Here is a 144,179-nt window from a genome sequence, read left to right as displayed (position 1 = left end):
ATTATACTGATCACTGATGATACTACGGAGAACTGACACTGAGCAGCGAGAACAGCACTGGACTTTTGTACTGTAGTATACTGGTCCCCACAATGCAGCAAAGATATTGAGCACTGATCCGGAGAATAGAACTGAGTCTGACACGGAGCTGCAAGATAATGCTATGGCCTACTGTACTGTACTACTATATACTGGTGGTCACCACAATGCCGCACTGTACTACTATATACTGGTCCCCACAATGCAGCACACTGAGCACAGATATTGAGCTTTTCAGGCAGAGAACGTAGCCACGTCCTCTCTGCTCAATCGACAATGCACGAGTGAAAATGGCGGCGACGCACGGCTCTTTATATGGAATCCGAATCTCACGAGAATCCAACAGCGGGATGATGACGTTTTCCCCCGTTCAGGTTTTGCGTCTTAGGCGGGAAGAACCGAGGCTGCCCCGGACCCGTATAAACCAAGTGAAGTTCGGGGGGTTCGGATCTCGACGAACCGACCCTGCTCATCTCTAGACAAAACCAGTGCTGGTGGCTGCCAATCATAAAATATGTGGACAAACAGAAGGAAATCCTGTCCCTCCCCACAAAACTGACACAAAGGAAGACATATAAACACAATTTACTTAATTTAATATTTTATTTTTGAATTTCTCAATAAGAAACTTTTGGCCTAGGGGTGCCGTGGAAAAAAAAAATCTGATACTCTAGGGCGCCATTATTCAAAAAAGTTTGGAAACCACTGAACGAGGGAACAGAGACATCACTGAAAAACGTTATGACCAGAAATTATATGGCACTGTTTGCTAGTGAATTGATAAGCTTCTTTCTTATCAATATTAAGGCTTGTATTTATCAAAGCTTGGAGAGAGATAAATTGTGAGAAATAAAGTATCAACCAATCAGCTCCAAACTGCCATTTTTCAATCACAGGCTATAAAATGTAAGGCAGAAGCTGACTGGCTGGTATATTATCTCTTTCCAAGCTTTGATAAATACCCACCTAAGATACATACTAGCCTTCTCTACTATAGGGACAGAGGGGGTAATTCCAAGTTGATCGCAGCAGGATTTTTGATAGCAATTGGGCAAAACCATGTGCACTGCAGGGGAGGCAGATATAACATGTGCAGAAAGAGTTAGATATGGGTGGGTTATTTTAATTCTGTGCAGGGTAAATACTGGCTGCTTTATTTTTACACTGCAAATTAGATTGCAGATTGAACTCACCACACCCAAATCTAACTCTCTCTGCACATGTTATATCTGCCTCCCCTGCAGTGCACATGGTTTTGCCCAACTGCTAAAAAAATTCCTGCCGCGATCAACTTGGAATTACCCCCAGAGGCTCCTGATTTATGGGATCCATGAAAAAATCTGTCCTATAAATTATCAACCAATCAGCTCGTAAATGTCATTTTTCAAAAAAGCCTGTAACATGGCAGTTAGGAGCTGATTGTCTGGTAGTTTATCTCTTTCCACTTTATCACTCTCCAAGGCTTAGTACATCTGCCCCAAAGTTTGTGAGAAGAGTTTGAAAAATGTGATATCTCAAAGTCTGATATTTAAGTTTACAATAATAGTTTAATTATGGTGTGAAGCAGGGCCATAACTCTGGGTGTGCAAGTGGTGCCACGTCAATGGTGCAAGGTTGAAGGGGCAGCACCATTGATGCCTCAGTGGCATCTGTATTTGGTTTGCAAGCAGAAGCATTTCTACAGTGGGTGCATTCCTATTGAGCCATGATTGCCTCCCTCCCCCCTGTAATCAGGTTACCTCACTGCCATACATGGACTTTGCAGGGCCGCCCTTAGGGGCATATGCATCAACACTTTGAGAGAGATAAAGTGGAGAGAAATAAACTACCCGACCAATCAGCTCCTAACTGTCATTTTACAGGCTGTGTTTATAAAATGACAGGAGCTGATTGGTTGGTACCTTTTATCTCTCTCTCCAAGCATTGATGCATATGCCCCTTAAGAGAAGGACACATGTCCAGCAGCCCACCCAGTATGCTGGCCGAGTAGTACTTGCCCAAAAATGATGCAGAGGAATACAGCTGCATTCATAGTGCCCTCTGTTAGGAACCACAGGTAGTGGTTCATTACTGTTTTCCGTTTATGTATTTTATGTTATAGTTCTCTTGCAGGCCAGGATTTCCCTTTGCTCTGGTTTAGAAGACTCTTGTTTGCTGCCGGTGGCGAGTCTGTATAATTGCAGCCTGTTTCCATGTGTTTGGCCTCACCTGTCTGTTAATTGCATCTTGTCAGTTGGAGTCGTGCAACAGGGCAGCTGCACGACATAATTAATTAGGGCTCCCTGTTATATTCTGGCATTTCACAGATGCTGGTGATAGTTTCTGAGCTTCTGTCTAGCAGCTTCTGTCTAGCTGCTTCCAGCCTTGATCCAGTGTCTGATCCAGTGTCTGGTCCAGCTTCTTGCCTTGAAACGTTCCTGTCCTGAAATCCAGTGGCTTTGTCTGTTCCTGATCCTGATTCCATATCCTGTTCCTTGGTGTCCACTGCTCAGTTGTTGGAATTCTGCCTGTCCTCCGGTCCTGAGAGCCTGTGTCAGCTACATTGGGGGTTCCTGTCCGTTTGCCAGTATTTGTACTGGTTCCGTGAGTAGCGGCTTTGCCGCGTCCGTCGGCCAAGGCCGCTGTATTCTTTAGTTTCTAGTTACTGGTGTTTGGCAGAGGGTTCTGCATATGCTGTCACCGCCGGTACACAACAGTATTGTGTCGGCGTGTGGACAGCATTTCCTTTGTTGTTGTTTATCCTGGCGACTGTGCCGCACATACTTTATTTAAGTTCTGTAGCGCCCCTAACTCTGTATTTCTGTCTTTAGTTAGAGGTTCTCCTTGTCATCACCCCGTCTCAGTTTACGCCTTGTCTCCAATTAAGACCGGGGGGCATCGGAGTTGGGCAGACATAATCCGCCCTTCAAACGTGGCTGCCGTGGGCCTAAGAAACCATAGTCACGCAGGCGTAGGCTGACAATGAGGGTGAGACAACGGAGTCAGGTTTCCGTAGGGGTTACTGCTGAGCTCCGTATCTATTGCAGCTTTACGATCCTGTACATGGGGCTCATCCGCCCAGTTCCTGGAGTACCAAGTACAGTGAACGTAACACCCTCTGCCAATCCAAGAAAGGCACAAGTGGGACTGCCATCACACGTTGGAGCTGAGGAAGCACAAGGAGTCAAGAGACAGCAGCTGTATAAGGAGAAAAGGAGAGTGACTAATAAAATATTTGTTAGAAAGCATAACTAAGGCGTTCCTATTGAATTGCTATGTACAGTATGAAAATATTTATTTCATGAAGTCTTATAGTATATAAATAAAATATGCATCTTAAAAATAGTACATGTAAAACAGGAATTCAGTACAGCATATTAAAGCATACACAATCCAATTATAAAATCTGTGGCCACAGAAACAAATATAACATCCAAATTCATACTAACCAGTGGTGTCGGAATAGGGGGGGGGCAAGGGGGCAGCATGCTCCCCCAAATATGACAGGCGCAGACGCTGGTGAGGGGGAGCACTTACCTCCGATACCCACGGTGACTTGTCCTTTAAAAAAAAGTCTGCTGCAGCGTGCTATGCTGTGCGCTGTCCAAACCAGTTCTTCACTGATGCATTACTGGGAGGAGGCGGGGATGTTCCATGTACCAGCATGGCCACGCCTCCTCCCAGTAATGCATCAGCGAAGAGCCAGCTTGGACAGCGCACAGCATAGCACGCTGCAGTGTGCGGCAGCAGACTTTTTTTTAAAACAAGTCACCGCAGGTATCGGAGGTAAGCGTTACCCCGCACTGGGGGTGGGGGTTGGGGGGAGCGCCAATATGTATGTTTTTCTGCGCCCCCAACCCCCCCCCCCCAAACCTCAAAACATTCTGGCACCCCTGATACTGACTGTGTTAGTATGAACTTTGGGATCTTTGTACTTAGCATACCAGAGTCTACTGCAGAAACAAGGGGATGCGATTGGAGCCTGCACAAGGGGCCTCTCCTCTTTAAAAGTGCCTTTGGTTAGGAGCTGGTTGGCTGGAACTTTATCTCCGTCCACTTTATCTGTCACCAAGGCTTAGCACATATACCTGTGTATATTTTAATTATAGTGGTCTATTTACTAAAGTGGGTTTAAAGAAATGGAGATGTTGCCCATATCAACCAATCAGATTCCAGCTACTATATTCTATAAGCTGCTAGATAAATGATACGTAGAATCTGATTGGTTGCTATGGGCAACATCTCAATTTCAACGTCTTCTATGTGTAAACCCACACTTCAGTAAATATACCCCCCAGTCTCCTTTAAAGATCTCATTGTAAGATTCAGGTCTTGAAGATACAATAAACACTTGCTGGTTAATAGATGTACTGTATTAGTTAGTATACAATTATATCCCCACTGTACAGTCCACACGTATCCTCACATATTTTCTATTTTTTCATTTTCCCATCCTCCTGACCCTTGGACAACTTTGCTGTGTGGCCATATTATGCAGCCCACCAAGAACCATTGCAATCTGGTAGACCATTATGCAATAGATAACACCTATCCTTGTGTATCCATGTCTGTCTTCCTATAGATTGTAAGCTTGTGAGGAGGGCCTTCCTACCTCTATGTCTGTCTGTTATTAGTACACAGTTTTGAAATATCATTGTTGTTTCCAATTGTAAGGCGCAACGGAATTTGCTGCTCTATACAAAAAAAACTGTGTAATAAATAAAATCAATAATTGTAATACAGGTTGAGTATCCCTTATCCAAAATGCTTGGTACCAGAGTTATTTTGGATATTGGATTTTTCCGTATTTTGGAATAATTGCATACCATAATGAGATATCATGGCAATGGGACCTAAATCTAAGCACAGAATGCATTTATGTTTTATATGCACCTTATACACACAGCCTGAAGGTAATTTTAGCCAATATTTTTTATAACTTTGTGCATAAACAAAGTGTGTCTACATTCACACAATTCATTTATGTTTCATATACCCCTTATATACACAGTCTGAAGGTCATTTAATACAATATTTTTAATAACTGTGTATTAAACAAAGTTTGTGTACATTGAGCCATCAGAAAACAAAAGTTTCACTATCTCACTCTCGCTCAAAAAAGTCCGTATTTCGGAATATTCCGTATTTCGGATATTTGGATATGGGATACTCAACCTGTACTTGTTACAGGGAAAATCAAGGTAAGTGACACTTGAAGAGAAGTACAAGGTGGAAGAGGAAGTTAGTGTTCTGTGTATGCTCTAGTAATGGGCACACAGCTAATAATTGCTATGTGCCACATACAGTATCTAGACTGCTACAGTAATACCGTGGACTATTATGATTATTGATATTTTAATATATTTCTTCTTTTATGCAATGTGCCGCAAACACACAAATTATATCACAAACAGGTATTATGCAATTATAAATGCATTGCCATTGCTTTATACAGTACACACATTGTTTCTCCATACAACTTATGTAAAATATCATAATACATCTATGAGTAACAATTTGGTGCAAAAGCCATGGTAGAATAATTAGTCAGTTTTTCTGGATTTCACCCTGATTATATAATTATTATTATCCTTTATTTCTATGTTGCCACAAGGGTTCCGCAGCGCCCAATTACAGAGTACATAAACAAATAATCAAAACAGGAAAACAGCAACTTACAGTTGACGACAATATAGGACAATTGCAGGGTAAATAAACATAGCTACATCAGCAGATGACACTGGAATAAGTATCAGGTGGCAGAAAACTGCGGGATTTGGTGCAGTTGAAGATTATTAAAGTAAGAAAAAGGATAAGCACATGAGGGAAGAAGACCCTACTCATGGGAGCTTACATTCTAAAGGGAAGGGGTAGACAGACAGGGGTGACACAGACGGGGTACATAGAGAGCGTGGAACAGAGGTTTAGGATGAGATTTGGCTGGGTCTGATGAAGAAGTGGGTCTTGAGAGCCTGCTTGAAGTTTTGTAGAGAGGTGGAGAGTCTGAGGGGGAGAGATAGGGAATTCAAGAGAAATGGAGCAGCATGTGAAAAATCTTGGAGGTAGGAGTGGGAGGAAGTAATCAGTAGGCAGGAGAGTCGGCGTGCATTAGCAGAGTGGAGAGGACAGGTGGGAGTGTAAAGGGAGATAAGGTCAAAGATGTAGATGGGAGAGGGCTTTGTAAGTGAGTGTCAGAAGTTTGAAATGGATTCTGAAAGGGAAGGGGAACCAGTGAAGGTCTTGTAAGAGAGGAGAGGTGGACGTAGTGCGTTTGGTGAGGAAAATGAGCCGGGCAGCAGCATTGAGGATAAATTGGAGTGGAGAGAGGTATTTGTCAGGAATGCCAGTGAGGAGGAGATTACAGTAGTCCAGTCTGGAGATGACCAGTGACTGGATAAGAGTCTTAGTAGTATCCTGAGTCAGAAAGGGTCTGGAAATATTTTTTAGATGAAAACGGCAGGTTTGTGATAGGTGCTGAATGTGTGGTTTGAAGGAGAGGGAGGAGTCAATGATGACTCCAAGACAGAGCATTTGGGGGCTAGAGGAGATAGTAGTGCCATCAATAAAGATTGTAGGAGGTGAGGTTTTGCGGGAGAGAAGATGATCAGCTCAGTCTTAGACATCTTAAGTTTAAGAAAGCGCTGGGACATCCAAACAGAGATAGCAGAGAGACAGTTGGAGATACAAGTGAGGAAAGCAGGGGAGAGGTCTGGAGAGGAAAAATAGATTTGAGTGGCATCAGCATAGAGATGATATTGGAAATCCAAAAAATGAATGAGCATACCTAGTGAGGACGTATAGAGAGAGAAAAGAAGAGGACCGAGGACAGAACCTTGGGGTACACCCAGGGGTTAAAGTGGGCCGGAACGGGGCGGAACTGCGTTCCGTCACCTCTAATTGCAGGCGGAACCAGTTCCGCCTCCGTCCGGCCACAGCATCAGGTCACGGCTGCATTGTAAAGTTTGCAGCGTCCGCCAGCCAATCCCGGCTCGCGGACCAGCTGCAGATCCAATTAAAAGAAGGGGCGGCTATTTCAAAAGCTGGCGTGAGCCAATCACGGCTCGCGGACCGCCAGCCAATGAGAAGCTGCCTAGTGGCAGTTTCTCATTGGCTAACAGTCCGCGATACGTGATTGGTGCGCAATCGGCGCTAGATTCAAAAGCGCAGCCCCTTCCCCTATACGGATACTGGGACCGGCAAATCTGTCTCCCCGCAGCACAGCGTAATGGGACCGCCGGAGCCCGTGACAGTGGGTCCCCCCGCACACATGCATAGGATCATAGGTGTGCGCACCCCCCACACGTGCCCTACATTTATTGCTGCACATTCCTGTGCCCTTCTCCTGCTGCGCCCGCCGTCAGGTCATGTGAGTGAGTGTGCTTTCTTTATCATTATTTAGGCATACATGTTTCTCCAGCGGCACACAATAAGGACAAGAGTTGGCTTTAGTCACTAAAGCCGACTCTTGTCCTTATTGAGTTCTGCTGGAGAAACATGAGATATATATATATGTTTACTTATTTAATGGTGAGCACTACTGGGGGCATTCTGTAAGCATGTGGGGCGGGCAATGTGAATAAGATTGTGCTACAGTGAGGCATTACTTTGAATTTGGGGTACTTTTGTGTGGCCACGCCCCTTCCTTATGAAACCACACCCTTTTTTGCGGCACGCGCGCCTACGGCGCGCGCTAAGGGGGAGGGGTTGTGGGGAAGATGAGTTCCCCCACCTCTCCAGGACCACTTTAAGCCCTGGGTACACCTACAGTTAGTGAAAGTGAGGGGGAGGTGGAGTCATGAGAGGAGACAGAGAATGAATGGTCAGAGAGGTAGGAAGACAGCCAAGAGAGGGCAGTATCACGCAGACCAATGGAGTGAAGGATTTGCAGTAGGAGAGGGTGGTCCACAGTGTCAAAAGCAGCAGAGAGATCAAGAAGAATAAGTAGAGAATAGTGGCCCTTAGATTTAGCATCATGGAGGTCATTGCAGACTTTTGTAAGGGAAGTTTCAGTGGAGTGGAGAGGACGGAAGCCAGACTGGAACGGGTCAAGCTGTGAGTGTGAGGAAAGAAAGGAAGTAAGGCGGTTGTAGACCATACGCTCAAGGAGTTTGGAGGCAAAAGGGAGAAAAGAGATGGGTCGGTAGTTGGAGAAAGTGTTTGGATCAAGGGTAGGTTTTTTAAGAATAGGAGAGATGAGTGCATGCTTGAAGGCAGAGGGGACAGTGCCTAATGAGAGGGAGAGATTGAGAAGGTGGGAAAGATGGGAACAGGCAGAACGAGAGAGGTTGCGGAGGAGGCAGGAGGTGATAGGGTCAAGTGGGGAGGTGGGGAGGGGACAGGAACAAATGAGGGCCATGACTTCCTCACCAGATACATGGGAGAAAGATGTCAGAGTTGGTGAGAGGGATGGGGAGGGGTGGTACGGGGTCGGTGGAGGCTGGTTGCAGATAGTCTGGTGTGGTGTGATGTGATGTCCTGACGTATATGGAGTATGGAGATATAAACCACAATTTAGAAATTAGTTTGCTATTTATGGAGAACAATTTCCCCACAAAACATGGCTGTATGAAGATGTATTTTGCAAAACAAAATAATGCCATATTGATAGTGCAAAGGGACAGGTGGAGTAGACTGGTGGCATATAAGGGGATCTTATAAGGGGATCTGATAACACACCCACAGCTCTTCCATAAAATGTCCATGAGACAGACTTTTTTGCGTTCACTTCTTGTTACTGCCAAGGAATGCACTATGACTTTGCGCCCATTTCTCATACTGATCGCTACAGCACCTTTGTGTGTTCACTCTGTATAACACATGCGTCGTAGGGGTTTTCAGAATTTTTAGTACAAGTGCAGTTGCAAATAATCGCTGCATTATGTGGTCAACCACAAACTTAACTGAGGTAAACTACAAGCTAGACCTCAATTAAGCTTGTGGTTAACCACATATTGCTGTAGATCCCACCACAGACTTCTATGGGACCATTCTCACCATAGAAGAGTATGCGTGAAGCCATGATTGACAGCACAGGATCACATAGCCTATCAGCAGAGTGGTACTATGTGGCACTTCCTGATTGGCTGGCGGCTCTCCTAGTGACAGAAGTCATGTGGAGGCTGGCATTCGGGGAAGGGTCTCTATGTGTACACACATAGATCTCCTATGTCCATGCAGTCTGGGTAGATCAGTTTAATTTTACCCCTCTGATGCCTACTTTAGAATGAAGAGGACTGATCTACATTGGAATAGGTGAGTATTTATGTTTTTTACAGGTTACTGTGGATTCTACTGGACAAGGATGTGAATGGCAACAGGGGATGTAGGTAAGTATATGTGAGTGTGAGTACAAATGTGAGCGTGCAGTTTTGCAGTAGGACTACAGGTATCAGTGGGCCCTTTAGTGCCTTGCATGCTGGTACTTGTGGTTCTCCAAGTACCAGCATATGGGGAGGCTTGCTGGGACCTGTAGTCCTATTGTAAAAGACATTATTTCTAACTTTTCAAATTAATAGCTATCAACTCGGCCCCACTGCCCAAGGGAGCCGAGGATAGCCTTGGGCATTAGCCTCAGGTGCTTTGAGGGGGGGAACTTTACTGGGGAGTTCCCACTCCCCCAGGGTTCCCTGCCCAGGGCTGACTAGTTGGGGGGGGTCAATGCTATGGCTGCTGGGAGCAACATAAGCGAGTACCAGGGCTATGGCATTACTTCCCTGGCTAGTGGCGCCTGGTACAGCTTAAAAAATATTGAGGACACCCACAAAAAAACTCGGACCCTATTACATTTGGCCCTAAATCTCTGATGGAGAATGTGGTAAAAAAAATAAAAAATCATGCTGCTGGAGGGTTTTTAGGAGATGGAAAGAAATTGCAGTATAGTTTAGAGGTCCAGAAGGATGGTCTAATGCCATATAATTCCAGTGGTTCTCAAACTCAGTCCTCAGAACCCCAAACAGACCATTTTTCCAGGTTACCCAGCAGATGCACAGATGTACTGTACAGTATTCATTACTCACTGACACATTTTAAAAGATCCATAGATGGAAATAATTATTTCACTTGTGATTCTGCGAGGAGACATGGAAAACATGAGTTGGAGTCCTGAGGTCCAAGTTGGAGAACCTATGGATTATTCTATAATTAATCAATTTGGCTAGTAATGGACAGCTATGGATGAAACTATCCATTTTGAGTTATTATGGTACCTGTAGAAATGAATGGGATAGTTAATTTTAATGCTTCAATATGCATACTGTATAAAGACTTTTATTTTATTCTCACTAGTTTTAAATTAAAGCATTTGTATCTGAAATCAGTAAAACCTTTTAACGATCCCTAACATTAATTTACTAAATCAGTCTTCAGTCTGTTTAATACATTTTTTTTTTTTTAAATCAGTGTTTTGCAATGTATGCGGATTGTTTGGTAGGTTTGGAAAATTGCTGTTCTGTAGATTGTTTTTCCATTAATACTTTAGTATACCGACAGCGGCATCCCCTCTGCTGGAATACCGGCAACGAGGTAGTGAGTCCCGTCGTGGGCTTGCAGCACTCACCATGCTTTGGGTTCTATTCCCACCCAGTTGGTGGCATGTGGGAATTAAGAGTGGGTGTCGATATTCCGGCCTCCAGTAAAATGGCGGCTGTCGGGATTCTGGCGTCGGTCTCCTGAACACTGGGATCCCAACAGCCGGCATTTTGACTGCATCCCCTTTGGGTGATTAGGAGATTGACCCTTAAATCTGGGGGAGAAAGACAGTATGGGTCTGATTATGAGTTGTATGCAGATGCACAGCACTGCTTATGTTGGATGCAGTTGAGCAATTTTTTTCTTCTGTGCATGCATCGAAGGCACACTGCACATGCATCCAGAGTCTGGGTTCACAGCGTTGCAGTTGAGACGCAAGGGAGTGAACAATCTCAGTAATGTCTTGAAATTCTATTGGGCATTCCTGTGCAGAGACATGAAGGTAGCTAAGCAGACGGACAGAGATGTAACATCTTATGGCCATGTTATGGGCGTGTCACTGATAGTGACTGTGTGCACAGATGCACATTCACTCACTTTGGAGACCATACTCGGACGGATAATTATAATCTGCACCTACCATAGACATGGTGCAAGTTTTGATGGTGCTACCAATGGTGCTGGCTAATGATGCACCAAGCGGTATTTGAACTTCTACAGATGCTCATAGTGGGTGTCTCAGCCCTTGCACACATACGACTGTGCACCATGGAAGGGCTTGTAGAGGTATTAGCATATAGGCAAAGACACATGTAAATACCAAATTGCTTTCTAACAAATATTTAAAATGCCCGCTCTAATATATATTGTAGATGCCTGCACATCTTATTACCATGTGCCATGAATGTGCGCTATACATCGCAAAACACTGCATCCCATAAGAGAAAACAATACACCCACACATTATCTGAGTTCCAAAGCTCATTGATGTATATATTTGTTATTAAAAAGGATATGTATTCAATATATCACAATGTACAGTATACATATAGTTACATGGTTACAATTTATACAGTAAGCAGTTAATACATACAGTTACAGGCCAGCGATACAATTACCATTCCCTCAATGCATCCTCCTCTTAATATCTCTCTCTCTCTCTCTCTCAGCAAATAAATACAGGAACTGGTCTGGCAACATCTCCACCATCGTCTGGGACAAAACAGCAACTAACTCCTGTGTGTCTGATCAGCAATGTGCTATCTAGTTTGGGGGAGTACACACATCTAGTCTAAGGGAGGGAACTTTCTCATTCATGATGAGTCACTGGTCTATTCGTATGCAAACCAGATTCAGCCTTGAAGACATCAAAAGGGCTGGCCTGAGTTACCTGTCCATTGTTCTAATAAAAGTGACTTTAGCTTTCATACATTTAATTATAACTACTCATAGCAATGTCCTACAACTTAATAACAAGTATCAAATGAATCTACACATTAATCTGGTTGCTTTAATACCAAATATGACATGTCTATCTTGCTCTGCTCCAATAATACGCATACATGACGTTACTCCATTATATAATTTTAAATCATTATGATGTCTGGCGCTTGATATGTTATAATTATGTGCTGTATGAAATATGTGTCGAATCTATCTCTGTGGCATGTCCGTGTAAATGCATATGTTACCATATATTGCTGTGCTCGCTGCGCGTATTTGCAAGCATAGCGACTTATATGTGTGGAGTCCGTATGTTCTTTCTATGTAATATTTTTTGACTTCGACAGTCCACCCTTTGGCAGTAAACAATAACTGCCATCAATTATTAACATAAGAAAAATATTTCAGACAATGGGCCTAATTCTGAGTTGATCGCAGCAGCAATTTTGTTAGTAGTTGGGCAAAACCATGTGTACTGCAGGAGGGACAGATATAACATGTGCAGAGAGAGTTAGAGTTGGGTGGGGTGTATTCAAACTGAAATCTAAATTGCAGTGTAAAAATAAAGCAGCCAGTATTTACCCTGCACAGAAACAATATAACCCACCCAAATCTAACTCTCTCTGCACATGTTAGATCTGCCCCCCCCCCTGCAGTGCACATGGTATTGCCCAATTGATAACAAACTTGCTGCTGCGATCAACTCAGAATTACCCCCTATAATCGGTGACCTAGACACAAGTATGTATTCATTTCGCAAGTCAGATGTTTGACCATATTTGGGGAAGATAGGGAGGAGGATGAGACATCCTCTATATGTACTCGGCGGTCACGGGACCACTGGTTGGGTGTGGGACAACATTCAACCTATAGAGTATGCTGGGACAGTGCTTTGGCCTATAATGTCTGATTTGCATGAACATTTCACACATACATGTACCTACGTCTTTGTACACTGATGTTTGGATTCGATTGAGGTTCTGCTGGGTAGATGAAGAAGACACAAACAAATCGTGAAAGTGACATATAAAATTTTCATGATCTACATATTCCTATCATTTTCTGAACATTGATTCCATTTCTGGAACGTATGCTAGGTCTGTTTAATCATTGAACAAGGGTTATAAGTAGTGTCCTTCCTAAATAACAAACCTTCGGAGTTCGGGGAGAGCCACTCATAAACCTTTCTTCCACATATATTAATGAGCTCTTTATCTGCAATATGTGAATAGCCATTGTCTGATTGATCCTGATTACCTCCGAACTCCATAACTACTAGACCTTTGATTTTTCTCTGGCTTTAACAAACTGATCGGCTAATCCTGGGATCCTATAAGGAAATCACTCCTTTCTCCAGAACCAGTTCCAGTCCCACACTCGACTTCTCATAAAAAAAACCCTGCAAAAATAGAATGTCCTGAAAAAAAATGTTTGTCAGCAGGAAAGAGAGAAAAGAGAAATATAACAAAACAACTCTTGTTCATAGCAAATCAATTACAACGACTGGTCTTTCTGTGATCCTTTAGCATGCTCAGGTAGTGTTCAACAGTGCCGCCTCTCAGTCTTTACGGAACAGACTCTCTGGTGATACTTTTGCGATCTCACTCCATTTACGAGTTCCTTCCGGACTACCGACTTTCCTGCAATGGGAATCGTGGATCCAAGTCTCTCTCTCGGCTACTTTCACTGGGATAGTGCTGTCAACAAAACTTGGTACGGTCCTTCCCACCTGTCTATTAGGCAACCTGAACGTAAGAACAATCACACAGTCTCTCAGTTCACAATCAAGATAGTTAGTTTTTGGCATGCCAGCAATCAACAGTTTCAAGTTCTTTTGTCAAGTGCTCAAATGCTGGCTCATCTCGATAAGGTACTGTACTGTCACCTCATTGGTGTATTTCTGATCATTGTGCGGATCAATCATGACATGAGGTTGTCTTCCAAAAACAACAAAAAAGACACAAATACCAAAACAAAAACAAATTTCGAAGAGGGTGATTCGTTAAGTGAAGATCTGGGAGTGGTTCCGATGCTACATAATACTAGTGGCAGTATCTATGATCACAATAGTCCAATTTCAAGCTTTGCTCCTACTTCTAGGGGCACCATTATCTACACACAAATTTCTGCACAATTTGTTTCTTTGCGGTAAACACAGCAGCATCTGTGGCGGCAGGAAATGCCTCTACCCAGTTTGAGAAAACATCAGTGCGCACCAATACATAACAATAATTCCTAAAGGGTGTTAACTGTATGAAGTTGTTGTGTGTTTGCAATGTAGAGTACCATGAGCATAACTCAAAACAAAAAACATCTCTAGAGGAGAGAAAGAAGGAGAAAATTAAAAAGAAAAATGTCAGGTTTGCCATTCACCAACAGGCATTTCAGTGTCTATATAAAATTTCCCTTCACCAGTATTCTCATCCTTCCTCCACCCTTTGTGCATGACAAGGCACACTGCAGTAATACTGGTGTTATCGTGCTGGTGAGATATACTGGGTTCGGGCAGAACTCTGAAGGACCAATTAGGAATATAGTGTTTGAACTGTAATCGGGTCCATGTATTGTACCACCAGAGCCGGCGCTTCCACTAGGCAGCTTTAGGCAGCTGCCTATGAGCGCAGGGAACTCAGAGGGTGGCACGCTGAGGCTGCCAGGAGCCCTGGTCCCCCTCCTTGTAGCCCCCATGCAATACAGCAGCAGTAGGACACCCGGCGGCATGCACACACTACTAGTAAACCGAGTGATAGGAAACTGATGCTTTTTGGCCATTCCAGGCCACTGTACCCTACCCAGTGTCCCGGGATCCACCACTGATTTTGTTTAATTCACCACCTCTCTGCAGAAGATATGCAGTGACAGCAGAGAGGTGGTTTCCCCCTCAGCCGGTCCCGTCACCGTGTCCCTTCTCTGCCGGCCGGAGCCGGCTCCATAGACTGCTGCTTTGTGTGTGTTTTTTTAAAAAGGGGCATGGCCACATGTCTGTGATTAGGCCACGCCCCCGACTTTGCCAGTTCTCCCCGCGGTATGTCTGTGGCTCTGCCTGGCCTGCCTGCTCTTTGGGAGACTGGCTCCTGTGATCAGAGCTGGAGCTGGAGGTAACTACTGTGGAGAGTGGGTGTGTGCCTCCAATATATGTGTGTGTGTGTGTGTGTGTGTGTGTGTGTGTGTGTGTGTGTGTGTGTGTCTCTGTCCCAGAGTGTGTGTGTGTGTGTGTGTGTGTGTGTGTGTGTCTCAGTATCAGTGTGTGTGTCTCAGTATGAGTGTCAGTGTGTGTTTGTGTGTATCTTAGTATGAGTGTCACTGTCAGAGTGTGTCTCAGTACCAGTGTGTGTGTGTGTGTGTGTGTGTGTGTGTGTGTGTGTGTGTGTGTGTGTGTGTGTGTGTGTCTCAGTATGTGTGTGTGTGTGCCTCAGTATCAGTGTGTGTCTCAGTATCAGTGTGTGTGCCTCTGCCTCAGTATGAGTGTCAGTGTGTGTGTCTCAGTATGAGTGTCAGTGTGTGTTTGTGTGTATCTTAGTATGAGTGTCAGAGTGTGTCTCAGTACCAGTGTGTGTGTGTGTGTGTTTGTGTGTGTGTTTGTGTGTGTGTGTGTGTGTCTCAGTGTGTGTGTGTCTCAGTATCAGTGTGTGTGTGTGTGTGTGTGTGTGTGCCTCTGCCTCAGTATGAGTATCAGTGTGTGTGTTTGTGTGTGTCTCAGTATCAGTGTGTGTGTCTCAGTATGAGTGTCAGTGTGTGTTTGTGTGTATCTTAGTATGAGTGTCAGAGTGTGTCTCAGTACCAGTGTGTGTGTGTGTGTGTGTGTGTGTGTGTGTGTGTGTGTGTGTGCCTCAGTATCAGTGTGTGTGTGCCTCTGCCTCAGTATGAGTGTCAGTGTGTGTTTGTGTGTGTCTCAGTATCAGTGTGTGTTTCTCAGTATGAGTGTGTGTGTCTCAGTATGAGTGTGTGTGCCTCTGTCTCAGTATGAGTGTCAGTGTGTGTGTCTCAGTATCAATGTGTGTCTCAGTATCAGTGTGTGTCTATCAGTGTGTGTCTCCGTATCAGTGTGTGTCTCTGTGTCTCAGTATGCGATTCAGTGTTTGTGTGTCTCAGTATGAGTGTCAGTGTGTGTGTGTCTTAGTATCAGTGTGTGTCTCAGTATCAGTGTGTGTGTCTGTGTCTCAGTATGCGATTCAGTGTTTGTGTGTCTCAGTATGAGTATCAGTGTGTGTGTGTCTCGGTATGAGTGTGTTGTGTGTGTGTGTCTGCCTCAGTATGAGTGTCAGTGTGTGTGTGTGTGTGTGTGTGTGTGTGTGTGTGTGTGTGTGTGTGTGTGTGTGCATCTGCCTCAGTATGAGTGTCAGTGTGTGTGTGCCTCAGTATGAGTGTCAGTGTGTGTGTGCCTCAGTATGAGTGTGTGTGCATCTGCCTCAGTATGAGTGTGTGCCTCAGTATGAGTGTGTATGTGCCGCTGCCTCAGTATGTGTGCCTCTGCCTCAGTATGAGTGTGTGTGTGGGCCTCTGCCTCAGTATGTGTGTGTGCCTCAGTATGAGTGTGTGCCTCTGCCTCAGTATGAGTGTCATTGTGAGTGTGTGTGTGTGTGTGTGTGTGTGTGTGTGTGTGTGTGTGTGTGTGTGTGTGTGTGTGTGTGTCTGCCTCAATGTGTGTTTTATTTACCCTATGGAGGCCAAAGTGTTTTTTTCTTTTTTTCCTGAAAGGGGCAAATATGTTTGTTGTTATTTATACCTGTGGTGGCCAATGTTTTTTTTTTTTTTGGGGGGGGTATAGGGGAATGGAGGCTGAAGTTTTGCCTAGGGTGCCAAGAACCCTTGCACTGGCCCTGTGTACCACCCTGTGTGAACGCAAAAGATGAAGAGGAAACTGTAGAGAAACAGAATAGAGGTTGGTGACAGGTGAGTTTGTAGAGGTGGAGAAGATTTTATAAAAATTTGACAACTGGATTGGGCACTACGAGGAAGTGATTCTCTACTTGGTCTACTCCCCTTAAAACAAAATTCTGTGTTTATCGTATCGCTATTGGGACTATCCCAGCCATCAATCCAGTGTCCTGTCCATCCTAAATTCATAGGGAACCCGGTATCTGTGAGATAATTTCCTCTATCGGTGATGGACATGCATCTAGAACAGTGAAAAGTAACATTAGTCTTCGTGGGTGTCTAACATACTTTGTACTTCCTGAGCGGGAGCACATTATATGTATATCATTATCTAACAAGGCTCCTGTTAAGTTAATCAGGGGCCATTTCTGCTAGGAAAAAGCAAAAGTTTAGAGGTCCCATCTTAACCCCAGCAAGTTTTGTCAAAGGGTAATGTTGCATTTATTTTGTTCTTCCCATTAGCCGAATCTGTGTTCTATATGGCTTATGATTCCTTACTATATGTCCCTTGGTCCCGTCTAATATGTGTTTAATAATGTGGCTTGTGTTTTCTGTCTAGGGGGTCTATATTGACTATGTGTCCTACTACTCCTACAATCTCTGGCAAAATGTCCTTCCTTCCTACAAGTGTAACATATTATTGACCATTAGGGATCTGGGGTTTGGACTGATGGGTCTTTCCTGTATGTGCCTGTATACTTACCGTCCTCAACCTCTCCACCTGTTGTTCTCTGCGCCTAGCACTATTCTTGTGATGTTCAATAGCACACTCTTTAAGATTAGCTACTGAGACCCCTTTCCAATTTTGCAAAGAAGTCTGCACCCTGACCCTCAATGCCTTATTGAGCCCGTCCATTAGCACAGAGACAGCTACCTCCCATTTGCCGAATTAGTGTTTACCAGTGATCTTATCAAGACGGAGAGTTTTCTATTACTGCAAAAGACAAAAAAATTTTTTAACAAGCTTCTAGGTCATGCGAAGTATTCATTCAATCCTTCTCATCCCGTATTAAGGGTCTGTACATGGTCCAACAAACATTTCCGAGCTCATCTTGACTAGGGGCATTACTAGAAATGAATACTTCTTATATGGTAACTAAAATAAATACCCGGGGGGTTACCCTGTCTCTGTCCGCTTTCCTACTGGCAAATACTAATGTGCGGACAGGTTTTTCTCCATTTCTGACGTTAATTTCTTGATTTTTGTTTACTATATATGTACATGAATGATACCATACTTACCAGTTCCACTGTTCTCAGCCACTTCCCCCGCAGGCTACTGCTCTTCTTTTACCGGTTGGATACTCCTCTGAGTGCATGAGAAATGGCTGAAACAGGTCGCCTTCTCCTCCTAAATAAAACTTCAACATTCATTAGTACATATATAGGTTACAGTCATATTTTTCATATTTTTATTATTTTCTATAGTTTGTATGCTGGCCGTAACTGCTTCCACATCTACATATGGCGGTGTACTTGCTTTCTCTTTTTTCTTCCTACTTGTTTATTGTTGCTACAAGTTCAAACAGTTCTTCCATTCTTGTCTTATATGACTTTGGTTAGACATACCACCTGCGATACCTTAGGATCAAACTCACCAACCCCTCTTGCTGCCACAGGTTTAAACAATTTGTATGTCTGACCCTTTGTTTTCTGGATTTAATCAGACATATTTTAATCTTTACGTTCTGCAGCACCTCTGGCTCAAAGCTGCCCACCCTAGGGAATGATACCCTATCTTTGTCAGTCATACATACCCATTCAGACAAAAAGTCTTCATCGTGTGGACCATATTTTCCACACATAATAAACCTCGCTGACCCCTTGAGCCGCGGCTCTTCAACCTGAACCCTGGCTACCATACGTCCACCGCTTGTGCAATTGGATCCCATCGCGGACTTTTTCCTTTTACACAATCCCCAATGCACGACACGAATAGACAGTGAAAGTTCTTAGAGCGCTTTCACCCACTCCTTCTCCGCTGATGTACCACGACTCACTCCAATAGTGACCACCGCGTTCCCAGTGAGGTCCCTAATTGGTTTCTATTTACTGGAAGTGTTAAGAGTGACTTACCTTTTCCAGCAAATATCCATCGCTGGAGATTTTCCTGAGGGAGACCAGCAAAAACTCCCTATGTACTTATACACAAATCACACTTGCGTATGCTCTACACGGCGCTAATGATACCGCGATTTTACGCAAAAGCTCGTAAAAGGGTTATCAAGTTGCGCAACGTATTGCACCCACAAACATGCGGTCCAATCGCACAGCGTATAGGTACTTGTTACCTAGCCGCCTTACGACCACGAGTCAATGTACAAACTGCGACCCTCAGGCGGAGCGTAACAAAAAAAACCTTTTTACTTCACAATGAACAATTCCCTATTACGCTCCTCTGCAAATCTCCTCACGATTTGCGTATTTCAATCTATACTAACTTGAGTCAGCCGCCTCACGCCGCCAAGCCTCCACTTACTTGGTGTACCAAACGACGGGATCCCGAATTCACGGGGTACAACTGTTGAATTCTCTTGGTTAACTAAATTAACCATCTTGTTGCTGTTTGGGTTGTTAGGTAAAATTAATGAATTGAAAATGGATTTATAAAAATCAATTATTATTTATTCAAAGGGCCACGCCCGTATACAGGGGAGAGGGACATCCTCTCGTCCTGTGTCAAATCATTTAACAACCACATACACGTATCAACAATGAGTTTTATATAATACAAAGTAACGCCCATTTTGTATATTCCTCCCCTATGATTTCATACCTCAGGAATACAATGTTAGGCAATAGAGTTATGCAATATTGGGACAATTATCAAGAATACTAAAATGATACTCGTGAGCTTCAACTGTGTCCATATTAGGAATTACATCTGTACTCTGTGAGCTTTTAGAAAGTGCGTATGTGGAATTAATACTCAGCCAACAAAGTTGTTTTTCTCTCAGGGTGTGTATAAAGTTCAATATGAATTTGCTATATCATCTAGCTAGAATCAAAATGGATTCTGTTATGCTTTCATATTATACTAGTGAATATGAGAACCCTTTGCTTATTAAATGTATACATAATATACGTACTATCCCGTAGTGCACACACATAACTGTTAGGCCTTCAGCAGGTTGCCTCAGTCCCAGTATTCGACAGCTCCACCCTTTGATCAGGGACATTATCCATGTACCCTGTCATCTCAGGAGAATTTCAGTGAACGTATAGTTCACTAATAATCTTTTCATGTAATATTGCTATTCTGCATTTGACAGTAGCCTTCTAACTACAACATATGCCGCACCTGTATGCGGTGAACATCAAATGAATGTCTATAATCACATCGGGGTCACCAAAGAATAAACCTCATCACAGAATACATCATCACATACAATCACATACAATATACTTAAAAAACATTTTCCTAATCCTGAAAATTGAATACTAGGATTTAAACATTTATCCTTTCCAGTCCATATCATAATGTCTTGGTTAAAGTTCTTTTATATCATGGACCTCCTTTATATACTTGGCATTACACGTATCAGGATCTGTAATGTCTTTGGTCAAATAAGCACAGCATTGAGCTTAAAGTGCTGTTTCCGGACAGCAACAATATCCTCCAATTTGTGGTATTAAAAAATGTAGAACAATATGGTATCGTAATAGTTCATGTCCAATGTCCTGGAATCATCACAAATGTCCACAGTTCTGGAATATCCTATCATAAAGATCAATCATGTTATCAATAATTTAATTGAAATAAAACGTCAACTTCCAGTTGATTAATTATACGACTTCATTAGCCATAGGAGAAATTATTAGCCACCTTTACCACTTCGAGGTTTTATTGATACTCTGGTGGCAGGAACATGTTTCCTGATTACTGAGTCAATTACTCTTTCTTAGGAATAGTTCATCCTGCAAGAAAACTTTTCTCAAGTTAATATATGTTTTTGTATAACATTGCTAAATCAATCTTCTTAAATAACAAACATTTTTTAGAATTAATAGGTAAACAATTATATATCATATCCTAAGGACATGGTGACAACTACCATTCCCCGTTATGTATGATATCTTCTTTTAACCTTTGAAATACAAATACCTGTAAAATACCTGTAAAATACATATTACATCATAAACCTTAATGAACATCATATGTAACCATTACTATATATATATACCTAACTCATTATATCTAGCACATCTAGAAACCTTAGGTTAGTATATTGTAACAATCCTTTCACATTCCCTTAAATCAACCTTTTCTATCTACATAAGATAATTTTTTTTTCTGTATTATTGACCTATTTTATTTCCACTAACTGAAATACACCCGATATGTGTAGCTAATATTATCACCAGTGGTTCTTTCTTGAGATACTATTGTATCTATACACATGTACCGTGTTTCACTATTATCACGACTCTATAAAGTTTTGGTAATCGCATCAAATGTAACTTGCATAGAGAACTTTGGCCTGCTAGTGTCTATGTATACATATCTAACAATTATAATAGTCTTAAATAATGATTAGCAATACAATTTATATAGCTGCAGTACTTAAATCTTTCCAACAATTAATGGTATTGCTGGACTGGATACTCCTCAGAATAATATCCTAAATTATTTAAATTATCCATGCATTAATCTATATATCTGTCTTCAAGTAGAGTATAATACTCACAACCACGTTTTTCAAAGTATGTGTTCGTTACACCAGTCATAAATCCCTCTGGATTTCCTGCTTAGAAAAGAAAAGAGGAAGGAAGGATCTTATTGAAATAATTCCCATCCACAATAATGGATGAGTACTCATACCTACACCACACGTTTGCTCGCTCTCTCTTCAAAGAAAAATAAATAAATTAAGTCTTAATGCTGTTATAAATAACGTTGCTCCCGTATACTTTCAGAAAAATTAAAAGTTCTGTAGGATATTAGCTTATAAGCACATAGTCTATTATCAATGATCATAATCATCTCTATCTTGATTGAAGGGTTCATTCAAATACAACTCTGTGGTAGTAACAGTAGTAACAGTCTCTGTATTGTATCTCCATACAATTGTTTTTTAGTGTTAGGTTCCTTTAAGCTCTGGTCTCTGACCTTTTCATTTCATTGCAAGCTCATGGATCTAGGTGTCCTTCTTCTGCAGCCTTTGCAACGGCTGTATCAGAGTCAGCGGTACTTGCCAAGGACCATCCTATGCGATCTGTAATGGAACCAAAACATAAACTACTTCTCACCATAACACCGTCTTCACTCTCTTTAGTGATTGTCCTGTGCCGGACTGTGTGTTTTCGTGTTGGTTAAATATCTTTCCAAGGTTCTTGCAGCTTTTGATATTCTTGTAACTGTTTAAATAATTTGTGTGACACATTTGAATCGTCAAATCATTTAGTAGTTTTGAATCAGTCTCTGGATAATATATCTTTGCTGGATTCCAAAAAGAATAACAAAAAAAAAAATGATATAGAAGAGAGACAAAGCAGAGGCTTAGGTGTAATTCTACCACTATTGAACCAACGATTGGACTATGCCATGATTCAAATTCTGCCTTTCCTGTCTCTTTTGTAGATTAATAATGCTTATTCTTTAAACCTTCCTTGTCACATTATGACTTTTTATTCTCAACATTACACATATTAAACACAAAATATTTTTCAAACTCCTATAAAAACTCTTTCTATCAGTAAAGAAACTTTACTGTCTTTTAAAACAATAGCTCACACCTCTGGCCTTATTATTCATCTCTCAAATAACCCCTTTAACACCTGTTACACATACTATAGTTCCTTATTTTTGCATTAAACTATGTTGTATTAAAACAATGTTGTTTTTAATCAACCCAATCATCTGCAGTAAACATGCTATAGCTTTCTTTATCACCATCACGATCCCTCTTATTATCACATAAATTATTTTGGTCCCATGCCAAAACACAATGTACACTTCTCCATTAAACTTTATTATAGAAAGCTTGTGAATCTATTTCATGTTAGGTACCCTTAGATTTGCATAACTCATGACATTTCCCCTTAATGAAACTTGGCAACAACACTTTATTATTAATAATACTAATTTACCAATTCACCATCCCATTATCCCCTATGGATGCTCGAGAAATTATTTTCCTGTTAATCAGTTTTTTTTTTCAATTCCTTTAAATGCAATGTAAAATGTGATGTAATCATAATTGTCTTACTTATCCACATTATATTCCTTATACTCCCCACTTTTGGGGGTGAGGAAGACAAGTATGCAGCTCTTAGCTGTATTTAAGTTGTGGTGGATCCTGTGAATCGGGAAACACTCTGAGCTGGGCATCACTGTGCCACCAGAGGAAACCCTACCAGGATAGGTTCTTGGACAGGGGAATCGGGTGACGAGGGTCAGTGAAGCAAGTAAAAGGACTGATACGCTGAATAAACCATCTGCGGTGGTGCCTAGGCTATTTTCAGCCTCAGACCCAAGTTGTTTCTTTAAGCTAGCCCAACGCAATCCCATTATATGGTGAGAGATTTACATTTATTGCACGGTCACTTTAACTGGTCCAGATTCACCCATGCACTTTATGTATGTAGTATGTCAGTGAGTTTATGTGTCCTAATAAACACATTTTTCATGTAACAAATCATTTGTTACAATTTCCCTGTTGGTTCATATATCCCCTATTGAGTGAAGGGATATATCTTTAAATCTGAAATCTCTCCGTAAGCTACACTATTGCTATATTATCTCTAAGTTGTATACTGTTAGAGGTAAAATGTACACATCATATAAAATCTACTGCTTACCCTCAGTATTAAACCTATATACTCAGTATTAACCATATATGTTCTTGCTTATGCATAAGTGGATGGTTTGGCTCTGACTGTGTATTCATAATGTTTTATTTATGATAAAGTGTAATATTGTATTACCTTCTATAATTTCTTTGGTTATGAACTTGAATGTATGCATATAGCATTTCCAAAAAAAAATTACTGTATCTAGAGATTTATCATCTGGTCATACATATCTATCTATCTATCAATAAATGTATACCAAGACTCCACCCTCTAAGGGTTTTAACTCTTTGGCCTAGTGCCAAAAATCATCTAGGTAGTTAACTATGTCAGCACACCGTTGACTTTTGTCTTTCGACACCTTGTGTCCTTTTTCTGTAATAAAACACAACTGTTTAGTACCTGACACCAATACTTCAAATAATTTGTAACACAAAGGTATATCATCCACATACTGGTTACATTTCTTTACTTATCTTCAACATATCATTCAGACTGGCCAGTCCACACAAACTGTACGTTTCTCATGCACACCCATCACTTCCTATGCTTCCAAGCAAACTTTTCTTGGACTGTGTCCATCCCATGGATGTTTTGGCACATATACATATTCACTGAAAAATCACTTACAAAACTGAACAACGCTCCTGCTCACATTTCTATCTGTATAACTATTCTATACAATCATATCCCCACACTTCCTGGCTACGGAACCTGGTTCATCACCGCATATTGTGCAGTCCACTAAGAACTTTTGCAACGTATTATATCGATGCCTATACAATGAGATGGATTTTAGCAAGCATATTTTTTTACCTCACGAACCCAGGGTAAGTGATATATAGATATGCTATGCATCCAACTTAATCTGTTCTTACTTTATTCTTCCTGGAATCTTTAGAAATACCCAGGGTAACTTTTACATTAGGATTCTTCCAAATAACTTTGAAGAATTGTCTAAAAGTATGTTAATACTGGAATCGTAGTGATTAATTGCTTGTCGCAATGTTTGATTTACAGCATATACATTAAAGAATGCATATTCCTTTATCTTTCCCTATGATTTTAGCTGCTGCTTCTGCTGTTTTGAAAACTCTTTTTTTTCTGTATAGTTCACCAGAGTTAGGGCGTTGTCTTCTTGACTGTCTGCCAGATGCAAATCTGTTAGCGTTAACGCTGTTAGCGCTGACATCTCTAGCCCATATCTGTTGCTGGGATTTTTTTTGTTCTTATATTTTCTGATTACAGTTATGCTGTAGAAAGAAATTGGCAGCATTTTCTACAGATTATCTGGTAAAGATATTAGTTCTTATATTAAACTGGAGTAGATAGTTTGTATAACAAACATTTCTAGAGTATTGCTTATGCAGAGGTTCCCAAACTGTGTGCCGTAGCTACCTGGGGTGCCTAGGACACTTGTAGGGGTGCCCTGGGTTGATGGTCTAGTACCAATTCAAATTATTCAGTGCTGGTGGCTGCCAGTCATAAAATATGTGGCCAAACAGAAGCAAATATCCCTCACCACACAACTGATTCTAAGGATGGCATATAAACGCCATCTACTCCTTTTTTTACATTTCTTCCTAGGGGTGTTGTGAAAAAAATTCTGATATTCTAGGGCTACATGATTAAAAAAAAAAAATTGGGAACCACTGACTTATGCTTATTATGATCCATCTTGTTAGATGAAAAAAATTAAAGCTCACTGAACACTTTTTTTTTTTTCTTTACTGCGTCATGGCTTACACTGCTGCTGGAAAGGAGGGGGCACCTTTCTGCGCTGTTACACAGCTCTCTGTGCTTTTAAACAGCATTGGAAACTGAAGAGGTTTTTCTTTTTTTTTTCTTTTTCTTTCTGCTGGCAGACCTCCTCACAATATATTGCATTAAAGAATATTTACGTATTAAACAATACCATATGGAACTTCACTTCATAGTTAGATAGTAACATTAGATAAACACATATTTTTAACTACAGATCTGCCAAAAGCCATTTGAACACGGACATCAACTTTTGTTTCCTCCGTTCACAAATATATATATATATATATATATATATAAACTTTATTATTTCAAAACTTGTAACCATGCCAATCACAGACAGAAGGTTTCTATTAGACACAGATCTGAGAATATACTCCATTAGACACAGATCTGAGAATATACTTAACTGAACATTATGTCCCACACACAAAATCATAACACAAAAATTTAAATATAGTTTGCAAACTTCAATTTCTTGCAGATTTCAACAGTTTTGCCGATTTCAAAATACGCTTAGTATTGGTTGATCAGGCCAATATTATACAGCATGATTGAAATGCAAAACATATACTGTACCCTTTGTCACAGTACTATACAAAAGTTTTGCATCTATGGAATATTTCTTCCATACATGATATGCACACTTAGGATTAATCCTCCCTGCCCTTCCCATACGCTGGAAAAATTCGCAATCCCTGCAATTTTTCACACACGCGACACGTCTGTCAACTGGGAAACTGCAGTAGATCCTCTTATCACAACTACAATCACAAAGCAACATGCTTAGGTTATGCTTAAAACAACCAGCAGCTCTTAGCAGCTCAGTATTGCAATATATACTTACACTCAATTACATATAATCCCTATAACCTCGGGTTGTTCACTCTATTTATTTAAAGTACTCTTCTTATACATGTGTAGCTGACTAACAAGGGGAGGTGATCTATGTGCTTTTTACTTTATTTGGCTCTTGGTCCAAAGCACTTATTCACGCAATCATTCATAGAGTGAAAAACACAGGTTCTTTGCTCAAATCTTTGAATTAATTTTGGTATTCTTATTTACATGCAACAGCATCTGTCAATCATAATTTCCGAGTTACTTGGTCCTTCAACCGATTTGGACATAATTTTGGTATTAATTTTACAAACAAACAACAACAACAAACAGGTCCCTGAGTTATTGTACTAGTTTGTCAATCTCTCCACTTATAATTCTCATATTATAAAAAATACAATCACACAGACAGCTGGCAGGTATAGAAACAGCATGTACTGGAATATAGCACATACCATGGTATTCTATACTTACCAGTGCTGTAGTGACTTTGGATGTTCCTTCCATCATCAGCTGCTGGCTGGCACACCCCTTTGAGAATTTGATGAAGAGATTGAGATCTATAGCTCCACCGATTACGAGCCCCCATCTTGTTGAATTCTCTTGGTTAACTAAATTAACCATCTTGTTGCTGTTTGGGTTGTTAGGTAAAATTAATGAATTGAAAATGGATTTATAAAAATCAATTATTATTTATTCAAAGGGCCACGCCCGTATACAGGGGAGAGGGACATCCTCTCGTCCTGTGTCAAATCATTTAACAACCACATACACGTATCAACAATGAGTTTTATATAATACAAAGTAACGCCCATTTTGTATATTCCTCCCCTATGATTTCATACCTCAGGAATACAATGTTAGGCAATAGAGTTATGCAATATTGGGACAATTATCAAGAATACTAAAATGATACTCGTGAGCTTCAACTGTGTCCATATTAGGAATTACATCTGTACTCTGTGAGCTTTTAGAAAGTGCGTATGTGGAATTAATACTCAGCCAACAAAGTTGTTTTTCTCTCAGGGTGTGTATAAAGTTCAATATGAATTTGCTATATCATCTAGCTAGAATCAAAATGGATTCTGTTATGCTTTCATATTATACTAGTGAATATGAGAACCCTTTGCTTATTAAATGTATACATAATATACGTACTATCCCGTAGTGCACACACATAACTGTTAGGCCTTCAGCAGGTTGCCTCAGTCCCAGTATTCGACACAACCCACTCACTCCTGCTTTCACTCACTCAAATACGCTTTGTTTTTCTGTACAGAAAATTTCCACTCGTTCTGATCGGCAGCTTTTCCCCCCAGAGGCAATACAGTTTAAACAAAAGTCTTATACTAATCTGCTATTGAAACCGGATAGTTATGTGCTATTGTAGCATGGCTACTATCTCACCTTTTAATTGAACGAAACTATCGTATAATTTGTACTTAGCATCCACACTCTTACGCACTTTGCATAAACATGCGACCGTGCGTGTCTTTTACGCTGCGTGCGCGGTCCTGTACTTTGTCCGAGCCATGTGTACAAAACCGTGCGTCCGCAATAAAACAAATCCCACAACCTCTATAAATGTGAGCAATGCTAACTATAATCACTCACAAACACAATCCCTGCTTCTTCTGTGTAACTCTTTATGACTGGGCCAGACCTGCGTGTTGTTGTGCTTTATACTTACTTCCTTAAATACTTTTATTTCAAATTTATCTGTATAGCAAACAAATGTATCAGATTTCACACAGATCTATAATGACTGCAATAATCTATAATTTAAATGATATGATTCAGATTGGATAGCTATCTTGCAGAATATACTCTGATACAAATATACACATAATTATAATAATATTATTTATATATGTATTATTCACTGGCCCCCTATGAGACACGTTACCTCTTCACTGCCTCTAATTTGCATCTCAAAGATATGTGCTTTTCACTACTAAAAAAAAGTAGTTACACAGGTTCATTTGCATTTCAGTGGCCATACCCCCTAGTAAGCAGACTCTACAAGTCTTGGAAGAAAAGAGAGGAAAAAAAACCTCTTTCCCTTTTCTATCTGTGTGCAACCCCCCCCCCCCCCCCCCCCCCCCCCGCACTTGATGTAAGGTAATTATGCTCTCACTAGGCCCAATTGAAACAATTTGTAATTGACTATGGCATGGGTTAAAAATATTCATTGGTAACTCATAAATGGTGCTATGATTGTGACAAAGGAAACTTATTGTTCTGAGCACACTGAAAATCAGCTATTTATAAAGTGGCTTTCCTAAAATGGCCACTGCTCCTCCCCCTTCCACATCCATAAGGTTTACACAAGATGGTGGACAGGCCATGTGGTTAGGCCAAAATGGAGGACAAACCATGCGGCTTCCTTTGTCACAAAGAAATCACAAATTATTCAATCACCAGAAGTTACTTTAGGCCTTAGTTTAAAAAAAAAACTATATCAAGGCTATGCAGCAACTTTTAAATGTACTTTTAAATCTACTTAACAGATAAACAATCCAATCTGAATCAAACACAATATGACTTATTTGAACTTTGTTTTGCAACAATAAAAATACGCTTTAGCATCTTAAATATTATGAGAAAAACATTGTCCCTTGAATTTCATATCATCGGCTTACTGATAACACAACAGAACACACGGATATGATTTCTCAGCGTCACGATGCGTCCACCATAAGCTGATCGACCACAGCGTCGCGTTTGTAATGTACAGTGCATCATTAAGACCGTGATATCGTGGACGCAGCCCTTATCTGTAAACACCAAATTTATTTCTAACAAATATTTAAAATGCCCGCTCTAATATATATTGTAGACGCCTGCACATCTTATTACCATGTGCCATGAATGTGCGCTATACATCGCAAAACACTGCATCCCATAAGAGAAAACAATACACCCACACATTATCTGAGTTCCAAAGCTCATTGATGTATATATTTGTTATTAAAAAGGATATGTATTCAATATATCACAATGTACAGTATACATATAGTTACATGGTTACAATTTATACAGTAAGCAGTTAATACATACAGTTACAGGCCAGCGATACAATTACCATTCCCTCAATGCATCCTCCTCTTAATATATCTCTCTCTCTCTCAGAAAATAAATACAGGAACTGGTCTGGTAACATCTCCACCATCGTCTGGGACAAAACAGCAACTAACTCCTGTGTGTCTGATCAGCAATGTGCTATCTAGTTTGGGGGAGTGCACACATCTAGTCTAAGGGAGGGAACTTTCTCATTCATGATGAGTCACTGGTCTATTCGTATGCAAACCAGGTTCAGCCTTGAAGACATCAAAAGGGCTGGCCTGAGTTTCCTGTCCATTGTTCTAATAAAAGTGACTTTAGCTTTCATAAATTTAATCATAATTACTCATAGCAATGTCCTACAACTTAATAACAAGTATCAAATGAATCTACACATTAATCTGGTTGCTTTAATACAAAATATGACATGTCTATCTTGCTCTGCTCCAATAATACGCATACATGACGTTACTCCATTATATAATTTTAAATCATTATGATGTCTGGCGCTTGATATGTTATAATTATGTGCTGCATGAAATATGTGTCAAATCTATCTCTGTGGCATGTCCGTGTAAATGCGTATGTTACCATATATTGCTGCGCGTATTTGCAAGCATAGCGACTTATATGTGTGGAGTCCGTATGTTCTTTCTATGTAATATTATTTTGACTTCGACACACAAGACCGGCAAAAGATGCATACACGGATGCTGCAGTGTCAGGCCCTATATATTCATATATCTAACATTCAAATGTAAAGCGCTGCAGAATATCTGTGCGCTATATAAATAACTGGTAATAAATAATAATAAGGCTCCTGAATGTTAGCTGTACATCTACAAACTCTTAGGTCAAAATATGAAATTCTACTATATCCATTCTATTGCTTTATCAAGAGCTTATTTTCACTGATGAGTATATGACTTATGACTGCGACAAGTAGCATGTGGTGGTGGTGTGTGTGGGGGGGAGAATGTGCCCGAAATGCTATACCACCACTGAACTACGGGAGCACTGCAAGTCCAAACCTGTGTTGCAACCACCTATGTGCAGCCATATCCCTGTTTAAAACCAAATTTGTGTGCCCCAGAATCATAGTTGACTACTTTGCTGTCCGCTCTTCCTGGAGGTGGCAGCGTGGTAGGTGCATGGGGTCATGGCCGGCGGCAAAGTTGTCCGGGCACGTTGCCGATGGCAAGGGGGCTGTCTGGGAGCGCGGCATCACAATTGTGTCATTGTGGCTCCGCCCCCTGCTATACAGTGCTGAGAAAACAGGCACTGTATAGCGGGGGCGGAGCAATGATGATGCAATTCAGTGCGAATTGCATCATCGGATTACCTCAGACTGCCCACTTGTTCCCTTCTGTGGGCAGCTAAGGGGGAGGTATGGGGGGCTGGCAGGGAAAGCAGGAGACTTGCTCACCTTTCCAGGGGGCCGGGAGGGCTGCACGATTTTTGGGAGCTTCCCGGCTATTCCAGGAGGATAGGCAAGTATGCCCAGAATGTCATTTACAGTATTTTGCAGTGCATGCACCATTGTTTAAATTTAAAATCATGTGTAAAGAGGAGAAATTCCCCTCTGAGCACCATTCACTGCACTCTGCATGGGGGAGAGGGAATTGACACTGAAGAGATCTATGGTCACTGTGGTTTGTATACATCTCTGATGATGGAGCACCTGTATAGTACCTGATCTACGCATGTGCAGATGGGGTCCTGCATTTTCACATGCAGTGCCCACTGAGCCGCAACCTGATTGACAGGCAGCAGCCATTTGGGAGCAGAGAGTTGGCGGAGCTGAGGAGCATTCCTGAAAATGGGGGCATGCTGCACCTGTTTTCTGGAAGTGCCAAGACCAGTGTCTAGGACACAGACTTCCTGGACTCAGCTACGAAGCTGCAAGTACCAATTTGAGTAAAGTCAGAGTTACTCAGATGGCCATTGATCTCATAGATGATCTGATGCTGTGCCTTAAAATACAGCACTTGGATCTGCGATGCCGGCAGGAGTGGCCGTTTCCCCTTGGCGGCGTCCTGCTGCATTAGCATATTTTCACATTGCTTCTGCGTCCACAGAGGCAGCAGTGATGTTAGCTGCATCCCTCTATCAATTAGGCTCTAAACTTATCAGTGTCCCAGTGATGAGTTTAAGCATATACAGCTTGTTCCTTCTAATTGCGTTTGTGACAATACAGCAGACAATAGGCAGGTGATGTCAGACTCTTCTAGGTTAATGAACTGATAGTTATAAATTCATAAAGTACTGAATGGTCACCATGACAGCTGTTTCAGAAAATAAAAATTAATAATTATGAAGACAAATTCTTTCAATGTGATGTGACAGATCTACAGTATGTGTATCCTAGCCATTTCCAGTAATGATAAATAGCTGCGGGTGTGATACTATGTACTGGCGGTCACATGACTGACACCAGCATTCTAACAATGAGAATGCCGACAAGGGATGGGGTAATTATTTTACCCCTCACCTGTCCCCTACCTTAACCCGCCTGGGGTGGTGGCTAGGGCTAAGACTACGGGGGTGGCAGCTATGGTTAACTTCCCCCTCTAGTACCTAACCCTAACACCCCTTCCCCCCCCCCCCCCCCACACACACACACACACACACACCGGACCCTAACTGTAACCCCGATACTTGCCTTTGGGATGTCAGCCTTCAGTGTTCTGGTGCCGGGATTTCACGTGCTGTTGGGATTCCAGCATCAGGCACATGACCACCAGCATCCCGACTGCCAGAATACTAACCGCATTCTGTAACTGCAGCTTTTTTGGCCCTTTCCCCATATAATGTGTTAACTAGAGATGAGCGCCTGAAATTTTTCGGGTTTTGTGTTTTGGTTTTGGGTTCGGTTCCGCGGCCGTGTTTTGGGTTCGAACGCGTTTTGGCAAAACCTCACCGAATTTTTTTTGTCGGATTCGGGTGTGTTTTGGATTCGGGTGTTTTTTTCAAAAAACACTAAAAAACAGCTTAAATCATAGAATTTGGGGGTCATTTTGATCCCAAAGTATTATTAACCTCAAAAACCATAATTTACACTCATTTTCAGTCTATTCTGAATACCTCACACCTCACAATATTATTTTTAGTCCTAAAATTTGCACCGAGGTCGCTGTGTGAGTAAGATAAGCGACCCTAGTGGCCGACACAAACACCGGGCCCATCTAGGAGTGGCACTGCAGTGTCACGCAGGATGTCCCTTCCAAAAAACCCTCCCCAAACAGCACATGACGCAAAGAAAAAAAGAGGCGCAATGAGGTAGCTGTGTGAGTAAGATTAGCGACCCTAGTGGCCGACACAAACAACGGGCCCATCTAGGAGTGGCACTGCAGTGTCACGCAGGATGGCCCTTCCAAAAAACCCTCCCCAAACAGCACATGACGCAAAGAAAAAAAGAGGCGCAATGAGGTAGCTGTGTGAGTAAGATTAGCGACCCTAGTGGCCGACACAAACACCGGGCCCATCTAGGAGTGGCACTGCAGTGTCACGCAGGATGTCCCTTCCAAAAAACCCTCCCCAAACAGCACATGACGCAAAGAAAAAAAGAGGCGCAATGAGGTAGCTGTGTGAGTAAGATTAGCGACCCTAGTGGCCGACACAAACACCGGGCCCATCTAGGAGTGGCACTGCAGTGTCACGCAGGATGTCCCTTCCAAAAAACCCTCCCCAAACAGCACATGACGCAAAGAAAAAAGAGGCGCAATGAGGTAGCTGACTGTGTGAGTAAGATTAGCGACCCTAGTGGCCGACACAAACACCGGGCCCATCTAGGAGTGGCACTGCAGTGTCACGCAGGATGTCCCTTCCAAAAAACCCTCCCCAATCAGCACATGATGCAAAGAAAAAGAAAAGAAAAAAGAGGTGCAAGATGGAATTGTCCTTGGGCCCTCCCACCCACCCTTATGTTGTATAAACAAAACAGGACATGCACACTTTAACCAACCCATCATTTCAGTGACAGGGTCTGCCACACGACTGTGACTGATATGACGGGTTGGTTTGGACCCCCCCCCAAAAAAGAAGCAATTAATCTCTCCTTGCACAAACTGGCTCTACAGAGGCAAGATGTCCACCTCATCTTCACCCTCCGATATATCACCGTGTACATCCCCCTCCTCACAGATTATCAATTCGTCCCCACTGGAATCCACCATCTCAGCTCCCTGTGTACTTTGTGGAGGCAATTGCTGCTGGTCAATGTCTCCGCGGAGGAATTGATTATAATTAATTTTAATGAACATCATCTTCTCCACATTTTCTGGATGTAACCTCGTATGCCGATTGCTGACAAGGTGAGCGGCGGCACTAAACACTCTTTCGGAGTACACACTTGTGGGAGGGCAACTTAGGTAGAATAAAGCCAGTTTGTGCAAGGGCCTCCAAATTGCCTCTTTTTCCTGCCAGTATAAGTACGGACTGTGTGACGTGCCTACTTGGATGCGGTCACTCATATAATCCTCCACCATTCTATCAATGTTGAGAGAATCATATGCAGTGACAGTAGACGACATGTCCGTAATCGTTGTCAGGTCCTTCAGTCCGGACCAGATGTCAGCATCAGCAGTCGCTCCAGACTGCCCTGCATCACCGCCAGCGGGTGGGCTCGGAATTCTGAGCCTTTTCCTCGCACCCCCAGTTGCGGGAGAATGTGAAGGAGGAGATGTTGACAGGTCGCGTTCCGCTTGACTTGACAATTTTGTCACCAGCAGGTCTTTCAACCCCAGCAGACTTGTGTCTGCCGGAAAGAGAGATCCAAGGTAGGCTTTAAATCTAGGATCGAGCACGGTGGCCAAAATGTAGTGCTCTGATTTCAACAGATTGACCACCCGTGAATCCTTGTTAAGCGAATTAAGGGCTCCATCCACAAGTCCCACATGCCTAGCGGAATCGCTCCGTGTTAGCTCCTCCTTCAATGTCTCCAGCTTCTTCTGCAAAAGCCTGATGAGGGGAATGACCTGACTCAGGCTGGCAGTGTCTGAACTGACTTCACGTGTGGCAAGTTCAAAGGGCATCAGAACCTTGCACAACGTTGAAATCATTCTCCACTGCGCTTGAGACAGGTGCATTCCACCTACTATATCGTGCTCAATTGTATAGGCTTGAATGGCCTTTTGCTGCTCCTCCAACCTCTGAAGCATATAGAGGGTTGAATTCCACCTCGTTACCACTTCTTGCTTCAGATGATGGCAGGGCAGGTTCAGTAGTTTTTGGTGGTGCTCCAGTCTTCTGTACGTGGTGCCTGTACGCCGAAAGTGTCCCGCAATTCTTCTGGCCACCGACAGCATCTCTTGCACGCCCCTGTCGTTTTTTTAAAAATTCTGCACCACCAAATTCAAGGTATGTGCAAAACATGGGACGTGCTGGAATTTGCCCATATTTAATGCACACACAATATTGCTGGCGTTGTCCGATGCCACAAATCCACAGGAGAGTCCAATTGGGGTAAGCCATTCCGCGATGATCTTCCTCAGTTGCCGTAAGAGGTTTTCAGCTGTGTGCGTATTCTGGAAAGCGGTGATACAAAGCGTAGCCTGCCTAGGAAAGAGTTGGCGTTTGCGAGATGCTGCTACTGGTGCCGCCGCTGCTGTTCTTGCGGCGGGAGTCCATACATCTACCCAGTGGGCTGTCACAGTCATATAGTCCTGACCCTGCCCTGCTCCACTTGTCCACATGTCCGTGGTTAAGTGGACATTGGGTACAACTGCATTTTTTAGGACACTGGTGAGTCTTTTTCTGACGTCCGTGTACATTCTCGGTATCGCCTGCCTAGAGAAGTGGAACCTAGATGGTATTTGGTAACGGGGGCACACTGCCTCAATAAATTGTCTAGTTCCCTGTGAACTAACGGCGGATACCGGACGCACGTCTAACACCAACATAGTTGTCAAGGCCTCAGTTATCCGCTTTGCAGTAGGATGACTGCTGTGATATTTCATCTTCCTCGCAAAGGACTGTTGAACAGTCAATTGCTTACTGGAAGTAGTACAAGTGGGCTTACGACTTCCCCTCTGGGATGACCATCGACTCCCAGCGGCAACAACAGCAGCGCCAGCAGCAGTAGGCGTTACACGCAAGGATGCATCGGAGGAATCCCAGGCAGGAGAGGACTCGTCAGAATTGCCAGTGACATGGCCTGCAGGACTATTGGCATTCCTGGGGAAGGAGGAAATTGACACTGAGGGAGTTGGTGGGGTGGTTTGCGTGAGCTTGGTTACAAGAGGAAGGGATTTACTGGTCAGTGGACTGCTTCCGCTGTCACCCAAAGTTTTTGAACTTGTCACTGACTTATTATGAATGCGCTGCAGGTGACGTATAAGGGAGGATGTTCCGAGGTGGTTAACGTCCTTACCCCTACTTATTACAGCTTGACAAAGGGAACACACGGCTTGACACCTGTTGTCCGCATTTCTGGTGAAATACCTCCACACCGAAGAGCTGATTTTTTGGTATTTTCACCTGGCATGTCAACGGCCATATTCCTCCCACGGACAACAGGTGTCTCCCCGGGTGCCTGACTTAAACAAACCACCTCACCATCAGAATCCTCCTGGTCAATTTCCTCCCCAGCGCCAGCAACACCCATATCCTCCTCATCCTGGTGTACTTCAACACTGACATCTTCAATCTGACTATCAGGAACTGGACTGCGGGTGCTCCTTCCAGCACTTGCAGGGGGCGTGCAAATGGTGGAAGGCGCATGCTCTTCACGTCCAGTGTTGGGAAGGTCAGGCATCGCAACCGACACAATTGGACTCTCCTTGTGGATTTGGGATTTCGAAGAATGCACAGTTCTTTGCTGTGCTGCTTTTGCCAGCTTGAGTCTTTTCATTTTTCTAGCGAGAGGCTGAGTGCTTCCATCCTCATGTGAAGCTGAACCACTAGCCATGAACATAGGCCAGGGCCTCAGCCGTTCCTTGCCACTCCGTGTGGTAAATGGCATATTGGCAAGTTTACGCTTCTCCTCCGACAATTTTATTTTCGGTTTTGGAGTCCTTTTTTTTCTGATATTTGGTGTTTTGGATTTGACATGCTCTGTACTATGACATTGGGCATCGGCCTTGGCAGACGACGTTGCTGGCATTTCATCGTCTCGGCCATGACTAGTGGCAGCAGCTTCAGCACGAGGTGGAAGTGGATCTTGATCTTTCCCTAATTTTGGAACCTCAACATTTTTGTTCTCCATATTTTAATAGGCACAACTAAAAGGCACCTCAGGTAAACAATGGAGATGGATACTAGTATACAATTATGGACCGCCTGCCGACTGCAGACACAGAGGTAGCCACAGCCGTGAACTACCGTACTGTACTGTGTCTGCAGCTAATATAGACTGGTTGATAAAGAGAAGATGTCTATGTAACTATGTATGTATAAAGAAGACTGAAAAAAATCCACGGTTAGGTGGTATACAATTATGGACGGACTGCCTGCCGAGTGCAGACACAGAGGTAGCCACAGCCGTGAACTACCGTACTGTACTGTGTCTGCAGCTAATATAGACTGGTTGATAAAGAGAAGATGTCTATGTAACTATGTATGTATAAAGAAGAATGAAAAAAAACCACGGTTAGGTGGTATACAATTATGGACGGACTGCCTGCCGAGTGCAGACACAGAGGTAGCCACAGCCGTGAACTACCGTACTGTACTGTGTCTGCAGCTAATATAGACTGGTTGATAAAGAGAAGATGTCTATGTAACTATGTATGTATAAAGAAGAATGAAAAAAATCCACGGTTAGGTGGTATTACAATTATGGACGGACTGCCTGCCGAGTGCAGAGACACAGAGGTAGCCACAGCCGTGAACTACCGTACTGTGTCTGCTGCGACTGGATGATAAATGATATAAAAAATATATATATATCACTACTGCAGCCGGACAGGTATATATTATATATTATATAATGACGGACCTGCTGGACACTGTCTGTCAGCAGAATGAGTTTTATTTTTATAGAATAAAAAAAAAAAAAACACACAAGTGAAGTCACACGACGAGTGTTTAACTTTTTCAGGCAATCACAATATAAGTATACTACTAACTATACTGGTGGTCAGTGTGGTCAGGTCACTGGTCAGTCACACTGGCAGTGGCACTCCTGCAGCAAAAGTGTGCACTGTTTAATTTTAATATAATATGTACTCCTGGCTCCTGCTATAACCTATAACTGGCACTGCAGTAGTGCTCCCCAGTCTCCCCCACAATTATAAGCTGTGTGAGCTGAGCAGTCAGACAGATATATAATATATATAGATGATGCAGCACACTGGCCTGAGCCTGAGCAGTGCACACAGATATGGTATGTGACTGACTGAGTCACTGTGTGTATCGCTTTTTTCAGGCAGAGAACGGATATATTAAATAAACTGCACTGTGTGTCTGGTGGTCACTCACTATATAATATATTATGTACTCCTGGCTCCTGCTATAACCTATAACTGGCACTGCAGTAGTGCTCCCCAGTCTCCCCCACAATTATAAGCTGTGTGAGCTGAGCAGTCAGACAGATATATATAATATTATATATAGATAATAGATGATGCAGCACACTGGCCTGAGCCTGAGCAGTGCACACAGATATGGTATGTGATTGACTGAGTCACTGTGTGTATCGCTTTTTTCAGGCAGAGAACGGATATATTAAATAAACTGCACTGTGTGTCTGGTGGTCACTCACTATATAATATATTATGTACTCCTGGCTCCTGCTATAACCTATAACTGGCACTGCAGTAGTGCTCCCCAGTCTCCCCCACAATTATAAGCTGTGTGAGCTGAGCAGTCAGACAGATATATATAATATTATATATAGATAATAGATGATGCAGCACACTGGCCTGAGCCTGAGCAGTGCACACAGATATGGTATGTGACTGACTGAGTCACTGTGTGTATCGCTTTTTTCAGGCAGAGAACGGATATATTAAATAAACTGCACTGTGTGTCTGGTGGTCACTCACTATATAATATATTATGTACTCCTGGCTCCTGCTATAACCTATAACTGGCACTGCAGTAGTGCTCCCCAGTCTCCCCCACAATTATAAGCTGTGTGAGCTGAGCAGTCAGACAGATATATATAATATTATATATAGATAATAGATGATGCAGCACACTGGCCTGAGCAGTGCACACAGATATGGTATGTGACTGAGTCACTGTGTGCTGTGTATCGCTTTTTTCAGGCAGAGAACGGATTATAAAGTAAACTGCACTGTCCTCACTAGTAAACTCTCTCCACTCAGTCTCTACACTTCTACAGTAACAGTACTCCTCCTAGTCAGCTCCAGTAAATCTCTCTCAGTCTCTTATAATCTAAATGGAGAGGACGCCAGCCACGTCCTCTCCCTATCAATCTCAATGCACGTGTGAAAATGGCGGCGACGCGCGGCTCCTTATATAGAATCCGAGTCTCGCGATAGAATCCGAGCCTCGCGAGAATCCGACAGCGTCATGATGACGTTCGGGCGCGCTCGGGTTAACCGAGCAAGGCGGGAAGATCCGAGTCTGCTCGGACCCGTGAAAAAAACCATGAAGTTCTGGCGGGTTCGGATTCAGAGAAACCGAACCCGCTCATCTCTAGTGTTAACCACATGGCAGATACACATGCTGTACACAGAATGCAACAAAAATTTGTCCCATCTGAAAACAGACAAATGTTCATATGCACACATTTATGTATAGCATAAAATTCCTCCCCCCCCCCCTCCCCCCCACTAAACTTTGCCTATGAATTAAAGCTCCCAAGGTGCTGCAAGAGGGGGAAGTGGGTACAACTTAGCCGGGCCTGGGCTTGTTGGAGGGGGGTCCAGGACTGCCACCCTTACAACCGTGACAATACACGCAATGGCAGCAGCCTCTGCAGTGCAGTGTGCTTGACTGTGTATGGTGAGATGCCCATGTGCTGAGTTTTTTATTATATTTTTGGGGGACAGGGTATGGCCATGCCTCCCAGATTTGGCCACAGCACCCAGTACCCTAGCCCTTCAGAGCACTCAGTGGCCCTGAACGTCCCATTGACACTCAATTACACCCATTGAGCTACATGTGGATTAGCAATTGAGTTGCCTAGAAGTCTGATTCACCCATTATTTAATATGCTTGACTCCAGAGTATTGACCTAATTCAGAGATGGACGCAGATTGCGGCATATGCAGCCTGATCTGCGTTCATCTCCTCACATGCTGGGGGCCATCCAACACAGAGCAAGGCCGCCCAGCATGTGTAGCACCACCTCAAGATGCATCTGCAATTAAATTGCAGACGCATCAAACTAAGGTTGACCCCCGGCAGCACGGCCTGGTTACCCTGAAAACACCCTCATTCAGCCCGCCACACCCCGCAAACACTGCGTCGCCTGCTGCTATCAATCACACCACGGCCGCATCTTTCCAGGATGCGGCTGCAATGTGTAAGGTAGAGACACGCGGCTGCGTTCAGCTCTGAATGATCTCCTGTGCACAGTGCAAGAGCATGCATCTTCCAACCACAAAGCTAACTCTGTTTCAGATCAATATAGATAATTTAAGAAATGGTTCTTAATATCAACCCTCAAGTTTTCCCAACAGTTCATGTCTTGGGGATTTCTGTCTGTAGGAGCAGGTGGGTTAATTACTGACCCTGCAAAATAGATGACCTCATCTGTACATGATTAAAGAAATCCACAAAACATGATCGGTTGCTGGTTCTTGAGGACTGGAGTTGTGAACCCCTCGTTTAAAGCCCTTATTGGACCACTGTAAACACATTAGATTTTGACTGTGGAATATTTGTAAAGGGACAAGAGCAGGTGCTATAGGATCAATTAATTGACAGGTCTGATATGTAGACTTACAGGGCTCAACAAGGTTTATTTTCTAGATTTCGTTCATATTCAACCTCTCTATTAATCCACTTACTTAAATACTCAAGGGACAAGAATACAGCATTATCTCAATTATTAACTGAAAAGCTGACCTTCTTTAAGACACAGATGATGCTGTGTTTTTTCCGTTTGCAGCTTGCAGTTGCATTGAGGTCTCCAGAGAAGGCTATTTGTGTATTCCTTAGTGAGATGCTGATTGGATCTCAAAGAGCATTTGGCCTGGACAATGGCTCCTGGATTTGGCATACAGAAGGATTATCTGCTTTTTTTTTTTTCTGGTATAGACAGGATAGATATGATAGACATTTTCTGTGCCTTTCAAATGTTAATCCTTACTTTATTTATTATTACTATTGTTGCAAAAATAATTAATTTGCCTTTTTGTGTATAAATTACTGTTATGTTATTATGTCTTACATAACAAACATATTGGTGGTCGTTTAGAGTTGTTCGCTCGCTAGCTGCTTTTAGCAGCATTGCAAACGATAGGTCGCCGTCCTCTTGGAGTGTCTCTTAGCTTAGCAGAATAGCGAACGAAAGATTAGCAGAACTGCTACTAAATAATTCCTTGCAGCTTCTGAGTAGCTCCTGACTTACTCCTAGATTGCGATCACCTCGGTCTGTTTAGTTCCTGGTTTGACGTCACAAACACGCCCTGCGTTCGGCCAGCCACTCCCCCGTTTCTCCAGCCACTCCTGCGTTTTTTCCTGGCACGCCTGCGTTTTTTAGAACACTCCCTGTAAACGCCAAGTTGCCGCCTAGAAACACCCACTTCCTGTCAATCACACTACGATCACTCGAGCGATGAAAAAAACGTCGCTCGAGCTTGTGTAAATATCCAAAGTTTTGTGTTAAATTACTAAGCACATGCACGCTGCGTACCATGCGCATTTTCCACCTAATCGCTCCATTGCAAAAAACGGCAACTCGAAATGACCACCATTTATTCTGGAAGTTCAAACACTAGTACAAACAGGGATGGATTTAGGGAGGGGCGACAGGGGCGTCCGTCCCGGGGTCCCCACACCATACTTGCCTAACCTCCTGCATTATTGAAGAGTCTCCCGCTGCCCCTGAAATTTATTTAAAACCCCTGGATTCTCCCCTGCCCCATTAGTAGGAACAGAAATTCACAATGGGTGGCATCAGTGTACTTATTACGCCGGCCACCACGGAGGATGTGGGCAGTGGAGGTCGCTCACTTGGTTGCTCAGCAGAGCCATCTCCAGAATCCCAATCAGGTGTGATTTAGGGCCTGGCATGCACCACTGCCACTGCCCGCAGTGCACTTCTAGGAAGAGTGTGCAAGTGCAAGTGGCCAGGAGCTGCGGGGAAGGGCCAGCTGTAAAGTGACTGCGGCACTCAGCTGCATCTTCCTGCACATAACGGCCACATTAAAACTGCAGGGAGGCCGCATCCGATGTCTCCCTGCCACCGTCTGTGTGCATCATTTCCTCTCTGCTGTTGGAGGAGCCACAATCGCAGTTACGTCCAGGTACAATGGCAGTTACGTCAGGGATTAGCACAAAAAGATGCTTGGGCTACTAACTCTTTAGCAAGCCACTTAAAGCTCCATGGGAGAAGCAGCTGGTCCTGAGATCTATGCCCGCAGCCCTGAGCATTTGCCCCTGTAATTTGTTGAGCGTCATAGCCCTCCCCAGCTCCAAGATCACTCACTCCCCCACCCTGATGTCTCAATCACTTGCCGTGGATCCCAGCGCACAGGAGGGGAAAGGGGAAGGGTCCGCCGCTGCTGCTGCTGCCGCAAGAGAGAAGCGCTGTGGTGTTTGGCTTCCATGCCTGCACCGTCCCCGTCCGTAGCTCATCATCGGTGGCAGATTCTGCTGGCCTGTGGCGCTGCCCGCCATACAGTGCCGTCCGTCAAGCTCCGCCCTCATCGCATGTGGTGTGGACCTGTGCAGTCCAGAATTCAGCCTGGGGGGGAATCCGGGGGATTGAGTGGGATTTGAGTGGGGGCAGTGGGACACTAGGAGCCTCCCGCACAATGCGGGAGTGTTGGCATGTTTGGCCTGGGGCCAGATTTGCATCGGAGGTGGAGACGGAGCAGTAGGAGGCTGGAACAGGGTGGTGTGCTGAGCTCCGGGAGCTTTGCATCACAAAGCAGCGGGCAGGGCCGGATTAAGGGTTGTGGGGGCCCAGGGGCAACTAAATTGTGGAGGCCCCCCCATTACAAAAATGTATGTGCACCCCCTCTCGTGAGCCTCCAAGCGGCTCACACACACACACACACAGACATATCACATCAGTAATTCACCTGAGCAGCAGCACCCTGAGCGGGGGAATGGGAGATCAGGGAGCCGGGACAGCACGCTGTGTGCCGGCATCTTTGCAGCTCCTCCGTCATGGCAGCAGCTGGGGGCAGGTCTGGTACAGTGTCTCGCGGGATGTAACGTCACAATCCTGCTAGAGATGAGCGGGTTCGGTTTCTCTGAATCCGAACCCGCACGAACTTCATGTTTTTTTTCACGGGTCCGAGCGACTCGGATCTTCCCGCCTTGCTCGGTTAACCCGAGCGCGCCCGAACGTCATCATGACGCTGTCGGATTCTCGCGAGACTCGGATTCTATATAAGGAGCCGCGCGTCGCCGCCATTTTCACACGTGCATTGAGATTGATAGGGAGAGGACGTGGCTGGCGTCCTCTCCATTTAGATTAGGAGAGAGAGAGAGAGAGATTGACCTGAGGCTGATACTGTAGAAGAGAGTGCAGAGTTTAGTGACTGACCACAGTGACCACCAGCAGTGCAGTTGTTTTATTTAATATATCCGTTCTCTGCCTGAAAAAAACGGTACACACAGTGACTCAGTCACATACCATATCTGTGTGCACTGCTCAGCCCAGTGTGCTGCATGCCTGCATCATCTATGTATATATTATATATCTGACTGTGCTCAGCTCACACAGCTTATAATTGTGGGGGAGACTGGGGAGCACTGCAGTGCCAGTTATAGGTTATAGCAGGAGCCAGGAGTACAAGACAGTCACATACCATATCTGTGTGCACTGCTCAGCCCAGTGTGCTGCATCATCTATGTATATATTATATATCTGACTGTGCTCAGCTCACACAGCTTATAATTGTGGGGGAGACTGGGGAGCACTGCAGTGCCAGTTATAGGTTATAGCAGGAGCCAGGAGTACATATTATATTAAAATTAAACAGTGCACACTTTTGCTGCAGGAGTGCCACTGCCAGTGTGACTGACCAGTGACCTGACCACACTGACCACCAGTATAGTTAGTAGTATACTATATTGTGATTGCCTGAAAAAGTTAAACACTCGTCGTGTGACTTCACTTGTGTGGTGTTTTTTTTTTTTATTCTATAAAAAACTCATTCTGCTGACAGACCGTGTCCAGCAGGTCCGTCATTATATAATATATATACCTGTCCGGCTGCAGTAGTGATATATATATATTTTTTATATCATTATTTATCATCCAGTCGCAGCAGACACAGTACGGTAGTTCACGGCTGTAGCTACCTCTGTGTCGGCACTCGGCAGTCCATCCATAATTGTATACCACCTACCCGTGGTTTTTTTTTCTTTCTTCTTTATACATACATACTACTACATCTCTTTATCAACCAGTCTATATTAGCAGCAGACACAGTACAGTACGGTAGTTCATGGCTGTGGCTACCTCTGTGTCGGCACTCGGCAGTCCGTCCATAATTGTATACCACCTAACCGTGGTTTTTTTTTCTTTCTTCTTTATACATACATACTACGACATCTCTTTATCAACCAGTCTATATTAGCAGCAGACACAGTACAGTACGGTAGTTCACGGCTGTGGCTACCTCTGTGTCGGCACTCGGCAGTCCGTCCATAATTGTATACCACCTAACCGTGGTTTTTTTTTCTTTCTTCTTCATACATACATACTACGACATCTCTTTATCAACCAGTCTATATTAGCAGCAGACACAGTACAGTACGGTAGTTCACGGCTGTGGCTACCTCTGTGTCGGCACTCGGCAGTCCGTCCATAATTGTATACCACCTACCCGTGGTTTTTTTTTCTTTCTTCTTTATACATACATACTACTACATCTCTTTATCAACCAGTCTATATTAGCAGCAGACACAGTACAGTACGGTAGTTCACGGCTGTGGCTACCTCTGTGTCGGCACTCGGCAGTCCGTCCATAATTGTATACCACCTACCCGTGGTTTTTTTTTCTTTCTTCTTCATACATACATACTACGACATCTCTTTATCAACCAGTCTATATTAGCAGCAGACACAGTACAGTACGGTAGTTCACGGCTGTGGCTACCTCTGTGTCGGCACTCGGCAGTCCGTCCATAATTGTATACCACCTAACCGTGGTTTTTTTTTCTTTCTTCTTCATACATACATACTACGACATCTCTTTATCAACCAGTCTATATTAGCAGCAGACACAGTACGGTAGTTCACGGCTGTAGCTACCTCTGTGTCGGCACTCGGCAGTCCGTCCATAATTGTATACTAGTATCCATCCATCTCCATTGTTTACCTGAGGTGCCTTTTAGTTGTGCCTATTAAAATATGGAGAACAAAAATGTTGAGGTTCCAAAATTAGGGAAAGATCAAGATCCACTTCCACCTCGTGCTGAAGCTGCTGCCACTAGTCATGGCCGAGACGATGAAATGCCAGCAACGTCGTCTGCCAAGGCCGATGCCCAATGTCATAGTACAGAGCATGTCAAATCCAAAACACCAAATATCAGTAAAAAAAGGACTCCAAAACCTAAAATAAAATTGTCGGAGGAGAAGCGTAAACTTGCCAATATGCCATTTACCACACGGAGTGGCAAGGAACGGCTGAGGCCCTGGCCTATGTTCATGGCTAGTGGTTCAGCTTCACATGAGGATGGAAGCACTCAGCCTCTCGCTAGAAAACTGAAAAGACTCAAGCTGGCAAAAGCACCGCAAAGAACTGTGCGTTCTTCGAAATCCCAAATCCACAAGGAGAGTCCAATTGTGTCGGTTGCGATGCCTGACCTTCCCAACACTGGACGTGAAGAGCATGCGCCTTCCACCATTTGCACGCCCCCTGCAAGTGCTGGAAGGAGCACCCGCAGTCCAGTTCCTGATAGTCAGATTGAAGATGTCAGTGTTGAAGTACACCAGGATGAGGAGGATATGGGTGTTGCTGGCGCTGGGGAGGAAATTGACCAGGAGGATTCTGATGGTGAGGTGGTTTGTTTAAGTCAGGCACCCGGGGAGACACCTGTTGTCCGTGGGAGGAATATGGCCGTTGACATGCCTGGTGAAAATACCAAAAAAATCAGCTCTTCGGTGTGGAACTATTTCAACAGAAATGCGGACAACAGGTGTCAAGCCGTGTGTTCCCTTTGTCAAGCTGTAATAAGTAGGGGTAAGGACGTTAACCACCTCGGAACATCCTCCCTTATACGTCACCTGCAGCGCATTCATAATAAGTCAGTGACAAGTTCAAAAACTTTGGGTGACAGCGGAAGCAGTCCACTGACCAGTAAATCCCTTCCTCTTGTAACCAAGCTCACGCAAACCACCCCACCAACTCCCTCAGTGTCAATTTCCTCCTTCCCCAGGAATGCCAATAGTCCTGCAGGCAATGTCACTGGCAATTCTGACGAGTCCTCTCCTGCCTGGGATTCCTCCGATGCATCCTTGCGTGTAACGCCTACTGCTGCTGGCGCTGCTGTTGTTGCTGCTGGGAGTCGATGGTCATCCCAGAGGGGAAGTCGTAAGACCACTTTTACTACTTCCACCAAGCAATTGACTGTCCAACAGTCCTTTGCGAGGAAGATGAAATATCACAGCAGTCATCCTACTGCAAAGCGGATAACTGAGGCCTTGGCATCCTGGGTGGTGAGAACCGTGGTTCCGGTATCCATCATTACTGCAGAGCCAACTAGAGACTTGTTGGAGGTACTGTGTCCCCGGTACCAAATACCATCTAGGTTCCATTTCTCTAGGCAGGCGATACCGAAAATTTACACAGACCTCAGAAAAAGAGTCACCAGTGTCCTAAAAAATGCAGCTGTACCCAATGTCCACTTAACCACGGACATGTGGACAAGTGGAGCAGGGCAGGGTCAGGACTATATGACTGTGACAGCCCACTGGGTAGATGTATGGACTCCCGCCGCAAGAACAGCAGCGGCGGCACCAGTAGCAGCATCTCGCAAACGCCAACTCTTTCCTAGGCAGGCTACGCTTTGTATCACCGCTTTCCAGAATACGCACACAGCTGAAAACCTCTTACGGCAACTGAGGAAGATCATCGCGGAATGGCTTACCCCAATTGGACTCTCCTGTGGATTTGTGGCATCGGACAACGCCAGCAATATTGTGTGTGCATTAAATATGGGCAAATTCCAGCACGTCCCATGTTTTGCACATACCTTGAATTTGGTGGTGCAGAATTATTTAAAAAACGACAGGGGCGTGCAAGAGATGCTGTCGGTGGCCAGAAAAATTGCGGGACACTTTCGGCGTACAGGCACCACGTACAGAAGACTGGAGCACCACCAAAAACTACTGAACCTGCCCTGCCATCATCTGAAGCAAGAAGTGGTAACGAGGTGGAATTCAACCCTCTATATGCTTCAGAGGTTGGAGGAGCAGCAAAAGGCCATTCAAGCCTATACAATTGAGCACGATATAGGAGGTGGAATGCACCTGTCTCAAGCGCAGTGGAGAATGATTTCAACGTTGTGCAAGGTTCTGATGCCCTTTGAACTTGCCACACGTGAAGTTAGTTCAGACACTGCCAGCCTGAGTCAGGTCATTCCCCTCATCAGGCTTTTGCAGAAGAAGCTGGAGACATTGAAGGAGGAGCTAACACGGAGCGATTCCGCTAGGCATGTGGGACTTGTGGATGGAGCCCTTAATTCGCTTAACAAGGATTCACGGGTGGTCAATCTGTTGAAATCAGAGCACTACATTTTGGCCACCGTGCTCGATCCTAGATTTAAAGCCTACCTTGGATCTCTCTTTCCGGCAGACACAAGTCTGCTGGGGTTGAAAGACCTGCTGGTGAGAAAATTGTCAAGTCAAGCGGAACGCGACCTGTCAACATCTCCTCCTTCACATTCTCCCGCAACTGGGGGTGCGAGGAAAAGGCTCAGAATTCCGAGCCCACCCGCTGGCGGTGATGCAGGGCAGTCTGGAGCGACTGCTGATGCTGACATCTGGTCCGGACTGAACGACCTGACAACGATTACGGACATGTCGTCTACTGTCACTGCATATGATTCTCTCACCATTGAAAGAATGGTGGAGGATTATATGAGTGACCGCATCCAAGTAGGCACGTCACACAGTCCATACTTATACTGGCAGGAAAAAGAGGCAATTTGGAGGCCATTGCACAAACTGGCTTTATTCTACCTAAGTTGCCCTCCCACAAGTGTGTACTCCGAAAGAGTGTTTAGTGCCGCCGCTCACCTTGTCAGCAATCGGCGTATGAGGTTACATCCAGAAAATGTGGAGAAGATGATGTTCATTAAAATGAATTATAATCAATTCCTCCGCGGAGACATTGACCAGCAGCAATTGCCTCCACAAAGTACACAGGGAGCTGAGATGGTGGATTCCAGTGGGGACGAATTGATAATCTGTGAGGAGGGGGATGTACACGGTGATATATCGGAGGGTGATGATGAGGTGGACATCTTGCCTCTGTAGAGCCAGTTTGTGCAAGGAGAGATTAATTGCTTCTTTTTTGGGGGGGGTCCAAACCAACCCGTCATATCAGTCACAGTCGTGTGGCAGACCCTGTCACTGAAATGATGGGTTGGTTAAAGTGTGCATGTCCTGTTTTGTTTATACAACATAAGGGTGGGTGGGAGGGCCCAAGGACAATTCCATCTTGCACCTCTTTTTTCTTTTATTTTTCTTTGCGTCATGTGCTGTTTGGGGAGGGTTTTTTGGAAGGGACATCCTGCGTGACACTGCAGTGCCACTCCTAAATGGGCCCGGTGTTTGTGTCGGCCACTAGGGTCGCTAATCTTACTCACACAGTCAGCTACCTCATTGCGCCTCTTTTTTTCTTTGCGTCATGTGCTGATTGGGGAGGGTTTTTTGGAAGGGACATCCTGCGTGACACTGCAGTGCCACTCCTAAATGGGCCCGGTGTTTGTGTCGGCCACTAGGGTCGCTAATCTTACTCACACAGTCAGCTACCTCATTGCGCCTCTTTTTTTCTTTGCGTCATGTGCTGATTGGGGAGGGTTTTTTGGAAGGGACATCCTGCGTGACACTGCAGTGCCACTCCTAAATGGGCCCGGTGTTTGTGTCGGCCACTAGGGTCGCTAATCTTACTCACACAGTCAGCTACCTCATTGCGCCTCTTTTTTCTTTGCGTCATGTGCTGATTGGGGAGGGTTTTTTGGAAGGGACATCCTGCGTGACACTGCAGTGCCACTCCTAAATGGGCCCGGTGTTTGTGTCGGCCACTAGGGTCGCTAATCTTTCTCACACAGTCAGCTACCTCATTGCGCCTCTTTTTTTCTTTGCGTCATGTGCTGATTGGGAAGGGTTTTTTGGAAGGGACATCCTGCGTGACACTGCAGTGCCACTCCTAAATGGGCCCGGTGTTTGTGTCGGCCACTAGGGTCGCTTATCTTACTCACACAGTCAGCTACCTCATTGCGCCTCTTTTTTTCTTTGCGTCATGTGCTGATTGGGGAGGGTTTTTTGGAAGGGACATCCTGCGTGACACTGCAGTGCCACTCCTAGATGGGCCAGGTGTTTGTGTCGGCCACTAGTGTCGCTTAGCTTAGTCATCCAGCGACCTTGGTGCAAATTTTAGGGCTAAAAATAATATTGTGAGGTGTGAGGTATTCAGAATAGACTGAAAATGAGTGGAAATTATGGTTTTTGAGGTTAATAATAATATGGGATCAAAATGACCCCCAAATTCTATGATTTAAGCTGTTTTTTTAGTGTTTTTTTAAAAAAACACCCGAATCCAAAACACACCCGAATCCGACAAAAAAAATTCGGTGAGGTTTTGCCAAAACGCGGTCGAACCCAAAACACGGCCGCGGAACCGAACCCAAAACCAAAACCCGAAAAATTTCAGGCGCTCATCTCTAAATCCTGCAAGACTTTGTACTGAAGCTCCCCGGCGGCCGCTGTTAATAAACAGCTGAGCCACCGAGGACGCGCGGGAACGGAGACACAGCTTAATGCTGTGCTCTTGGCAGCGGGGCAGCCGGGCTATGTGGCTGCATGCTGGGAGAAACGGACAGCCAGATAGACTGTGGAGGGCGCACGGGGCGAGCAGGCCGTGCAGGGGCCGATGGCGCCCCCCTCTGCTGGGCCTGCCATGGCGCCCAGAGCACGTGCCCTGCTCGCCCCGTGCTAGTTACGCCTCTGTCCTGTAGGCAGCAACTATCTGATCACAGGACAGCAAAGATCGCTGCCCAGCGATCAGGTCTGAATTAGGCCCATTAGCCGATATGCGTACAATAGCCACTTTGCAACTGCATCTGAATTATGCCCAGTATGGGCCCCCTTACCCTTACAGAGGCAGCCACTCACACCAACTTCGTGCTTTCCCCCTTATTCCATAACAGCCCTTAGTCTTCCTTCAGAAAAGCTAAAATCCTTACAGCAAGCATCACCCTCTTGAGATATTCTCATCGCCTGCTTCATCCCTTCTTCTCCCTAAACCTTCCCACGCCATTTACCTTTCCCCGATAGCAGTGATACACAAATTGTGTGCCCAGACACCCAGGGGTGCAGCGAGGCTAGTATTGGACTGGCCCACAAGGGTATAGGGGGAACCCCTTAGTGGGCCCCACTACCTGAGGCCCCCTACCCTCCTCTAGGGATCAGGATCTAGACTGTGGGGATGCAGTTAAAATGCCACCAGAATAACTATGCCGGAATCCCAAACAATGGCATAAAACCAGCGTTAAAATACCGACGCCCGATCATTGTTATAGCGGGACATGCTCACGTTCTGCTGTGGAGGGGGGATTAAGTTTAGGCATTAGAAGGGGTCTTAGGGTGCAAGGACAGGAAGGTTATGGTTAGGTACCAGGGAGGGGGGGTTAGGGCTAGGCACTTTCAAGGGGAGGTTAGGGTTAGGCACCAAGCGGGGAGGGTGAGGTTTAGGCAGCAGGAAAGGGAGGGTTAGGGTTAGGCACCACTGGGGAGGGTTAGGCACCCACAAGGGAGGGTTAAGTTGGGGGGCAGGTGAGGCTTAGTGTACTTTCTGAGGGTTGTCTGGATTTTGATGGTCAGGATGCCGCTGTCGACATTCTGACCGCCATCATCCTGAATCCAGACTGTGAACTTGAATTATACCTTATACATATGTTACATTATACCACACATGAGTTTGTTGTATTCTCTACAGTGCATTCCGGTTATTAATTTGGTATATTTTCATGCTTTCACTAGCAGTATTTACTGTACTGTATACAAATGTGTCCTCTTCTGTACTTGCTGCCGCTGCTACGGCACACCATGGCATGTATGCTGTGAGAAAGTGCCCACTGGCTGGCGCATGTGCTGCACTCACGATCCCATAGGATCGCATGGTGTGAACGGTGCTATGATGTGGAGTACTGTGTCGCCCGCATGTGCTGCAATTCACATGCTGTGATGCATGCACACATTTACCATGCTGGCAGCAAAGACAGGGGCCCAGGTCATACACACTCTCTAATAGTTTGCAAGTCTCGCTGGAGACTGGCCACACCCCCTCGGGAGGCTGGCCACTTCCCTAAGTATGGTTCCCTATCACTGCATTGTACGGTGGGCCCTAAGTCCAGCACTGAGCGAGGATCTTGCAGGGGCGCTTCGGGTTAGTGGACTAGGACCAAATCAACTTATTTATGGTCAAAGCAAATCCAGTGTTGGAGAATAATATGAGGACAAACAGACAGGTAAGCACAATTTATTTAATTTACTTTTTTTTTCACATTTATAAATAAAAACTTTTATCCTAGGGGTGCCATGAAAAAATGCTAATACTCTAGGGTGCCGTGATTCAAGAAAGTTTGAGAATAACTGCGACTCTTCAACGTTGTTTCTCTGTTTTCATGTTTATATACTGTATTTTTGTTACAAAAATGGACCGTGGGATGTACTTTTTGTGTTCTGCAATGTTTCCAAGATTTGCATGTATCCTGCAATAAAAAAGTAAAAAAAATTAAAACACTACAATAACCCCTACAAATATTAACAAACCCACCAGTCCCACATTACATTAAAAACCCCATATTTCATAAATATGTCTCATATTAAATTAATAGATGTTACCAGCCCCAATGTGTCAATAGTACTGGCTGCAGACCCCATATCATATTAATACCTGCTACCAGCCCGTATGTATTAAGAATAACTTGCTTCAGACCTTCCTTTACATTAACCTCTCTATCCACCAAACGGCTTTGCAGATGCTGTGTTAGGCAGACTTGTTTGGCTGACTGTGGGGTTGGAGTGAGGGCACCACTGCACAGGTCAGCAACCAACCCTATGTGTTCTAAGTAAGGAGGGCATATGAATGTGCTGAGTGCACTCTCTTGGAGGAATTCTGGTAGTCCTGCTACTTCTGGGAATAATCATCACTTTTCAAGTTTTTTTTCCATTTGGAGATGATAGATATGTGGTTTTATGGCACGTCAGTGCCTTATAAATGGCTTTGCAACCCTTTCCAGGGGCTGGGTACGGGATACCGGCTTTCAGGATGATGGCATTCAGAATACCGACACAGGCATCCTGACTGCTTAAAATCCCCAACAGGGGCACTAGAGGAAGGTAACCCTAACCCTTCCTCCCCAAACGCTTACCCTCCCTTCCTGCAGCCTAAACTTAATCCGCAGTCTAACCCACCCCGGCATACTTACGTTCGGGTTTCCAGCTGTCGGGATTCCAGTGTCGGCATTCTGACAGGTGTAGGGATTCTGGCGCCGACATTCTGACTGCCAGGATCCCAAACACCGGGATGACAACTACAGTGCATCTGGAAAGTAGTCACAGCGCTTCACTTTTTTCCATATTTTGTAATGTTACAGCCTTATTCCAGAATGGAATAAATTCATTTTTTTCCCCTCAAAATTCTACACACAATACCCCATAATGACAACGTTAAAAAAAAGTTTTGGGGGGGGGGATTTTTGCAAATTTATTTAAAAAAAAAAAAACAACTAAGAAATCACATGTACATAAGTATTCACAGCCTTTGCCATGAATCACAAATTGAGATGTTCCTACAGCTTAATTGAAGTCCAATTGTGGTAAATTCAGTTGATTGGACATGATTTGGAAAGCACACACACCTGTCTATATAAGGCCCCACACTTGACAGTGCATGTCTGAGCACAAACCAAGCATGAAGTCAAAGGAATTATCTGTACACTTCCGAGATAGGATTGAATACTTTCCGGATGCACTGTACATCCCCTTTCCACTCAGACTGATATATTTCAATTACCGTATTTTTCGGACCATAAGACGCACCTGACCATAAGACGCACCTAGTTTTTAGAGTAGGAAAACTGGGAAAAAAATATTCTGAACCATTTCTGCTTTATCATCCTTGCGCTGCCTCCCTAGCTTTCACCAACCTCTAAGAGATATTTTTGTGTGATTTCTCAGACTCCTACAAAGATTCTGTACAGTACAGCCTTCTGTCAGAGCCAGCATACAGAGACACACACACATCAGAGCCAGCATACACATAGACACACACACACACACACACACACACACACACACACTGACAGTACCAGTGGTTCCCCGCATCCAGGCTCTCAGCTAACGCTGCCTGCAGTGCACTCCTGAGGAGGGAGGAGGTGGGGGGGAGCGGGGGAGTCACATGATGCCGGCTCTGCTGCTGAAATGGGCTCTGAGATGCGGGCGCTCTGCTGATGACGGCGCAGCAGCAGCATCCAGGACCCGTCGCTACCCGCCGACCACCGGCGCTACCTGCAAAACGTCTTATTCGCTCCATAAGACGCACATACTTTTCCCCCCACATTTTTGGGGAGAAAAAGTGCGTCTTATGGTCCGAAAAATACGGTATTTTCTTTTTTTTCTTATGGAATTTATCTTGATCACTTATTGAGACCTTTTAGCCAACTTCAAATAGTGTTTCTATTTAGATGATGTTTAGATTCAATAGGGCTAGTAGTGATCTAGCCTGATTAGGTCTAGTTTATTAATGCTTTATTTAGGTTCATTAGTTAAATTAATAACAAAGGGGGCCATTACTATTACTACTAAGGACCAGTTGGTTTTTGGATAACTTTTTTTCCTTCAGTAAATGAAATGATAATTTATTAACTGTGTTTTGTGTTGTCTTTAATATCTTTAAACTAAATTGAATATATGTCAAACAATTAAATGTGAAAAATATGCAATGAAAATGAAAAAAATCAGGAAGGAGGCCACTGTAAATATACTGGCTTTATTTCATTATATATTTTCCGCTTTCAAATTGCTTTTAGTATCCACCTCAAGATTACAGTAGCAAGGACATAGCTACCGTGGGTGCAGAGAGTGCAATTGCTATGGGGCCCGTACCACATACGGTGTCCGACTCCCCCCCCCCCCCCCCCCCTGCACCCAATCATGCATCATACTTTGTACCTCGATGTTGCCCTCCTCTCTCCGCCGCAGCTTCAAGATACAGAGGTGGTGGCCCAGCCTGCCTTGGACCTCCTTCTAACTCTCCCCTCCCAATCATTCTGCAGAGTCCATACCAACTGCCCACCCTGCTGGGATGGACTGGTGGTTTAATGTTATAAGCTACGGCAAAACGCGACAAGAGCATTAAAAAATGTTGTACCGAGGGGAACACAGCATTAAAAATTTGGGATCGGGAGGGTGTGTGGCATTGAAAATTAGTTTGTCAGGTGCATACTAACTTATAGTTATGCACCTGTGCATACTAGCTTACAGTTATGCACCTGACAGTAAACCAAAGGGTTATGTTCTATTCTGCATACATTATATCAAGTAAATATCTGCTGATCTTGATGACCGTATCATACGCGTACTATACGTATGTGTTTCTTACCAAATCTTCGAAGCACTTCCTTACTGTTGATTAACAGTCAAATTAAAATATACTTTTTTATTGAGTAACAAATTATTATATTCTTTGAAAACATTTTATTTGCATGCATTTTAGATTTTTCTTCTTTACAAATAAAAACTACTGAATAACAACACGTAAGAACTAAGAAGGTTGTAATATATGACTGCAACATGTATAATAATGTACAATATTGAACAATATTGTAATTATAACACACAAGGTGACTGTGCCATGTCCTTCGAGAACTGTTCTGCACTTGGAGTTCATATTGGTAAACGGATGGGTCATTACTGTGTCTTCCTTTCTAAGAAAGAAAATTGGCCTTTCCCCTGAGACAAGGAGAAGAAAAGAGTTCTTTCTGTTGCAGCTTAAGGGAACATTTTACATCTAGCCCTGGCCTCTGGCTCCTGACCTGACATGATTTCTGAATCTGAACTAGTTGCCAAAGCTATCATTAATGTAGTATATTTTCTTTAGCTACTTTAGAATCTTTGACAAAACAATAAGGAAAAGGAACATATATATCACATCATAAGGTGTATCATAAATACATTTTATATATATATATATATATATATATATATAAAATATGGTGGTTTGCTGGTCTGTTTTTTTTAGCTTATATAAGCTGATATTATATATATATATATATATATATATATATATATATAAAAAGACCAGCATGCCACCATTAGATTATCAAGTCCACTATCAAATGGACTTGATTGTAGTCAATGCATTATCAAACAAATCACAGTATGTTGCAGGCATGGTACTTAGCTTCCTGCTAACACATGCAAAGAGCAGCAATCAATGGCCCACTGGCTGTTTCAGTGGGTACAACCACCTTCCTCAAGGGTACCCACCAAAACAGCCATCAAACCACTGAGATGTATTATGCATTATATATATATATATATATATATATATATATATATATATATATATATATTACTACATTAATGATAGCTTTGGCAACTAGTTCAGATAAAGTGGAAGAGGATAGCACTCTCCAGACTTATTTAATCAATGTAAACACCATAAGCGATTTATTGAAAAAACGGTTCCAATACAATTTTACGTCACAAAAGTTAGATTTGGGTGGGTTATTTTGTTTCTGTGCAGAGTAAATACTGGCTGCTTTATTTTTACACTGCAAATTAGATTGCAGATTGAACACACCACACCCAAATCTAACTCTCTCTGCACATGTTAAATTTGCTTCCCCTGCAGTGCACATCTGGTTTGTAATCAACTTCTGAAGTAGTTCTTTAACAACAGATAGCATGTGGAATTACAGTGCCGTGATATAACCCAACGCGTTTCGTCCCTGCTGGGACTTCTTCAGGGGTACAATATCTAAATCATAAAATACAACAACAAATAATCGAACAGTACAGACAATTTATAATAAAGGGCTGGTCTATTATGACTATACATACCAAATGCCCAATATATTAAAAGGATCCTGATTGAAATAGGAATCGCTGATTGGAATAAATATAAAACCTAGTATATAAAATAATATATTTAGAACTTCAAATAAATTAATATTATATTACGGATGAACAGGTGAGAGGAGGATAACAATACATACCAATTGCTTGTGACAGGTAGTCACCTGACTTGATTTTATGTTAAATGGAATCCAATATAAAATTCCTCAGACCTTGGTCTGGTTGATGACCTGTATTGAGAATTTAACGCTTAATTAATACAGACCTTAAATATGGCTCTATAACCTGATTAGCTAATAGAGGGAGAGGACGATACATACCAATTTTAGATATAGGAATATTTGACCCTGACACTATAGTTGGATCAAAAAACCAGCTTCATATATTGGCAGCAACTGTTTTATAGAGCTCAACACAAAGATCATATACATATATATATTACCTTTAATTGTAATCAATGAAGTTATAACTAAGAAATATTGATTACCCTAAAATATTCATGTGACCAAATTTCTACTTAGCATGAAAAAAATAATAATAAAATATATATATAATATATATATTATAATATATATATATATATATATATATATATATAGTGTGTATCCCAAAATCCGGCACTCCACGAGATCAAACTGGTAACTTATCCAGGTGCCATCCAGAGAACATGTCAAATGGCGTGTCTCATATAAACTTCCAGCGGCGGCACTCAGGACTGGTGAAATAACTTCAAATAGACTGCATTTCTTTGCCTAGAAATGCAGTCTATTTGAAGTTATTTCACCAGTCCTGAGTGCCGCCGCTGGAAGTTTATATACATATATATATATAAATAAATAAAGTGCTGGGTAAGTTAACGCGTTATGAACGCGTTAACTCCATAAGACAATAACGGTGATTAATATTTTTAACGGAGTTAACGCTGCTGCTGCTGCGCCGGAAGCAGTAATTTATCTGACCCCCTGGATGGAGAAGCCGCTGGATGCCGCCGGAGAAGAGGAAGCCGCCAGCCGCCAAAACCTCTTGAGACTGAGACTCCGGTAAGCTTGTCCACAACACACACAGTTAAATGAAAAAAACAAAAATTGCGTGGGGGTCCCCCCTCCTAAGCATAACCCCTGTGCTTATTACCCCCTGTATTTTTACAGCCAGGACCGGCTCAAAGAGCCCGAGGCTGGTTATACATAGGGGGGGGGGGATATCACGCAATTTTTTTTCTGTTTTTCTGTTTTTAAATGCTACTGTGTAAAAGGAAAACCGCAAACCAAATGTTATTGCACTGTTGTTCATATAGAAGTACTAAAAGTGCGCAATACACCACTTTTGAATTCATTATTGACTTTAGTGCCTAACAATACGATTAATCGCAGAAAATCCTGTGATTAATCGCGATTAGAAATTTTAATTGTTGCCCAGCACTAAAATATATATATATATACATAAATATATATATATATATATATATATATATATATACATACATACATACACAGGCTGAGTATCCCATATCCAAATATTCCGAAATACAGACTTTTTTTGAGTGAGATAGTGAAACCTTTGTTTTTTGATGGCTCAATGTATAGAAACTTTGTTTAAAACACAAAATTATTAAAAATATTGTATTAAATGACCTTCAGGCTGTGTGTATAAGGTGTATATGAAACATAAATGAATTGTGTGAATGTAGATACACTTTATTTAATGCACAAAGTTATAAAAAATATTGGCTAAAATGACCTTCAGGCTGTGTGTATAAGGTGTATATGTAACATAAATGCATTCTGTGCTTAGATTTAGGTCCCATCACCATGATATCTCACTATGGTATGCACTTATTCCAAAATACGGAAAAATCCGATATCCTAAATACCTCTGGTCCCAAGCATTTTGGATAAGGGATACTCAACCTGTATAACACAAACCAATGAACATACAAAAATGTGCATATAAAAATAAATGTCTATACAAACATACCAATTAAAAAATAACCTCAGTGTCCATATATGTAAGCAAGATAGCATCAGTGATACTTACAATGGGGCCAATGAGATCCTCTCAGAGTTCAGGGTAATACTGAGAGAGGTGCCCCAGAGTTAATATTTATTCCTCTAGATCTATGACATCACTTCCTTAAGAGCTTTAATAGGATGTGAGATCAGATTGAATAAAAGGAGCTTTTGATCTAGCAGTAAGCGCTGTTTAGTATATCACTCATTATGAAAACACTACTATAGCTTTCTCTATATAGTATATATTTCTAGCAACTGGTACAGGAGTTAGTGCCTAATTACTTCTGGTGGAACGCACTAACGCGTGCATTCCACCACCTAGAAGTCACGGACAAACAATTAATTAACAACGGTGGAACGCACTTATTAATCAACCAGAACAGGGAGTGTCTATTGTTTGTCAGTCTGGGAAAGGGAGGAGTCATCTAAGATAAAAAAAAATGCTGCTTGGGGGAATTATGTTGATGACCAATGTCGGGAAAACTGACCGGTGGCAAGGGAGTAGATATCGGATAGTCAGTGACAGAGTCATGAACATTTTTACTGTGTAATGGTTACTGGGCTGTGGTCATCCAGAGGAAATAAAGCCGTAGTGGAGAATTCCAGAGTCAGTGTGTGCTTTCGCAACACAGCTTTGTTATCACACTATATACAGTTGTGCTCATAAGTTTACATACCCTAGCAAAATTTATGATTTTCTGGCCATTTGTCAGAGAATATGAATGATAACTCACAAACTTTTCTTTCACTCAACTTAGTGGTTGGGTGAAGCCATTTATTGTCAAACAACTGTGTTTACTCTTTTTAAATCATAATGACAACAGAAACTACCCAAATTACCCTGATCAAAAGTTTACATACCCTGGAGATTTTGGCCTGATAACATGCACACAAGTTGACACAAACAGGTTTGAATGGCTACTAAAGGTAACCATCCTCACCTGTGATCTGTTTGCTTGTAATCAGTGTGTATGTATAAAAGGTCAGTAAGTTTCTGGACTCCTGAAAGACCCTTGCATCTTTCATCCAGTGCTGCACTGACGTGTCTGGATTCTGAGTTATGGGAAAAGCAAAAGAATTGTCAAAGCATCTGCGGGAAAAGGTAATTGAACTGTATAAAACAGGAAAGGGATATAAAAAGATATGCAAGCAATTGAGAATGCCAATCAGCAGTGTTCAAACTCTAATTAAGAAGTGGAAAATGAGGGATTCTGTGGAAACCAAATCACGGTAAGGTAGACCAACAAAAATTTCAGCCACAACTGCCAGGAAAATTGTTCGGGATGCAAAGAAGAATCCACAAATAACTTCAGCTGAAATACAGGATTCTCTGAAAAAAAGTGGTGTGGTTGTTTCAAAATGCACAATAAGGAGGCATTTGAAGAAAAATGGGCTGCATGGTCGAGTCACCAGAAGAAAGCCATTACTACGCAAATGCCACAAAGCATCCCGCTTACAATACTCCAAACAGCACAGAGACAAGCCTCAAAACTTCTGGAACAAAGTCATTTGGAGTGATGAAACCAAAATTGAACTTTTTGGCCACAACCACAGGGGTTAAAGTGGGCCAAAACGGGCCGGAACTGCGTTCCGTCAGTTGTATTGGGAGGCGGAACTAGTTCCGCCACCTCTAGCCCACTTTACCCGGCCTGACTGACTAGAGTAGACAATCCCCGCCTCTCATTGTGCGCTGCGCCACCCACATTAATAGATGGGGAGGGGCGGCCAGGACTAGGACTACCTTATAGCCCACCTCCACGAGTTCCCCTCCCTCCTATAGCGTCGCTGGCCGCGGCGGCGGGATTCAGGCGATGCATCTCCACATGTCTGTCTCTCCTGCCGTGTAAAGGCACAGAGGACAGGAGACCCATGCTGACGCTCTTGGTGGCTCTCAATGGCAGGGGCAAGAGACGGGAGTACTGGCACAAGGAGAGAGAGAGGTAGGAAAGAGGGGGGTGTCGGAAGAGGGAGGGATGTTGTGCGCTGTGTCAGGAATTAAATGTGAGGGGGTGGGGGGGGGGAGTGAAGCTGTATGTGGGATTACATGTACTGGGGAGGGGGAGCTGTGTCAGGTATTAAATGTGTGGGGGGGGATCTGTATGTGGGATTACATGTACTGGGGAGGGGGAGCTGTGTCAGGTATTAAATGTGCGGGGGGGATCTGTATGTGCGATTACATGTACTGGGGAGGGGGAGCTGTGTCAGGTATTAAATGTGCGGGGGGGGGATCTGTATGTGGGATTACATGTACTGGGGAGGGGGAGCTGTGTCAGGTATTAAATGTGTGGGGGGGGGATCTGTATGTGGGATTACATGTACTGGGGAGGGGGAGCTGTGTCAGGTATTAAATGTGCGGGGGGGGGATCTGTATGTGGGATTACATGTACTGGGGAGGGGGAGCTGTGTCAGGTATTAAATGTGCAGGGGGGGGGATCTGTATGTGGGATTACATGTGCTGGGAAGGGGGAGCTGTGTCAGGTATTAAATGTGCGGGGGGGGATCTGTATGTGGGATTACATGTGCTGGGAAGGGGGTGCTGTGTCAGGTATTAAATGTGCGGGGGGTGGGATCTGTATGTGGGATTACATGTGCTGGGAAGGGGGAGCTGTGTCAGGTATTAAATGTGCGGGGGGGGTCTGTATGTGGGATTACATGTACTGGGGAGGGGGAGCTGTGCGAGGGATTAAATGTGCTGGGGGGGAGCTGTATGTGGGATTATATGTGTCCTGGGGAAGGGGGACCTGTGTCGGGGAATAAATGTGCAGGGGAGAGCTGTATGTGGGATTATATGTGCTGGGGAAGGGGGATCTGTGTCAGAGATTATGTGCTGGGGAGGATAAACTGTGTTAGGGATTATTTGTTTGGGAGGGGGAAACTGTCAGAGTTTACATGTGCCAGGAGGGGGGAGCTGTGAGTCGGATTATATGCTGTGGGCATTATGTGTATTATGGGGTGCTACTACGGTGGGCATTATTACTATTGTGTAACACGCCCCTTTTTTGAGACCACACCCCTTTTTGCGGCGCGCGCAATACCTTTGTTGCATGGGCACCGTGGGGAGGGGGGTGAGTTCCACCACCTCTCTAGGACCACTTTAAGCACTGCACAACCATAAACGTTACATTTGGAGAGGAGTCAACAAGGCCTATGATGAAAGGTACACCATTCCTACTGTGAAACACGGAGGTGGATCGATGATGTTTTGGGGATGTGTGAGCTACGAAGGCACTGGAAACTTGGTCAAAATTGATGGCAAGATGAATGCTTCACGTTATCAGAAAATAGTGGAGGAAAATTTGCACTCATCAGCCCGTAAGCTGTGCATGGGACGTACTTGGATGTTCCAACAAATAAAGTGAAGGTTCTGGAGTGCCCATCTCAGTCTCCTGACCTCAATATCATTGAGCCACTCTGGGGAGATCTCAAACGTGCAGTTCATGCAAGACAGCCCAAGAATTTACAGGAACTGGACGCTAGTATTAGGGACACCCAGTGACGGAGATGCCTTGCCGATCGGCCTGGGGGCTTAACCCTATATCTGCAGATATACGCGACTATGATCTCCGTATTATCTGATTATTATGTAGTGTTGTTTCTCACTCAGTGTGCATTAGGGAACACAAATTTGTTTTTTCTTACACATAATTACCCCTCCTTTTTAGCACCTGAGTGACATCACAATCTGATTGAGCAGCTTACCAATATATGTGTATTGTATTTAGAGAGGCATTCAGACCCAGACATATGTGTAATTATTTATGGGGTGGGTGTGGGTTGCGGTGTCCCCTATGTCGGTATGGCTGGGCGGCTTCAGGTCGGCACACCCTAACATTTTATTATTATGTAGTATTATTTTTCACTCAGTATGCATTAGGGAACACAAATAGTTTTTTATTTACCAAAGGGCCCAGACCATGCACTTTCTAATGGTTAGCCAAGCCTCTGTGGCAACTGGCCACACCCCTAAACATGGGCCCCTACCAATGCATGTCCCCGGTGGGCCCATCATGCCGCAGTTCGACACTGATGGGCAATGTAAAGAAAAGCTGTATGTTGTATTGGCAGAACACTGTGTTGTGCAATATGTAGACAATCACAGTCAGTGGTGCAAGTAGAAATATTTCCTTAGTAGCACGGAGTGCCAAAAATGGCGTGGTTATGCATTGTGAGGGGCATGGTCACATGACACTAGGGGGAGTGGCTACACGACACAGCCCCTTTTCTTTGCACTCTGGAGGCAAGGCTAGAAATATAAAGTAATACCTCCAGTATGACAGAAATATATAGTAATGCCCCCAGTATAATAAATGTATATAGTAATGCCCCCAATTTAATAACAATATATAGTAATGTCTCCATTAACAAAAAGGGAGGTAATCTGCGCACTGGGGTGGTTTTACTGTATGGGATGTGCTGCTAGTCAAAAGGGTGTCCTTGCCCTTTGGTTCAATATGGATATTTGGTTTTCACCTGACTGCGCTCATCCCCTACAGTTTGAGTACTCGTGAAATGATGCAAATGGATACTTATATAAAGGTGTGTTTTACTTTCACATGTATCAAATATGACACTCAATATAATGAAACAGTGCAGATAAATATTGTTGAACATGAAAAAGGTGGTAATCACTAGAGATGAGCGGGTTCGGTTTCTCTGAATCCGAACCCGCCCGAACTTCATGTTTTTTTACACGGGTCCGAGCGACTCGGATCTTCCCGCCTTGCTCGGTTAACCCGAGCGCGCCCGAACGTCATCATCACGCTGTCGGATTCTCGCGAGGCTCGGATTCTATCGCGAGACTCGGATTCTATATAAGGAGCCGCGCGTCGCGGCCATTTTCACACGTGCATTGAGATTGATAGGGAGAGGACGTGGCTGGCGTCCTCTCCGTTTAGAAATTAAAATAGATAGGAGAGTGAGAGTGAGACACTTCATTTACTTACTGGAGCTTAGGAGGAGTTATACTAGTGACTGATGACCAGTGACCTGACCACCAGTGCAGTTTTATAATTTATTATTATTTAATAATCCGTTCTGTTCTTGTTCTCTGCCTGAAAAAAACGATACACAGTGACTCAGTCACACTCACATACCATATCTGTGCTCAGCCCAGTGTGCTGCATCATCTATGTATAATATCTGACTGTGCTCACACAGCTTAATTGTGGGGGAGACTGGGGAGCAGTTATAGGTTATAGCAGGAGCCAGGAGTACATATTAAACAGTGCACACTTTTGCTGCCAGAGTACCACTGACCACTGTGACCAGTGACCTGACCACACTGACCACCAGTATAGTATATTGTGATTGAATGTCTGCCTGAAAAAGTACACTCGTCGTGTGACTTGTGTGGTGTTTTTTTATTCTATAAAAATTAAAAAACTCATTCTGCTGACAGACAGTGTCCAGCAGGTCCGTCATTATATAATATATACCTGTCCGGCTGCAGTAGTGATATATTTATATTTTTTATATCATTATTTATCATCCAGTCTATACTAGCAGCAGACACAGTACGGTAGTTCACGGCTGTAGCTACCTCTGTGTCGGCACTCGGCAGTCCATCCATAATTGTATACCACCTACCCGTGGTTTTTTTTTTCTTTCTTCTTTATACATACTACATCTCATTATCATCCAGTCTATATTAGCAGCAGACACAGTACAGTACGGTAGTCCACGGCTGTAGCTACCTCTGTGTCGGCACTCGGCAGTCCATCCATAATTGTATACCACCTACCCGTGGTTTTTTTTTTCTTTCTTCTTTATACATACTACATCTCATTATCATCCAGTCTATATTAGCAGCAGACACAGTACAGTACGGTAGTCCACGGCTGTAGCTACCTCTGTGTCGGCACTCGGCAGTCCGTCCATAATTGTATACCACCTACCCGTGGTTTTTTTTTTCTTTCTTCTTTATACATACTACATCTCATTATCATCCAGTCTATATTAGCAGCAGACACAGTACAGTACGGTAGTCCACGGCTGTAGCTACCTGTGTCGGCACTCGGCAGTCCATCCATAATTGTATACCACCTACCCGTGGTTTTTTTTTTCTTTCTTCTTTATACATACTACATCTCATTATCATCCAGTCTATATTATCAGCAGACACAGTACAGTACGGTAGTCCACGGCTGTAGCTATCTCTGTGTCGGCACTCGGCAGTCCATCCATAATTGTATACTAGTATCCATCCATCTCCATTGTTTACCTGAGGTGCCTTTTAGTTGTGCCTATTAAAATATGGAGAACAAAAATGTTGAGGTTCCAAAATTAGGGAAAGATCAAGATCCACTTCCACCTCGTGCTGAATCTGCTGCCACTAGTCATGGCCGAGACGATGAAATGCCAGCAACGTCGTCTGCCAAGGCCGATGCCCAATGTCATAGTACAGAGCATGTCAAATCCAAAACACCAAATATCAGTAAAAAAAGGACTCCAAAACCGAAAATAAAATTGTCGGAGGAGAAGCGTAAACTTGCCAATATGCCATTTACCACACGGAGTGGCAAGGAACGGCTGAGGCCCTGGCCTATGTTCATGGCTAGTGGTTCAGCTTCACATGAGGATGGAAGCACTCAGCCTCTCGCTAGAAAAATGAAAAGACTCAAGCTGGCAAAAGCACCGCAAAGAACTGTGCGTTCTTCGAAATCCCAAATCCACAAGGAGAGTCCAATTGTGTCGGTTGCGATGCCTGACCTTCCCAACACTGGACGTGAAGAGCATGCGCCTTCCACCATTTGCACGCCCCCTGCAAGTGCTGGAAGGAGCACCCGCAGTCCAGTTCCTGATAGTCAGATTGAAGATGTCAGTGTTGAAGTACACCAGGATGAGGAGGATATGGGTGTTGCTGGCGCTGGGGAGGAAATTGACCAGGAGGATTCTGATGGTGAGGTGGTTTGTTTAAGTCAGGCACCCGGGGAGACACCTGTTGTCCGTGGGAGGAATATGGCCACTGACATGCCTGGTGAAAATACCAAAAAAATCAGCTCTTCGGTGTGGAAGTATTTCAACAGAAATGCGGACAACAGGTGTCAAGCCGTGTGTTGCCTTTGTCAAGCTGTAATAAGTAGGGGTAAGGACGTTAACCACCTCGGAACATCCTCCCTTATACGTCACCTGCAGCGCATTCATAATAAGTCAGTGACAAGTTCAAAAACTTTGGGCGACAGCGGAAGCAGTCCACTGACCAGTAAATCCCTTCCTCTTGTAACCAAGCTCACGCAAACCACCCCACCAACTCCCTCAGTGTCAATTTCCTCCTTCCCCAGGAATGCCAATAGTCCTGCAGGCCATGTCACTGGCAATTCTGACGAGTCCTCTCCTGCCTGGGATTCCTCCGATGCATCCTTGCGTGTAACGCCTACTGCTGCTGGCGCTGCTGTTGTTGCTGCTGGGAGTCGATGGTCATCCCAGAGGGGAAGTCGTAAGCCCACTTGTACTACTTCCAGTAAGCAATTGACTGTTCAACAGTCCTTTGCGAGGAAGATGAAATATCACAGCAGTCATCCTGCTGCAAAGCGGATAACTGAGGCCTTGACAACTATGTTGGTGTTAGACGTGCGTCCGGTATCCGCCGTTAGTTCACAGGGAACTAGACAATTTATTGAGGCAGTGTGCCCCCGTTACCAAATACCATCTAGGTTCCACTTCTCTAGGCAGGCGATACCGAGAATGTACACGGACGTCAGAAAAAGACTCACCAGTGTCCTAAAAAATGCAGTTGTACCCAATGTCCACTTAACCACGGACATGTGGACAAGTGGAGCAGGGCAGGGTCAGGACTATATGACTGTGACAGCCCACTGGGTAGATGTATGGACTCCCGCCGCAAGAACAGCAGCGGCGGCACCAGTAGCAGCATCTCACAAACGCCAACTCTTTCCTAGGCAGGCTACGCTTTGTATCACCGGTTTCCAGAATACGCACACAGCTGAAAACCTCTTACGGCAACTGAGGAAGATCATCGCGGAATGGCTTACCCCAATTGGACTCTCCTGTGGATTTGTGGCATCGGACAACGCCAGCAATATTGTGTGTGCATTAAATATGGGCAAATTCCAGCACGTCCCATGTTTTGCACATACCTTGAATTTGGTGGTGCAGAATTTTTAAAAAAATGACAGGGGCGTGCAAGAGATGCTGTCGGTGGCCAGAAGAATTGCGGGACACTTTCGGCGTACAGGCACCACGTACAGAAGACTGGAGCACCACCAAAAACTACTGAACCTGCCCTGCCATCATCTGAAGCAAGAAGTGGTAACGAGGTGGAATTCAACCCTCTATATGCTTCAGAGGTTGGAGGAGCAGCAAAAGGCCATTCAAGCCTATACAATTGAGCACGATATAGGAGGTGGAATGCACCTGTCTCAAGCGCAGTGGAGAATGATTTCAACGTTGTGCAAGGTTCTGATGCCCTTTGAACTTGCCACACGTGAAGTCAGTTCAGACACTGCCAGCCTGAGTCAGGTCATTCCCCTCATCAGGCTTTTGCAGAAGAAGCTGGAGACATTGAAGGAGGAGCTAACACGGAGCGATTCTGCTAGGCATGTGGGACTTGTGGATGGAGCCCTTAATTCGCTTAACAAGGATTCACGGGTGGTCAATCTGTTGAAATCAGAGCACTACATTTTGGCAACCGTGCTCGATCCTAGATTTAAAGCCTACCTTGGATCTCTCTTTCCGGCAGACACAAGTCTGCTGGGGTTGAAAGACCTGCTGGTGAGAAAATTGTCAAGTCAAGCGGAACGCGACCTGTCAACATCTCCTCCTTCACATTCTCCCGCAACTGGGGGTGCGAGGAAAAGGCTCAGAATTCCGAGCCCACCCGCTGGCGGTGATGCAGGGCAGTCTGGAGCGACTGCTGATGCTGACATCTGGTCAGGACTGAAGGACCTGACAACGATTACGGACATGTCGTCTACTGTCACTGCATATGATTCTCTCAACATTGAAAGAATGGTGGAGGATTATATGAGTGACCGCATCCAAGTAGGCACGTCACACAGTCCGTACTTATACTGGCAGGAAAAAGAGGCAATTTGGAGGCCCTTGCACAAACTGGCTTTATTCTACCTAAGTTGCCCTCCCACAAGTGTGTACTCCGAAAGAGTGTTTAGTGCCGCCGCTCACCTTGTCAGCAATCGGCGTACGAGGTTACATCCAGAAAATGTGGAGAAGATGATGTTCATTAAAATTAATTATAATCAATTCCTCCGCGGAGACATTGACCAGCAGCAATTGCCTCCACAAAGTACACAGGGAGCGGAGATGGTGGATTCCAGTGGGGACGAATTGATAATCTGTGAGGAGGGGGATGTACACGGTGATATATCGGAGGATGATGATGAGGTGGACATCTTGCCTCTGTAGAGCCAGTTTGTGCAAGGAGAGATTAATTGCTTCTTTTTTGGTGGGGGTCCAAACCAACCCGTCATATCAGTCACAGTCGTGTGGCAGACCCTGTCACTGAAATGATGGGTTGGTTAAAGTGTGCATGTCCTGTTTATACAACATAAGGGTGGGTGGGAGGGCCCAAGGACAATTCCATCTTGCACCTCTTTTTTCTTTAATTTTTCTTTGCGTCATGTGCTGTTTGGGGAGGGTTTTTTGGAAGGGACATCCTGCGTGACACTGCAGTGCCACTCCTAGATGGGCCCGGTGTTTGTGTCGGCCACTAGGGTCGCTTATCTTACTCACACAGCTACCTCATTGCGCCTCTTTTTTTCTTTGCGTCATGTGCTGTTTGGGGAGGGTTTTTTGGAAGGGATATCCTGCGTGACACTGCAGTGCCACTCCTAGATGGGCCCGGTGTTTGTGTCGGCCACTAGGGTCGCTTATCTTACTCACACAGCTACCTCATTGCGCCTCTTTTTTTCTTTGCGTCATGTGCTGTTTGGGGAGGGTTTTTTGGAAGGGACATCCTGCGTGACACTGCAGTGCCACTCCTAGATGGGCCCGGTGTTTGTGTCGGCCACTAGGGTCGCTTATCTTACTCACACAGCTACCTCATTGCGCCTCTTTTTTTCTTTGCGTCATGTGCTGTTTGGGGAGGGTTTTTTGGAAGGGACATCCTGCGTGACACTGCAGTGACACTCCTAGATGGGCCCGGTGTTTGTGTCGGCCACTAGGGTCGCTTATCTTACTCACACAGCTACCTCATTGCGCCTCTTTTTTTCTTTGCGTCATGTGCTGTTTGGGGAGGGTTTTTTGGAAGGGACATCCTGCGTGACACTGCAGTGCCACTCCTAGATGGGCCAGGTGTTTGTGTCGGCCACTAGGGTCGCTTAGCTTAGTCATCCAGCGACCTCGGTGCAAATTTTAGGACTAAAAATAATATTGTGAGGTGTGAGGTATTCAGAATAGACTGAAAATGAGTGGAAATGATGGTTTTTGAGGTTAATAATACTTTGGGATCAAAATGACCCCCAAATTCTATGATTTAAGCTGTTTTTTAGGTTTTTTGGAAAAAAACACCCGAATCCAAAACACACCCGAATCCGACAAAAAAAATTCGGTTAGGTTTTGCCAAAACGCGGTCGAACCCAAAACACGGCCGCGGAACCGAACCCAAAACCAAAACACAAAACCCGAAAAATTTCCGGCGCTCATCTCTAGTAATCACAATGTGTGCTCCACGGGGAGCACCTGTTTTACTCAGTCCTTTAATCACTCAAATTGGTGATTAAATCCTTTAGGTTCTTGGCGTGTGTGTTCTGACACAAAGGCCAATGGGCTGGAAAAAATATATATATGTAATGATTAAATCTGGCTTTGTTGCTTTAAAAGTCAAATATAGATTTTCCAGTGGAAATGTCTCTAGTCCTGACCGGACTGTGTGGGCTTTAAAAATCTGTCTTTAGTAATTAGATTCATATAGTTGCAGAGGACGGCGTCCCGTACCTCTGCGTGTGGAAGTCAGGTATTCGTGCACTATCGTTGCGGCCGTACTTGTAAGATGTACAGGTGCGGGGGGCAGCGGGAACCTCCTGGCAGCTCCGGACAGACTCGTCCCTCAGCTCGCGCACCCGCTCTCCGGTTCGTCCTGTTAGGGATCTCCCCGCGTGCCTGCGCCGCTCGCTGGGTTGGTCGTGTTCGCGTGGGGGGGAGCTCAGCCGCAAGATCTAAACAGAGCCTGTGGCAGTGTTGCACCTCCCCACAACGGAGTGATCACCTGTGTGGTCCTCCTGCTGCCCGTCCGTCTGTACTGCTTACCGATGTCTGCGCCGTAGGTCCGAGGGTCTCACAGCACTCTCCTGTCCTCCAATGGTTTGATGTCTCTAAGTCGTCTCCTCCAACGCGTTTCAACCGGATCGGTCTTCCTCTGGGAGTCTTTGCAGTGTTCTGATAGTGGTGGATGTCAAAATGGCTTGCGGGCGGGACCAGCATCAGTTCCTCCTTTGTTCCACTGATTTGATTGGTGGTTGAGGTTGTCAGTATTGGATGTTAAATTGGCTTGCGGGCGGGACCAGCATCAGTTCCTCCTTTGTTCCACTGATTTGATTGGTGGTTGAGGTTGTCAGTATTGCAGGGGGCAGATCACATGTTCCTGCAATCTGTCCCATTTGTGAGTTTCAGAAAAAGGGAAAGTATGAAAACATGGCAATGCAAATGAAATTTTTTTTTTATTATTTTTTTTTTTGATTGGTGGTTGAGGTTGTCAGTTTTGCAGGGGGCAGATCACATGTTCCTGCAATCTGTCCCATTTGTGAGTTTCAGAAACAGGGAAAGTATGAAAACATGGCAATGCAAATGAAATTCCTTTTTTTTTTTTTTCTTCGATTGGTGGTTGAGGTTGTTAGTATTGCAGGGGGCAGATCACATGTTCCTGCAATCTGTCCCATTTGTGAGTTTCAGAAACAGGGAAAGTATGAAAACATGGCAATGCAAATGAAATTCCCTTTTTTTTTTTTTTAATATGTGGCAATGGTATGTGGCTTGTTAGTATGCTATCTGATCACGGAGCTTTTAAAAAATTCAAGATGTTTCTTGTGTGTCAACAATTATGGTAAAGTGGATTCTTTGGTATTGTTATGAAATATCTGGGATATATATAACTTTACTACTTTGGAGTGGTTTATAATCCTATGTTCCCTGTGGGCTTTTTCTGGGTATTGGATATCTGTATACTAAATGATTGGTTCTACTTGCAGATGATAGACCTTATTTCATTATCAATGTTTAACCCTTTTGGTGCTAGTGTGCCAAAGGAGATTATTAAACGTAACTCTTCTTTATTTATTTTTTGTATATAATAACCTCCCCTCCAGTTCTTCTTGATTTCTTTCAGCCCCGTAAACTTTAGTAATGCGGGATTTGATTCATGATGGTCTCTAAAGTGTAATGAGAGCGGATGATCTTCTGTTTTTCGTTTAATATTGCGAATGTGTTCACTGATTCTGATTTTCAGTGGTCGTACGGTTCTCCCTATATACTGTAACTTACATGGACATTCTAGTAAGTATATGATGCCTTTGCTGTGGCATGTGATTCTGTCTTTGATTTTGTAACTGTATGAGTTAGTTGCAGATTGTTTCATGATAGTGGGTAATGTGCTTCTTGCTTTTACCATATGGCAACCTGAGCAGGTCCCACAATGGTAAAAACCTCCTTTGTTCTGTGACCCATCTATTGTGGTTTGTATCTGATTTGGTGGCGGTATGTGGCTGTGTGTTAGTTTTTTCTTTATGTCAGGAGCCTTTCGATAGATGACTTTGGGGTTAGGGGGTAGAACTTTAGCTAAATTGTCATCTTGCAATAATATCTGCCAGTGTTTTGTGATGATCTTTTTGATCTGATGGGCTTGGTCTGAATATTGTGTTATGAACAGTGGTTCTTAGATTTGTGTCATCTGTTTTGGCTTCTCTTTGTAGTTAAGGAGTGCGGGCCTCTCTATCTTTTTTGTTTCGAAGGCTACTTGTACTGTCTCGGTGTGGTAGTTTTTTTCCTTAAATCTGTCACTCAAAACCTTCCCCTGTGTTTCATAGTCACTCATTTTGGAACAGTTTCTACGAAGTCTTTTAAATTGTCCCATTGGTATGCCATTGAGCCATGTCGGATGATGCCCACTGGTGGCTAGTATATAACTGTTCACGTCGACAGTTTTATTGTAAGTGTTTGTGTGTATTCGATCTTCATCTATGAAAATGTTGAGATCTAAAAATTGTACTTTTTCCTTGCTATATGTGGTGGTGAGTTTGAGATTCCGATCGTTCTGATTGAGGTGTGTATTGAAACTTTTGAGTGATTCTTCATCTCCCTTCCAGATGAAGAATATATCATCTATGAATCTGGTCCAGAGGACGAGGTTTGCACCAAGCTCCACATCAGACCAGATTGTATCGTCTTCCCACTTGCTCATGAACAGATTTGCGTAACTTGGCGCGAACCTCGTCCCCATAGCGGTCCCGGTGGTCTGTAGGTAATAGTTGTTGTTAAACCATAGGTAATTGTGGGTGAGAATATACTCTATGCCCCCCAAAATGAATTCTCGTTGGTCTGATAACATGTTGGGGTCTTGTTCGAGGTAATGACATGTGCTGTCTATTCCCTGTGCATGATCTATGATGGAATATAAAGAAGTGACATCGCTTGTGACTAACCAGTAGTCCTCTTTCCATGTGATTGATTCTAACTTTCTAAGGATGTCAGTAGTGTCTCTAAGATAGGATTTCTGAGTTTTAACATATGGCTGTAGAAAGACATCAATATACTGTGAGAGATTTGAGCTGATTGAATCTATTCCGGATATGATCGGTCTGCCTGGTGGTTTTGTTGGGTTTTTGTGCACTTTGGTAGGTAGTAGAATACTGGTATGATTGGATGTTGTATGTTGATATATGTGTGTTCCTGTGCCGAGAGGATCCCTTTGTCCAACCCTTCTCTAAGTAGGGTTGTTTGAATGTATGGGTGGGGTCTCCTTGTAGTTTTCTGTAGGTGCTCGTGTCGCTCAGTATGTTGTTGGCTTCCTTCATATAGTCATCCTTGTTAAGAAGTACTACCCCTCCCCCTTTGTCAGCCGGTTTAATTACCAAGTTAGTATTTTTGCTGAGTTCTGTCAGTGCTCTTTGTTCCTTATTGGTCATGTTGTGTTTCCTAAGTCTATTAGGTCTCTCGTCTAGTCTCATGACGTCTTTCTCTACCATATCGGTGAATGTCGCTATATGGTTTCCCATCATGTAATTGGGATAAAACTGTGACTTGGGTTTGAGAGAAGTGTGAGAAAAAGGGTCATCTTTGTCTGGTTTATGTTGTGGTAGCGGGGTCTTCTGAAAGTATTTCTTTAGTGTAAGCTTACGTGTAAATTTTTGTATGTCCAGATAAGTTTCGAATTTGTTTAACGGTGCTGTAGGTGCAAATTTGAGTCCCTTATCTAGGGCACTAACTTGATGTTTGTTAAGTACATGGCTGCTCAAGTTGAATATGCCCTGTCCTTCGGTTTGTGTCACTTTAGGGTTCAGTGTTTTGCTTTTTTGTCCCCCCCTGCATCCTCGTCGGGTTCTGAAAGTTTTCTCTTTGTCTGCTGGTTCTGTGTCTTGACAGACCCTATCTGGTGGATGAGGTCTGTCGTTGATTCTAAAAAACTGTTGGAGTCTCCACATGTTGGATTGGTGTCAGTTTTGGCTTCTTCAATGAATATGGTGCTCTCACCGGTGGCCGTGAGATATTCCGTCTGTGACCCCAGTACTCCTGGTGTTGTATTGAGTAACGCTAATTCAGTGTCAAGCCAGCCCTGTTCTAATGATTTTCTGGCTAAATCATGGGAGAATTCGTCATTAATGTCATAGATAGAAAAGGATGTATCGTTATCAGTTATCGTAGATGTTTCAATGGATGTGTCATGATAGCTTGATTGGGTAATGGGTTTGCCTGTTTCTAAATTTCTCGAATGTAACTTTGTCATGTACTGTTGGTATGTTAATTTTAACCTTTTGTATATGGGTGTTCTAGGTATAGCTGGTGGTGCTTTTGTTCTCGCTTTGGGCAGACTTTTGTTCTGATTAGCGTTTCTGTGTGAATCATGAGTTGCTTTCTGTTTGGATTTGTTTTTCTGATGTATTCCAAATTTATCTCTGAGTATTTTATTCTTTTTAATGGTGATGATCTTCTCTTCTCCTTGTCTAATCCTTTGTAGTGTGATTTCTGTTAAAGTGCGGAATTCTTGTTTTTGTTCAAATGGTTCTAGTTCCAAACTTAATTGTTGAATGTTGTGTTCTAGTTTGGCTAACTCCTCCGTATGTGTATCTAGTAGTAATTTAACTAATTGATGAGAGCACTCATCAAGTATGTTGTTCCATTGTTTCGTAAATGTGATGTCAGGATTGTGTAGGGCTGAAGCCTTCTTGATTTTAAGCCCTTTTGGTATAATATTGTTGCTTTTGTACCATGCTAATGTCTGTATGTCCCACCATAGTTTATTTTCTTTCGTAATATGCTTTTCTAATAGGGTAAATTTGTTAAAGAAGTTAGTGGTGTTGGGTACCTCATTGGTGGCACTACTGAATTGTGCAAATAAATCCTTGGCTCTGTTTTCCCTATCTGTTCGATTGTAAATGATGCCCATGAACGTGAATGTAGTGACCCTTGCTGCATGTCTCCATTATAACTAGTGAGGTGCACCGGAAATTTTTCGGGTTGTGTGTTTTGGTTTTGGATTCGGTTCCGCGGCCGTATTTTTGGATTCGGACGCGTTTTGGCAAAACCTCCCTGAAATTTTTTTGTCGGATTCGGGTGTGTTTTGGAGTCGGGTGTTTTTTTACAAAAAACCCTCAAAAACAGCTTAAATCATAGAATTTGGGGGTCATTTTGATCCCATAGTATTATTAACCTCAATAACCATAATTTCCACTCATTTTCAGTCTATTCTGAACACCTCACACATCACAATATTATTTTTAGTCCTAAAATTTGCACCAAGGTCGCTGTGTGACTAAGCTAAGCGACACAAGTGGCCGACACAAACACCTGGCCCATCTAGAAGTGGCACTGCAGTGTCAGACAGGATGGCACTTCAAAAAAATAGTCCCCAAACAGCACATGATGCAAAGAAAAAAAAGAGGCGCACCAAGGTCGGTGTGACTAAGCTAAGCGACACAAGAGGCCGACACAAACACCTGGCCCATCTAGGAGTGGCACTGCAGTGTCAGACAGGATGGCACTTCAAAAAAATAGTCCCCAAACAGCACATGATGCAAAGAAAAAAAAGAGGCGCACCAAGATTGCTGTGTGACAAAGCTAAGCGACACAAGTGGCCGACACAAACACCTGGCCCATCTAGGAGTGGCATTGCAGTTTTCTAGCGAGAGGATGAGTGCTTCCATCCTCATGTGAAGCTGAACCACTAGCCATGAACATAGGCCAGGGCCTCAGCCGTTCCTTGCCACTCCGTGTCGTAAATGGCATATTGGCAAGTTTACGCTTCTCCTCAGACGCTTTTAATTTTGATTTTTGGGTCATTTTACTGAACTTTTGTTTTTTGGATTTTACATGCTCTCTACTATGACATTGGGCATCGGCCTTGGCAGACGACGTTGATGGCATTTCATCGTCTCGGCCATGACTAGTGGCAACAGCTTCAGCACGAGGTGGAAGTGGATCTCGATCTTTCCCTATTTTACCCTCCACATTTTTGTTCTCCATTTTTTAATGTGTGGAATTATATGCCAGTATCAATAGGAATGGCCTACTACTATATATACTGCGCACAACTGAAATGCACCACAGGTATGGATGGATAGTATACTTGACGACACAGAGGTAGGTAGAGCAGTGGCCTTCCGTACCGTACTGCTATATATACTGGTGGTCACTGGTCAGCAAAACTCTGCACTGTACTCCTCCTACATAATATACTGGTGGTCCCCAGTCCCCACAATTAAGCAGTGTGAGCACAGATATATGCAGCACACTGAGCACAGATATGGAGTGTTTTTCAGGCAGACAACGTATACTGGTGGTCACTGGTCAGCAAAACTCTGCACTGTACTCCTCCTATATAATACAGCTGCGCCCCAGTCCCCACAATTAAGCAGTGTGAGCACAGATATATGCAGCACACTGAGCACAGATATGGAGTGTTTTTCAGGCAGACAACGTATACTGGTGGTCACTGTCAGCAAAACTCTGCAATGTACTCCTCCTATATAATACAGCTGCTCCCCAGTCCCCACAATTAAGCAGTGTGAGCACAGATATATGCAGCACACTGAGCACAGATATGGAGTGTTTTTCAGGCAGACAACGTATACTGGTGGTCACTGGTCAGCAAAACTCTGCACTGTACTCCTCCTATATAATACAGCTGCTCCCCAGTCCCCACAATTAAGCAATAAGCACAAATATTTTTGCATCAAGAATTCAAGATTAATAAACTGAGAGGACGCCAGCCACGTCCTCTCCCTAACATTTCCAATGCACGAGTGAAAATGGCGGCGACGCGCGGCTGCTTATATAGAATCCGAATCTCGCGAGAATCCGACAGCGGGATGATGACGTTCGGGCGCGCTCGGATTAACCGAGCCATACAGGAAAATCCGAGTATGCCTCGGACCCGTGTAAAATGGGTGAAGTTCGGGGGGGTTCGGTTTCCGAGGAACCGAACCCGCTCATCACTAATTATAACAGGAATATATAATGTAGTAGTGCCCCTGGTATAATAGAAATATATAGTAGTGTCCACATTACAATAGAAATATATAGTAATACTCCGATAATAATAAAAATATATAGTAGTGTTCAGATTATATTAGAAATTAATTACCCCACACAGTGAAGCCAGAGACATGCCAGCAGCCCAGCCTGTGAAGAACAAAAGCCACTCAGTGCTGATGCATCACCTGAGCTGAGTGATGGAAAACAGCTGCACTGTTGCACCCAGCAAGTTATGACGGGGAAAGTGCACCCAGGCTCTTCTCTTCGCGCCAGCATGGCTGCTAGAGGAGGAAGCGTGATGTGATATCATGATGTCAACATTGCGCTCCCAGTAACCCTGACAAAGTGGGAGGCTCCGTCATGCTGCCAAGCACCATGGTCTTGTTGCTCAGTGGTGCATGATAATTGTGGTAATGGCGGTCACGGGTGCAAAGTGTATGGCAGGTGGTACTGCTTACCCACTGCCAAATTCTTAAGGGTATGCCATACCCGAGCGTACCTTCATACTTCCACCACTGGTCGCAGTGTAAAGCAAGTACAGTTACAGGTAAGATTTACATACAGTATATACACAGATACATGAGATCTGGTGGAAATCTCACTTACTCCACATTGGAGGAGTGATGGATGTGATTAACCGCAAAGTGTATGACATCACAAAATTGGACCAGAAACACCCATACATGTGTCCATATGGACTGAATTAAGGTGGCAGGCAAAAGCAAGATGGCGGTTGCTATGCCAGCTGTCGGGATCCCGGCGTTCAGGAACCCGGCAACTCGGTTGGTGGGTCCACGCCACCAAGGACCACATACAATTCACAACAATAGATCCATCAGAAATTAGATAGATCTTTTTGTATGCTCTACTCCGCATGGCCCACACTTCTGCCTACATGCCCACAACACGCTCTCAGAACAGCTAGTGCCCAGGTATGCTCATTCAGCTGCAAGTGGAGATGCATATCACACAAATTTTTTCGTTATTGCCCACAGTGGTGTACACTTGGCCTCAGTGCATGCAGAGTGCTAAAAAAACACCTGATCCATTCACAAAATGGAATTGCGTGCATCTCTGCACCAGTCCCAAGGTGACCATAACTTGGTGAAGTTACAGTGACCCTTTACAATCCTGTTCTTGCTTTACCCAAACGCTGCATGCAGGAGCATTTATGAGCAAAAAAAACAGTTGTAGACAGGGCACAGGAATCCCACTGGAAGGCCTGAACACTGGACCACAGTTACGTAACCTTTGGGAACTTGGTATTACATATATTTAATTTTATCTGGAATTATTATGTAAACACCCATTGCTTTTGCTTTCATAGGGAAATACAATTATTCCAATAAAGCAAATAAGCAAGGCAAGTAATTATACAGAAAACTTGTAACATAATAATTTATCAGGCATACTTCTAAAGTACATTTATACAGTTGAAATGCATTTTCTGTGTTTTTATGGATGCTTCCTCCTGGTTTAATTTAAGACTACATTGAAGTTCTACTTGTAAGAGGAGGTGGTGATATAAGCAAGAGGTATTTCCCACTGGGCTATGTGAATAGTGCTCGGAGCATGTAAGCCAGATGGCTGATGCAGAATCTTCTGCTGAAATACATCTCTATTCAAGATGATGTTGCACACTATTTTCTACCCAGGCTGTCAATATAACTCCGCCATGGTATTTAAATCACATTAAGCTTTCTTTTATTCATGTACCCCCATGTGATTTTGTCTAGATACAATGAATGCGCTTGCTCGCGACCACTGGTGGATGTGCTAGAATTAGTAGGTGATTTTAATCCCTTTGGGGAACATATCTCCAACTCATGCATATAATGTCCAAAATTCTGTTTTATGTCCCATGATTGATCACAGAAATAATCTTTCTGATTGCTAAATTCAATTTATATTCCTTTACTTCAGTGTTAGCAATAAGTACATTCTTTTGCAGTCACGGTTGAGAATTAGTGAATATCTAGCTTTATTTAAATGAGGAAACACCATGTTTTTAAAAGCAAATTAATGCATAATTAGATCCACTGTGCATAATAAAAAAACTGATGTCAGAAGCTCTTTATCAGAAGTATGTCTGTAACACGTCCTAAATAAAATGTAAATGTTTCTTCTGTTCAAAGACATTGTTTTAAAAGACAATTTTACTGAAAAACTGCTTATTTTATTTTGAATGTCTCAAATATATAAATTTAACTCTTGAGTTAACAAGACAAAATACTGCAGCTTCCATATGTGGCCCATACTGTGTTTTATCTCTCTTTGTGATAAAGCTAAGCAGACATTTAATTTCTATCATAATTTTAACTTGACCACTTGGGGGCACTGAAGGACGTCACTTTATTTTGGCCATTATAATAGATGCTGCACGTTTGTCAATGAAAATATGCAGACAAATAGTAAATGGACTTAAAAATAAATAACCCCATGAGCTACACATGTTAAATTACATCATTTAAAATGTGTCTATTATAGTATATTCCACAATCTTTTGCTAACAATTTCCACATTCTGATGTTCATCATGCCTGTTCTTATAGGGATAATTGATACTCATTTTCAGCTTTTACAGGTACTGTATTGACAATGCAGCTGGGGCTCTTATGTGTGGATTGCATGTAGTTTATATGTATATTTATAAATATATCAATTTCATTTTGGACTGTAACTTGTTCTTTAATTGCATGTTTTATTTTATTTACAATTATTCCAGAGCTCTGTAGAAAAGGGGTAAAACAGCTAGGTTAGGGACATTGGAGAGATAGGCTATGCATTAGGGGGGTAACTCATATCTGATCGCTGGGCTGCTAATTTTGCTGTCCTGCGATCAGATAATCGCCACCTCCAGGGGTAGTGTAAATTCACTGTGCAATTGCGTGATCGCATGTGTATGCCGAGCTTACGTCAGACACACTCCCTGAAAACGCTTGGGCACTCCTGCCTTTTCCGAACACTCCCAGTAAATGGTCAGTTACCACCCACAATCTGCTTCCTCCTGTCAATCACCTTGCGAACGTCCATGTGAACGTATTTTTTGCACCATCTTACCGCTGACTGGTGATCCCCCTTGTCGTTGTCCGACTTGCATGCGCAATTATTACCCGATTGCCTGCTGTGTGAAAATGCACAGCAGTGATCAGATCTGAATGACCCTCTAAGTTTCCAGATTTGCAGTGAGTATATAGAGTAGACCCAATCTGACTGTTTGGGAGTGCACTGTAATCTCCGACTAAAGACCATGTGAAATGTCAAGGCACAGAATGGTATATAAACAGCACTGAACATCGAATAAGCCAGCATGTTCCCTTACTCCATGAACTTGTTGCAGAATTTCTGTGTGGGAGGCAGTCCCTAGAAGACATGGAGCGATGCGGCCAACCTGTGTCCGCCATCATTGAGGACAACATTGTTGCTGTGCGAACCATTGTTGTGGTGGACGCCAGGTTGACCATAGCCGAGTTAGAGAAGAGATAGGCATCTCATCGGGATCTATTGATTTGATACTTCAGAAAATCTTAATCTAAACAATGTTTCTGCATGCTGGAGTCCCCCACAGCTGACTCTAGTAGAAGAGTCTCGGGTGACTTGTTTTGATGGCAGTTGCTCAAACTCAGTCTGGGAGATCATCGGGGGTGAGGAGTCCTGGATCTACAATTTCTACCCCGAAACTAAACAAGAGGCCCTACTGGACCCCATTTGGAAGTGCACCACAACACAAGTGGCCAAAACTGGTCATGTAGCTACCGTGACACTTGTGCATTAGTGCACCATCACTGTGGACTGGTATGCCAAACAATGCCTGCAAGTACTGGAAGCCATTTCCAGCAACCATCCAAGATATCATGCTCATGGTGCCCATCTCCATCATGACAAAGCACCTGCCCACAAATCCAGTAAAGTGGTAGATTTTCAGGCTCATGAACGCATACTGGAGCTGTGTCACCAACCGTACAGTCCAGACCTGGCTCCCTAAGACTTCTTAGTGATTCCAAGAGCAAGATGTGTGGGTTTCATGTTGAGTCATCAGAAGCTGCATCGGAGACTATGATCCAGCATGTAGAAGACATATGTGCTTCGGACTGGTCCAGCTGCTTCACCAAGTGGTTTGAGCGCATGCAACTTTGCATAGACTTCTCTGGTGAATACTTTGAAAAAATGTAATGTTCACTTTGTAAATATATTACTTTTTCTGCATCCTGAAACTTATTGCACACTCCTCATATATAGGGGTCAATTTAGTAAACTTCATCTTGCATTATGTAAACTTTCAGACGGTTTTCGCACAAAAAACACAGCCATATTTAAGTGAAATTAGCTACTTGGACAGCTGACAAGAAAACGGACTGTCCTGGTGAGCTCTGATTACTTGTTAGGTGAAATCCCTGAATCTGTACTGTGCTGGTTTGCGCACGCACATTGAGAGAGAGAGAGGAAGGTTGACTGACGTCGGAAGCTGTGCAGGAACTACAGGAGGAGAAGATGAGTACCTGAGTTAGGTGTAGTATAGAAGATCTACACTGTCTAGATAGACAGTCATTAGGTCGACATGCATTAGGTTGACAGGGTCAAAAGTTACACGGTAAAAAGTATACAGTGGGTAACATTGACAGGTACAAAAGGTCAACAGGGTCACAAAGTTGACAACACAAAAAAGTAAACACAAGGTTTTTATTTTTCATTTTTTGGGTGTCATTTTTATGTTTAACCATATCCAAGCACAAGCAGTGGAAACGTGTACCCTCGCTTTGCTCGCCATGCTTTGTGCAAAGTTAATATTCCCAATTGTAGCCCACGTGAATAGTAAATCAAGCTGAAGTTGGAAAAATATGAAAAATCCCCCAAAACTTTGTGTCAACCATCGTCATGTCAAACTTTTAACAATGTCAACCTTTTGTACATGTTGACCTTAAGCACTACCTTTTATTGTTGACCTATTGACTCTGTCGACCATATGGGGTCGTCTTATTGACCGTCAACCTATACAATGGAACCCCCTTAGTTGAGTTGAGACTGAGATCTGACAACAAAGGTACTGAAGAGGGAAGTATACGTAATACCATCTAGAGAAGGTGTTTTGTTTAATTGCAAAAAAGAAGCATCTCTTCTCAACTTTATATAAATAAATATAGGACCTGATTCATTCCCGATCGCTGCTATGCGTTTTCGCACAGCAGGCGATCAGGTCCTAACTGCGCATGCATATACAACGCAATGCACATGTGCATAGGACAACAACAAAGGACATCGCCAGTTCGCGACTGGATGGTGCGAAAAATCAGGTCGCGCAGGTGTTAGCAAGGTGATTAATAGGAGGAGGCCGTATGTGGGTGGTAACTGACTGTTTATTGGGAGTGTCCGGAAAAACGGCGTGCTCAAGCATTTTCAAGGAGGGTGTCTGATGTCAGCTCCAGCCCCAGTCAGCCTGTTCTCACCTCACTGTAGGAGTAAGTCCTGGGCTGCACAGAGACTGCATAATGTGGATTTTAGCAGCTCGGTGTACACATGGGATCACACACTTGCACAGCGAATTTAAACTCCCCCTCACCCTGGGGGCGGTGACTATCTGAACGCAGGTCAGCAAAGATAACAGCCCAGCGATGAGGTCTGAATCACCCCCACAATCAGGCTTTATTCTCCATTAAATCCTATGGGGGATGCAGTCTGTTTAGTGAACAGTGAAAGTCTGAAAAAGCAGTGATTTCTCCAGGCGTTTCACTCCATTTAAATATGGTGAAAATCTAAATATGCCATTCTCCTGCTATTATGCTGGTGAAATGCAAACATCTCTAATGGGATCCTATAATGAACCCCGTACATGGTTTTATAGAGTATTTATAGAAAAACAAGTTGACTGTGTGAACTTTGTTTCAAATACGGGCATTAGACACCAAAATCTTCATGCACCTGTTTGCCATGAGCTGAGCCAGACTAAGGTGCCTGCCCCGGACAATAAAATTGGGGGAATTCAATTCAAGATTATGGTTGCAGTGTGCTTTTCTGCAACGGCACTTCATTTGTACCCACTCTCCCTAACGCTGCCTACCTTTGAGATGCTCACTCTCCGGTCTCTTCCCCGCTTGGCTGGTTCCCGCACGGCGTCTCTCTCCTCTCTCGCCCTTCGGCGCAAGTTGGATGACGTGATGGATCACCAGACTCTGCTGCTGTCGCTTACCAACGGGCGCAGAGGCCTGAAACGCGTTGGTAAGCGACAGCAGCAGAGTCCGGTGATCCATCACGTCATCCAACTTACGCCGACAGGCAAGAGAGGAGAGAAATGCAGTGCGGAAACCAGCCGAGCGGGGAAGAGACCGGAGCGTGAACATCTCAAAGGTAGGCAGCGTTAGGTAGAGGCAGATAGTCACCCTCAGACCACCACCACTTTGTGGGTCAAACGGCCGGCAATTACATAGAACCCTCACAATTACGGAGCACATACAGACTTTTCATCTCTGCGCTTAAGTGTGCTGTAAACATCTTCATTTTTAACCCTTTCTTCTTTCACAGGTATTTGCACGCATACACAATTTTCCTTTTACACATAGCGCTCTTTTCTCGATCGTCCTAGTGGATGCTGGGGTTCCTGAAAGGACCATGGGGAATAGCGGCTCCGCAGGAGACAGGGCACAAAAGTAAAGCTTTCCGATCAGGTGGTGTGCACTGGCTCCTCCCCCTATGACCCTCCTCCAAGCCAGTTAGATTTTTGTGCCCGGCCGAGAAGGGTGCAATCTAGGTGGCTCTCCTAAAGAGCTGCTTAGAAAAGTTTAGCTTAGGTTTTTTATTTTACAGTGAGTCCTGCTGGCAACAGGATCACTGCAACGAGGGACTTAGGGGAGAAGAAGTGAACTCACCTGCGTGCAGGATGGATTGGCTTCTTGGCTACTGGACATCAGCTCCAGAGGGACGATCACAGGTACAGCCTGGATGGTCACCGGAGCCTTGCCGCCGGCCCCCTTGCAGATGCTGAAATAAGAAGAGGTCCAGAATCGGCGGCAGAAGACTCCTCAGTCTTCTAAAGGTAGCGCACAGCACTGCAGCTGTGCGCCATTTTCCTCTCAGCACACTTCACACGGCAGTCACTGAGGGTGCAGGGTGCTGGGAGGGGGGCGCCCTGGGAGGCAAATGAAAACCTATTTTGGCTAAAAATACCTCACATATAGCCTCCGGAGGCTATATGGAGATATTTAACCCCTGCCAGAATCCGTTAAGAGCGGGAGACGAGGCCGCCGAAAAAGGGGCGGGGCCTATCTCCTCAGCACACAGCGCCATTTTCCCTCACAGAAAGGCTGGAGGGAAGGCTCCCAGGCTCTCCCCTGCACTGCACTACAGAAACAGGGTTAAAACAGAGAGGGGGGGCACTAATTTGGCATTAGAAATATATAAAAAAGATGCTATAAGGGAAAACACTTATATAAGGTTGTCCCTATATAATTATAGCGTTTTTGGTGTGTGCTGGCAAACTCTCCCTCTGTCTCTCCAAAGGGCTAGTGGGTCCTGTCCTCTATCAGAGCATTCCCTGTGTGTGTGCTGTGTGTCGGTACGTGTGTGTCGACATGTAGGAGGACGATGTTGGTGAGGAGGCGGAGCAATTGCCTGTAATGGTGATGTCACTCTCTAGGGAGTCGACACCGGAATGGATGGCTTATTTAGGGAATTACGTGATAATGTCAACACGCTGCAAGGTCGGTTGACGACATGAGACGGCCGACAAACAATTAGTACCGGTCCAGACGTCTCAAAAACACCGTCAGGGGTTTTAAAACGCCCGTTTACTTTAGTCGGTCGACACAGACACAGACAGGGACACTGAATCCAGTGTCGACGGTGAATAAACAAACGTATTCCTTATTAGGGCCACACGTTAAAGGCAATGAAGGAGGTGTTACATATTTCTGATACTACAAGTACCACAAAAGAGGGTATTATGTGGGATGTGAAAAAACTACCATAGTTTTTCCTGAATCAGATAAATTAAATAAAGTGTGTGATGATGCGTGGGTTCCCCCCGATAGAAAATTATGGGCGGTATACCCTTTCCCGCCAGAAGTTAGGGCGCGTTGGGAAACACCCCTTAGGGTGGATAAGGCGCTCACACGCTTATCAAAACAAGTGGCGGTACCGTCTATAGATAGGGCCGTCCTCAAGGACCAGCTGACAGGAGGCTGGAAAATATCATAAAAAGTATATACACACATACTGGTGTTATACTGCGACCAGCGATCGCCTCAGCCTGGATGTGCAGAGCTGGGGTGGCTTGGTCGGATTCCCTGACTAAAAATATTGATACCCTTGACAGGGACAGTATTTTATTGACTATAGAGCATTTAAAGGATGCATTTCTATATATGCGAGATGCACAGAGGGATATTTGCACTCTGGCATCAAGAGTAAATGCGATGTCCATAACTGCCAGAAGATGTTATGGACACGACAGTGGTCAGGTGATGCAGATTCCAAACGGCACAAAGGTGTATTGCCGTATAAAGGAAGAGGAGTTATTTGGGGTCGGTCCATCGGACCTGGTGGCCACGGCAACTGCTGGAAAATCCACCGTTTTTACCCTAAGTCACATCTCTGCAGAAAAAGACACCGTCTTTTCAGCCTCAGTCCTTTCGTCCCTATAAGATCATATCTGCCCAGGGATAGAGGAAAGGGAAGAAGACTGCAGCAGGCAGCCCATTCCCAGGAACAGAAGCGTTCCACCGCTTCTGACAAGTTCTCAGCATGGCGCTGAGACCGTACAGGACCCCTGGATCCTACAAGTAGTATCCCAGGGGTACAGATTGGAATGTCGAGACGTTTCCCCTTCGCAGGCTCCTGAAGTCTGCTTTACCAAGGTCTCCCTCCGACAAGGAGGCAGTATGGGAAAAAATTCACAAGCTGTATTCCCAGCAGGTGATAATTAAATTACCCCTCCTACTACAAGAAAAGGGGTATTATTCCATACTATATTGTGGTACTGAAGCCAGAAGGCTAGGTGAGACTTATTCTAAATCTAAAAAAAAAAAAATTTTTGAACACTTACAAAGGTTCAAATCAAGATGGAGTCACTCAGAGCAGTGATAACGAACAGGAAGAAGGGGACTATATAGTGTCCCGGGACATCAGGGATGCTTACCTCTATGTCCCAAATTTGCCCTTCTCACTAAGGGTACCTCAGGTTCGTGGTGCAGAACGGTCACTATCAGTTTCAGACGCTGCCGTTTGGATTGTCCACGGCACCCCGGGTCTTTACTAAGGTAATGGCCGAAATGATGATTCTTCTTCGAAGAAAAGGCGTCTTAATTATCCCTTACTTGGACGATCTCCTGATAAGGGCATAGTCCAGGGAACAGTTGGAGGTAGGAGTAGCACTATCTCGGATACTGCTACAACAGCACGGGTGGATTCTAAATATTCCAAAATCGCAGCTGATCCCGACGACACGTCTGCTGTGCCTAGGGATGATTCTGGACACAGTCCAGAAAAAGGTGTTTCTCCCGAAAGAGAAAGCCAGGGAGTTATCCGAGCTAGTCAGGAACCTCCTAAAAACAGTGCATCATTGCACAAGGGTCCTGGTAGAAAATGGTGGCTTCCTACGAAGCAATTCCATTCGGCAGATTTCACGCAAGAACTTTTCAGTGGGATCTGCTGGACAAATGGTCCGGATCGCATCTTCAGATGCATCAGTGGATAACCCTATATCCAAGGACAAGGGTGTCTCTCCTGTGGTGGTTATAGAGTGCTCATCTTCTAGAGGGCCGCAGATGCGGCATTCAGGATTGGATGCTGGTGACCACGGAGCCCAGCCCGAGAGGCTGGGGAGCAGTCACACAAAGAAAAAAATTTCCAGGGAGTGTGATCAAGTCTGGAGACTTTTCTCCACATAAATATACTGGAGCTAAGGGTAAATTTATAATGCTCTAAGCTTAGCAAGACCTCTGCTTCAAGGTCAGCCGGTATTGATCCAGTGGGAAAAACATCACGGCAGTCGCCCACGTAAACAGACAGGGCGACACAAGAAGCAGGAGGGCAATGGCAAAAACTGCAAGGACTTTTCGCTGGGCGGAAAATCATGTGATAGCACTGTCAGCAGTGTTTCATCCCGGGAATGGAAACTGGGAAGCAGACTTCCTCAGCAGGCACGACCTCCACCCGGGAGAGTGGAAACTTCATCGGGAAGTTTTTTCCACATGATTGTAAACCGTTGGGAAATACCAAAGGTGGACATGATGGCGTCCCGTCTGAACAAAAAACGGGACAGGTATTGCGCCAGGTCAAGAGACCCTCAGGCAATAGCTGTGGACGTTCTGGTAACACCGTGGGTGTACCAGTCGGTGTATGTGTTCCCTCCTCTGCTTCTCATACCTAAGGTGCTGAGAATTATAAGACGTAGAGGAGTAAGAACTATACTCATGGCTCCGGATTGGCCAAGAAGGACTTGGTACCCGGAACTTCAAGAGATGTTTACAGAGGTCTTATGGCCTCTGCCGCTAAGAAGGGACTTGCTTCAGCAAGTACCATGTCTGTTCCAAGACTTACCGCAGCTGCGTTTGTTGGCATGGCGGTGGAACGCCGGATCCTAAGGTAAAAGGCATTCCGGAAGAGGTCATTCCTACCCTGGTCAAAGCCAGAAAGGAGGTGACCGCACAACATTATCACCACATGTGGCGAAAATATGTTGCGTGGTGTGAGGCCTGGAAGGCCCCACAAAGAAATTTCAACTCGGTCGATTCCTGCATTTCCTGCAAACAGGAGTGTCTATGGGCCTCAAATTGGGGTCCATTAAGGTTCAAATTTCGGCCCTGTCAATTTTCTTCCAGAAAGAATTGGCTTCAGTTCCTGAAGTCCAGAACTTTGTCAAGGGAGTATTGCATATACAACCCTCTTTTGTGCCTCCAGTGGCACTGTGGGATCTCAACGTAGTTCTGGGATTCTTCAAATCACATTGGTTTAAAACCAGTCAAATCTGTGGATTTGAAGCATCTCACATGAAAAGTGACCATGTTCTTGGCCCTGGCCTGGACCAGGCGAGTGTCAAATTGGTGGTTTTTTTCTCAAAAAAGCCCATATTTGTTTGTCCATTCGGACAGGGCAGAGCTGCGGACTCGTCCCCAGTTCTCTCCCTAAGGTGGTGTCAGTGTTTCACCTGAACCAGCTTATTGTGGTGCCTTGCACCTACTAGGGACTTGGAGGACTCCAAGTTGCTAGATGTTGTCAGGGCCCTGAAAATATAGGTTCCAGGACGGCTGGAGTCAGGAAAACTGACTTGCTGTTATCCTGTATGCACCCAACAAACTGGGTGCTCTTGCTTTTAAGCAGACTATTGCTAGTTGGATGTGTAATACAATTCAGCTTGCACATTCTGTGGCAGGCCTGCCACAGCCAAAATATGTAAATGCCCATTCCACAAGGAAGGTGGGCTCATCTTGGGCGGCTGCCCGAGGGGTCTCGGCTTTACAACTTTGCCGAGCGGTTATTTAGTCAGGGGCAAACACGTTTGTAAAATCCTACAAATTTGATACCCTGGCTAAGGAGGACCTGGAGTTCTCTCATTCGGTGCTGCAGAGTCATCCGCACTCTCCCGCCCGTTTGGGAGCTTTGGTATAATCCCCATGGTCCTTTCAGGAACCCCAGCATCCACTAGGACGATAGAGAAAATAAGAATTTACTTACCGATAATTCTATTTCTCGGAGTCCTTAGTGGATGCTGGGCGCCCATCCCAAGTGCGGATTATCTGCAATACTTGTACATAGTTACAAAAATAGGGTTATTATTGTTGTGAGCCATCTTTTCAGAGGCTCCGCTGTTATCATACTGTTAACTGGGTTTAGATCACAAGTTGTACGGTGTGATTGGTGTGGCTGGTATGAGTCTTACCCGGGATTCAAAATTCCTCCCTTATTGTGTACGCTCGTCCGGGCACAGTACCTAACTGGCTTGGAGGAGGGTCATAGGGGGAGGAGCCAGTGCACACCACCTGATCGGAAAGCTTTACTTTTGTGCCCTGTCTCCTGCGGAGCCGCTATTCCCCATGGTCCTTTCAGGAACCCCAGCATCCACTAAGGACTCCGAGAAATAGAATTATCGGTAAGTAAATTCTTATTTTTTATATTTAATTCTGTTTACCTTGATCAGAGCTGCTTTTTCATTATTTCAAGCGCGGGTATTATTACATTTAATGCATTTTTTTAAATGCTGAAAAATTATAGAAAAGCTATTTTTTTTTCCAGCAAAATAAGTGCTCTCATTAAATTTGGGGTACATAAAATGGGTATAACTATATATTTGGGTTATTTTAGGAGACTTAAAAAAAAAAGTGGAAACAGAACGATTACTCCGACCTTCAAGTCTAAAAACACTTGTTCCAATCATAAAGCACCCCAAAATACCTGTCCCATACCTTATACCAGAGGTTCCCAAACGCGGTCCTCAAGGCACCCCAACAGTCCAGGTTTTAGGTATATACATGGCTCATCACAGATGGTTAAATCAAATTGACTAATGAGCGAATTACTGTAAGTCACCTGTGGCCAAGCATGGATACATTTAAAACCAGCACCGTTGGGGTGCCTTGAGGAACACGTTTTGGAACCTCTGCCTTATACAGGTTGAGTATTCCATATCCAAATATTCCGAAATACGGAATATTCCGAAATACGGACTTTTTTGAGCATGACTGAGATAGTGAAACCTTTTTTTTTTGATGGCTCAATGTACACAAACTTTGTTTAATACTCAAAGGTATTAAAAATATTGTATTAAGGGGGTCATTCCGAGTTGTTTGCTCGTTGCCGATTTTCGCTATACTGCGATTAGTCGCTTACTGCGCATGCGCAAGGTTCGTATAGCGCATGCGCAAGTTATTTTACACAAAAGTTAGGTATTTTACTCACGGCGTAACAAAGTTTTTTCATCGTTCTGCTGATCGGTGAGTGATTGACAGGAAGTGGGTGTTTCTGGGCGGAAACTGACCGTTTTCTGGGAGTGTGCGGAAAAACGCAGGCGTTTCAGGGAAAAACGTGGGAGTGGCTGGAGAAACGGGGGAGTGTCTGGCTGAACGCTGGGTGTGTTTGTGACGTCAAACCAGGAACGAAACTGACTGAACTGATCGCAATGTAGGAGTAAGTCTCGAGCTACTCAGAAACTGCTAAGAATTTTCTATTCGCAATTCTGCTAATCTTTCGTTCGCAATTCTGCTATGCTAAGATACACTCCCAGAGGGCGGCTGCTTAGCGTGTGCAATGCTGCTAAAAGCAGCTAGCGAGCGAACAACTCAGCCTGAAGGTCATTTAGGCCCTCATTTCATGTGCATAAGGTGTATATGAAACATAAATGAATTGAGTGAATGTACACACACTTTGTTTAATGCACAAAGTTATAAAAAATATTGGCTAAAATTACCTTCAGGCTGTGTGTATAAGGTATATATGTAACATAAATGCATTCTGTGCTTAGATTTAGGTCCCATCACCATGATATCTCATCATGGTATGCAATTATTCCAAAATACGGAAAAATCCGATATCCAAAATTCCTCTGGTCCCAAGCATTTTGGATAAGGGATAGTCAACCTGTACTCCAATTTCCATCACTTTGCATTTTTTAACCCCAAAAATAATATGTCATTATTGGCTAATTAAAAATCATGAAAAACTTTTAAGTGCCCAATTAGTCATTAAGCGTAAAATAGGGATTTTGCACTACTTTTGACCAGCTCTGAGATGTTGAAGAGAAATCCATGATGAACCCTATGGACCCTTATCGGCGATAACTTATCGCTGTGAATAGGATACCGAATTATTGCATTTGTGATAATTTATTACAAAACTGCAATATCGCGGCTAGTACCCCCAGTATGTAACACATTCTTAGCCTACTGAGCCTAGATTACTAAACACAAAGTTATACAAACTTCTCAAGGGAATTTTAGAGAAATGTTATTCCGCAAAATCCATTACATCAGTAAACGATTTACAAAAGTTATGACTAAAATTAGACTACAATGAAAACTGAGATCCACTGACTAAATCTTGACTAAAATGAAGCAAAAGAAAAAGAATAAATTGTGACTTTAAACCAATTACAATACTAATGCTGGGTACACACCAGAACGACTCGCAAAGGAGCGATGTCATTAAAGATTTCTCTTGGACTCCCCGGCAGTCCTTGACAAACGATGTTGGGCCTAATCCAGCATGAGTTGTAGTTTTGCGAGAAATCGCAAAACTATAACTCCTTTCTCTAGCATGCAGGGGGCCACCCAGCACAGGGCAAGGCAGCCCTGCATGCCGGGTCCCCCCCTGCTAAAATGCAAGTGCATTGCTAAACAGCGATGCGCTCGCATGTTTAGGGTAGCCCCTTGCCTCCGCAGCAGTCGCCGGGCCGCCATGTTTTGGGTTGCAGCGGTTGCATGTGCAGTCAAACAGCCACCGTGACCGTCCCACAAATGGTCCAGATACGCTATTATTGCCTGGACTGAGCCCACCCAATGTCACCCCCAAAATGCCATGTTGCCACTGAGAGACAGCATTATGCTAAATCAGCTATCAGCCATTTTGTATAATGGCAGCCATTCTAGATGTATTTCAAGCTATTTTTTATAGGTTTTTAAGTAATGCTGACATTTATCTGATATATGCATGAGACCCTTAGCCCTAGCAACCTGTATAAGAAATATGCACTCCAACATATTGATAATGGTCAAGGATCAGCTCAGATGCATATATGGGTTATTCATCCTACCTACCCCTTTAAGAGTTTATTAAGTGAATTTTTGTACTTGCATAAATGAAACTTATTGATAAAGAAGCCGTAGCTTGTTAAAAATGATAATCTAAAAGGGCAGCAACTCCCTATTAGCTCGTTAGGCAAATAAGCCTAAAAGAATTCATACCTGCAGATTAAAGGAGTTTTTTGGCAAGATTCCCAGATATTGGCAAGATTCCCAGATATTGGCAAGACGCCCAGAAAAATTACCTTAAAACATTTTAAAGAAATTTGAACAGTTTTAAATATAAAATCATCTTTATAACTGTTGTAAGATTTGTATTTAATAACTAAAAGCATGCATAATGCTATAAAATAAGTTTCAATCCAATAAGTAGAATGTGATTCTATGTCTCATAATTTGGTATTGATTAGAATGTTCATTGCGATAATCAATTAACATAGCCAGCTAGAATATGTAATCTCCTTAAATGAATTACATAGATATTTCTGTGAGAAACTATTTTGTTAAGAGCAATATGATTTCTCCAGCTGCAGTCACAAGGACATTTAGTTAACTCCCAGGCTAAGATAAAACTTTAATTGCGTGATGAGAACATTAAAGGAGTATGTTTTGGAATATCCAGGTGACAATGGAAAGAAGGCTTTCAAGATTAATGTCCAGATGGCGATAAGAGAGAGGCCTTCTCATTAAATGAATGAGCAAACAGTGATAAGAATATATACAGGAATGTTATAATTGGTTTTAATTAAATCATTGTTTATCTTTGCACGCAGTGTACTTTGATTGGCTAACACACTGCCATACCTTTATTCCTTTGTTCATTTGTGTATAAAGGCTCCTAGAGTAACGAGTCAGATCAGAAATGACTTGATTTCTGGTCTCCAGCCAGCTGCTAAGTACAGAACCATTGACTGATGTTTAAGGTTATTAAACAGACGACTGAAGGACATTGACATACGAAGTCTATCTCCAACACCGCCCCCCGACGGGACTTAGAATGCAATCATGTGCGATTGCAATCTAAGTTCTCATGCATGTGTGCAGTGGTGTGCGCACATGCGCAGAAGTGCGCAAATTGACAAATATCGATTTCTGCTTTTCTACGATCAGTACTGAATTGGCCCCATAGTCCAATGTACAAACTATAGATTTTAAAGATCTTGCAAAAGATCTAGGAGTGGCCACATCCAGGAGCATGCTGTCATTAACGATAGCTTCAGATCTTTCCTTCAGCAGGGAAGATATAACAATATGACAAACGACCCGCAGGGTCGCACATTGTTATCGTTAGTGAAAGGTACAGGATTTGCACTTTAATGATATATTGATCCGAAGTGTCGAAATCGTGCAATCGTCCCTAGAATCTTCCTGGTATGTACCCAGCATTAAACTAAATTGAAAATACTTGTCAAAATTAACACTAGGGGAAAATGTCACACTACATATTAAACTGGCATGCTTCCGCTAGGTCCGATGTAACTGTCCTTTGCCTCCTCCAGGCAGCTCCCCACTCATCTTCTCTCCCCTGCTGGTGTACCTGTCGTACTATAGGAGAGGGTTTCCCAACCACAGCCCTCAAGGCACACTAACAGTCCAGGTTTTAAGTATATCCATATACTTGAGCACAGGTGACTTAATTAGTACCTCAATTATTTTTATTTAACCAATTGCACTCCAGCATGGATATCACTGAAACCTGGACTGTTAAACCCCCTACACACTGGGCGATGTAATCGGTCATTGATATATCTTTAAACAATACATCTATGGTCGATTTTGGCTCAACACTGGACAATATGAGAGTACATTACATCTATATTGTCCAAATTGACTTGCATGTTTAAACAACGATAGATCAACGATGAACAATCGCGGGGCCGTGCATCATTCATCGTTGATACATACACACTGAGCAATATAAACGATTTATCGTCCATTGCTGAATGAGATCGTTCATATCGCCCAGTGTGTAGGGGGCTTTAGTGTGCCTTGAGGACTGGGGTTGGGAAACACTGTTATATGAGTTGGCTTGTGGCATTCCTATTTTTCTGCATTACAGTATGTCATGTGATTGGCAAAAGCTCTGACATCAGCAATTTCAAACTGACCAGCCCTATGACTGCGTCTCTCTCTGAGATTAGGATGTTGTCAGAGTATCAGGGTCACTTCCAGATCTCCAGCACTTCTGTATTATTGTCTCCAGGGTATCTATTGGACCAGGCATGCTTATTGCTACTCTTTTGCCTGATGATTTTGAACTGTTTTATGTGTCATTCTGGTGATGACAGAGCTCTTTTTTTTTTACTACATTTCAGATTATCCTTACTGGCTTTTCTGTATACAGTGCATCCGGAAAGTATTCACAGCGATTCACTTTTTCCACATTTCGTTATGTTACAGCCTTATTCCAAAATGGAATAAATTCATTTTTTCCCCTCCAAAATTCTACACACAATATCCCATAATGACAACGTGAAAAAAGTTTTTTTGGGAGATTTTTGCAAATTTATTAAAAACAAAAAACTAAGAAATCACATGTACATAAGTATTTATAGCCTTTGCCATGAAGCTCAAACTTGAGCTCAGGTGCATCCTGTTTTCACTGATCATCCTTGAGATGTTTCTACAGCTTAACTGGAGTCCACCTGTGGTAAATTCAGTTGATTGGACATGATTTGGAAAGGCACACACCTGTCTATATAAGGTCCCACACATGACAGTGCATGTCTGAGCACAAACCAAAGCATGAAGTCAAAGGAACTGTCTGTAGACCTCAGAGACTGGATTGTCTCAAGGCACAAATCTGGGGAAGGACACACAAAACTATCTGCTGCTTTGAAAGTCCCAATGAGCACAGTGGCCTCCATCATCCGTGAATGGAAGAAGTTCGGAACCACAAGGACTCTTCCTGGAGCTGGCCGGCCATCTAAACTGAGCGATCGGGGGAGAAGGGCCCTAGTCAGGGAGGTGACCAAGAACCTGATTGTCACTCTGTCAGAGCTACAGCATTCCTCTGTGGAGATAAAAGAACCTTCCAGAAGGACAACTATCTCTGCAGCAATCCACCAATCAGGCATGTATGGTAGAGTGGCCAGACTGAAGCCACTTCTTAGTAAAAAGCACATGGCAGACTGTCTGGAGTTTGCCAATATGCACCTGAAGGACTCTCAGACCATGAGAAACAAAATTCTCTGGTCTGATGAGACAAAGATTGAACTCTTTGGCGTGAATACCAGGTGTCTTGTTTGGAGAAAACCAGGCACCGCTCATCACCAGGCCAATACCATCCCTACAGTGAAGCATGGTGGTGGCAGCATCATGCTGTTGGTATGGTTTTCAGCGGCAGGAACTGGGAGACTAGTCAGGATAGAGGGGAAGATTAATGCAGCAATGTACAGACACATCCTGTATGAAAATCTGCTCCAAAGCGCTCTTGAGCTCAGACTGGGACGATGGTTCATCTTTCAGCAGGACAACGACCCTAAGCACACAGCCAAGATATCAAAGGAGTGGCTTCAGGACAACTCTCTGAATGACCTTGAGTGGCCCAGCCAGAGCCCAGACTTGAATCCGATTGAATATCTCAGGAGAGATCTGAAAATGGCTGTGCACTGACGCTTCCCATCCAACCTGATGGAGCTTGAGGGGTGCTGTAAAGAGGAATGGGCAAAACTGCCCAAAGATAGGTGTGCAAAGCTTGTGGCATCATATTCAAAAAGACTTGAAACTGTAATTGCTGCTAAAGGTGCATCAACAAAGTATTGAGCAAAGGCTGTGAATACTTATGTACATGTGATTTCTTATTTTTTAATTTTTAATAAATTTGCAAAAATCTAAAAAAAACTTGATTCATGTTGTCATTATGGGGTATTGTGTGTAGAATTTTGAGGGAAAATTTTATATATTCCATTTTGTAATAAGGCTGTAACATAAGAAAATGTGGAAAAAGTGAAGCGCTGTGAATACTTTCCGGATGCACTGTACATATAGAGTATAGTAAGTGTTCATAACAGGTGTTTCTTAATTACAAATAAGAAGTGTAATAATATAGGAGACAGCTTCAGAGTACAATTCTTATTACATGCACAAACAATTTGTGTGCTAGTAACAGTTATTTATATTGAATATTATTCTTCGATTTTCTGTTGATACTGTGTATACATTTATTAAATATTTTAATGAAGTTTGCCAATTGATATACTCTTACAAATTAATTAGTATAAATACCTACTAATGTACTAGCACATACCTGTTTTTTCTTTTATGATTAGAGGAGACATCTTATCATACTTAGACCTATTAATGTAGGAAAATCACTGCCTGTAATTCCTAAATCATGAAAGATTTGTTAAAAAAACAAAATTGTTATTGTGATGGACAACGTGGGAAAAACAGAAAGTAAATGTCTATTGCTATACACAGACTACTTGCATATGGGGCCTAATTCAGATCTGATCGTAGATGTGCTAAATTTAGCACATCTACAATCAGTCACACAGACATGCGGGGGGACGCCCAGCACAGGGCTAGTCCGCCCCGCATGTCAGGCTCTACCCCCCCCGGCACAAGTACAAAAGCATCGCACAGCGGCAGGGAGCTGTGAGGGTCGCAGCGGCTGCGTGTGATGTCACGCAGCTGCTGCAGCCCGCCCCCGCACATTCCGGCCACGCCCGCGTTGTCCGGACCGCGCCCCTAAAATGCCGCTTTGCCCGCCCCCTCCTGCCCAGCGAACGCCTCTGCCTGTCAATCAGGCAGAGGCGATTGCAGGGCTGAGACGGCCGTCGGCTGTCTGGCATGCGCCGGTGCATGCACAGTTCAGACCTGATTGGCTGCTGTGCAAAAAAAGCACTGCACCGATCAGGTCTGAATTAGGCCCGTAGTTCTAGAGTGTAAAACGTGACCAAAAACAATAGCAGGAGGCCCAGGAAATAGACCAGGAGCAGCCCACAGAGGAGGACCATATGTTAACACAGAAAGTCAACCCTGGGGAGTTAATGGCCATGGAGGACATACAGTATTGTATTATTGAACCTGAACCCCAATGAATGTAAGTAAATGTAACATCTTACCTCAGCTATAAAACATATTCTATTATATAGGCATGACTTTGTAGGTCTTAAATGACTCAGTTTTGGCCAAGCAAAATTGAAGCATGTGCATCTTAAGAGTTTATGTGGGGTTGATTTATCTTTATTTTTCTACTAGTATATAGGACCCAGTCGTGGGGTCACTCATCCACCCCCACACTTACCCCAGCTACTCTTTCCCATGGTCCCTGCTCTCCATCCAGTTATAGTGAGAGGTGTTACAGGAGTGGGAAGTCTCTCCTGAGTCAGATAGGCTCCCACTGCACATGTCTGACTCAGGACAGATGTTGTATAATTTTATATTGTCTATAGATTGTAAGATTGCAAGACCACCTTACCTTAGTCTGTTATTAGTTTTGTTCTATATTGTAAAGTGCAACAGAATATGCTGACACTATATAAGTAAAAAAATAAATGTATGTATGTGTGTATATATATATATATATATATACACACAAACAAACATACATACATGTTGCAAACAAAACTTTCTAAAGCTGTATGTGCTTGAAGAAAAAGTCATCCACAACCATTTTGCTTTATTCTATAGTTGATATAATGAATTCTACTGAAGACAGGTAGACCAAATACATGAATGTATTTAGTCCTAACCTCTGCTCTTGACTCTGTGGCCCCCTCTCCTCTGTCCCGCTGACCCTTCATCACCCACTAGCTACTGCCCCATCTCTCTTCTCCCATTCATCTAAGAACTACTTGAACGACTGGTCTACAGCCGTCTCACTAGTTACCTCTCTGACAACTCTATCCTTGATCCACTACAATCTAGCTGTCGCCCACTCCACTGAGACTGCCCTGGTGAAAGTCACCAATGACCGGCTTTCGGCCAAATCCAGGGGCCACTTCTCTCTGCTTACCCTTCTGGACCTCTCTGCTGCCTTTCACACCACAGATCATCCTCACCTCCTCTGCACACTCCAAAACATTAGCATCTATAGCACTGTCCTTGACTGGTTTACCTCTTAACTGACTAACCGCTCCTGCTCTGTGTCTGCCTCTGGCACCACCTCACACCCTTCCATCCTTCCTGTTGGTGTCCCTCAGGGTTCTGTCCTTGGCCCCCTTCTGTTCTCCCTGTATACCTCTTCCCTGGGTGCGCTCATTAACTCCTTTGGCCTTCAATACCACCTCTATGCTGATGACACACAACTCTACCTCTCATCTCCTGATCCGTGCCCCTCTGTCCTCTCTCAGGTTTCCAGCTGCCTTTCTGCCATCTACTCCTGGATGGCTGAGCACTCTCTGAAGCTCAACATGGACAAAACTGAACTCATTATCTTTCCCTCAGCCAGAGTATCACCCCTACCAATATCTATATCACTGTTGACAACACCATTATCTTCCCTGTTCCCCAATTCCACTGATTGGGCGTCACTCTCGACTCCTCCCTCTCCTTTGCACCCCACATCCAAGCTCTGGCACAATCCTGTCGGTTCCAGCTACGCAACATTGCTCGCATCAGGCCATTTCTCTCCCAGAGTGCAACTAAACTTATCTTCCACTCATTAGTCATCTCACGGCTCGACTACTACAATGTTCTCCTCACTGGTCTCACTTGCTCCCCTCCAATCTTTCCTCAACTCCGCAGCTAGGCTTATCTTCCTCTCCCGCCACTCACATTCAACAAAATCTGCACTGGCTCCCATTCCCCTACATAATCCTCTTCAAACTCCTCACGCTCACTACAAGGCAATCTCCAATTCCACTGCTCCCTACATCTCCAACCCCCTCTCCCTTCATAATTCCTCCTGACCCCTATGGTCGGCCACTGACCGTCACCTCTCCTCTACCCTGGTCACTGCTTCCCATGTTCGAGTTCAAGATTTTGGTCGTGCTGCACCCCTTCAGTGGAATGCACTCCCCCACTCCATTAGACTCTCCCCGACCTTGCAAAGCTTCAAATGGGCACTGAAAACCCACTTATTCATCAAAGTGTACCCTTTGATGCATAGCCTAGTCCTAAGGCTGCTCCTCCATCCCCCTGCCTCATGCCATCTCTGCTTTGCTTAAACCCTGCTATCAGGCTACCTCCCGCCTGCTTGCACCTCATGTCATCTGTCGATTGCCCCTTCCTACTAGATTGTTAGCTCCTCAGAGCAGGGCCCTCTTTCCTCTTGTTGTCAAAACCCTCTTCTTGATACATTTCACTCACAGCCCTCTCCTACTCAGCAACCATCTTTATCCACCTTTTTGCCTGCTGGTAAAGGCTCATCTCTATCTATAGCCACCAGCTCCTTCTAGTGCGCTGATCACTCAGTCATCTAAGCTGAATTATGTTTTGAGAATTGTGGTGCTCTTTGTTACCTGTAGTCTTTTTTGTTATTTATTTACTGTAATGATAAGTTTTATCTCCCTCTACTGGCCTTTGTACGGCGCTGCAAAACACTTGTGGCGCCTTCTAAATAAAATGTAATAATAATAATCCATAGAGGTTTTCTCATGCTCTGGCCATGGGGACAGGATTCATGCATTCTGCTACATGAGGTGGACATACTATATAAAAACATATAACGAGATGTAATAGGGTCACTTTTTTATGCGGGACAAACTTGCATCTTCTCACACATAAAAAGGTGCGAGTTTGTCCAGCAACTCACACAATGTAACAGCCTGCAAGTGTGTAAACCCCCCCCCCCCCCCCCCCCCCCCCCCACACACACACACACACACACACAGGGGTAATTCAGATCTGATCGCAGCTGCAAATTTGTTAGCTAATGGGCAAAACCATGTGCACTGCAGAGGGGGGCAGATATAACATGTGCAGATAGTTAGATTTGAGTGGGTTATATTGTTTCTGTGCAGGGTAAATACTGGCTGCTTTATATTTACACTGCAATTTAGATTTCAGTTTGAACAGACCACACCCAAATCTAACTCTCTCTGCACATGTTATATCTGCCTCCCCTGCAGTGAGACCATGAGCTAACAAATTTGCTGCTGCGATCAGATCTGAATTGGGCCCACAGTTCGAAGGCATGTCTATCTATATTGGTCCCGGCAGCCGTAGCATAACCCCTCGCACAACTAGTCAGGGATTCTTGCACTAAAGCCCCCCTACCCCTATAGGGCACTCAAGGCCAGAGTTGAAGCCTGAGGCGGTGGATGCCAAGTTAATAGCTTTAAAGTGTAAAATTTTATAAGTGATATTGTCTTTTCCAGGTGGAACTGCAAGTCCCAGTAAGCCTCCACCGCATACTGGTACTTGGAGAACCACAAGTACCAGTATGCAGGGCATTAAAGGGCCCACTGGTAACTGTAGTTCCCGTGTAAAAGAAATATTAAAATACATGGTATGTAGGCAAGTTTGTGCAAGTGTATGAGTGTGCATGTATGCTTTATTAAAGTTTTATTTTCACAGTGTGTGTGATGTCCTTAAAGAGGTCTCATGTTATAGGGACAGAAGGTAAAATATATTATTTTTAGTTGTTTTTGAATAAAGCACACATATTAAGAGCTCATATACTTTGGGGAAGTAAACTATATCACAGAGTAATTCTGTTTGATAACCTATTAAAAGTATAGGGAAAATTAACCACATGCCTGGCATAGTCACATCGTATGCAACCACACCAGCAAGTGCATTATCTGATCTGGTCTCAAATGATGCGACCAGACACATACGTAGCGTGGGCAGCTACCGGAAGTTCATCTTCCTGCGGCCGTCACTCACAGAAGAACCTCCCGAACCCTCTAGCTCCCTACACTCTCCCCCAGTGTCTGCTGATTTGACAGCACAGCAGGACCCTCCCTCCCAGCAAATGCATAGATGAGCAGTCGCCCAGGAAATGTAACTCAACCACCTCAGTGTGTACCTGGCACCTGCTCAAATGAGCAGCCACCGGGGAAGTCAAAGTTGCGATGGTTTCCGATGATTTGAGGGTGGTGATCCTATGTTTGGGGGGGAAAGTTTTTATTTATTTATTTCAAATATTTAAAAAATAAATAAATAGTTTTTCATGTTGGATATGTTTAAATGCATGTTCTTCACCCGACAATTTCTGAGTCGTATTAGTGATTAAGGAAAGGTGTTGTATTTTGTGAATTTTGACCGTTTGCTTAAATAATGTTAATAAAGTTACAGTATTTATATTTCAATAAGCAAAAAACAAAAAGTAAAAAAACCATTAAAAAAAAATCATGCAAATGGGTTATAAAGGGTAAATCAACTTGATCTTGAAAATGTTAAAACCCAGTGACCAAGTCAATTAATACACATTATACACAAAAGTTATGAGACACTGACTGTTAACAGAATTGAAAATAAAATTGGTAATGTCCTTTATCACCCTCTCCTATTTTGCCAGCACTTCTGTTCCTCACTGCCGAAACCCTAATACTTCATTTCAGAAAAACAAAGCCTAAACCAGTCTTTTTCTAGGACACGGATTCATGATGACAACGCTGACAAGAACAGAGGTATTAAAGCCACAGAGGCTGCCAAAGGTAATTTATGGTGTTATGCAGTGCCCTCCAGTTTGCAGAGAATCTCATTCTATTTCCTTCACTATCATCAAAACGACATAAGGTAACTAAAAAGCTACAATTCAGGACTATTGGCGACATTTGTCCCAAGCCAACAAACATATTACAGATTTTTTTTTTTTACTATAGATAAAAAAAATCTTTTTTTCCCCATCAAAACATTAGCAAATGTATGTCACAGAGCCAAAGAATCTGCTAGAAATTATGCATTAATGTAATATTGGATAGCGATGTGTGTGGCTGCTCATTTAGTGTCAGCACGGTATGTGCAGTCAATGCTACTTACATTAAAATAAATAAGCAGGCACAGATTATGGGACTCATTTATGCTCCTGTTGTACATACTATAGGAAAGGAAACCCAAAATGAAATCAGCGGAATATTGCACATATATGTTCCATCAGACACATTACTAGTTCTAGATCAGCAGCACTCACTGCTGGACCCATTTCAGTCTGTCTCCACTGCACTCACAAAAGTCTGCAATGACCTCCATGCTGCCAAATCTGCTGCTTTTGACACTGTGGACCATCCTCTTCTTCTGCAAATCCTACACTCCATTGGTCTGTGTGATACTGCCCTCTCCTGGCTAACCTCCTACCGCTCTGACTGCTCCTTCCATCTCATCTCATGACTTCACCACCCCCGCCCCCACCAACTGTAGGTGTCCTCCAAGGCTCTGTTCTTGGACCTCTCCTATTCTCTCTCTATATATCCTCTTTAAGGGAGCCCATTCACTCATTTTACATCCAATATCACCGCTATGCTAATCATACTCAATCTGCCTTTCCTCCCCTGACCTCTCTCCCTCTCTTCTCACTCGTATCTCCGTAACCGCTTCTTGGATGTCTCAGTGCTTTGTTAAACTTAACATGTCCAAGACAGAGCTGATCATCTTCCCTCCCTCCCGCATAACATCATCTGCCACAATTTTACTGTCTATTGCCGGCACAACTATCTCTCCTAGCCCTCAAGTATGCGATCTTGGAGTTATCCTTGATTCCTCCCCCTCTCCTTCAAACCACACATTCAGCACTTCTCACAGTCCTGCCATTTCCATCTCAAAAATATCTCCAGAATTAGACCCTTTTTCATCCAGGATGCTACCAATACCCTCATCAACTCGCTGGTTATCTCCAGATTGGACTACTGTAATATCCTCCTATCTGGCCTCCCTAAAAAATGCCTCTTTCAACTCCAGTCTATCCTCAAGTCTGCTGCCCGGCTCATCTTCCTTTCCCAAATGTAATATGTCCACCTCCCCTCTCTTACAAGCCCTACACAGACTCCCCTTCCCTTTTTAAATTCAAGCTTCTCACACTCACTTACAAAGTTCTCTTCTATTTACATATCTGACCTTATCTCCGACGTGCCACCTTCATTTAAAAAATACATGCCGCCTCTCCAGCTGGTTACTTCCTCCCATTTCTGCCTCCAAGATTTTAGCCATGGTGCTCCCTATCTCTGGAATTCTCCACCTCTCTACAAAACTTTAAAAGTGCTCTCAAGACCCACTTCTTCATCAAACCTAGCCACCTCTCATCCTAACCTTCTGTTACATTCTTGCTTATGCATTGTTTGTGAGCTGTATTGGGGGCTTAACTTCGAAAAAGCAGGCATTTTGCAATCATTTTGGGAGCATGCAGCTGCCTGCGACTGTACGCAGTCAAAACGGCTATGACCTCTCTGTTCCATTTACCAATCTGCACTGCCATAGAATTAATCAGGTGGTGTGGGCGTGGCACCAACTCCATTCATCGGAACTCTCCAGAATGTTCCTTGGATTCTAGACAACTTGGGACTAATGATATGGTACATTATCTTCCTGGAATATTCCATCGTTGTGGGGGTACATGAAGTCCATTAAGAGCTGCAAATTGTCACCAAGCACTGCAACGTAGGGGTTATCAGTCAAGATGTGTTTAGACAGACCAGCAGACCAAACCCATGCAACGCAAATACACCCCAGACAATTCTGGAACCACCACTAGCCTGCACGGTGCTTTGTTGATAAATGGGGTCCATGGCCTCATGGGGTCTGTACCCCACCTGAACCCTACCATCAGCCCAAAACTGGAACCATGACTCATTGGACCACACCACGTTGCCAGTCCTCCAGGGCCCAATTAGCAACATCATGAGCCCAGGTGAGGCTCTGTTTCTAGTGTCATAGTGTTAAAATGGGCACTCTGGTGGATCTTCTGTTCCCATATCCCATGGGTGCTAACTAATGCTGTACTGACCTGCTGGATATGTGGCTGGTATCTTCAGCATTGAATGTGGATGTGATTTGAGTCAGTGTTACCATGGGTAATTCTGGCCAGATGCCACTGGTCATGAATTTTAAGCACTTATGGTCGGCCACTGCACTGTCCATTCATCGGAACCAACTCCATTCATCGGAACTCTCCAGAATGTTCCTTGGATTCTAGACAACTTGGGACTAATGATATGGTACATTATCTTCCTGGAATATTCCATCGTTGTGGGGGTACATGAAGTCCATTAAGAGCTGCAAATTGTCACCAAGCACTGCAACGTAGGGGTTATCAGTCAAGATGTGTTTAGACAGACCAGCAGACCAAACCCATGCAACGCAAATACACCCCAGACAATTCTGGAACCACCACTAGCCTGCACGGTGCTTTGTTGATAAATGGGGTCCATGGCCTCATGGGGTCTGTACCCCACCTGAACCCTACCATCAGCCCAAAACTGGAACCATGACTCATTGGACCACACCACGTTGCCAGTCCTCCAGGGCCCAATTAGCAACATCATGAGCCCAGGTGAGGCTCTGTTTCTAGTGTCATAGTGTTAAAATGGGCACTCTGGTGGATCTTCTGTTCCCATATCCCATGGGTGCTAACTAATGCTGTACTGACCTGCTGGATATGTGGCTGGTATCTTCAGCATTGAATGTGGATGTGATTTGAGTCAGTGTTACCATGGGTAATTCTGGCCAGATGCCACTGGTCATGAATTTTAAGCACTTATGGTCGGCCACTGCACTGTCCATTCATCGGAACCAACTCCATTCATCGGAACTCTCCAGAATGTTCCTTGGATTCTAGACAACTTGGGACTAATGATATGGTACATTATCTTCCTGGAATATTCCATCGTTGTGGGGGTACATGAAGTCCATTAAGAGCTGCAAATTGTCACCAAGCACTGCAACGTAGGGGTTATCAGTCAAGATGTGTTTAGACAGACCAGCAGACCAAACCCATGCAACGCAAATACACCCCAGACAATTCTGGAACCACCACTAGCCTGCACGGTGCTTTGTTGATAAATGGGGTCCATGGCCTCATGGGGTCTGTACCCCACCTGAACCCTACCATCAGCCCAAAACTGGAACCATGACTCATTGGACCACACCACGTTGCCAGTCCTCCAGGGCCCAATTAGCAACATCATGAGCCCAGGTGAGGCTCTGTTTCTAGTGTCATAGTGTTAAAAAGGGCACTCTGGTGGATCTTCTGTTCCCATATCCCATGGGTGCTAACTAATGCTGTACTGACCTGCTGGATATGTGGCTGGTATCTTCAGCATTGAATGTGGATGTGATTTGAGTCAGTGTTACCATGGGCAATTCTGGCCAGATGCCACTGGTCATGATTATTAAGCACTTATGGTCGGCCACTGCACTGTCCACGGTGGGTGGGAATGCCTTCCATGAAGAATTTCCGGTACACACGTGACAACATAGATAGAGTAATGTTGAATGTCCTCACAACTTTGGAAACTGAAAGACCTATCTGTCGGAGCCTAGGTGTTCAAACTGACTCACAGGATATCAGAGTACAACTGCTGAAGGTCTGGGCATTTCCAAGATGTCACACTATGGTGGCACCACCTACCATTACCTTTATATAATGTATCCCATGACTTTTGGCACTTCAGTGGGAAACCATCAGTAGGAGCAGAAAGCCAGGACACAGACAGCAAGTCTGGGTTGTTCTGTTCATTAACAATAAAGTTCTGTTGAAAACAGGAAAAAAAAACAATAGCTGCATAATGAAGTTGAAGTCCATGATCAATGCGTGTAAAGTAAGTAACACAAGTTAATATATTAATAATGTTGGTAGAGGTACAGTACAGGCAATTACATGTTGGCAGAAGTGGTCAGTCTACACATTTGCTATTTATGAAGGAGCCAGCTGCAGGTGAACACCATTTAAACAACTCTCCATCTAATGATCTGTTGATTCCAATGAGGAAATCTTCGTCTATACTCACAGGATGTACCAAAAATTAAATGTGTTCCATTGGGGGATTGCGGGTCGGCGTCTCTGACCATTTGGCCATAATGGCTATTAATAAAAAGTGATGTCTCACATCCATTTGTCTCGCAGACTAGCTGCAATTAGATTTAGCTGTTTTAAGTTCACGCGTTGCCATTGACAATATCGATATGAAGTCTTTTTTAATAACTAATTCTTAATGATGAACATGTATGTAATTTATTTATTATTTGTAAGATACTATTATATTAAAATTAATTGGAATATGGCTTTTAGAATATATTGTTAAACCGAATACTAATCTAGGTATGAGATTCTATATGCATGTGACACCTGTGGCACACCTGTACTCTATAATGAGCAGGATCATACTATTGGAGGAGACTGTTTAAAAAGCAGAATGTGGACCACAGTGACATACCTTCTGATGAAACCGTTCTAATGCTATAACGGAGAAACATGGTGCTGAGAGTAAACTGATTGTTTTGGACTGTTGGCTTCCACCTGTTCCAGATATCCAGCTACACACGGGCGCATCACAGCCATATGACAGGTGATCTCAGCCGGGGGCTGTCCTACCACATTTGGTTTGTTCTGGCTCGAGCAGACTGAGACCACATATCCAGCTTTGTTCCGGCTAAAGATACAGCTTGCGGTGTATAGCCACAGTCGTCGGCCGCTCCATTCAATAAGAAGCATCACGTTCCAGCCTGCGGCGAGGTGAGGTGAAAATATTGCACTGACCTTACTGGTCACTGTACTTTGTATAAACCCCATACTACGCCAGCAGTATAAAAGTGAAGTAGAGCGGCAAATGGTTTATACCGGGTCCTGGTGAGTGCACACATCAGGATATTTTGGATCTAATGACTGCAGCTTTTGTATCCATTTAAATATCTGGACTCTCAATAACAGCAAATTTGCTATAGTCAGTGTATATATCCTTATACACAAAGAATTCCTAGGATATATAAATAACTGGATATCAAGTAATTCTGGCCAAACTAGCCTACTAAGATACATAATATATGGCTATGGACTGCCTATATATTTATGAACTTTAAGAATACTTTGGAGCCATACAGTTTATTAGTATCAATTGAGGTGTCTTTCAGCTTTTTTAAGTGCCATACATGCATAATTTATGTATATAAATGTGATTATTTTTATCTATATTTACTTTTTAATATATCTAATAAATGTGATTGGAATTTAAGTGCTCTCTATTAAGTACCTTTTGCCTGAGGTTTGCAATTCAGGATTGTCATTACCAATTTCAAACGTTGCCGTTTGGTCTGTCCACGGCTCCGAGGATTTTCACCACAGTGATGGCGGAGATGATGGTTCTCCTTCGCAAGCAAGGAGTCACAATTATCCCATACTTGGACGATTTCCTGATAAAGGTGAGATCCAGGGACCAGGTGGTGTAAAACGTTGCACTCTCCCTGACAGTTCTTCAGCAACATGGTTGGCTCCTAAATTTGCCAAAATCACAGTTGATTCCGACTCGGTTGTCGTTTTTGGGAATGATATTGGACACAGAACTACAGAGAGTCTTTCTTCCAGTGGACAAGGCTCTGGAACTTCAGAGTCTGGTCAAACAAATTCTGAAACCAGCAAGAGTGTCAATCCATCAATGCATTCGGTTGCTGGGGAAGATGGGTGCGGCCTACGAGGCCATTCAGTTTGGCAGGTTCAATGCCAGAGTGTTCCAGTGGGACCTGTTGGACAAGTGGTCCGGGTCCCACCTACACATGCACCGGAGGATAATCCTGTCTTCCAAGACCAGGGTATCACTCCTGTGGTGGCTGCACAGCTCTCACCTCCTAGAGGGGTGCAGGTTCGGGAAACAGGACTAGATCCTGGTGACCACGGATGCAAGCCTCCGAGGCTGGGGGGCAGTCACAATGGGAGACAACTTCCAAGGAAGATGGTCAAGTCAGGAAACTTGTCTCCACATAAACGTTCTGGAGTTAAGGGCCATTTACAACGGCCTTCTGCAAGCGGAACATCTTCTTCGAGATCTGCCTGTACTGATCCAGTCAGACAATGTAACAGCAGTAGCGTACATAAACCGTCAGGGCGGAACGAAAAGCAGAGCGGCAATGGCAGAAGCTACAAGGATTTTCCGCTGGGCGGAAAAGCATACAAGCGCTCTGTCAGCGATCTTCATTCCAGGAGTGGACAACTGGGAAGCAGACTTCCTCCAGGAGAGTGGGGCCTCCACCAAGAAATCTTCGCAGAGGTGACAAGTCGTTGGGGAGTTCCTCAAGTAGACATGATGGCATCTCGTCTCAACAAGAAGCTTCAGAGATATTGTTCCAGGTCAAGAAACCCTCAAGCAATTGCAGTGGATGCACTGGTGACACCGTGGGTGTTTCAGTCAGTGTATGTATTCCCTCCACTTCCTCTCATTCCAAAGGTTGTAAAGATCATAAGAAGAACAAAGATCCGGGCGATCCTCATTGTCCCAGACAGGCCACGAGGGCTTGGTATCCAGATCTACCTGGAATTACTCATAGGAGATCCCTGGCCTCTTCCTCTGCACGAGGACCTGTTACAACAGGGGCCGTGCGTGTATCAGGACTTACCGCGGCTACGTTTGACGGCATGGTGGTTGAGCGCATAATCCTAGCCTGTAAGGGTATTCCCAGTGAAGTCATTCCCACACTTATTCAGGCCAGAAAAGGGGTAAGGTCTAAACATCACCACCGTATTTGGAGAAAATATGTTTCTTGGTGTGAATCCAAGGGGGCTCCTACGGAGGAGTTTCGGCTAGGACGTTTTCTCCATTTTCTACAAGCAGGGATGGATGCGGGCCTAAAATTGGGCTCAATTAAGGTACAGATTTCGGCCTTATCGGTTTTCTGTCAAAAACAATTGGTCTCCCTTCCAGAAGTTCAGACTTTCGTGAAAGGCGTGTTGCACATCCAACCTCCATTTGTGCCTCCAGTGGCACCATGGGATCTTAATGTGTTGTTGCAGTTCCTTCAATCACATTGGTTTGAACCTTTACGGAAGGTGAAGTTGAAATTCCTCACTTGGAAAGTGGTCATCCTGTTGGCTTTGGCGTCTGCAAGGCGCGTGTCTGAATTAGCGGCCTTGTCTCACAAGAGCCCTTATTTGATCTTCCATGAAGATAGAGCTGAATTGAGGACCCGTCAACAATTTCTACTGAAGGTGGTTTCCTCTTTCCACATGAACCAACCTATTGTGGTGCCTGTGGCTACTGACGCCTTCGCTGAGTCAAAATCTCTGGATGTGGTCAGAGCTTTGAAGATTTATGTCGCCAGAACGGCTCAGTTTAGGAAAACAGAGGCTCTGTTGCAGACCATTGCACGCTAGATCTGTAACACGATTCAGCACACTCATTCCACGGCTGGATTGCCATTACCGGAATCGGTGAAAGCCCATTCTACTAGAAAGGTGGGCTCATCCTGGACGGCTGCCCGGGGGGTCTCGGCATTGCAACTTTGCCGAGCAGCTACTTGGTCGGGGTCAAACACATTTGCAAAGTTCTACAAGTTTGACACCTTGGCCGATGAAGACCTTAAGTTTGGTCAATCGGTGCTGCAGAGTCATCCGCACTCTCCCGCCCGTTCTAGAGCTTTGGTATAACCCCATGGTTCTATGATGACCCCAGCATCCTCTAGGACGTATGAGAAAATAGGATTTTAATACCTACCGGTAAATCCTTTTCTCTTAGTCCGTAGAGGATGCTGGGTGCCCGTCCCAGTGCGTACTGTATCTGCAGTTATTAGTTGTGGTTACACACATGTTGCGTTACGTTATTGTCAGCATGTTGCTGCAAGTGTTCATGCCGTTGGCTTGTGTTCTGTTGAATGCCACGTTGTGCGGCATGCTTGAGGTGTGAGCTGGTATGAATCTCACCTTAGTTTAAGAATAAATCCTTTCCTCGAAATGTCTGTCTCCCTGGGCACAGTTCCTATAACTGGAGTCTGGAGGAGGGGCATAGAGCAGAGGCGTAGCTAGGGTTTTCGGAGCCCAGGGCAAGATGGAATATGACGCCCCCCCCAAAAAAAAAAAACAACAACAAAAAAACAGCAAAAGAAGCATGTGCTCGCGCGGCGAAAAAATGGGCATGGCCACATACCAGAAGGGGTGTGGCCACGCACTAGAAGGGGTGTGGCCACTGGAAATGGCCCACAGTGCCAGTTACATTGCCCAACAGTGCCAGATACATTGCCCCACAGTGCCAGATACATTGCCCCACAGTGCCAGATACAATGCCCCACAGTGCCAGATACAATGCCCCACAGTGCCAGATACAATGCCCCACAGTGCCAGATACATGCCCCACAGTGCCAGATACATGCCCCACAGTGCCAGATACATGCCCCACAGTGCCAGATACAATGGCCCACAGTACCAGATACAATGGCCCACAGTACCAGATACAATGGCCCACAGTACCAGATACAATGGCCCACAGTACCAGATACAATGCCCCACAGTGGAGGATACATGCCCCACAGTGGAGGATACATGCCCCACAGTGCCAGATACATGCCCCCCAGTGCCAGATACATGCCCCCCAGTGCCAGATACATGCCCCCCAGTGCCAGATACATGCCCCACAGTGCCAGATACAATGCCCCACAGTGCCAGATACAGTGGCCCACAGTACCAGATACAATGGCCCACAGTACCAGATACAATGGCCCACAGTACCAGATACAATGCCCCACAGTACCAGATACAATGCCCCACAGTGGAGGATACATGCCCCACAGTGGAGGATACATGCCCCACAGTGGAGGATACATGCCCCACAGTGGAGGATACATGCCCCACAGTGGAGGATACATGCCCCACAGTGGAGGATACATGCCCCACAGTGGAGGATACATGCCCCACAGTGCCAGTTACATTGCCCCACAGTGCCAGATACAATGCCCCACAGTGCCAGATACAATGCCCCACAGTGCCAGATACAATGCCCCACAGTGCCAGATACAATGCCCCACAGTGCCAGATACAATGCCCCACAGTGCCAGTTACATTGCCCCACAGTGCCGGATACATGCCCCACTGTGCCAGTTACATGCCCCACTGTGCCAGATACATGCTCCACACTGTGCCTGATACATGCCCCACTGTGCCAGTTACATGCCCCACTGTGCTCTCTCTCCCCCCCCCCTCCACCCCCAGTCACTCACTGCTTGCTCTGATATGTGAGGGGAGGAGAGCGCAGCGCCTCTCCTTCCCCTCACCGCTCCAGGTCTCCGGTGGCTGTGTGGCGCCGGTTCGCTAGCCAATCAGAGCTCACAGACCGGCAGCCAATCAGGAGCCGGTCCGCAAGCTCTGATTGGCTAACGCCGCCGGAGACCGGACACAGCAGCGCTGCTAGTGCTGGCAGCGGCGGTGAGGGGAGGGAGAGACGGTGCACTCTCCTCCCCTCACATTTCGGCTTGACGGGGGCGAGTGGGGCATGATGCCCTGGCCGCCGGCGGCTCCCCCCTCTCCTGGGCCTGCCAAGGCACCCAGGGCATGTGCCCCACTCACCCTACCCTAAATACGCCTCTGGCATAGAGGGAGGAGCCAGTTCACACCCTTTCAAAGTCTTAAAGTGCCCATGTCTCCTGCGGATCCCATCTATACCCCATGGTTCTATGATGACCCCAGCATCCTCTACGGACTAAGAGAAAAGGATTTACCGGTAGGTATTAAAATCCTATTTTTAGCCAATATTTTCAATAACTTTGTGCACTACACAAAGTTTGTGTACATACACACAATTCATTTATGTTTCATCTACACCTTATACACAGAGCCTGAAGGTCATTTAATACAAATTTTTAATAACTTTGTGTATTAAACAAAGTTTGTGTAGAGTGAGCCATCAGAAAACAAAGGTGTCACTATCGCAGTCTCACTCCAAAAATTCTGTATTTCGGAATATTTGGATATGGGATACTCAACCTGTAGTATGTACATAAGAACATGAGAAACAAAACATACAGTAGTGTAATACTGCATTATGATATAAGTTCCCATCCAGAGGTTAGGCTTTCCCAACTCCGTTCTGGGCACCAAAAATGGGAAGGGTAGTTCAAACTGTACATGTACTGTATGCTTACTAGCAAGAGGATGTTAACTAGCACATAAAGTTTATTTATAACTCCATAGTATTCCCAAAATATGGCATGATATATGAATATTTTCCATCCAGCAAATATAAAAAAATAAATGGAAATGGACTAGTAGTGCTGTACCTCAAGGATAAAAGAGTCTTTATTCCCTTTGAAAAGTGTCTTTTATCCTTTGGGTACAGCAGTCCTAGTCAATATCCATTGAATGGTGTTACCCAGGTTTTAGTCTGCCTTGGCAGTTAACATTACACCTATATGGTATGAATGCTTAAACTCATTACTTTTTAACCACTTGCTTTGCATGGTTGCATTAGATGCAACCACACCAGCAAGTGCTTTATCTGACCTGGTCGCACAGGATGCGACCAGTCAGACAGACAGCGTCTGCAGCTACAGGGAAGGGAAACTTCCCACTGCTGCTGCTCTCAGAGGGACCCTTCACCCTCCCCCCAGTGTTTGCCGCTGCCGATCATTGCTGATCAGTCAGCATGGCAGGACCCCACCACCCAGCGGCTGCAGATAATAGCAGCCACTGGGGAAGTGTAAATTAAAGCCACAAGCCACCCCTGTGTACCTGGTGGCTGTCCCAGCATCAAAAATGAGAGTCGCGATGTTCCCGATGATGTCAACCAATGTTTTCATGGGGGGGGAGGGGGGGGATTGGCAGTTACAGTAGGTGGCTGATAAATATTTTTTGCTTTTAAATACAATCTAGTCTATTTCTGGTTATATTTTATATATGATGGATGAAGAATATTCATATATACTGCTATAAACTGGGGATACTATGGAGTAATAAAATATACGTTATGGTAAGAACTTACCGTTGATAACGGTATTTCTCCTAAATCCACAGGATCCACAGGATAACAATGGGATAATATGAAGTGACAGCGGATTTGCACCAATCGGTCAAAGCTTTTCGGCCTCCCAGCATGCAACGGTCCCGTCCATATATCCCCGCCTCCTGGCTCAGGCAAATCAGTTGTATTCCAAAGCTCAAGGCAGGAACATTATGTAGAGCCCTAATCAGGCGAGAAGAACACAGATGCACACCCTTCCGTACAAGAAGGAGGAGGTTAGTGAGTAAAAGGATCCTCAAATCAGGTGCGTCAGGGTGGGATCACTGTGGATCCTGTGGACTTAGGAGAAATACCATTATCAACGGTAAGTTCTTACCATAACGTATATTTAACGAAAGAAAGGCAACCCGGCACCGGTCATAACAAAGTCGAAATCTAATCTGGTGGAACCAAAATTTGGACAATTATGATTTTTTTATATATATTAAATCATCAAATCTCCGTCCAGTTTGGTGGTGCGCCCAGAGCCAGGTAGAACATATGTCAATGGTAAGAGAGAGAAAGAAGGCTCTTGTGTGGGCGCACTCTTGGTTAATTGAAATAAATTTCAAAAAATTTCAATTGATCATGTACAATAATGTTAAAACATAACTTTAATGGATATTAATTACAAAATTCATCTGATTACCCATTAGAGAACATAGGATCCAAAGTAAATATGGTGAAATTGAAATATATATTACAAAATGTAGAAATGTTGTGGTCCTGTCTCACGAAGTGTGATAAGAAAGGCTGTAGACACTTAAAAGTCCTACACCCATTCAGCCCATTTTCAGGTCAAAATAATTAATGAGACATTACCCAGTTCATGCCGGTCACCAAAAAATGCACAAGTGTATTATAACTGTGGAAGACTCTAACGGTCTTAAATGATTAAATAGTTATTGTACTGTATGCAGTAACGGGAATAAAGTTATTAAAGGATAGAGACAAGTGGTGATACTGCTGTTGGTGTCATATAACACACATCATATAAAATTATTCCTGTTCTACAACACTGGGTATTCCCTGTGAGTCTCCTCCTCAGGTACTGACCCAGCCAATCACTGTTTAGCTTCCAAGATCGGACACTGGCAGTATGGTTTGATAGTAGAAAAGGTGGGTGGGTTTGGACACCAATGAGAGTGCACCTATGTAGGAGAGTGTGACAGTTTGTCACAATAGATGTGGATCTGCTTTCTACGTTAGGCTGGATGCATCAAATCCCACATCAGTGGTATTGTGCACCCTGGATCGTAGATGAGAGTCCACAGAAATAAGAACAAGATAAAAGCAGAAATCACCAAAATTATATACCATGTATATTGGAGTAGTCCTGATAGAAAAAGTTACTGCAATGAAGCATAAATATATATGCAAATTATGTTAGTTAGATAATTATTGTATGCAGTAACGGGATAAAGTTATTGAAGGATAGAGACAAGTGGTGATACTGCTGTTGGTGTCATATAACGCACATCATATAAAATGATTCCTGTTCTACAACACTGGGTATTCCCTGTGAGTCTCCTCCTCAGGTACTGACCCAGCCCAACACTGTTTAGCTTCCAAGATCGGACGAGATCGGGCACTGGCAGTGTGGTTTGATAGTAGAAAAGGTGGGTGGGTTTGGACACCAATGAGAGTGCACCTAGGTAGGAGAGTGTTACAGTTTGTCACAATAGATGTGGATCTGCTTTCTACGTTAGGCTGGATGCATCAAATCCCACATCAGTGGTATTGTGCACCCTGGATCGTAGATGAGAGTCCACAGAAATAAGAACAAGATAAAAGCAGAAATCACCAAAATTATATACCATGTATATTGGAGTAGTCCTGATAGAAAAAGTTACTGCAATAAAGCATAAATATATATGCAAATCATGTTAGTTAAAGACACTTGTGACAAATAAATGATTGTAACCCCACAAACGAAAAACAGACTGTAAGCTGGTTGAAATGACAGCCTGGCTAATGTATTCATACAAACAGTATAGATGACACAGGTAAAAGGACACAAATATATCAACTTAAATAAGCTTGTCAAGGTCCTATTTAAACGCTGTTGTCAATAGGCAGAAAGTAAGTTAATAGGTATAGGTCACCCCTAGGATAGGTACTAAATATGAAATACAGAGAGTACCCTCGCAGGCACAGTTAGTGTGCATGACCTGTGTGTGTCCAGCGACGAGAGTGTTGTCCGCGTGCTGGGGCTGGTGCCGGTGGACCCGCTGTATGAGGAAAACGCATTTCACCCCATAGGGCTTGTTCACTTCCTGCTAGGGTACTCTCTGTATTTCCTATATCTTGGATATCTTGTTCAGAGGTAAAATTACTCTCTGAAGCCTTGAATCCAATACAGCCCCCAAGTGAGTCATCCGCTGTGACGGAACCAGAGACAATTTTTTCTAATTTATGAGCCACCCGTGCCTTTGCAGACACGTTATTGTCTGTTGCAGATGACATAGGAGCAATTCCTGCGACTGCGTCAGGATTAAAAGATAGTCGAGTTATGGAAAAATTCTTATCCCCTGCTGGCGGAGATAAGCCGCCATTACCACCATAATCTTGGTAAATACTCTGGGGGCTGTGGCTAACCCAAAAGATAGGGCATGTAACTGAAAATGCTGTTGGAGGATAGCAAACCTGAAATAGCACTGATGGGACAGTGCTATAGGAACATGTAGGTAAGCATCCTGAATATCCAGGGATACCATATAATCCCCTGGCTCCATGGCCACAATGATGGAACGTAAAGTCTTCATGTGAAACAGAGGTACCCAAATGTATTTGTTCAGCACCCTGAGACTGAGAATGGGCCGAAATGACCCATTTGGCTTCTGAACTAGAAACAGGTTGGAGTAAAAACCCTGTACTCTTTGTGTAGTAGGAACTGGAATGACTACTCCTGACTGAAGCAATTTCTGAACTGCCTCTTGCAAAGCCCTGGCCTTCGTCTCTACCCAAGATGGGCTGGTACAAAAAAAGCTTTCGAGGAGGGTGCTTCTTGAAGGCAAAATAATAAGCTAGAGATACTGCTTCCTGCACCCAGGCATCTGTCGTAGACTGCTGTTAGATCTGTGCAAACTGAAGAAGTCGGCCCCCCACCCTGAGATCCCCCAGGTGGAGGCCCGCACCATCAGGCTGATGGTTTATAATCTGTTTTCAATGCACAAATATTGGAAAGCTGCTCAATCAGATGTAATATCAGTCAGGTGCTTAAAGGGAGGGGTAATTCTGTGTAAGAAAAAACAATGTGTTGCACACTGAGTGAGTAATAATACTACATAATAATCAGATAATACGGAGATCTTAGTTGCGTATATCTGCAGATATAGGGTTAAGCCCCCAGGCCGATCGACAAGGCTTCTCCGTCACTGGGGGTCCCTAATACTAGGTATGGGTCCAGGGTGCAGGACCCCGTCATGCCGGCACAGGTTGGCTACCCCAGGTCAGCACACAGGTGAAAATTAATGAGGGTTAATAAGAAGCACAGAAGTGCTATATAAGTGAAGTGTGATTAAAATACAAAAATATATACAAAGTGATAGGGAAAATCATGAGTGTTAATAAAGTGTTAGGGTGTACCGACCTGAAGCCGCCCAGCCATACCGACACAGGGGCCACCGCACCCCACACCCACAAATAATTACATATATGTCTGGGTCTAAATGCCCAGTGTAAGGCCACATAATAATGGCTCCTACAGCATCTGAGAGCCAGCTTACCTGGAGATACCCCTGGCTTCTCCAATGGCACTCTGGAGTCATCACTTTTTCCTTTAGCTTTTCCTTGAGACCGAAAGGGACGAAAAGCCAGAACTTTAGGTTTGAAATTGTACGTGGAAGGAAACTTTACCTTCTTGGAGTCTGCTTCTGACTCCAAAATATCTGTCAATTCTTTACCAAAAAGAATATCTCCAGAAAAGGGCAAAGATTCCAAAACTTTCTTAGATTCTGAATCAGGTTTCCACGTACGCAGCGAAACTGCTCTGTGAGCAGCTATTGTTGAAGCTGATGCCCTGGAGGCAATAGTACCCATATCCAATGCTGCTTCTTCCAAGAACATTGCAGCCTATTTTATATGTGCTATATGGGATTTTTGCTCTCTAGATGCTATTGAAAAATCCCCCTCTAATAAATCAGCCCAGGCAGACCCTGCCTTTTCCACCCAAGCTGAAGCCATGGCTGGCCTTATGACTGCCCCAGACAGGGAAAAAATGTTTTTTAAGAAAAACATCCACGCTCCTGTCCGTGACATCATTTAATGATGTTGAAGGCAAATTTAATGTAGATTTTCGCACTAATCAAACCACATGTGTATCTACTTTAGGAGCCACCTCCCTTTTTAAACAATCCCCAGCTGGAAGAGGATAATTGGAATTCCATTTCTTAGGAATTCTAAACTTCTTATTGGGCATATTTCAAGCCTCTTCCATGATTTCCGTCAGCTGATCTAACCCAGGAAACAGTATTAACTGTTTTTGGATGTTTAAACACAGGTGCCTTGGTTTTTAACACAGGCTCTGCAGAATCCTTTAAGGATAGAATGGCTTTCATTGCTTTAATTAACTCAGCTATATCCACTGAGCTGAGACCTTCCTCCTCCGCTTCGTATGCTGAAGTAGAATTTATTGAGCTTTCATCCTCCGATGAATCCTCATCTGAAACATGTCTAGCCTGTGAGGATGAAGATTTACTTACCACTGGCTTATCAGCCTGTTTCTTTTGAGATGCTGCTGCTGGTAGTGATAAACCACAGGTGGGAAGCTGCATGTAACGGTTAATCGTGTAACATATCCCTTGAACAGGAGTAGGAGGAATTATCCGTTCAGCTATACTGGATAAAGTCTGTGCAAACATAACCCAAGGTGGATCAACCTGCACCTGAATCTGCATTGTATTTTTCAAGAACCCCTGGTGAAAGCTAAAACAATTTGCACACAAACCATCCTGAACCAGATCCTGCAAGGTTATCACAGCTTTGCAAGACAAACATTATATGAGTGTGGGTGTTGTTGTGAGTGTATCTTCCTCACCTTTGCCACTCTTAGACATGATAAATAATCAAAACTTCCACGGTGTACTACACAATTTGTGACTGTAATCACTAAGCTTTTTAAAGTGACGTACAATCCTACCCTACCCATGCACCAGCATTGAGGATCGGAATAGAACAAAACTGACAGAATATATAGTAGAGTCAGCAATCACACTAGCAGTTAGTCACATGTTATACATTAGTATAATAAGCAATATGAGCACATCATCAACTACATTTCAAGTATGTAGGAGAACATATTACTGAATCTTGTTTAAACAGATCTACCATATTCAGACACATACCGAAAGAAACAGTAATAGACTCATATGCAATAGGCACTTATCTAACTATTCGTAATCAAAAAAAAGATAGAGACTTAGGGGGTCATTCTGACCCGATCTCACGCTGCAGTTTATCGCAGCGGTGGGCACGGTCCAGACACCGCAGGCGAGGCCGGACCGAAAGAGGGCGGGCTGCAGCTGCTGCGGGACGGGGAACGATGAGTAGCTCCCGGCCAGCTTGCTAAAGCTGCGCTGAACGGGAGCTACTCTTGAAGTGCAAAGGCATCGCCGCTGTGTGATACCTTTGCACTTCTGCGGGGGGGGGGCCACACTGACATGCGGGGCAGGATAGCCCTGTGCTAGGCGTCCCCCCCGCATGTCAGTGTGAATGATCGTAGCTGTGCTAAATTTAGCACAGCTACGATCATCTCGAAATGACCCCCTTAGTGCTGTATTACCCGTACTCAGTAGAGATACAGGGAGACTCACCTCGCTTCCAGGACCGATCAATACATTTGCAAATGCTGAGTGGATCCAGATGCTACTAGTGTACACTGCCGCTCCATGAACCTATAGTGAACACAGACGCTCAGTGATCACAGACGCACCCGTCACACAGCCGCCTATGCTGCGACTGGGTCCCCTTCGTGTACAGCGTCTTAGATGGAAGCGGGAAACAGTTCGTGGTGGGAGACTCGGAGGAAACTGGTCATGAACCGGGGGGAGGGGCGACCAGGAGAGAGTCTGACTCCCCACTGCTGACATCAACCCTAGGGATCGCGGCCTCATACTATTCCTGGAGCCTCTGATCCCTAATGCCCAGCGCTGTTGCACCTGAGGTGGCAGCCGTGTCAGCAACTGTTTGGTAGTCTCCTCCTAAAACAGTGCGGCTGTGTCCATATTCCCCTTCTAAGCGGAACCGCTGACTTACCTTCTTCCCATGCTCCAGCCACAGCCTGGTAACGTCTGCTGCACCTGCTAGTATATCCGACACAGACGCCTGCCGAAACAGCACTGTACTCGTGGATAAGCGTTATCGCGACCCGGCGGAGAGTTTTTGGAGCGACTCTTTCTAAGGTACGTATAAGACGCTTTTTAGAAAGATCTCTCAAGAAAAAATAGTACGACTATAAAAAGAAAATAAAAAAGCTTAGGGCTGATAAAAACCAGCAGCCCTCTGACCATGGTCCAGCTCCTGCCGTACCAATCAAAAAACTGATTTGCCTGAGCCAGGAGGGTGGGTATATATGGACGGGCTCGTTGCATGCTGGGAGGCCGAAAAGCTTGTCACCATCCTCTTGCTAGTAAGCATACAGTACATGTAAGAATCTTCAGTTTGAACGACCCATCACATTTTCAGTGTTCAGAAAGGAAACGGGGGTCTTAACCTCTGTATCACCCAGAGAGCTTCAACTGGGGAGCTTATATCATAATACAGTTCACATGTACATACAATATCATCGGGGGAAAAAATGGAAACTGACATCACATAAGGAATACTACCATTTTTGAGAACATCTAGAGCGCAAGTAAGTGAGATGTTTTTTTACTGTCACAACTGAGGGCCTGAGCTGACGGGAGGCAGCCTCAGTTGTAGGGGCTGAGATGTACCGGAACCTGGGAGGTTGTATCAGACCCCTGGACATGTAAGTAACATGAATAATAACTGCCCGAAGGCGTGACCACGACAACTTGGATAAAAGTCAATGATGTTTATTATGACAACTCCGCAACACAGCAGCAGTAAAAGAAAACGTAAAAGTCAGCAAAGAATAAATACAGTTCCTGGGTACTACAGGATGGCAGGAGCCACAGGGCACTGGTAGTGTGAGATAGTTCTTATGATCTTCTAGATGGAAAGTCCTTACCAGGCCCGACTGTAGCAATGGAGATAACCCAGGATTGTGCCAGCTGGTGTTCCAGGAAAAGCTGGGTTGCTGAAGATAAAACAGCTGCTGTGGATACTGGCTGGAACCAGACTGTTGTTAGCACGGAGTGGATACTGGCTGGAACCAGTTAAATAATAAATGAACTTGGGAGCGATGAAATATGAACTGAAATGTAGAACTTGAGAGCGGAGAAATAATAATACCGGTGGAGAGTGGTAAAGTGTAGAAAGGACACCGGCCCTTTAAGGGAAGCTGTACTCTGCTGGAAGCTGAGCTGGAAGCAGGTAATGTTGTAGCTGGAAACAGATGAATCCACAATGGATTGGAGAGTCAGGCTACACCGCAGGTGGAATGCTGGTGCCGGTCTCTATGGTGGAAGTCTTGAGACAGGAGCTGGAACCTGGAAGACAATCACAGGAGAGAGACAAACAGGAACTAGGTTTGACAACCAAAGCACTGACGCCTTCCTTGCTCAGGCACAGTGTATTTATACCTGCAGCAAGGAAGGGATTGGCTAGGCAATTATGCAGATTAACAATACTGACAACAGATTGGAGGAAATGATCAGCTGACAGAATCCAAGATGGCTGCGCCCATGCAGACACTTGGAGGGAAGTTTGGTTTGTAATCCAAGTGGTAATGAAAACAGTAATGGCGGCGCCGGCCACTGGAGACAGGAGACGCCAGGCTGACAAGTGCACATCCAACCACGCGGACACAGCGGAGGCCGCGGCTGACGTAATCGCCACTCTGACACTCTGCATGCAGAAGCTCAGGGACGGCGGCGGAGGCCGCGGGAGACGCCATGCCAGATGTAATAAGGCGTTACTGTGACAGCGTCTCAGAGAGACAGGAGAGGATGCAGGAATGTGAACATTAGGATAACAGATGGGATCCGGTCCTGGAGCGCTGAGCCAGCCTTAGGAGGCATCTGATGGGTAAGAAATGGCGTCCAGATACCCGGATCGTGACATTTACATTGTATAATACACATATAAGAGGAGTTATGGTAACACTTACCTTTGTTATCTCTCTTTCTTCGAGGTCCATGGGATCCACAGGGTTAAATCTGTTTTTTTCCCCCAATATTTATTTTTTCACAGTACAGAAAAGTAAAAGTTCAATGAATCATGAGATCGTTCAATGACAAGCATATACATTACTTGACAGTATGGTATAATTTGCAGTATTTGAAAAACTTAAAAAAAGAAGATTTAAATAAGTAAATATATATCTATTCAATACGGCTCCAAACTTGAATTGTTTGTATATCATACTTAGGTGGTATAAAGCTGGTATATTTAAGTTATCAAAATTTTTTTTTTACAGAACCACCTGTATGTAGATACTGTATATATGCTGGTTTTCCTTCATAACATAAATATGGCAGAAGGTATTCCAATGGAAAAGAAAAGAAAGAGCAAAACGAATCTAAAGTACAGATTCCAGTGAACATTTAAAACAATTAAACAAACAAACCATGCCTGCCTGAAACCATAAGTTGTCGATCCATCTATGTAGACATCTATGCGTTCAGTGGATAGTGTGAGAAAATGATAAAAAAGGGGGTCTACAGAAAAGGTTTAGAGAAGTAGAAGAAATGAGATTCAACTTAACAGCCGAAGCAGGGGGAGCCAGGAGAAGGGAGTTGGGCAGTGTCTGAGACTCTTGTAGATACTCAACGCTGCCCAGCATTGAAAAAACAAGGGTGCTTTCTAATCTCAAAATCCCTGGGATTGAAAGCTCCAATCACGGGATAGAATTCAGCCCAATTTTAGGCCTACATCCCGTGATCCCACCAACCCCAATCCCGGGATTGGCCACCCTAGGCAGTAGTAAGCAGAGAGTGAGGGTTTTTTGGGCTTCACATGTGTACGAAAGTCTTTACATGACTACATCCTACAGAGTGGATTGAGGTGTACAGTGAGGTATGTAGCCGTCTAGGTTGCATCTTACAATTCCCCTTGAAAAGTCACATAGCAAGGACAGTTGGTATGTAGCAATATGAAGGAAATGGCAAGTCAGCAGGTTAAACTAAGTTATTAATCCATTTGCATTGCTCCTCTCCTTTAAGCCAGAATGGACCTGTAGTTATTGTGATATCAGAAGTTCACAGGACTTAAGCTTAGAAAAATAAAGAGGATATCTTTCCGAGAGAGCCATGCTAGTTGGGTGCGGTGAGATATTAGACTTCATAGCAACAAGTAAAGCAGGTGTACTAGCAAAGTTGAGTGTACATATTCAGCAGATAGTAAAAGGACAGCCGGTCCATAGACCCTCATTGCGTCCACCAGAAGCAAAAGATTTTCAGTGGGTTGTCTGCTTCTGCCTTAGTATGGCTGCACAGCAGCCATATGCAGCTTAGAGCCACAAGTGTGGTCCAAGATGGCGGCTCTCCGCCTCTCATCCCACTCCCTATTACCGGTGTCAGCAGGAATCCACAGGTCCACAACGGGGGCAGCAAGAGTCCGGATCAACGCTGGAAGCGGTGTCCACGTCTGCGATGCTCCCAGCTCCAGGTAATGGGGTCCCACGTTCCTCTGCACCTCTGTGGTTCAGCTTCCCAGCTGCAGCTGTAAATTGAGCCCCCTGCTTCAGTACGGCTGCAAGGCATGAGATCTACGCGGGTGGCACTGTGTGGCGTACAGGGGTTCAGGAGGGCAGTCACTTTGGTTGGAGCCTGAGAAAAAAGCGATGAGATCGCTAAAAGCACTTGAAATGTGCCGATGGCTGTAGGAGCTATGTCCTGCTCCGTCAGCAGTCAAGCCACACCCCCAGGGTTAATTCTTAACCTTAGGTATGATGCTGGGGGAGACCAGGACTGACACTGAACAATAAGCTTGTGAGCCTCTCAGGATGCACTGGGCTACTTTCCCTTCATACCCCATCCTCATGCTTCAGTTTTAGTAACCAGCCCAAATCAGCGACTGGAGAAAAGGATGGTATACACAGGAAATACACTCACACAGGGGAGTAGGGAACTGGTGACCGGAGAAGTAACCCGTTGAAGCTAGGTGCATCAGGGTGGGTGCCCTGTGGATCCCATGGACTTCGAAGAAAGCGTTAACAAAGGTAAGTTTTACCATAACTCCTCTTTTCTTCTTCGGGGTCCATGGTCTCCACAGGGTTAATTCTTAACCTTGAGAAGTCCCAAAGCAGATAAAATAGGGAAGGAATGCTGAAAGGAGGACATTGCGGTGAAAGGTTGCATCCTGAAAGGCACACGTATCAAAGGCATAGAACCTAAGAAACGTATGGGCAGTAGACCACATACAGATGTGTCCTGATATATCATTGCTGCGTACCGCATAGCGGGCGCCAGGCAACTCGCGCCAGCTCCTTGCGCTATAACTCCCGTTATAAGTTGCGTTGTAAATGTGACGTCACGTTATAATTGTAACATGCATTCTGCTTTCAGTCCAGCAGATGTCGCTTTTCCTAAACACTACAGCGAATGCCTCAAATAGCCAACGGACCCTTCGTAGCGCCACCTGCTGATTGGCTGATGGGTTCGAATCCTAGCGGGACCAGAATTTTTTTTTTTAGTAGATTTATTTATATATTTTTTTTTTCTTTATGAAATAAAGTTATTTGGTCTGTTTATTCGTTTCTGCTGAGCTCGTTGTAACAAAGCATCTACCCCAACCATGGTGCACTTGTTCACTATCAATATTGTCGTTACATCGGGGAAAATATCTTTTATTGGTGAAGCATAAACAGCATGTACATTTCGGACTTACTCTGCCACTGCGATCAGTTCAGTCAGTTTCGTTCCTGGTTTGACGTCACAAACACACCCAGCGTTTGCCCAGACACTCCCCCGTTTCTCCAGACACTCCCGCGTTTTTCCCAGAAACAGCAGCGTTTTTTCACACACACCCATAAAACGGCCAGTTTCCGCCCAGAAACACCCACTTCCTGTCAATCACACTCCGATCACCAGAACGAAAAAAATCCTTGTAATGCCGTGAGTAAAATACCAAACTTCTTAGCAAATTTACTTGACGCAGCCGCAGTGCAAACATTGCGCATGCGCAGTTAGCGGAAAATCGCACCGATGCGAAGGAAAATAACTAGCGAATAACTCGGAATGAGGGCCACTGTCTCTACACTACAGTACAGTACACAGTGGGGGATTTACAGTATAACAAGTTAACCAAAGAATCTGCTTAGGGCCCTGTAGGTCTCATTTTGTTTAGGGCCCCGTGAGATCTACGGTAGAACACTAAACCTAGACCTCAGAGTTGTACTATTAACAGATTTTGTCCGGTGTCTGTGTACAAAACATAATGGAGCCTTCCAAGATGTCATATTAATGACATAGAGATCCAGTGGCATTGTGCATTACATATTTAGGGCCATTTGAAGCAAATGAACCAGAAATGATGTCCGAAATGTACATGCTGTTTATGCTTCACCAGTAAAAGATATTTTCCCCAATGTAACGACAATATTGATAGTGAACGTGTGCACCGTGGTTGGGGTAGGTGCTTTGTTACAACGAGCTCAGCAGGAAAGAATAAACAGACCAAATAACGTTATTTCATAAAAAAAAAAAAAAAAAAAAAAAAAAATATATATATATATATATATATATATATATATATATATATATATATATATAAATAAATAAATCCACAAAAAAAAATTTCTGGCCTCACCAGGATTCGAACACAGGATGCACGCATTGCAGGCAGACACTGTAACCATTATGCCACGGCTGACCATGATATGAATAGGCACTCCAGGTAAATATATGATGTGTTGTGATGTGTTTTACTCTTTAATGAACGTGCAGCACCGTGTTTAACATGGAGCATTCGCCACCTAGCGGTGAAACTGGGTATTACATGGCGTGGGACACAACGCACGCCATAACGTTATTACAACTCGCGATTCAGGACCCTAAATAGCGCGCTATGAGCAATGGTGTATGAGGATACATCTGTAGCTGCCTTACAGTTGTTCAGCAGATGCGCCACGGTGGGCTGGCCATGAAGGACCCACAGGGCGAATAGAGTGAGCAGAGACTGTACTTGGAACAGGCAGATCCGCTTGTGTATACGCCTGTGAAATGACCATGTGGAGCCAATGTGCCAACGATTGTTTAGTGGCTGGTCATCCCCACTTGTGAAATCCATAAAGGATAAATAAGAATCGATCTTCCTAAAGGAACCAGTAAGGTCCACATGGATGCTTCCTTTTCTGAGAGGCCGGGTTCCTGAAAAGCTGGTAACACAATGGGTTTAATATGGAACTTAGATACCACCTTAGGTACGAATCCTTATCTCGTTCTAAGAGAGCTCCCAAGTCTGAGACCCTACATGCTGAGGCAATTGCCAGGAGAAACAGGGTCTTCATGGTTAACCACTTGAGATCTACCATCTCCAAGGGTTTCGAAAATGGGCCTTGATGAGGCCTGAAGAATCAAAGATAAATCCCACTGAGCAACAGGAGGCACAAATGGAGGTTGTATTTTAAGTACCCCTTGAAAGAAGGTACGTACATCTGGTAATGGGAACAATCTCTTGTGGAACCAAATTAATAAAGGTCGAGACCTGGACCTTCAGATAATCCAGGTGAAGGCCCATGGCTCGGCCTGCCTGTAAGAAGGCCAACAACCGAGGAATCCTGAAAACTTTAGGATCGTAGTGACGTCACTGTAAGTAGGAGTGTCATATGCAGTAATATATGTGGGCTGAGGCTGGTTTTAGGGCCTGAATCATAGTCTGAATTACAGCCCAGGAGAAGCCTTTTTCCCTTAGATGAGAAGTTTCAAGAGCCACGCCATCTTCCGGATGGAGACAGGGCCCCCAAGAGCAGGTCTTGTCGGAGAGGTAGAGGGAAGGGCTCATCTATGGAGAGATCCCTCAGATCCGATAACCAATGGCATCTGGTCCATGCTGGAGCTACCAGGATGAGCTTGCCAGCTTCCTCCTTGAATTTGCACAGTACCCTGGGAAGTAGATATACTGGAAGGAAGAGATATGACAGAGGGAAATTCCATGGAACTGTGAGAGCATCCATGAAGCTTGCTTTCAGATATTTTGTCCTGGCACCTTACACGGGAACCTTGTGGTTGTGTCTGGAGGCCATGAGATATGTCTGGCAACCCCTATGTGCATTCCAGGATTTGAAAGACATCCGGGTTGAGAGACCATTCTCGGCGTGGACATCCTGGAGACTGAGAAAAACAGGTACAGGGAAAGCAAACACAATGCACATTTTGAAAAAGAGAACTGAAACAGCAGCACTAGCATAAGTTACATACAATGCAGAAATCACATTTAACTGCAATGGACACTGGTATCAACTACACAGCACTTTGAGGCTGGTAGGATTCAGGATTTTGTATAACCTGCTATGTAGGATATTTATACAGGGAGAAACAGCCCACTGCCTCTGGAGACCTGCAGAGCTCTGTATGATGGCTACTCAGCGTCTCTTGAGAGGGAAGACCAGCCCAGGGTGTGAAGACCACTGTGGAATGGCGCCCTGGGCAGGGGGAGGGGCCGCTGGGGAAGCGCTAGACTCCCCTGTGCTGAACACCACCACCGGTTCTTCTTCCCATTAAAAGGGTCCCAAGTGCCAGTGTACATTAATGCCCTGGTGGTCTAGTGCGGCCGCGAGTACACTTAATGGACTGGGAGCCCATCAGCAGCTGTGGTCTGTCTTCAAAGATTGAGATATGTGAACTGCGCAAATCACAGGTCCCGCAAGCGGGAACCTGCCTTACCTGTCCCCCATGTCTCCAAATGCAGTCATGGGGCACTCATGCCTCTTGCTAGTAAGAAGGTTGCAGTGGGAGTCCCTCCAAAATCACCTACCCACTCGTGGTGTCGCGGCCCGGTGGGTATGATGGAGAGACAGCTTTGGCGTCCTCTGAAATGCCAGGAGCTGTCATCCCGTTGTAAAAGACAGAAAAAGTAAAAAAATAAAATAAAAAAAAGTTAAAAGCTTAGGCTGCAAGCTGCAGCCCCTGTTCAGTGCGCCCATCTTCATGCTGACACCGAAAAAAAACCCTAAATTGCCTGAGCATGGTGGCGGGGTATGAAGGGGGAGTAGCCAAGTGCATCCAAGAGCCCAGAGGCTCACAAGCTTATTGTTCGGTGTCAGTCCTGGTCTCAACCAGCATCATACCCAAGGTTAAGAATTAACCCAGTGGAGACCATGGACCCAGAAGAAATCTATATTATATAAAACACAGTATATACATTGGTGACTTATTGTTTACGATCACTGCTGCTTTTGAGTGCAGTGTCAAAGGTGTGATAACTGTTGTTTGTATTGGATAAGCCAGAACATTTTACATGTATCTGGATTTCAAATTTTCCACCTGAAAACAGATGACTGGTGAATGCGACTGCTATCCATCTTTGTCCTCACCCAATGAGAGTATGGGCTCCTTTTACATTGTAATATAACTATCTGCACTCAATGGATAGCCTTAAAACTTGGACTATTGCGGGGCTTGAGGGCTGAGTTTGTGAACTACCGGCTTATGCCATCACTGGAGACCATTTATGCTGGCAATGGGGACCCAGCAAATGCCTTTCCAGATACACCGAAGCCTTTCAGGCTTTGAAGAGACCGCGAGACCTCTAAACAACCTATGGACCTGAGAAGTCAAATAGAGCCCTAGAGTGTCTCCATGGAATGTGATCATGATGTCTGTCCACTTCAGTGCCAGCTCTGTGCATTTTATCCACTGAAAAGACAAATTCACTCTGCTGACAGATGGAAATATCAGTGTGTGGGTGTGTGTGTGGGAAGGGGCAGCTCCAGGAGTAGGTTATCACACAGATTAAAAATTACTTTTATAGTTCAAAACATTCTCCTCGGCACAAATTTCTTATCTTTTAATTGAAAAATTGCCGCAATCTTCAGAGTATAGATGGTTAAAGTGGACAGTACATAACTGTACGAGTTTTTGTCCAGAAGTTCTGTTAAGTAGAATGTGCAATTTATCTAGCTTTTCATTTGAAGAAGATAAAAAAAATTTTTTTTTCAAAAGAAATACCTTACTGGTTTTTTAAAAGGTTTTCAGCAAACCAATTCCCCCCCCACTGAAACACCCCAATTCATGTCACCCATAAGAGGCTGCTATATGAAAGAGCCCCAATATACATACAACAAAAACACCAGAATGAATTTAAAAAAATATATACTGGTGTCTCCATTAAACAAATCAAAGGTTCTTTCAGAATATCACTGGATATTTGCATTACCACAAATCATCCACTATAGGATGCTCAAATTATTTGCGGAAATTATCAAAGTAATAACGAAATTTCTCGACAGACAAAAAAAAAAAAAAAATCCCCAAAACATTAATACTACAATTCTAGTATTCTACAACCCAAAAGGCACCCTACATATACACATTATGACAATCACAAAATATACAACCTGGGTGCTAGCAAAAAGGGTAGATATATCTATAACCCTTTTCAGATGTAGGACCCAGGAAATACATGGGTATGACCTGGGTTAATAAACCTGGAAAATTCCCAGGTCTCAGTCTCCCACTACACCAAAATCCCAGGAAATTCATGCGTCGGATGCATTCACACTGAACCTGGGACTACCCTGGAATTTGGTGTGGATTTAAAGGGGACGCAATCTCAGCAATGACACTCTCCCGGCAGATAAGTGCACGCTAGGTGCCTGGAGAAGTATGACTCTTCATACCGACTGGCAGCTACCACTATCTCAGGAGATGGAAATTGTGTACAAACATCGCTATGATCAGGTCCCGATACGTCCCCTGGTTCAAAAGCATTCTACACGCAGGCAACATTTAAAGACTGCAGCAAATATTCAAGTGCCTCAGTATACCATACAGATACATTCTTTAGAGACTACAACATTTAAAGGGGATATTGCACCTTAAGGGTAGTTTCGGATTTTAAAACAGCTTTTTTCTAAAGTGCTGCAGAATAAAGCGATGACACACAGGGGGCGCTGCACTGGATGTCACCTGCAAGCGCCAATAACATTTTCTAAAAATTTGGGTCTAAAATCCCAGGTTGGATGCGTTCGCATGGAAAGCGTCCCGGGTCACCCCCAAGAGAAACCCTGGTACAGAGCAGGGTTGTGCACCCGGGACTTGGACCCAGGTTATTACTGTTCACACATAACAAAAACCTGGGTCGATAAGCGTTCACATGCAAAACCCGGATTTTTGCTGTATGTCTGAAAGAGGTATTGGAGGTAAAATTGGACCCTTGGATTACAATTGTATACGCAGTCTTGTTTTAAGCCGTGTGTGCGAGATCTACCTATATGGCAAAACACAAAGCAAAGATACACTTAAACCACAGAATAATGAAGAGACTAAATACTTTCATGAGTTGAGTCACATAATACTTTTATGACCAGACAAGGGGAAATTAGTGTAAAATTACTTTAAAAAACCAGTATATGCACTTGTAAACATAATATTGACGGCACAGATTGTGCAAATAACTACAGAGGGACAATTACCAAAAGATTTAAAAAAATAAAATAAAAAAGCCATTCTTCTTAGTCAATGCAACCCTGGCCAGAAACAAAAATTTAACTCCATCCCTACTGCCTATATAGGGATACAAAATGTGTACATTCATTAAGGTGTAACGCACTTGAAGGGCCTAGATTCTAGAAATTGTGATTCTTTTGAAAGTACACTACTCAAAAAAATAAAGGGGACACTAAAATAACACATCCTAGATCTGAATGAATGAAATATTCTTATTAAATACTTTGTTCTTTACATAGTTGAATGTGCTAACAACAAAATCAGACAAAAATTATCAATGGAAATCAAATTTATTAACCCATGGAGGTCTGGATTTGGAGTCACACTCAAAATTAAAGTGGAAAAACACACTACAGGCTGATACAACTTTGATGTAATGTCCTTAAAACAAGTCAAAATGAGGCTCAGTAGTGTGTGTGGCCTCCACGTGCCTGTATGACCTCCATACAACCCACACAAGTGGCTCAGGTAGTGCAGCTCATCCAGGATGGCACATCAATGCGAGCTATGGCAAGAAGGTTTGCTGTGTCTGTCAGCGTAGTGTCCAGAGCATGGAGGTGCTACCAGGAGACAGGCCAGTACATCAGGAGACGTGGAGGAGGCCGTAGGAGGGCAACAACCAAGTAGCAGGACCGCTACCTCCGCCTTTGTGCAAGGAGGAACAGGAGGAGCACTGCCAGAGCCCTGCAAAATGACCTCCAGCAAGCCACAAATGTGCATGTGTCTACTCAAACGATCAGAAACAGACTCCATGAGGGTGGTATGAGGGCCCGACGTCCACAGGTGGGGGTTGTGCTTACAGCCCAACACCGTGCAGGACGTTTGGCATTTGCCAGAAAACACCAAGATTGGCAAATTCGCCACTGGCGCCCTGTGCTCTTCACAGATGAAAGCAGGTTCTCACTGAGCACATGTGACAGACGTGACAGAGTCTGGAGACGCCAAGGAGAACGTTCTACTGCCTGCAACATCCTCCAGCATGACCGTTTTGGCAGTGGGTCAGTAATGGTGTGGGGTGGCATTTCTTTGGGGGGCCGCACAGCCCTCCATGTGCTCGCTAGAGGTAGCCTGACTGCCATTAGGTACCGAGATGAGATCCTTAGACCCCTTGTGAGACCATATGCTGGTGCGGTTGGCCCTGGGTTCCTCCTAATTCAAGACAATGCTAGACCTCATGTGGCTGGAGTGTGTCAGCAGTTTCTGCAAGACAAAGGCATTGATGCTATGGACTGGCCCGCCCGTTCCCCAAACCTGAATCCAATTGAGCACATCTGGGACATCATATCTCTCTCCATCCACCAACACCACGTTGCACCACAGACTGTTCAGGAGTTGGGCAGACGCTTTAGTCCAGGTCTGGGAGGAGATCCCTCAGGAGACCATCCGCCACCTCATCAGGAGCATGCCCAGACATTGTAGGGAGGCCACACACACTACTGAGCCTCATTTTGACTTGTTTTAAGGACATTACATCAAAGTTAGATCAGCCTGTAGTGTGTTTTTCCACTTCAATTTTGAGTGTGACTCCAAATCCAGACATTCATGGGTTAATAATTTTTGTGTGAGTTTGTTGTCAGTAGAGATGAGCGGGTTCGGTTTCTCTGAATCCGAACCCGCACGAACTTCATGTTTTTTTTCACGGGTCCGAGCGACTCGGATCTTCCCGCCTTGCTCGGTTAACCCGAGCGCGCCCGAACGTCATCATGACGCTGTCGGATTCTCGCGAGACTCGGATTCTATATAAGGAGCCGCGCGTCGCCGCCATTTTCACACGTGCATTGAGATTGATAGGGAGAGGACGTGGCTGGCGTCCTCTCCATTTAGATTAGGAGAGAGAGAGAGAGATTGACCTGAGGCTGATACTGTAGAAGAGAGTGCAGAGTTTAGTGACTGACCACAGTGACCACCAGCAGTGCAGTTGTTTTATTTAATATATCCGTTCTCTGCCTGAAAAAAACGGTACACACAGTGACTCAGTCACATACCATATCTGTGTGCACTGCTCAGCCCAGTGTGCTGCATGCCTGCATCATCTATGTATATATTATATATCTGACTGTGCTCAGCTCACACAGCTTATAATTGTGGGGGAGACTGGGGAGCACTGCAGTGCCAGTTATAGGTTATAGCAGGAGCCAGGAGTACAAGACAGTCACATACCATATCTGTGTGCACTGCTCAGCCCAGTGTGCTGCATCATCTATGTATATATTATATATCTGACTGTGCTCAGCTCACACAGCTTATAATTGTGGGGGAGACTGGGGAGCACTGCAGTGCCAGTTATAGGTTATAGCAGAAGCCAGGAGTACATATTATATTAAAATTAAACAGTGCACACTTTTGCTGCAGGAGTGCCACTGCCAGTGTGACTGACCAGTGACCTGACCACCAGTATAGTTAGTAGTATACTATATTGTGATTGCCTGAAAAAGTTAAACACTCGTCGTGTGACTTCACTTGTGTGGTGTTTTTTTTTTTATTCTATAAAAAACTCATTCTGCTGACAGACAGTGTCCAGCAGGTCCGTCATTATATAATATATATACCTGTCCGGCTGCAGTAGTGATATATATATATTTTTTATATCATTATTTATCATCCAGTCGCAGCAGACACAGTACGGTAGTTCACGGCTGTAGCTACCTCTGTGTCGGCACTCGGCAGTCCATCCATAATTGTATACCACCTACCCGTGGTTTTTTTTTCTTTCTTCTTTATACATACATACTACTACATCTCTTTATCAACCAGTCTATATTAGCAGCAGACACAGTACAGTACGGTAGTTCACGGCTGTGGCTACCTCTGTGTCGGCACTCGGCAGTCCGTCCATAATTGTATACCACCTAACCGTGGTTTTTTTTTCTTTCTTCTTTATACATACATACATACTACGACATCTCTTTATCAACCAGTCTATATTAGCAGCAGACACAGTACAGTACGGTAGTTCACGGCTGTGGCTACCTCTGTGTCGGCACTCGGCAGTCCGTCCATAATTGTATACCACCTAACCGTGGTTTTTTTTTCTTTCTTCTTCATACATACATACTACGACATCTCTTTATCAACCAGTCTATATTAGCAGCAGACACAGTACAGTACGGTAGTTCACGGCTGTGGCTACCTCTGTGTCGGCACTCCATCCATAATTGTATACCACCTAACCGTGGTTTTTTTTTCTTTCTTCTTTATACATACATACTACGACATCTCTTTATCAACCAGTCTATATTAGCAGCAGACACAGTACAGTACGGTAGTTCACGGCTGTGGCTACCTCTGTGTCGGCACTCGGCAGTCCGTCCATAATTGTATACCACCTACCCGTGGTTTTTTTTTCTTTCTTCTTTATACATACATACTACTACATCTCTTTATCAACCAGTCTATATTAGCAGCAGACACAGTACAGTACGGTAGTTCACGGCTGTGGCTACCTCTGTGTCGGCACTCGGCAGTCCGTCCATAATTGTATACCACCTACCCGTGGGTTTTTTTTCTTTCTTCTTCATACATACATACTACGACATCTCTTTATCAACCAGTCTATATTAGCAGCAGACACAGTACAGTACGGTAGTTCACGGCTGTGGCTACCTCTGTGTCGGCACTCGGCAGTCCGTCCATAATTGTATACCACCTACCCGTGGTTTTTTTTTCTTTCTTCTTTATACATACATACTACTACATCTCTTTATCAACCAGTCTATATTAGCAGCAGACACAGTACAGTACGGTAGTTCACGGCTGTGGCTACCTCTGTGTCGGCACTCGGCAGTCCGTCCATAATTGTATACCACCTACCCGTGGGTTTTTTTTCTTTCTTCTTCATACATACATACTACGACATCTCTTTATCAACCAGTCTATATTAGCAGCAGACACAGTACGGTAGTTCACGGCTGTAGCTACCTCTGTGTCGGCACTCGGCAGTCCGTACATAATTGTATACTAGTATCCATCCATCTCCATTGTTTACCTGAGGTGCCTTTCAGTTGTGCCTATTAAAATATGGAGAACAAAAATGTTGAGGTTCTAAAATTAGGGAAAGATCAAGATCCACTTCCACCTCGTGCTGAAGCTGCTGCCACTAGTCATGGCCGAGACGATGAAATGCCAGCAACGTCGTCTGCCAAGGCCGATGCCCAATGTCATAGTACAGAACATGTCAAATCCAAAACACCAAATATCAGTAAAAAAAGGACTCCAAAACCTAAAATAAAATTGTCGGAGGAGAAGCGTAAACTTGCCAATATGCCATTTACCACACGGAGTGGCAAGGAACGGCTGAGGCCCTGGCCTATGTTCATGGCTAGTGGTTCAGCTTCACATGAGGATGGAGGCACTCAGCCTCTCGCTAGAAAAATTAAAAGACTCAAGCTGGCAAAAGCAGTAGCACCGCAAAGAACTGTGCGTTCTTCGAAATCCCAAATCCACAAGGAGAGTCCAATTGTGTCGGTTGCGATGCCTGACCTTCCCAACACTGGACGTGAAGAGCATGCGCCTTCCACCATTTGCACGCCCCCTGCAAGTGCTGGAAGGAGCACCCGCAGTCCAGTTCCTGATAGTCAGATTGAAGATGTCAGTGTTGAAGTACACCAGGATGAGGAGGATATGGGTGTTGCTGGCGCTGGGGAGGAAATTGACCAGGAGGATTCTGATGGTGAGGTGGTTTGTTTAAGTCAGGCACCCGGGGAGACACCTGTTGTCCGTGGGAGGAATATGGCCGTTGACATGCCTGGTGAAAATACCAAAAAAATCAGCTCTTCGGTGTGGAAGTATTTCACCAGAAATGCGGACAACATTTGTCAAGCCGTGTGTTCCCTTTGTCAAGCTGTAATAAGTAGGGGTAAGGACGTTAACCACCTCGGAACATCCTCCCTTATACGTCACCTGCAGCGCATTCATAATAAGTCAGTGACAAGTTCAAAAACTTTGGGTGACAGCGGAAGCAGTCCACTGACCAGTAAATCCCTTCCTCTTGTAACCAAGCTCACGCAAACCACCCCACCAACTCCCTCAGTGTCAATTTCCTCCTTCCCCAGGAATGCCAATAGTCCTGCAGGCAATGTCACTGGCAATTCTGACGAGTCCTCTCCTGCCTGGGATTCCTCCGATGCATCCTTGCGTGTAACGCCTACTGCTGCTGGCGCTGCTGTTGTTGCTGCTGGGAGTCGATGGTCATCCCAGAGGGGAAGTCGTAAGCCCACTTGTACTACTTCCAGTAAGCAATTGACTGTTCAACAGTCCTTTGCGAGGAAGATGAAATATCACAGCAGTCATCCTGCTGCAAAGCGGATAACTGAGGCCTTGACAACTATGTTGGTGTTAGACGTGCGTCCGGTATCCGCCGTTAGTTCACAGGGAACTAGACAATTTATTGAGGCAGTGTGCCCCCGTTACCAAATACCATCTAGGTTCCACTTCTCTAGGCAGGCGATACCGAGAATGTACACGGACGTCAGAAAAAGACTCACCAGTGTCCTAAAAAATGCAGTTGTACCCAATGTCCACTTAACCACGGACATGTGGACAAGTGGAGCAGGGCAGGGTCAGGACTATATGACTGTGACAGCCCACTGGGTAGATGTATGGACTCCCGCCGCAAGAACAGCAGCGGCGGCACCAGTAGCAGCATCTCGCAAACGCCAACTCTTTCCTAGGCAGGCTACGCTTTGTATCACCGGTTTCCAGAATACGCACACAGCTGAAAACCTCTTACGGCAACTGAGGAAGATCATCGCGGAATGGCTTACCCCAATTGGACTCTCCTGTGGATTTGTGGCATCGGACAACGCCAGCAATATTGTGTGTGCATTAAATATGGGCAAATTCCAGCACGTCCCATGTTTTGCACATACCTTGAATTTGGTGGTGCAGAATTATTTAAAAAACGACAGGGGCGTGCAAGAGATGCTGTCGGTGGCCAGAAAAATTGCGGGACACTTTCGGCGTACAGGCACCACGTACAGAAGACTGGAGCACCACCAAAAACTACTGAACCTGCCCTGCCATCATCTGAAGCAAGAAGTGGTAACGAGGTGGAATTCAACCCTCTATATGCTTCAGAGGTTGGAGGAGCAGCAAAAGGCCATTCAAGCCTATACAATTGAGCACGATATAGGAGGTGGAATGCACCTGTCTCAAGCGCAGTGGAGAATGATTTCAAAGTTGTGCAAGGTTCTGATGCCCTTTGAACTTGCCACACGTGAAGTCAGTTCAGACACTGCCAGCCTGAGTCAGGTCATTCCCCTCATCAGGCTTTTGCAGAAGAAGCTGGAGACATTGAAGGAGGAGCTAACACGGAGCGATTCCGCTAGGCATGTGGGACTTGTGGATGGAGCCCTTAATTCGCTTAACAAGGATTCACGGGTGGTCAATCTGTTGAAATCAGAGCACTACATTTTGGCCACCGTGCTCGATCCTAGATTTAAAGCCTACCTTGGATCTCTCTTTCCGGCAGACACAAGTCTGCTGGGGTTGAAAGACCTGCTGGTGAGAAAATTGTCAAGTCAAGCGGAACGCGACCTGTCAACATCTCCTCCTTCACATTCTCCCGCAACTGGGGGTGCGAGGAAAAGGCTCAGAATTCCGAGCCCACCCGCTGGCGGTGATGCAGGGCAGTCTGGAGCGACTGCTGATGCTGACATCTGGTCCGGACTGAAGGACCTGACAACGATTACGGACATGTCGTCTACTGTCACTGCATATGATTCTCTCACCATTGAAAGAATGGTGGAGGATTATATGAGTGACCGCATCCAAGTAGGCACGTCACACAGTCCATACTTATACTGGCAGGAAAAAGAGGCAATTTGGAGGCCATTGCACAAACTGGCTTTATTCTACCTAAGTTGCCCTCCCACAAGTGTGTACTCCGAAAGAGTGTTTAGTGCCGCCGCTCACCTTGTCAGCAATCGGCGTACGAGGTTACATCCAGAAAATGTGGAGAAGATGATGTTCATTAAAATGAATTATAATCAATTCCTCCGCGGAGACATTGACCAGCAGCAATTGCCTCCACAAAGCACACAGGGAGCTGAGATGGTGGATTCCAGTGGGGACGAATTGATAATCTGTGAGGAGGGGGATGTACACGGTGATATATCGGAGGGTGATGATGAGGTGGACATCTTGCCTCTGTAGAGCCAGTTTGTGCAAGGAGAGATTAATTGCTTCTTTTTTGGTGGGGGTCCAAACCAACCCGTCATATCAGTCACAGTCGTGTGGCAGACCCTGTCACTGAAATGATGGGTTGGTTAAAGTGTGCATGTCCTGTTTTGTTTATACAACATAAGGGTGGGTGGGAGGGCCCAAGGACAATTCCATCTTGCACCTCTTTTTTCTTTTCTTTTTCTTTGCGTCATGTGCTGTTTGGGGAGGGTTTTTTGGAAGGGACATCCTGCGTGACACTGCAGTGCCACTCCTAAATGGGCCCGGTGTTTGTGTCGGCCACTAGGGTCGCTAATCTTACTCACACAGTCAGCTACCTCATTGCGCCTCTTTTTTTCTTTGCGTCATGTGCTGATTGGGGAGGGTTTTTTGGAAGGGACATCCTGCGTGACACTGCAGTGCCACTCCTAAATGGGCCCGGTGTTTGTGTCGGCCACTAGGGTCGCTAATCTTACTCACACAGTCAGCTACCTCATTGCGCCTCTTTTTTTCTTTGCGTCATGTGCTGATTGGGGAGGGTTTTTTGGAAGGGACATCCTGCGTGACACTGCAGTGCCACTCCTAAATGGGCCCGGTGTTTGTGTCGGCCACTAGGGTCGCTAATCTTACTCACACAGTCAGCTACCTCATTGCGCCTCTTTTTTTCTTTGCGTCATGTGCTGATTGGGGAGGGTTTTTTGGAAGGGACATCCTGCGTGACACTGCAGTGCCACTCCTAAATGGGCCCGGTGTTTGTGTCGGCCACTAGGGTCGCTAATCTTACTCACACAGTCAGCTACCTCATTGCGCCTCTTTTTTTCTTTGCGTCATGTGCTGATTGGGGAGGGTTTTTTGGAAGGGACATCCTGCGTGACACTGCAGTGCCACTCCTAAATGGGCCCGGTGTTTGTGTCGGCCACTAGGGTCGCTTATCTTACTCACACAGTCAGCTACCTCATTGCGCCTCTTTTTTTCTTTGCGTCATGTGCTGATTGGGGAGGGTTTTTTGGAAGGGACATCCTGCGTGACACTGCAGTGCCACTCCTAGATGGGCCAGGTGTTTGTGTCGGCCACTAGTGTCGCTTAGCTTAGTCATCCAGCGACCTTGGTGCGAATTTTAGGACTAAAAATAATATTGTGAGGTGTGAGGTATTCAGAATAGACTGAAAATGAGTGGAAATTATGGTTTTTGAGGTTAATAATAATATGGGATCAAAATGACCCCCAAATTCTATGATTTAAGCTGTTTTTTAGTGTTTTTTTAAAAAAACACCCGAATCCAAAACACACCCGAATCCGACAAAAAAAATTCGGTGAGGTTTTGCCAAAACGCGGTCGAACCCAAAACACGGCCGCGGAACCGAACCCAAAACCAAAACACAAAACCCGAAAAATTTCAGGCGCTCATCTCTAGTTGTCAGCACATTTAACTATGTAAAGAACAAAGTATTTAATAAGAATATTTCATTCATTCAGATTTAGGATGTGTTATTTTAGTGTTCCCTTTATTTTTTTGAGCAGTGTATATATGGGAACAAAGAATTGAAGAGTGCAATATCTATTTGGTCTGTAAAGTGTAATGATATGGTCTTCAAAAGGTCCCAATAACAGAACATTAGATTGTAAACTCATGAGCAGGGACTCTTTAATCTCATTCTTTTCTTTCCTCACACGATCATCTCCTCACTGCCAACAATGGCCCCAAACCTTTGGATGTGGCCATCCTGCTGCAGATTTGGATTGTAATGATTGATGCAGCAAGGTTTATCAACTTTGTCCTTGTTCTGTAATGTTATGCTCTGTACAGAAAGTATTTTTTTTTCCATAGTTCCTGTTTATGTACATTGTAAGATGCTGCAGAGCCCTTGTGGCACAATATAAATAAAAAATAAACTCTCCATTTGGGTAGCAGCTGTTTTTCTCCTCATGGACGTTTTTTAGTCGCACAAAGGATCTATGGCAAAAGGAGTGAGAAAATGCGCCATCTAGTGTAGTATAAAAGAAATTAGTTTGAATTTGCACTCAAAATTGTGAATTTGTATTCTAAAAAAATGAAAGGTTTAAATAGGGAGCAATTTTCCCAAATCCTGGGGATTGTTGTTCCAGGTTCTTTCCTAGGTATCAAAATTCCCAGCTATACCAAACAATAGATTAATATTGATATTGTGTAAATGCAGAAAATATATCACCTTGCTGAAAGCTTCCACGAGGGGTAAACCGTTTGCACCACTGACATTTAACATGTTCACTAACACATCACCATGTGAATATTGCCTACCAATATTATATTCCTCCATACAGCTGAAACAACCAAATGCGTACCAGATAGAGTATTAATATAAGCCCATCTGTTGCCTCTCAATTCTATTTGAAGACTTCCATGGACACTTATGTTCTGCATATAAATAAAAATGAGCCTAAAATGAGCCAGTGATTTTTTTTAAAAACACGTTATTATGTACATACACATAGCTGCAGTAATTTACCACAGCTAATGGATTCTCGGGGGCTACCCAATTAGCCCTAATACCCGGTACCGATAAGCAGCCCCCAGAGCCCGAATAACACATGCGTCCAGAAACTTACCCCATAACACGTTACTGCATGAAAATTGGACATTTTTGCTCGAAATAAATAAAACAAAAAGGGGGGGAGGGCTTTAATTGGCAGCCCAATAATGACCATCAGTGGAAAAAAAAGTTTTTTTATGGAGAAATATTATTGGGGCTATCTGGATACCAGCCTATGCCTGAACACAAGGATAAAAATTAAATTCCTTATCTGAAAATGAGTGTGCTTAACATAGCCCACAATAGAGAGAGTGAGGGTCTCAGAAGTGCACAGAGGCGTTTCATCCTTTCACTGTAATATGCACTTCATTAGGTGGAAGTTATGTACAAAGTAGGCAAGGAACTATTTTATCAACTTGCACTTTATCAGTATTACACGGAAATATTATTCTATTTTTTTTTTTTGTGTATCTGGGAATTTTAATACTTGGGAAGGAACCTGAAAGTACAATCACCCAAAAATCTCTACAGATAAGCCATCTAAAATAGGATTTTAAATACCTTACCGGTAAATCCTTTTCTCGTAGTCCATAAGGGATATTGGGGACAGATTTAGTACGATGGACATAGACGGGTCCAAAGGAGCCAGTGCACTTTAAATTTCTTCAACTGGGTGTGCTGACTCCTCCCCCAGGCAGTTATAGGTAAAACAGTGCCCATGGGAAAAAGGACATAATTGAGAGAAGGAACATAGTAAAAATAAGTGTGGTGAGATTTACACACCAGCACACCATAAAATAACCTGGGCAGCAACAGAAAACAGCAACAGCCGAACTGTAACACATAACACATAACAGATAACCTGCAGAAAGTAACCGCACAGAGGCGGGGCCCAATATACCTTATGGACTACGAGAAAAGGATTTACTGGTAGGTATTTAAAATCCTATTTTCTCTAGCATCCATAAGGGATATTGGGGACAGATTAAGTACGATGGGGATGTCCCAAAGCTTCCAGAACGGACGGAAACGTGCGGTGACTGCTGTAGCACCGCATGCCCAAACTGAGTATCCTATTTGGCCAGGGTATCAAATTTGTAGAATTTCACAAAAGCGTTCTTCCCCGACCAGGTAGCCGCTCGACACAGTTGCAAGGCTGAGACTCCACGGGCAGCCGCCCAGGAAGAGCCCACTGATCTTATAGAGTGGGCCTTCAGAGACTTAGGAACAGGTAAGGCTGCAGACACATAGGCCTGTTGGATATTAAGCCTAATCCAATGAGCAATGGTCTGCTTTGAAGCAGGACAACCCTTTTTCTGCGCATCAAAAAGCACGAATAAGGAATCCGTTTTTCTGCCCCAATCTGTGCACCTGACATAGATCTTCAAAGCACGCACATCCAAAGACTCCGGAGGAGCCAAAGCATCAGAACAGGACGGAACCACAATAGGTTGATTCAGGTGGAATGCGGAGACAACGTTCGTCAGGAACTGCAGTCTAGTCCGGAGCTCCACTGTGTCCTCGCAAAAGACCAAGTAGGGACTTTTACACGATAAGGCCCCCAATTCTGAGACACATCTAGCAGAATCCAGGGCCAATAACATCACTGTCTTCCATGTGAGGTGCTTGTCTTCTACCGTCATCATAGGCTCAAACCAGGAGGACTGTAGAAAGTTCAACACTACATCCAAAGCCCAAGGTGCCATAGGCGGCACAAAGGGAGGTTGTATGTGAAGTACCCCTTGTAAGAATGTCTGAACTTCTGGCAACACAGCCAATTTCTTCTGAAAGAAAATTGAGAGAGCTGAAATCTGGACCTTAACGGAGACCAGACGTAAGCCCTTATCCACACCAGCCTGTAGGAAACGTCCCAAGTGAAACTCTGCAGGTGGATACGTGCGTTCCTCACACCAAGAGACATACCTCCTCCAGATATGATGATAGTATTTTGACGTGACAGGTTTTTTGGCTTGCACCATAGTGGCAATGACTTTTTTGGAAAGCCCTTTGTGAGCTAGGATGTTCCACTCAACTTCCATGCCGTCAAACGAAGCTGCTGTAAGACCGGGTAGAAAGGTCCTTGCTGAAGATCCTTTCTTAGCGGCAGAGACCAAGGGTCTTCTATGGACATGTCCAGAAGAGTTGCGTACCACACCCTTCAGAGACAATATGGCGCAATCAGGATTGCTTGTACTCTGTGATATCTGATCCGCTGGAGCACCCGGAATCGGAGGAAATAGGTAGACCAGCCGGTTAGGCCAAGTCGACATCAGCGCATCCACTGCACTCGCCTGAGGGTCTCTGATTCGCGAGCAGTAGCAGCAAAGCTTCTTGTTGAGGCGACATGCCATCATGTCGATCTGCAGGTATCCCCACCTGTCGACAATCTGTTGAAATACGTGAGGGTGTTATCCCCACTCCCCTGGTTGGAGGTTGTGGAGAATCAGGAAGTCCGCTGTCCAGTTGTCCACTCCTGGAATGAAAATTGCGGACAGCGCTCTTGCATCTCTTTCCACCCAGAGAAGTATTTTTTACACTTTTGCATGCAGGCCCTGCTTTTTGTCCCTCCCTGTCGATTGATGTATGCCATTGACGTGGCATTGTCCGAGTGAACCTGGATCGCCTAATCCCTAAGTAGAGGGGAGGCATGAATCAGAGCATTGTAGATAGCCCGAAGAACCAGAATGTTGATCGGAAGTAGGGCCTCTTGGGCAGACCACCTGCCCTGGAACTGCGCCCCCTGGGTGACAGCTACCCATCCTCTCAGGCTCGCATCCGTCGTGAGGAGGATCCAATCCTGAAATGTCGACCTTCCAGCAGGTTGGAAGACTAACCACCACAGGAGTGAAATCCTAGCCTGGGGTGACAGCTGAATCTCTCGGTGCATCTGAAGATGTGAACCGGACCACTTGCTCAGGATGTCCAATTGGAAGGGTCTGGCATGGAACCTTCCAAACTGTATCGCCTCGTACGAGGCCATTTTTCCCAACAATCTTATGCAAAGATGAATGGAAACTCGAGCAGGACGATGAACCAATGTGAACCATCTCTTGAAATGTTCTCACCTTGTCCTCTGGGAGGAACACTCTCTGAGATACCGTATCCAATATCACACCCAGAAACAGGAGCCTTTGAGACGGTTCCAGATGAGATTTCTGTAGATTGAGGATCCACCCGTGGTGAGACAGAAGTTGGATAGTGCAATCTATATGGAGCAGTAGAAGCTCCCTGGAACTTGCTTTTATCAGGAGATCGTCCAGGTAAGAGACAATGTTGACCCCTTGGACTCTGAGCTGGAACATCATTTCCACCATCACCTTCATGAACACCCTCGGAGCTGAGGCCGAAGGGCAACGTCTGAAAATGGTAGTGATCGTTCAGTAGGGTGAACCGCAGATAGGCCTGATGAGGAGGCCAAATTGGCATATGTAGGTAGGCGTCCTTGATATCCAGGGACATAAGGAATTCCGGTTGTTCCAGGCCCGTGATCACCGCTCTCAAAGATTCCATCTTGAATTTGAAAACCTTCAGGTAAGGATTTAAGAACTTCAGATTCAAAATGGGTCTCACAGACCCGTCTAGTTTTGGCACTACGAACAGACTGGACCTTTGTCCTTGCTGTAGCAGGGGTACTGGAACAATGACCCTGGACTGGACCAACTTGTCGATGGACAGTAGTAGCGTAAGACACATTTTCCAAAACTGGCAAACCTGATTTGAAACATCGTTGGGGAGGAGCACCATCAAACTCCAGCTTGTAACCCTGAGAGATAAGGTCCCTTACCCAGGCATCTTGGCAGGAATCATCCCAGATGTGGCTGTGGTGACGTAACAAAGCTCCCTCAGGGTGGGTGGGCACAGTCATGCCGAAGTCTTTGTAGAAGCTGAACTGGTGCTCTGTTCCTGAAAGCCAGCAATGGCTGGTTTCTTGGGCTTAGCTATGGAGCCTCTAGCTACATTGGAGGTACCCCGGGCCCTAGATCGAAATCTGGAGGACAGAAAGGGCTGAGTAGAGGGTCCCGGGTAGGAGCCCCTGAAGGGAGAAAACAAGTTTTTTGGTAAGAACTTAACTTTGTTAAAACTCTTTCTGCGAGGTACACTGGGCTCCACAAGGAATGGACAATGGGGTAAAGAATAGGATCTTGATCCGAGGCACCAACAGGCTCAAAGCTTTGACTGTTCCCAGAATGCACAGCACCGCCTCCCATATCACCCCACCTCCCAGCACAGGAGCTCAGTTTTTAGTTAACCAGCCCAATGCAGTAGCAGGAAAAGAGACGACAACGGCTAGTAGCCACAACACTGCATTCTCACGACAGGAGACGTGTCAGCGGCTAATGCCATACCAACCCAAAGAAGCTAAGTGCGTCAGGGTGGGCGCCTTGTGGAGCCCAGTGTACCTCGCTGAAAGAGTTTTAACAAAGGTAAGTTCTTACCATAAAACTCGTTTTCTGCTGCGGGGTACACTGGGCTCCACAAGTCTGGACAATGGGGATGTCCTAAAGCAGTTCCTTATGGGAGTGGACGCACTGTAGCGGGCACAAGAACCCGGCGTCCAAAGGAAGCATCCTGGGAAGCGGCAGTATCGAAGGCATAGAACTTTATGAACGTGTTCCCTGAAGACCACGTAGCCGCCTTGCACAATTGGTCAAGGGTCGCACCACGTTGGGCCACCCAAGAAGGTCCAACAGACCGAGTAGAATGGGCCGTAATGTGAGCAGGAGCTGACAAACCAGCCCTCACATAAGCATGTGCAATCACCATTCTAATCAATCTGGCCAGAGTTTGCTTATGAGCAGGCCAGCCACGTTTGTGAAATCCAAACAAAACAAAGAGAGAATCAGACTTTCGAATAGAAGCAGTTCTCTTCACATAGATATGGAGAGCCCGTACCACATCCAAAGACCGCTCTTTGGGAGACAAATCAGGAGAGAAAAAGGCCTGAACCACAATCTGCTGATTAAGGTGGAACGAAGAAACCACCTTAGGTAAATATCCGGGACGAGTCCTAAGAACCGCCCGATCACGGTGAAAAATCAGATATGGGGAACTACAAGACAAGGCACCCAGATCCGACACTCTTCTAGCAGAGGCAATAGCCAGCAAGAACACCACTTTAAGGGAAAGCCACTTAAGGTCAGCTGAACCAAGAGGTTCAAATGGAGAGCTCCTGCAATGCCTCCAAAACCACCGACAAGTCCCAAGGAGCCACAGGCGGGACATAGGGAGGTTGGATACGCAACACACCCTGAGTGAAAGTATGAACATCAGGTAAAGTCGCAATCTTTCTCTGAAACCACACCGACAAGGCAGAAATATGAACCTTAAGGGAGGCCAGACGCAGGCCTACATCTAGGCCTTGCTGCAAAAAAGCCAAAAAGTTTGGCTGTACTAAACTTGGAAGCGTCATAATTGTTAGATGCGCACCAAACAAAGTAGGAATGCCAGACCCTATGATAAATCCGAGCAGAAGCCGGTTTCCGGGCCCGCAACATAGTTTTAATGACCCCTTCAGAAAACCCCTTAGCCCTCAAGACAGAAGCTTCAAGAGCCACGCCGTCAAAGATAGCCGGGCTAAGTCCTGGTAGACACAGGGGCCCTGAACGAGGAGGTCTGGGCGTTGTGGAAGTAGAATTGATGCTCTGATGATAGGCCCTGCAGGTCTGAGAACCAGTGCCGTCTGGGCCACGCTGGAGCTATGAGAAGCAGATTTCCTTTTTCTTGCTTGAACTTCCGAATTACCCTGGGCAGGAGTGACACCGGAGGGAACACGTACGGCAGCCGAAACCTCCATGGCACCGCCAGAGCATCCACGAATGCTGCTTCAGGATCCCTTACCCTTGCTCCGAAGACCGGAACCTTGTGATTGTGTCGAGACGCCATCAGATCCATATCTGGAAGGCCCCACTTTTCCACGAGGAGTTGAAACACTTCTGGATGGAGGCCCCACTCTCCGGCATGCACGTCCTGACGACTGAGAAAGTCCGCTTCCCAATTCAGGACTCCCGGAATGAATATTGCCGATATGGCCGGTAGATGGCGTTCCGCCCAACGTAGAATCCGTGAGACTTCCTTCATTGCCAAACGGCTTCGAGTGCCGCCTTGATGATTTATGTAAGCCACTGTGGTGGCATTGTCCGACTGTACTTGAACAGGACGGTTCTGAATTAAATGCTGGGCCAGGTTCAATGCATTGAAGACCGCCCGCAATTCCAGAATGTTGATCGAGAGGAGAGATTCCTCCTTTGTCCACCGACCCTGAAGGGAGTGTTGCTCCAGCACCGCGCCCCAACCTCTTAGACTGGCATCTGTCATCAACAGGACCCAGTTGGATATCCAGAAGGGACGACCCCTGCACAATTGTTGGTCCCGGAGCCACCAGTGTAGCGACAGACGGACCTCCGGAGTCAATGAGATCATGTGAGACCTGATCCGGTGAGGCAGGCCATCCCACATGGCTAGAATCAGCCTCTGGAGGGGGCGAGAATGGAATTGAGCATACTCCACCATGTCGAATGCTGATACCATGAGGCCCAGCACCTGCATTGCCGAATGTATCGACACTTGCGGACGAGAAAGGAAGCAACGAATCCTGTCCTGAATCTTCAGGACTTTCTCCTGAGACAAGAACAACCTCTGGTTGTGAGTGTCCAACAACGCTCCCAGGTGCACCATGCTCTGAGCAGGGACCAGGGAGGATTTCTTCCAGTTGATGAGCCACCCGTGGGCTTGTAGAAACCGGATCGTCATATCCAGATGACGCAGGAGAAGATCTGGGGAAATTGCCAGGATTAACAAGTCGTCCAGATACGGAAGTATCTTGACCCCTTGACGGCGGAGTACCACCGTCATCACCGCCATAACTTTGGTGAAGACTCACAGAGCCGTTGTTAAACCAAAGGGTAACGCCCGAAACTGGTAATGT

General features: G+C 44.4%; 1 pseudogene; it reads right to left on the bottom strand.

Moving 5' to 3' along the window:
• Positions 1-112,350: 112,350 nt before the first annotated feature.
• Positions 112,351-112,469, bottom strand: LOC134963390 (5S ribosomal RNA; annotated as a pseudogene).
• Between the last annotated feature and the right edge of the window lie 31,710 nt (positions 112,470-144,179).

The sequence above is a fragment of the Pseudophryne corroboree genome, chromosome 9, assembly GCF_028390025.1.
Source record: "Pseudophryne corroboree isolate aPseCor3 chromosome 9, aPseCor3.hap2, whole genome shotgun sequence".
NCBI lineage: Eukaryota > Metazoa > Chordata > Amphibia > Anura > Myobatrachidae > Pseudophryne > Pseudophryne corroboree.
Note: the sequence above shows the minus strand (reverse complement) of the source record. Positions and strands in the feature narration are given on the sequence as shown.